The sequence below is a fragment of the Alligator mississippiensis genome, chromosome 1 (genome assembly GCF_030867095.1).
Source record: "Alligator mississippiensis isolate rAllMis1 chromosome 1, rAllMis1, whole genome shotgun sequence".
NCBI classification, from domain to species: Eukaryota; Metazoa; Chordata; order Crocodylia; family Alligatoridae; genus Alligator; species Alligator mississippiensis.
Genome location: NC_081824.1, coordinates 343,994,818 through 344,119,902, shown reverse-complemented (window position 1 = coordinate 344,119,902; position 125,085 = coordinate 343,994,818). Strand labels below are relative to the sequence as shown.

Sequence of the window (125,085 nt, the reverse complement as noted above, 5' to 3'; positions counted from 1 at the left end):
GGGCCCATTGCCACCAGAACAGATGTACAGCTCTGAATGTACGATTGCTTTGTAATGGAAGTGGCCACAGAAGACCAGCAGCTATAGGCGTCTAGCTAAGTAGCTGATGGCAGCAGGCTGATATAACCCAAAGTACCTCCAACAGCTGACAAACATGCTGCTGCTCAATACTGAGGTGTACTCAATCATCATTTCTCCTCGCTCTTGGCAAAGACAGTAAGGGTGAAAAAAATATGTATTTGCCTGAAGTCAAAACAAGCGAGGATGCTGACAAAAATTCCAGCCAATTAATGTCTTCTAGTAAGGCAATGTTGAAGAAAGCAACTGATAATTGCCTTAAAACTCAAATTTCGTTCAAGACAACTGCAAGTTAAAGACTTAACGTGCTTTACCATTCATTCCTGTAGAGCCATGCGTATATCTAATCTGTAGTTTTAATTTGTTTCTCACCTCTTTCGCCCACCTTGGCACTATTAGATGGCACATGGTAGTAAACATACCTCTCCTCCCTTGCAAAGAGTTGGGAAATGACTACATAGGCATTTTTCAGGGGCAGGGGGCGGGACTGTGTTTGGTTAGATTTTTTTTGCTTTTATAGCATGATCACTTCAATGTTCAGAGCGCTGAATGCAGAAAAAGAACTGTTCTGGATTACAAATTATTTACTATGGTGTTGCAGTCTTGACAATGCTAAAGTTACTGCTTTCAGATGTCTAGTTACAGCCTTTAGTGTTATGAATCTTCCCTACTGAATAATTACTGGTTTATTCTACGTTTAGCTCTTCTTCCCTAAAAAAGAATGATCAAAATCACACACAACCTATTGGCAAGGTAGACCTACAATTGGAGCAATGTGAAGCTCCTGAAATGACACTAAGGGCAAGAAAGGCAGGGTTGATTCAAATGGCCACCATCTCTGTAGTTCCCGGATCTCTCTCTGGTCTGCTCCATTAGGGTGGGAGATAGGCATTAATTTGCGGTGGGAGCTCAGAACCCCCAAAAGCCCCATGCCAAGGGGAGGCTTCCAGATGCTTGGCTTTACTGGAGGGAGTGAGGGGCTGGGAATCCTTTGGTCCCTAGCCAGGGGGCAATCTAAGATGGTAGCTTACTGCTAGAGCTGCAGACCCAGGAAACCACCTACAAGGTAAGCTACAAGGAAGTCATGCAGGGTTGGATACAGTTCAAAAGGGTGGATGTTTAAAGTTTAAACGTTTTTGAAACCTATTTTTACAGTGTCTTATTTTGAAAATGCTAGGTATCCTGAAAATAAAGTTTAAAAATGTCTGTGGCTCAATTAGTGGTAATTAATTGTATTTAAATGTCTTTAAAAACAACATATTTAATTCTTCTAAAATACAAATTAGCTGGCTGTACTTGCTTCACACTTTTAGGAGAGATCAAATCTGAGTTGACACCTACCTGTAACAATGGTGTAAATACCACTACCCAATTTCTCCTTTCCCCAGATCCCTCAAATAGGAAAATGTAGATTTTGTAGCTTAAACCAGGGCTATTTGGATCTAGGATTTTGATCACTCACACAGTTTGAATCTAGAACTGCAATTCAAACCTGGCCATTTAATAAGGGTCTTACTTTGGTACAGAGGCTGCTGTTTTGAGTCCTTTCTTGTTTACTTGATTCTCCTGTGGGATTATGTAAGGACAATAAACAGTTCAAAGACTTTATCTTTGTTATTGACTTATACTTTGGGAAAAAAAGCTGGTTTTCCTACAACTGAACCTGAAAATGTGAGGTTGACTTGTATGCAGATTCACCTTATGATCAGAACAATACAGGATTTATTTTTTGTCCTTCTGCCCAGTACTGTTATTACAGCTTAGACAATGTTTATAACAATTCCTAGCAAAATAGACCTGAAAGCTGACACCCTATAAAATATTTATCTGGATCCAAAGATTTTTGTGGGTATCTTTTATTGAACCAACTGCATGGTTGGGATAGGCAGGGGTGGGCAATTATTTGGGTGAAGGCCACTTACTGAGTTTTGGCAAGCTGTTGAGGGCTGCATGACAGGCAGTCGGGGCAGATAAATATTAATTTTCTAAATTTTTTAGGGGCCCCACGGGCTGGATAGAATGGCCTGGTGGGCCGCATCCAGCCTGCAGGCTGCATTTTGCCCACCCCTGGCTTAGAGAAACTTTTGAACGAAACGCATTCTTCATCAGCTTTGTTCTGCCCCATGGAACTTTTAAGATACTTTGTAGAGTTATATTGGCAGATTTAATATTGAATTTCCATCATTCTACCATTACTCAAACAAGGAGTGACATTTCCTGTTTTAACAAGAAAGTGTAGAATTGCATATAAACCAGGTGGTAGAGGATCTGGTTTGTACTGAGTAAAGAGCTAGCCTAGCAAGAAATTGACAAGTTCTACATGGTAACTTTCCCATGTAAAATTCTTACATGTTTTTCAAGGTATAACGTTTTACCTGGGTTATGATTTTTACTGCATAGCACAGCTGTGTGTTGTGTATCCATGCCACATTTATAACAAAGTAAAAGTCAATTACTCCATATTACCTGTGTTGTGTATCCATATCATAAAACAGGAGCAGATTAAATAGATCTATGCCCTCTCCTCCATACACGCACTTTACTGTGTATCATGTTACTAATTGCTTTTGATGACAAAACCAGCCTATTGTTCTCTTGGCATGCAAGCTATTTGCATCTTCTCAGTATTAACAGAAGTTTGGGGCTGGAAGGGACCTTGTGAGATCATTGGGTCCAGCCCCCCTGCTCTGGGCAGGAAAGACTGCTGGGGTCAACTAACCCCAGCAAGGTGTGTGTTCAGTCTCCTTTTGAAGATCTCCAGGGTAGGCGCCTGTACCAACCCCACTGGGAGTCTATTCCAGAGTCTGGTCACACAAACCATGAAGAAGTTTTTCCTTATATCCAGTCTAAAACCTTCTTCTAGGAGTTTATGACCATTGCTCCTGGTTTTCCCGTGGGGAGCTTTGGTGAATAGTTGTTCGCCTAGCCCTTGATGCTCTCCCCTGATGTATTTGTAAGCTACCACCAAAACCCCCTGAAGTGCTCTCTTTTCTAGGATCTCTTTTCTTGCTTTTCAGGCCTCTAATTATATGACTGGCTCTTCTCTGGACTTTCTCAAGCTTCTCTACATCCTTCTTGAAGTGCGGTCCCCAGAGCTGGATGCAGTGCTCCAGCTGTACTAATACTGAGTAGAGCAAGAAAATAATTGCCTTAGTTTTGCTTGAAGAAAAAGGCAGAACCCCCTGCTGTGCTACCACTTGCCAAGTAATGCCGTGACTCGGATTTGAACCGAGGTTGCTGTGGCCACAACACAGAGTACTGACCACGATACGATCACAGCAAGCTACAGGGGTTATTGATATCCTGTCAGAAGATGGTGCCTTGTCTTTCTGTCACCCATGAAGTGTTGTAAATTCATATAATGTACAAAAATAAAAATACTGACACAGGTAGAGACTGCACCAAGATATTATTTTCTATCTTTGCAATTTTTCTAGTTACTTCTGAACCCAGTAAGAGTGGCTGAGTCATAATTTTCTGCCGATAACTTGCTCCTTCACACACTCTTATCAAGTGAAAAGAAAAGGAGCAACAGTGTAACAGAAATATATGGCTTTATAGTATATCGTATAAAAGCAATTTCAGTTCATTATTTTGAAAGTGGAGATAGGCAATAATGGTGATTTAAGCAAGCTTTACTGCACAGTAACTAAGCGGGCATAAATTTGATACCTGCATGATGGAGGTTTCAAATTTACACCCAAGTCAGCATAAGTCACCATATATACTGTGCAGTACAGATGTGCATGTGCAGACACATGCCCATACTGCGCAGTAATTTTTGGTTACTGCGCAGTAAATCTGCATGTGGAGACGCGCCTGCTGAGGTGGCAGAATGCCCCGACCAGGCCTTGCCTATCTGCTCCCACTGATATGCTCCAAACCTGGAAATATGTCTGTGAAGCTGCTCCAGGGTCATCCCAGCAGCTGTTCCCAACCACACCGGAGATCGAGGTTTCAAGAGCTGCTGTAGAGAGACAAATCTGGAAAAGCCATGCCAATGATCAGTGGCATGCAGTATATGGGTGGGAGTGGATGGGTGAGACTTGCTCGGAAATACTGTCACTGCAGCATAGTGAGATTGGATTAGCCTAGGAAAAGGAAGACTGGGTGCATTTACATGAGATGTCACATGCACAGTAGACTAATTCTACTGTGCATTAGTGTGGTGGGCAAAAACCATGCTAATGTGCTAATGGCACAGTAGAAATAGTCTACTGTGCATTAGCGTCACCTAAAATCTGCGCACCAGTGCTACTGCATAGTAGTGCCAGTTATTGTGCATTTAGTTTAGTACCTGTAGTAACAGGTACTGTTATTATAGGTACTAAATTAAATGTGCAGTAACCACTGCACATTAATGCATGTGTAGATGTGCCCACTGAGAGGGTAGTTACAGAGAGCAAACGCAATGGAGACAGAAAAGTCATTTAAGCTGAAAGAAGGGGTTTAAATTGGCCGTACATGTGCCTGAGGGTGTGGACAAATTAGAGCAAATTAAAAAGAGGCAAAAGTTTACCCAGAGAGCACCTGATGTTCAGGAACTGTCCATATTAAGGCTGTGCGAAGTGGGCCCTATTCAATTCGGATTTGGATTTGGCCTGAATCAGGGACAGTGATTCGATTTGTTGATTTGGGTCACTGTCCCTGATTTGATTCAGCCAAACCCAAATCTGAAGATTCGATGCTGATTTGGAAAATCAATGATTCAGACATAGACACAGCTTTAAATGTTTTTTCTATGTACCTCAAGGTACCAGCGTGGCTTCTGAATGCTGCAATGCTGGGTGCTCCCCCCAGACCCAGGAGGCACCAGTCGCCAAGCCCACGGTCAATGAAAACTAAAGCAGAACAGCTTGGCCCTCTATGAAACAGGGCTAAGTTACTGGTTACTGTGCAGTAAATGTGCTCACTGCACTAGGTTAATTTGCCTGTACCCTAAGCACTACTTTCAAAAAACTAGCTACAAGAATCTGTCTTTTCTGTTAAAAAACTCGGCAAGCATTACTGTAGGGGATCTTTTGCCAGAGCGAGAGAGTATGCGCAGGTTGCTGATGGCGCTGATCAAGAAAGAATCTGCCTTGGACTTTCTATCCTATTAGGCTTTGCTTTTGGAACCATTTTCCTTGTGTGGGGGAACCTCTCAAATGTCTTTGGCAATTATGGTGGCCTGGCAGCCATGTTCTGTTCTCCAGCACCTATCTTTTGCCATAAAGTCATCCGCTTCTGGTCATGCTCTTCACATAGCAAATACCACAGAGGTGAAATGAATCTTCCTGCTAAATACCAGTAGGTCCTTCAGGTTTGTTCTATTTTTTTTCTTTATTGCTCCCTTTAAAATAATCTAGAAGAGGTTGTCATCTTCACTCAGATTGACAGGCTGAAAGAGCTAGAGGCGCCAAAAGGACTCAGGCATCAAACTGCTGATCTTGAATCAGGTACCTAAGAAAGGGATTTGCAAAAGTAGATGAGCTGAGCTGCTTTAATTACCCGTGGGAAATGCTGAAAAGAGGGGCTTAGTTAGGCCCTACCTCTCAACATTAGTTAAGCACCTCAGCCTGGCTTGATCTCTGGTTAGGGTGCTCATGCATGAATCCTCTTCTGGAGGTAAGCTAACTCAGCCCTTTTGTATGAAAAAGGGAATCCCCCCCCCCTTTCCATTCTACCTAATTAGTAGGGCTGTGCAAAACTTCAGATCATGATTCGGATTCAGAGATGATTTGGATGATTCGGAGGCCGAAGCTAGAAATCCGAATTGAATTGCTGAAAGCTTTAGGCTTTCTGAATCGATTCTGAGTAAAATTGGAGTTTGATTTCCCACCCTCCTGACCCAACAGCTAACATCTGTTGCACTGGGAGGCTCAGTCTAACTCATGGTGCTTTCTGTAAAGCACCATGAGTTAGACCTGTGAGCTGCACCTCTGTCTGTGCCTTTTATGTATACACTGGGGGGCGGGGGGTAAAATTCTTCCCTCAGAGTAGCCAACAGCAATAGAGTAGAGCCCTCTCACTCTTTGCTAATAAGTAAGAGAATGTTGAAAACACATGTTTTGTGTTGCCAAGGCCATAAATTCTGAGGCGAGCCATTCTGATTTCCTCCACAGGAAGCCGGAATTCTGTGACTGTATGGTAAAAATCATTCTTTAGTCTCTTCCTTTAGTTGACTGTGCCTGGTTGGGGGGCAAGAGGAGGGGGAGATTGGAACAAGGAATGTCATACTGCTTAATACACAGTTTGCTCTAACTGAAGAGAAAAGACTGTTAAAGTGCTTATGTGGTCTATGCTTCATTGACTCTGCTGGAGCCCAAAGCCCAGGCAAAATAAATAGAACCTGTATTCACTGCGCTTCCTGACAATGAATGAACCAGGGATAGCAGTAGAATCAAGATTTTTCTGGGGCCAAATACTGCAGTGACCAGATGCCCTGCTTGTGCCTAAAATTTTGATACGTTAAGAATCTGAGGATGCGAAACCTGTAAACTGCCCTCAGTTTCCATTGTCACATATACTAAAAATTTCAAAAGACTTCTTCTTTTCTGAGTGTCTTAAACAGCAAAGGCAGATTTTTATTATAGGTAGAGGGTAGTATAAGGAGTATACCTCGTCAAACTGTTAATCCCAACCCCTTCACAGGTGTCCCACCTCAGCCACCATCTTGGCTGCCATCTTGGAAACAGACATCCCACCTCTGCCCCCTGAGCTTTGCCACCAGAAGTTCTGTGTCTTGCCCTAGAAGTACTTGTTTAGGGAAGAGGTTACCATATTGGAACAGGAAGCCTTGTCACATAGTCCATGACACCAGAAGGCCTACCCATCCAACCCCAATCCCCAACCCCTCACTGCCAGGTTAACTACCACATTAGTCTCAGAATCCCCTGCTCCCCATCACATGGACCAGGACATCAGAGGGTGCTTGTACACATGATGAAAATGTCACTTTGTGTGGCTTAATGATGTCACACTGTATACATGCAGGAGTTTGTGGGGGTTTAAATGAGTTTGCATTGTTGTAAACCTGATTTAGTTTAGTTTGCAATGATGCATTACAGCTATTAGTCAGCTTGTCTCCTGGCTGCGGTAGAGGTGAACAGGCTCCACAGGAAAAAAAGGCCGGGCTCCTTGCCACTCCTTGCCTTTTTTTTTTTTTGGCAGACTCTGTCCACCTCTCCCATGGCCAAAGGGCAAGCTGTAAGTAGGCTGAGCAGCTCCTGAACTGCAGGGGCGCCTGGTCCTTCCCTCTGCAGTGGTGGCACCTTCAGAGGCCACCCAGGTGGGCTGCTAGTAGTCTGGGTGCTTCTCCAGCTTGGGGTCAGGGAAGAGTTGGATCAGGCCAGGTGCTGCCTCTGAGCTGGGGCAGCACCTGGCCCACTAGTGGCCCACCTGGGCAGTTCCGAGGGTATGCCACCACCATAGAAAGGAGGACTGGGGCCATTCAGACTGCTGGCAGTTGTGCCCAGGCCTTGGGCAGGTTCTGCCAAAAAAAAAAAAAAAAAAAGGATCAGGCCCCTCACTAACAGTGACAGAAACCCCTAAATTGAAATGGAGGGTTTCAATTAAAAACCCACCATTTCAATTTAGGGGACATAGAATGCAACCCTAAGGACTAAACCCCTGTCATGTGTACAAGCACCCAGAAGGTCCACCCCTTGACTGGGAAACACTGGCCCTCCAATGGCCTGCCCTCATGGTGCATGGCCAACCCCAAGGGCCCCAGAAGTTCCAAACACAATCATGAGTTTAAGTACATATTAATAGTGATAGACATATTATTAAAGCATGTCTGAGCCATGGGCCTACAAGACAAATCAGTGGGTGAAATATCCCTGGTCTTTAAAACCATTTTCACAGAGGGTCATGTACCTCAAAAATTACAGACTGATTGGGGGAAAGAATTTTTAAATAAGTATTTAAGCAAACTGTTAAAGCAGCATAATATCTACAATTTTGTTATAAATAATGAGGTGAAAGCCATGGTTGTGTTTGGAGCACTGCTTTATATCCACCACATCTGCCTGCCATTGTGCATCCACATCTGAAACAATAGTCTTGTTTCTTTTAAAATGCCTTCTTTTTCACTTGCTGGCATGTTGTAGGGTAGAAGCACCCTGAACTGAAAGCTAGGTTGTTACCTGGCTTCTGTTCAGGATCTTATTCTACTTTTTGGTCAATTTGAAAAGAGAGCTCACCCTACTAAAAATCCCTACTTCAGGAGTGTAATAAATGTCTTTTACCAAAGCCTACTGTGTAGACATGGATGGTAACTGTAGTGACCCTTACTAATCCTCACATGTATGGTGGATTCAAAGGCTTGACAACAAATTTAAACCACAGTAAAACAAGGTTTATTAATCAGGTAATACAATACAATATTTACAGCAGTCTAGAAGCTATAAAGACCAGAGTCCATGCAGGCAAGGAAATGTCATCTTCAGGCTTGTCTTGAACTCCTCTCTTTCAGACTTGAACAAAACCAATTTTGATGTCACAGACCATGTGACAGAGCAGGAGTTCCCCCTCTCAAACCCCCTCTCAAAAGGAGTTCTTCCAGAGACCAGGGGCAGGACTTTGCACGGCAAAAGTCAGGGATTAGGGGCGGGAGGTGAGGGGGCGGAGGGGCTGTCAAGGGGTAGGGCTTAACAGTTTGACAAGTGGTGTACCTCTTATACTACTATAGAGCTATATGGTAGGCCCCCTTCCTCATTTATTACACATGTTGGAACATAGGTCATAAATGAGGTGAGCATTGCAAGACAGTGTTACTTACAGTCAAGGCACATGAAGATGGATGAAGAATCCCTATGTAGTACTGTACAAGTCATTTAAGCCATGTTTTTCAGAGTGGTCATCAGTTTTCTGTTTCTTGGTTTTTAGGTGCTCAATTTGAGACCCTGGCCACCTGACTTGCAGAAGTGCTGAGGACTCACAGCTGCAACTGAACTTAATGGATGCTGTGGTCTGAATGCAGAATGTGCTACATAACACTAAGTATTCAGAAAGATGCTTCAAATTTGGTACCCAGATTGGGTGAATATTTTTTTACCTTGATCTCTAAATGCCCAGTCTGTTCTCCAGTCTGTAATATGGGAAGGAGGAGACAATAACATTGCACAGGGATGTTGTGAATATAAGTTACTGAATGTGTCTACATGAGATATTTACTGCGGAGTTGACAAATTAGTAAATGTCTTGGTGTCTACATGTGTAGGGCTATTAGGCTGGAGTAAACTAATTAACTCTGCAGCAGGTTGGTACTTGCAAATACTACTTTACAAGTACTATCCTGCTGCAGAATTTTTTTACCCTGCAGCAGTGTACATATAGGCGCTGACACGGCTTGCTGGTACACAAGGGTGCTTCAGTGCAGGGGCTGCAGGCTGGCTAGCCCTGCACTAGAGCACCCTCGTGCCCCAGCCAGCCCTTCAGCAGCATGTTGAGCCAGAGGGGGAGCAGAACCAGGCTGGTAGGCTGCCCCCCAGAGCTACCTGCCAACCAGGGATGTTTCAACCCAGCTCAGTGTACTGCAGTCCCAGGTGCATGTTCAAATGATGCACCTGGGAGCAACAAACTCCAGAGTTTATTGCTTTGCATTAATTGCATGTGTAGATATGCCCACTGTTTGTGAAGCACTATAGTACTATAAGTACCTATCATTCTATAGTGATGGACACAGTTGAAAATAATTATTCTGCCTTCAGAGAAGAGTTTGAACGGTGTGTAGTAAACAAGATGTGGCTCTACATACTGAAGAATAAAAAGAAAGCAAAATATTGAGTAGCTCAATAGCTTGCTGGTATTCTGTGCTCCTACTGAGTGCACAATGCATATGCACTAGGGGAGGAGTTAAGGCTCCGCAGGCATCATTAATTTTTGGCATTCCTAACTTTTGGCAATTGACTTTGCAGTCTTAACGTTCCTTTAAAGTAGAGGTGTGTGTGTGCATGTAGTCATTTTATAATATATAAATACACACTCAATAACTTATTTCACAGAAGTCACACTGATGCTCCCTAGTGGCTGGAACATGAACAGAATCAATCTGAGGCACAGACAGCCCACAAATGCTCATTCTTTGATCTCATTATAGATGCACATGCACTCCAAGACTAATCTGTTTTGTGCCTCTGTTCCCACTCAAATTTTAAAAAATGATATATAGATATCTGAAGTATGCTATAAATTGTACAGGACATAACAGCCCCCTTTCTATTTTTGTACCCTATATTGTATTAATCCAAGCCTTTTTACAAGCGATTTAAATACTTCTTTGTCAAATAATAAGGATTCAATCATATCGGCCAGATGCACATCACATCTGCAAAGTTACATACAATCTCTTCTCCTCTGAAAGTAGGTAACTATACAGTGCAGCTTAATAGAAAATCTTTGTTACAATATGGAAGTCATTTTATTTGGGATAGAGTATTTGTTATGCTTCCCAAACTCATAAAGATTGGGTATGTCACAGTGAGCCTATATTATGTGGGCAGATAATGTATTTATGGTAACCATTGTGCAGGTGTAATATGTGTCAAACGAAGGGTTAGTAGTGACTCCACAGTTGATGTTGTATTGAGATTTGCAATAAAAACCCTGGGCATTTATAGACGTGTTCTGGGATGCTGGGGGAGGGGGGAGTACTTTAATTAGTGAACCACAATAATTAAAAGCTCCTGAGTTTCCTGTGTATCAATGTCCTTGCACTGAAAAATGGCGGCAGGATGTTTTGAACTAAAGCTCATTGAACAAGTTTTAGTTTAAAGTGCCCCGCTGCCATTTTTCAACACAGGGACACTGATACACGTGATGCTAGAATAGGGGCAGGCAATTATTTTGGGCGGAGGGCAGCTTACTGAGTTTTGGCAAGCCATTGAGGGCTGCATGACAGGTAGCCAGGGGCAGATACATATTAATTTTCTAAACTTTTTAGTGGCCCTGCGGGCCAGATAGAATGGCCTAGCAGGCCACATCTGGCCCGTTGGCCAGATTTTGCCCACGCCTGTGCTAGAGGCTGCTAGACCACAGTAATTTCTGCACTCCAGCAGACTTGATTAATCGAGTCTGCGCCAACACACTGGATATACAGCTCGTTGGAGCAGCCTCGCTGCACATCTATAGGAACCCCCTTTGTTTTGGATATTTATAATTATTTTAGTTCCCACAATTGCCTTCCGAATCAGAGCGGAGCTGTGACTACCATCCTTCTTCTTTCAAGCAAGAAGAATAGGTTGTTCTTTGGGTTCTCAGCTCCATGATTGAACAAGTCAGGACATTTGGTAATGAGCTTTGGTATTTAGTATTGGCATTTTGTAATGAATAACAGAGTGTGCTTCCCAGACACTGTTCCCTCATGGCTATGCTTTTGGGTCAGTACAATTAAACCCTGACCTTAAAGGCTCAGAACCCACTATTCCCTTTCTCAGTCATAAACACATTGGGCACATCCAGACAAGTGCGGTCTTGTGGTATGTGGCACTGCAAACATGTTTGCAGCGCCACATATCACACAGTCCAGTGTTCTCCACGCTGCAAGGGTGCTGCGCCAGGCTTTTTTTTTTTCCACGTTTTTTTTCCATGGGTATTTTTGCCTCTTGAATATCATGAGGTCCAAAAAAACCCCTCAAAAAACAAACAAAAAAAAAAACCCACAGGAAAAAAACCAGAGCAACGCACACTTGGCCAGTATGTGCTGCTGAAAAACAGAGCTGGGTCACCCAGAGCCGAACTCCATTGCCAGCCAGGCTCCGTGCAGTAGAACTGCCATGGCTGCAGTCCGAGAGGTCCCCATGACATCAGGAAAGGCTGCTGGGGCCAGCCCAGTGCTGGCCCCAGCCTCCCCCACCCCACCCAGGGTAACTTGCTGTGTGCCAAAACCCAATTGGCATGGGTGTTCCCAGGGCACAAGTAGTGGCAGCACAAGGTGCACCGCCACTACTTGCCCCCAGGGAACCAAACATCCACACACGTCTGGATGTGCCCAGTGAGTTTTCTTAAGGCTGGCTACTGGAATGCTCAGCTTCACCAGCTGTTTCCATTCCCTGGTTCTGTCAGTCTGTCTCCCTGTTTGCAGGCAAAATGTTGAGAAAATAAATCACATTTTTACTTTGGCCTCTGAATCTTATTTTCACTGACATTTTCCAAGCTTCCCTATCCAAGATTTTTTTCAGTCAGGAGGCAGGTTGTACCACAGGGGCAAAGACTGAGGTCAGGGATGTATGGGCAGTATGAGGGGGACTGTGTGGGAACATGGGTGAGTACCCAAAGGCAGGTTCCTGGGGCTATGATAGTCTGACTCGGACAGAGCTTTGGAGAGATAGAAGGCTTTAGCAAGGATGGTGATGAGCATTGGCAATGCGTAGGGGGTAATTGGTCGTGCACCCCCTGGAAGCACCAGCCACGAAAGTGCACTTCCAGTTTTGCCACTGGCTCGGTGATTGGCTGCTGGGGCACCCCCCCCCCCAGTCATTGATCGGTGCCTGGGGTACACCCCCCCGTCAGAAATCTGGTGCCCCCCTAGACTCAGGAGGCACCCGTCGCCCATGGTGATGAGGCATGGAGGAAGTGAGTTATATGTGGAGATGTGGTCCTGGACTGGTAGGGGTGAAGGGCATGATTTTTTCCTATAACTGTTCTCTCATCTTTTCTTATACCCTTCCGGGTGCAACTACACAAGACATTTACAATGCAATTGACTAATTAACTACACAGCAAACATCTCAGCATCTACACGTGCATCCCTATTAGGGCACGTGAAACTAATAAACTCTGCAGCAGGGTAGTACTTGAAAATACAGGCAGTCCTCAGACTTACAACACAATTGGTTTCTGAAAACCACGTCTTAAGTCGAAATGTTGTAACTTGGAACCAATTTTCCCATAGGAAACAATGTTATAAATGGGGGATTGGTTCCTGAACCAAGGCCCGATACCCTATTTTCACCAAAAATAACCCACAATTTTGTACTCAATCAATTATAGATGAGTAATACAGCTACATTAATGTATTTATATTGTAAATAGCAATCATATTGATTTGGAAGAACATCTTTGAGGAGACTTTGCTGGACTTTTTGAAGGGCTCTTGGCTGGAGTCTTCTCAGGAGTCTTGACTGAAGGTCTTCTGAAGTCTTGTCTGCTTTCTTAAAGAAAGTGTCCAAGGAAGTTTGGACAGATGTTCTCCAGGGAGATGGATGACACAGCGAACTTGTTCACTGGCGTGGCTTAGCGTCAGATCAAGTGTTGTAAAGTCGAAACTGATGTCAGAAAGTTGAAACAGGGTGTCAATTTATAAATGTTGTAAGTGTGAAATGTTGTAACTCAAAACATTGTAAGTTGAGGACTGCATGTACAAGCATTACCCTGCTCTGGAGTTTTTTTGTGTACAGCTATATAGCAGCAACTGAACTGATATAGCTGATGTTAGCATAGTGTGTAATAGTAGTGAAATGCAACCATGTTAGTTTTGCCCTGTAAGTAACTCGAAAACTTCGTTTTGTATTCTTTTGCTTGACATAAGTGAATGAATTCTGTATGCCGTTTTCTGAATGAGTGTATGTGAATGGGTGAATAGTGAGATAATGGCATAGAGACAGGAAAAAGAAGATTTAACTGTTTATGTAAGCAACAAGGTGCCAAATGTAAGTTACCAGTCAGTAAACTTATTAATGGATGGCTGAAGAATCCCTTTGAGCCCCCTGGGGCACAAAGGAGATAACAAGGAGAAGGAATGCACACATCCTGCCCGATGGGCAGCAAGGACACTCCAAAGCTGAGATACCAACTTTGATGACCAAACTGACCTCGGGCTGAGATAAGCTGAAGAAGAATGAAGAACAACTGCAAAAAGAGAAGCTGGGTATGGAAAACCCCCAAAGCACTGAAACAAGGGATGCCAACCCCTATAAAAGAAGACTTTAAAAATGTCAAGTTGGGTGAGTCTCTCTCTCCACTGCTGTCCCGTCGGATCACAGGTGCGTCAGTTCACCCTGCTCCAAGCTGCGATCTCCAAGATCTTTCTCTCTCAATAAAGCCTGGACCAGCCACCCAGTGCCATTATTGAACAACTGCTGCTGGTAACTATAACGTCTGAATGGAATGGTTGTATTGTGTGTGTGTGTGTGTGTGTGTGTGTAAAGATGTGCATAATAATTTGTGTGTGTCTATATGAGTGGTGTGTCCAAACCTCTATGTCTAATTCATGTAATCAATAAACGTGGCATTTTGCCATATCCTCCTGGAATTTAAAGTAACAGCAGCACACATGTAGATGCTGACCCATTTGGCTAGGGCACAATGGTGCTTCAGTGTGAGGACTGGCTGCCGGCTAGCTCTGCACTGAAGCACCCTTGTGCCCCAGCCATGTGCAAACATGAGCCTGGCAGCAATAAGCTCTGGGGCAGGGGGCCAGGGGAGTCTGGGGTCAACATAGCATTAGCAAGCATGTGTACATGTGCCCTTCTTCTAGAACGTAAGGTCTGTTAAGCAGGGATGGGTCTCTTTATGTGTGCAACATGCCTGTCATCTTTGTGAGTACAGCAAAATAATTCAGTTCCACCCCCTGGTGTTTTTACATTAGAAAGAGGTTACTTTTTATATGACTACAATTTTTATCAAAAATTGGGCATCTTACACAGGATTAATACTCCCTTTCTCCTTTAATTCATATCTTCTTCAAGACCTGTGACAGGTGAGTTATACCACTGTATAATTCCTTACACTCACCTAGAATTAAGGCATAACTTATATGTACTTTCTGAATTTGGCCTTTTGTCTTTTCTTTCACAAACATATCACTATCTCACTAAAGTATACACCTTGATAACTTTATGCTTTTTTTGAGGTTTACCTTAACTTAAAATATGATTTCTCTCTCTCTCTCTCTCACAGTGCTTTCAGTCTGCAGTGTGTAATTTTGGTGTGACACTCTGCAGAAAACATAAGCAGCAAATTCACAATGCCAGGAAACTCCCTGGGCTTGCCAGCTCATTCTGTTGACTCAGTGACAGCTTTTTTCTCCAAGGCATTATCTGATGGTGTCTCTGGGTGGCAATGTGCTAAAGGCAGAGAAAGGCTGAAATTCCAGTTATCAGTCATTCCCCATGTTCCATCACAGAATGCAAACATGCAATATAAAATAAAATGAGATACTTACAGAGACACTGTCACGACTGATGAGGCCAAGTTATTGAATTAACAGCATTAACTCCTGCTAGACAGTTCTGCAGCTAATACTAAATAGCTTGTTTGCCAATGGCAGGAGAGCCATGAAAAAGTAAGCAACTATGCAAACAGATCTCTTTAAAGGTTGGGACCCCATAACGTTCGAACATGATGACTTAACAAATGTGTTAAAGACTACCAATCAGGTAAAGGAATGAACTTTGAAGTCTGCATGCCCCTAATGTTTCTTTGGATTCTGCTCCCCTAACATGGGTCCAATAACAAGTGAGTTCACATTGCAAAAAAATTGTGGACAAGGAAGCTGTGTGGTAACTACTACTATTACTGTGACAGTGCAGAAAGGCAGTCCACAGACTCCCATTGTGGCAAAGGCTGTGTAAACACACTGGAAGGTTGAGTCCTAGTTTTGTGGTATTTATGTCTAATTATGGGGTTTTCAACCTTTTTGGGTCAGTGTAACCCTGGCGGCTGGTTGAGGAGGAAGGAGTCCCCCAATGGCTGGTCAATGAGCAGGGGGAGGGGGAAGATCCCCCAGCGGCCGAGTATCCCCTGAGGCCTTTACAAGTACCCCCAGGGGTATTTGTACCCTTGGTTGTAAAACCCTGATCTAATTCTTGAACTGACAACACAGTTTAACAGGGTTCAGCGCACCATCAGCAGTATACTGGATTATTCATTGCAGGACTGAGGCCTAAGAAGAGAAATGACATATGAAATGTAGGAGGATGGTCAGCACCATCAAACTTGTATCAGTGTAAACTGCTGTTTAGTTTTTGGTTTGCATATTTTTTTCAGAAAAGCTTGACATTCTGAGGACCCAGTTCTCTCACCTACAATACAGTAGATGTTACTTCTGCACTATGGGAGAAGAATTTGGCACTGGAAATCTGCTGGTCCTCTGACTGTCTGATTGTACATCCTTGCTGAAGCAAGGTGCAACTTTAACAACTTAGCAATTAACACTTTGGGGCACTTGATTAGTAATTTGTCACTGGTAGTGACTTTCACTCTACTGCTATACTTAGGGATGGGGGCAGAAGTTCTTTGTCCCTTTTTGTATGTGTACCTGTCATTATTTTTGGAACTGTACAATCAGTGTTATGAACAATTCAAATACTGTACTTGTTATAATAATACTTAGCACCTACATATCAGTATTCAGAGCATGGTAGAAACATGGACTAGTCATTTGTGAATAACTTTTTATTAAATGAGGTAAAAGTACATGGAAAGTGTACATGGAAATAACTAGTATTATACTCTGCTATTATTCTTTGACTAGCAAACTGCCCATCAAGAATGATGGGGGGGAGGGGGAGGGAGGGGACAGAGCCTGTATCTGGCCCCTGACCTTGGGTTGGGGCCAGGTGTGTTATGGACAGACAGACAGACAGACTAAGCCCTTTATAATATTAGATTATGTGACCCAAAGGGATTGCCTCAGAGTCTCTGTAACAGAGAAACTCTTCATCATTTTCAAGAAAGATTATGTTTGAGTTTGAAATTAAGATACCTTCAAGCTCTGCTCTGACAATGCCTGTCAGAATATTGTAAAAACAGATCCACCAGTTAAGAGCCAAATCTTGTTCCCATGACTTTTCTGAGCATCTAAGATAGATAAGTAAATTCTACAGAAAGAAAATTATTCTGAATCACAGAGTGTAATGCTAGAATACAGCTCTATTCAGTCTGGCCTCCTGCATAATTTAGGCCCTGGAACTTCTTTGATATAATTGGTGTTTGAACTAGAGCATGGCTTTAAGAAAAGCATCAAATATGGTTTATAAATAAGTCTGCCACAGTCCTTGGTAAGGTGTTCCAATGGTCAGTTATTTTTACCATGAAAAATCTGAGCTTGTTGCCTTGACTTGTTCCTGTCACAACCCAGTTAATCAGTGCCCATGCCACTAGCAAGAGATACCATTCAAGTAGTCAACTAATGGTTAAAAGAAATTCTTGCCAGAAACTCCTGAAACAAAATCCTGGCGGAGAGCTGTATATAATTTATGCCCATGTCACAACCAAGAAATGAAACTTAAGACTGGTCAGGGTGAAAGGGGATAGCCCTGCCATAAATCCCTGCAATTGGTCAAGAAACAAGCGTAAGCCCCTCATCATAACCTCATACGTAACAGGCAGAAAACCTAACCCACTACCTTGTAACCTGAGAGCAACCTGAGAGCACAAAGAACTGCTGCTTGCCAGAAAATTAAAGATTCCACATAACGGTTCATCATTGGGTATCTCTGTCAGACACCTCTGTCTATAAATAGTTTAGCAGTTTCCGCCCTAGGCGGAGAACCCCGGAAAAATCTCTGTGGAGAGACCTGAGTCCATCACCAGAGTAGACTGACGGTCTGATCAGCTGTCAATACTCCCCGTCATCGTTAATTTTGACATAGTAAAGCCCTGCAGGCTTGATAGTCCGTTCCTGGCGCGCTTCGTTCGTCATCGCTTGATATACGTTTGACTGTAATCGATGCAACTGTAACAGAAACAAAGGCTCAGCCTGCGTCGCACGTCACTATCTGGGCGACGTAAGTAAACAATCTCCTGTAACCAACATGCGTCTGTGCCTTGTTAATTTCACCCCATCCATCGCTACCCGCCTGTCAGGTGAAAGTTTTACTGCACCAGTGGGGGGGGTCAGAAAGCAGCTGCCGGCGCTGCTCTGATCTCCGACATGGCGTCACGAACAGGATCAAGGGGAAATGTGATGGAGGTGGAATTAATTAAGAACTGCCCCTGGCACAGTGGGGGTCGCCGCGCAGATAACGCGGATGAATTATGGGGGCACATTGCTTATCACTAAGCGAGCGGAGCAGAGACAGGGTGCGTCAGCGGCTACTTCTCCCTCAGAGGAGAAGAGGGAGTCGAAAAGGTGTGGGGAGGCTCCGAGTGGGACAGAGGGAAGATGATTCACGTGCCAATCTGCGCGGTGTCACTCCTGCTGCGTGAAAATGCGAACTTAAAAACCCAGTTAGATACGGTCAGCAAAGCTGCCGCGGAGATGGCAGCGCGCCAAAACCCTCCGTCGCCACCAGAAAATGGTGCCGAGAAAAAAATGAGCTGCCCGGAGGACCCGGAAAAGAAGGGCGGAGCCACAGAAGAACAGGCGGGACTCCACCCAGCAAGCCCACCCCCTGAGGTGACGTCGCTCCCAATGGCCCCACCTCCGTACCACAGGGAGGGGGCAACGAGCAGGGATTTATATCTGACCCTCCCACCAGATACAGCAACAATTACAGCAGCCGCTCACCCTGTAGCAATAACCAAGCAAGTAACCAACCCGCAGGGTGCAACCACCACCACCACCCTTGACGCCATCGAAGCATGCGTGGAGTTTTACAGAGGAGAGGACACCATCACCCTTTGCCTCCTCCTCAACCTGCTCGCTACACAGCCAGCAGGAAATCTTTTAAGTCAACTTCCACGACTGCAAGCCCTTATGAAGTCAGTAGCTGCAAACCCAGCTGGCATATCAAGCCACCTTACTGCATACCGGTCGGGCACCAAGGGCCAAGACATTTCCAATTTGACTCATGAAAGGAATCGAGACTGCCACCCCAGAGGACGCCGGAGGAAAGAGCCATGTTTGGGTTCCTCCTAAGCCACTCCACGCTTACCAACCAACGGCTATGCATCCTAGGAGATGCGGGACAATGACAACTGACACATATACTAGGCTACCAACCTCGACCAATTCCGCCAACCGGTCCAGGCCCCGGAGGCACCCACGCCTAACAGCGCATTCCGGATAACACCGCAGCCTGCCCCAACAAGCAGTCCTAGGGGGCATCAACATCCTGGGAATCCCTGGACTCAAAGCGCTCGAACTAAAAGAACAAGTGTTACAAGCTCTTCCAATTTCCGTTTCAAAAATGGATCAGCACAGACCCACACTTCGCAACACGTCTACATGGCGCTACAAGCCAATTCCAACAAAGGGGCCCCTGCGAAAAGCCCTTGTCACCCTTCTACAGTGACTCAAGCAACAGAAATGCATAAAACCAGTGGCCGCCAGTACTCCACACTCCAAACAAACTAATTGTTGTGAACCCAGTTACTGCTCTCGTTTTATATTTTTCAGGTCCAGCAGTGAGCACGACGGCCATATACAACAGCAGCCCGTCACAAGAGCCACTGGAACATCGAGCTGCTCCAACCTGACACGCACCAGACCACCATGGGGGCGTCTATCGTGCTGATCCTGTTGGATGCTGTTGTCGCCTCGGTGCCTCCTCCAGACCCTGGACCCTCCAACTTGATCCTGTCTCTCCTGTCGGCTTGGGCCAACATCACCGGGTCCGATAAAGAGTCGGGACTCACTACATGCCTACGCCTTCCTCTTTGAGAGGACTCTTCTTGGTTAATGCATTTACTAACCCCGCTTATTACCTTGTGCTTGCCATTAATTGCGATAGCCGTAGTTGTGTGTTTAGGTTGTTGTATCTTGCAGCTCATAAAGAAACGACTAATGACGCTTTCTGCTTTTGTATACACCTGCTTGCCATTAGATGACTCCAATGACAACGAGTATGACGAGAACGAACTATAGCCAAAAGTAAGTGATCACTTGCTGTGCCATGGGCAAGGGGGCATGTCACAACCCAGTTAATCAGTGCCCATGCCACTAGCAAGAGATACCATTCAAGTAGTCAACTAAAGGTTAAAAGAAATTCTTGCCAGAAACTCCTGAAACAAAATCCTGGCGGAGAGCTGTATATAATTTATGCCCATGTCACAACCAAGAAATGAAACTTAAGACTGGTCAGGGTGAAAGGGGATAGCCCTGCCATAAATCCCTGCAATTGGTCAAGAAACAAGCGTAAGCCCCTCATCATAACCTCATACGTAACAGGCAGAAAACCTAACCCACTACCTAGTAACCTGAGAGCAACCTGAGAGCACAAAGAACTGCTGCTTGCCAGAAAATTAAAGATTCCACATAACGGTTCATCATTGGGTATCTCTGTCAGACACCTCTGTCTATAAATAGTTTAGCAGTTTCCGCCCTAGGCGGAGAACCCTGGAAAAATCTCTGTGGAGAGACCTGAGTCCATCACCAGAGTAGACTGACGGTCTGATCAGCTGTCAATACTCCCCGTCATCGTTAATTTTGACATAGTAAAGCCCTGCAGGCTCGATAGTCCGTTCCTGGCGCGCTTCATTCGTCATCGCTTGATATACGTTTGACTGTAATCGATGCAACTGTAACAGAAACAAAGGCTCAGCCTGCGTCGCACGTCACTATCTGGGCGACGTAAGTAAACAATCTCCTGTGACCAACATGCATCTGTGCCTTGTTAATTTCACCCCATCCATCGCTATCTGCCTGTCAGGTGAAAGTTTTACTGCACCGGTGGGGGGGGGCCAGAAAGCAGCTGCCGGCGCTGCTCTGATCTCCGACAGTTCCCTTCAGAGGCAAGGGTATTTTTGGGGGTCTCTTTTATTGGACCAACTATATAGCTGGGGAGGAGGTTTATCAAGCTTCTGGGCACAAAATACCCTTCTGCAGATCTGAGAAAGAAGCAGACACAGGCTAAGCTAAGTAACAATCCCTTTCTCCCAGCATAGTTTGTGTTTAACTCCATGTAAATGAAAGCAGTCATTTAAGGAATGGAGGGCAACTATGAAGTAAGAGTAAGAAGAGCTCAGAAGTAGCTTCAGAACAAGAGAACTGCAGTTGAATGGATAACTTAATTATGTAGAAGAACAAAACCATTCAAAAGGAAAAAGGACAATGTTCACATGCACTGAACAATGTTCACATGATCAGTCTGGTGGCATGCTGAATTGGTCTACAGCAGGGGTGTCAAAGGCTAGGGACAGACATTACACATAAACTGGTTTAAGTGATCAGAAACTGGTTTAAACCTGTAACAGAACAGATGTTTAGTGCACATAAACTAGTTGATTGCAAACCAGTATCAGACTTAACTGATTTGGGTCAAACCAGTTTATGCAATGTCTGCCCCAGACTCCTTCTTGGTTTAACTTAAACTAGAGTCCTCCAGGATCCCAGATGCTTTGCAGCCCTGGGCAGGGCTGTCTGCTCCAGAGAACAGGCTGGCCCCACCCCTCTGCTCCCTGGCTGCAGCTCCAGCAGAGACTGCAGGCACATCTGTCTGGCTTCCCCATGCTCCACCCCACCCCCCCATCATACCCTGCTCCCCTCTTCCATAGCATGGACCATAGCCAGCATGTGGTATGCAGGCTAATGCTGAGAGGTGTCTGTGTAAGGCAGACAGGACAGTGTCCACTTAAGGCTTTTTGGAGCTAATCAACAGGTAGCTGGTAATGTCCCTCCAGTCCTTCCTTGGAAAAAAGTTGTTTAAGAAGAGCTTGAACTAATGAGAGAGGCTTTTGTTTTCTTGATGGGGTGCTAAATGCTGTGTTACTCTCAGTGTAACTCCCTGCTGTGTAACTAAATTCTGTGTAACTATCTGCTGGCTCCCTTGCTGTTCAGGAGCAGCAAGGGTGGAGGGGGAACCCTTTCCTAATCAGAGTGTCTTGCTGGGGCCTGGCCATGACCCCCTTCAGCTCAGCACTATGGAAGGGAAGAGAGGGCTGCACTAGTCTAGCAGGGGCAGTACAGGATCCAGTGGTGGTAGAAACAGGGGCAGTGCAGGGTCTGGCAGCAATGGGGATGGGGGTGGTGCAGGGTCTAGCAGTAGCTGAAGCGCAGTGCCTGGTGGGGTCGGGGGTGCCAGGAGTATAGGGTTTGGTGCCAGTGAGCAGTGGGGACAAAAGGTTCACCTTCTGCTGCCTTCTGGTCATCTGCTGGGCTAGAGAGAGAAGCTCTCAAATCTGAGCTGTTGGCCATGTTTGACACCTCTAATCCAGAGTAATGCTTTTGGGTATTATGAAATGCTTCATGATTTTGTTGTGGCTTTTCAAAAATGAAGTACTACAATAGGGTCAGGACAGCATATTTATTTTTTCAGGTGTTTAATAGCAGCTGGCACCTTCCAGTTAGTCACCTCTGTATAGCCATACTTAATGATATTACTGTTTGTTTGTTTGTTTTTATTTTAATCCTGTGGAAGAATGGCACAAAGATTAGATTTCCCAAGACTCGTCAACTCTGTTTTCCTTATACTGCAATAGGAAAGGATCACTGAGATCCAGCTTTGTTGGCAATTAGGCTGAATTTTACATTTAAATTGGCAATTTGCAGAGCACTGAGGTCTAGCACATATTAAAAATAATGGTTCATTAATGAAACTGTAAAAGTTAGTAATATCTGTCTTTAATGGTTGCCTTGTTAACAGGTATTTTTGCTGCTGGAGAATGTTAAGTGGAATCTGTTGATTTCCTGGACATCCATCACTACCTCGCCTTTTCTCCCTGCCCCGTGTGGATATAAGGAAGGTGAAAACCGCTCTCTAAAGTGACTTTGTGATGGATATAATGCAAGCAACCTGGAGCTAGGAAGGAACTACTGGAGAAGACAGCTGTAGTGTGAAGTGAATTTTGTAGTGAATTTTTGTTAAGTACTGGCCTAATAAAACCAGGAAACTGGATGGGTAATACGTGCTGCATGGAATGTATTTGGGAGGAGTTTAGAAAAGGTATTGGCTCATAGTAATACCATGTTTCATTTACTTAATTGTCCAAAAGGCCAGCAAATTCCCTATTTTTTTTTGGCTTTTCTCCTCTTACTTTTTCAAAAGCTTATTTCTCATGTCAAAACTTCACTGTATATTTTGTACTTGAATAGTGTGAGTCTTAACTGCAGCAATAATTTTTAAGCTTCTATTTGTTTCTTTCTTCTTTTTACCTTTGCCCAAATCAACCATATGCAGCAAAAGGGAAATTAATTTTGCACATTCATTTAGTACTTTAGCACTTTCCTATTTCCAGCCAGTGAACAGTAAATGCATCTTGAAAATGTAACTTAATTTTCTCTAAGGTAGCTGACACCTAAACTTTGTAGTAGGCATAAGACAAGCAAAAGAACAAATTTGTAAGTATGTCATTCAAGAAAATGATCCTGCTCCTGTTGATTTTTTCCCATTGATTAAATTAAAAATAGAACCAGGCTTAGAATTTACAATTCTTGGAAGGATAACAATAAATTATTTTAGCTGAAAACACTTGAATACAGCAGGATAAAAAATAATCTCCACTGCATGTGAGCTAATTTAAGCACGTGTAATCCATTGTGTTTAACTGTTGCTTCCCTGAAGTGACTGTGCTTTTGTTTATGAACTATTGTGCAATGGCCATACAGCTAGATTTAAAACAGAACAAAACTTCACACCCTCCTCCTTTAGCTTTGCCATCTTCCTAGTTTTGCAGTGGTACTTATCTATCACAGCTGCCTTCACAACATTTTTTTTACTCGCATAAAAATCCTTTCCCCTGCAGAATCTTGACAGTTTCTTTCAGGAAAATAGAAAACTGACTTGACTCTCTACCACCAGGCTCCTTTTCTCCATGATGTGCTCTTCTTCCTCCTCTCCTGTTACAAAACATCAAACTTTCCTCCTCAAACATCTCTCTCTGTCCTACTAACCCTCATACTCTTATTTTTTTAACTGCTGATTTTTCTCTTCCTTTCCAAACTCATTGAATGTGCCACCCACAGACTTTGTCTTAGAGGGTACAGGCAGAAGTGCAGCTCCCATTTGTAACTCCAGAACAATTTTTGCAAAGATTTCTGAGTTACAACTGTGTAAGTTCCAAGGAAGTGTGATATGCCATAACTAATGGTGTGTGATTTGTGGGGATTTTCTTTTTGTACTGCAGCAAATCTTCACGTGGTTTCCAGTGGCTCTTTCAAAAGTGTGATCTATGTCTCTAGAGGAGTGTCCTTGTTGGCTGAAGGCCATTTTGAGATTTGCGAGGTGGTGGTCACATCCTCTCAAACTTTGAGCTCCTCTCATTCCTGTTTTCCTGATCTCCAACTATTTCCTTTTTCACTGACAGCCTCTTTTCCACCTTGCATTCTATCACTGTAATGTCTCCCTTTAGCCTTTCCCACCGCTGCTTTCTTCCCCCTCCCCTCTCTGCTTTACCTTTTCTTTCTAATTTCTACCTATTTACATTCTCACTGACATCCTGCCACACTTTTAGCTTCTCTCATTCTTTGGAGTCTCAGAACAGCAGAAACTCCCTGTGCCTAAAAAAGGGCACCCAAAAGCTTGCCAAGAACTTTTTTCCAGCTACTCAGTTGGTCTAATGAAAGATATCACATTTACTCAAATAACCTTGCATGATCTCAGCAGAAATGTCTTATCCTTATCTTTAAAATATTTCATGTTTTTCCTCAACCCTACCTAGATGACCTTTTGCCTGATCACCTGGTCAGCTCCTGTTTTACCCCCCATTACTCACCTTTTCTGAAGATAACATGGACTATTGTGATCTGATTATAGCTAGACAGGCAACAACTTGTTGCCATTGCCCCCATTGCATCATTTTTACCCATATGTGATTGCTTTTTAAAAAAAATCTGATCTTCCTTGTCCCATATCCTGAGCTGCTTGTCTTTTCTGTAGATTATAGAATTTATGAGGCAGGGAATATGATTTTCTGTATATTTGCAAATCTTAGCAAAATGGAGCTCCAATAGAAATGTTAACAATTCTGTTGGAGCTCCATTTTGCTAAGATTTGCAAACATACAGAAAATTATATTCCCTGCCTCATAAATTTTAGTGTCCCTGGACCTTCAATTAGATGTCACACAATTTACAACTATGTACACTTTATTTACAAAGGTTAAGGAAAAGGAAACTACTTGATACACAATTGATAAGCAGTCAGAAACTTATTCACACCCTCAGTTAACATTGTACACAATGATGGCCTCAGATGATAGGTGTGCACAGGTAGCCTAAACCTATACATATATATTTGTAACCATAGGCAATGCATAGGGGGGATATAGGGGGCACGGGTCCCCCCAAGATTGGCCACTTCTGACGCTGCCGCCGACATCTCTAGGCGGTTCCCGCTCGCCAAGCCCCCCCCACCACCGACACCGCCACAGTCAGCTGCGAGCAGTCCCTGTTCAGCCCGCCCTCACTGCTGAAGTCACTGTGGCCGCCTGTGGGCAGTCCCTGCTCAGCCTACCCTCACTGCCAATGTTACTGTGGCTGCCTGCAAGAGGTCTCCGCTCAACCTGTTCTTGCCACTGATATCACTGGGGCCGACTGCAGGCAGTCCCTGCTTGCTGCTGCCATGCCCCTGCCACCAACAAGGTATGTGTGGTATATGAGTAAATAAGGTACTTTCCACATACGGCATGTGCAACAAATGGAATTCCCTGAACTTTTGTCAGCTACTGAGTGGCATTAAAGGATTACATCTGTTAGCAACGTAAGTGACAAAGACAAGTCTCTCTTACAAGCAAACCATCTGCAACATATGGTTATTTTATATTATGCAGTTGTCTTATGCTGAGCTTCAGTAAATGAGTGGGAAGGTACAGACACTCTTCTGATGCTTTTTAACATCCCACTTATTTATTCCAATTTTTTTTTTAAATAATGGTTCTGATCCAAAATTGTTAGGATCCAGCCTCAAACACCATATCTAGGGGTCCCAGAAGCAAGTACTACCACAACCCTCCCCCAGGCCACAGTTTGTAGGTAATGAGGGAACAGTAATAAAGGAGCCCCTTCTGGGCAAAGGCCTCCAACTTCTGGCACCTGATTGACTGGGATTCTCAGATGGAGATTACTCCCCTTCGGTCTATATAAGGCCTGCACAGGAAGTGGGAAGTTGTCTGAACAATAGGGTTCTTGCTGCCACCAGACTGACATAATGCTTCTTGTGCGCCTGTCCCCTTGTTCGTACTGTTGCAGAGCTGACAGCATCTGAGGACTGCCTCTGCCTACCAACTTGTTCTGTATCCTGGCTCTGACTTGGCTACCTCCTGACTTCTGCATTGCCCTAACCACTGAGATGGACTGCCTACCCCCTGGTTGTGACATAAATACAGTGTGCTTTAAACCAGCCTGTCTTAATGAAGGTCTGTAAGGTTCAGGACTGGAAAGTAAGAGGGGAATATTCAATATGAAAGTTGAGAATAACTGATTAGAATCAGAGCACCTGAGAAGATATTTGCTTTCTGAAGAAACTTGAAGAAAACACTCAGAGAAGCACTGGGCTCATTTAGTCTGACTAATGACATTCACCCTGGCTATGAGGGAATGCCTGTGGGTATACCAGTTGGGCCAAGACTCATTTGCACCTGTTACATGAGCCTGAGTTTCCAATCAGCTGTGGGGCAATGCTCAGCAAGTTTTCAGAGCATAGGCAGCAGCAAGATCTGGATCAAAAGTAGTTCTCCAAGATCTGCTTCTTCATTTTAATGTGGTATTTGGATAAATTTATCTTGGTGTTGGAGCCCTTGTTTGATGCCTTTTTGCTCTTCCTATTAGGCTGTGACTGTACATTTTAATTTATGATACAATCATGTTTGCAATTCCCCCGTACTCTAGGGAACCCCTATATAAATGTATTTCTTTGCCTGGTTTCAGGGATACTTTCTCTCTTCATGCAGCTGCACAAAGGCACAGAGATCTTATGACCTTATGTGAAAAAGAAGCAGAAGGAAGAGAGAAAACTACTGAAAAAAATTACAGCAACGTGCAGATTTGCAGGGTTAATGGGACACTGTCTAAATTACTGAACCATTTTCCCTGTTCATTAGGCTTACATCATAATCATCACTTACAAATGCCCCTTATTTCAGTTTGGGACTCCTATAATCCACACAAACGTGGTGTGCTTTCCATTTTATTGTTGAAAACTACTTACATTGGAAGTGAGTAATTAAACTGAGGTTGCAGAAAGCTATTTACAGTACTAGTAAGACTGAATTTTGCCGCATTCTCACTTTCCAGGGTCACGTTCCATCAATACCAAGAATTACCACTGAACACCACTAGATGTCCCCTATATCTAAGGATATGACTAGACTGATCTGTAACTACAGCTTGTTTAAATTAGCTGATTGGGGTATTACTGGCGGCATCAAGGGCGATGTGTAGGGGGTGCATGTGGGTGCACATGCACCCCCTGAGCATAGTGGTGCACCCCCTACAAAAAGGCGCTGCCGACTGTGGGCTGTTGCCACTTGCCACCCCACCGCTGACACCACCGGCAGCATCTGTGGGTGGTCACTGACCCCTGGTTGGTGCTTGCCACCCCCCCGCCGCTGACAGTGCTGGCAGCATCTGTGGGAGCTCCCCTGCTTACTGCCACCGCGTTCCTACTGCCGCCATGCTGCCCCAGCTGCATGGGGCACATGTCGTTTATGGGTGGCACAGTTACAGTAGCCCAAAATTCAGCCCGGGCTAAACACCTAAGTAAAGACCTAGTTTTTAGGATGGGTTTTCCAACCTATGCTGAGTTTCACACTGTTGTGATTAGATCACTGGTACCCAAGCTGCCTAGTTAGTAGCTCTGTAGCTCAGATATGTCTCTGCTGTGTCAACATATCCTTATTCATTTTTTAGGCTGCAGTTCAGCAGAGTGTTTACACAAGAGCCATTGATTTCTTCGAGAAGGCTGCCTATTTGACCATTGACTAAAAAGTCCCCATGTTCCCCCAGGTCATTGGTGATGCTTAGGGGGTGCACGCAGGTGCATGTGCACCCCCTGAGATTGGTGGTGCACCCCCTATGAAAAGCGCCACTAATGCTGCCGGTGGCACCTTTAGGCGGTCACCGCTCGCCATCTCCCCACGTGGCCGACACTGCTGACAGCACCTGTGGGCAGTCCCCAATCACCACTGGCTGTTGCTGCTGTTGCTGGTGGGGTCACCGACCACTGGTCAGTACTTGTCACCCTCCCTTCCCGCTGCCAACACCGCCATGGCCGCCTATGGGAGCTCCCCGCTCAGCCTGCCCCCACCACTGACACTGCTGTGGCTGCCTGTGGGAGCTCCTGCTCGCCGCCACCATGCCCCCACCACTGCCACTTGTGACCAGTTGCTATGCCTCACCCCAGCCTCTGGGGGCATGCGGTATTCATGCCCCAGGTAGTACTTACGATCAATGCTGTGTACAAGAGAACTGTCCTGTTGCGTGTTGCTGCCCCTGTGCATGCAGAAGGTATGGGCAAGAAGGTGAAATACAGAACTGGTTAACAAAATGGATGATTCATATACTGGGGTACAACAGAAATTATCTGTGTTCTTCTTGCCCAGAAAAATCCTAGAAAGCTAGAGCAGCTGTTTTTTTGAAGGAACATCCCTATTCAGAAGATGAGACCCTTGAACAGGGGGTTGGAAAATTCCCCAACTCCATGCAAAGAAGTTGCAGAGCTGCTCATGGAATGAGAATCCTCATTTAAATAAAATATTTGCCTTTACAACTCCCCATGCATGGGCTTGGGCATGTGCAGGGCTCCCAATCCCACATGCCCTAAGGCTGATATAATTCTTCTGTGGAACTCCTTGACTGGAAAAGACACTGGCTCCATGCCCTTACCTGGAAAGAATGTCCTCCGAAAGATTGCCCCTTGGTTAACAGTCTGTTGCAGGCAGAGAAAGGTAATTTATCCAAGGGTATCCCTTGTGTCAAAAGGTGTTAATAATAGTTTTTCAGGGCACATTAGCTCTCTCCATTGGTATTGCTAGCAGCCTCCTAATCTGAAACTCAAACTTTGGAGTACCTCATTCAGGATGAGGTATTCCCCTCTAAGTTTCTTCTCTCTGACTCATACTATCAGGCTAAGAATGACATGCCCCCATATTAGGATGTTGTGAGAGAGGAACAAGAGACTTTTGAACATAACTTCCACAGTTGTCAGTAGCCAAACTACTGTATTCATCTCTACTTGCTGAACAAAAAACAACCTTTGTTAAGACAGAGTAAGGTTGAAAATATGCTTCAATGGATATCGGTACACCCCTACTTGAGATGTTGGAGTCTGATTTATAGAAGTGCTGAGCACTTGCAGCTATACTGGAGTCAGTCAGAGTGCTGTTCTTTGAACACATGATATTCAAGTGATGCAAAAGTGATGAAAAATTAGGTCCTCGGTGTGGGCAGCCAAAATTAACTGACGCTTTTGATCTAATCTTTCTGAGTGCATCTACATAAGACGGTAAATGCGCAGTAGACTAATTCTAGTGCACATTAGCATGTCACAGCAAAAGCTGTGCTATTGCACAATAGAAATAGTCTCTAAATTAGAATTAGTCACTAAAAAGGTTTGTGCTGGTGCTACTGCGCAGTAGCGCTGATTACTGCACATTTAGTTAGTACCTGTTATTACAGATGCTAAACTTAATGAGCACTAACTACACCGCATTAAAGCATGTGTAGATGTGACCACTGTGTCTCAGCTTCCATTCTATAATCAGGATAAGAATACCCCCTTATTTCATAATAGCATTGAGAACATAATTTTCAGTATCAAGCCCTCAGCTTTTATAGAAAACCCCATGAGGAAGTTAATAAATCAATCTTGAAAGGAGGATTTGAATAGAGTGCATGAGGCTATAGGTATACACTGATCAAGGAGAAGAAAAGAAAACATGTAGTAGCTGCTCATTCAGACAGCCGCTTCTCTCTTGCGCACTGAATGAGGCAGATGAGGTCCTGTGTGAAAAATATAGCATGGGATCATGGAGATAAAATGGTAACATGATGTATAGGCATAAGTAAGTACAGACATTGTGACAGCTAATTTTGGTAGAATAAGACTTCTATAAGCCCTTAAATCAATGGAAGTCTTGCTATACAGTCCACGAGTACAAACACAGTAGCTTATATCTTAGCTCTGTGAAATAGCCACATTGTAAAATAAATTAAAAGTTAATTTCAGTTGTAGACAGCTTGTATTTAGAGCCTAAATAACGAGTAGCTTATTAAAATTTGTCTTGGAGCTTTAACCATGGATCGCTCTTGCTTTCTATTTTTCTTTGGGGAAAATAGACCAAAGGAAAGGTCACTGTCAAACAATTAAGAAAGCTATTGCCTCCCTGTATTTTTGCTCTTTTTCAAATATGTGTTCTATTGATATTAAATTCAGGTTTTTTCCCGTTTTCTCTTGTGTGCATCACTTCCAGATTTATTCTTGGTCACCAGGTTAGGTCCTTTGATAATGGCAGTTCTCTTTCTCTTTTCCTGTCATCCTTTCATTCCATCATGTTCCTCTACACAGACCGTTATCTTTCATCTCTGGTATAGTTTTTATTCAAACTGTTTTACTCAGAAGATGGTAAAGAAGGGAAAAGAGTTCAAGGGAGAGTCATTGTACAGAGTTTATCTATTCCCCTTTAATGTGTGCTTCCAGGCTCAGTGAATTCTTGTTGAGATTGTTTAAGGGCACCATGTTAAAGTCATTTGTGACAAATGGAAAACAGGATCTGGGAAGAAAAGAGCCTAAGGGCAATGCAAGGAAAGAGGATCTGCTATTGCTAAGCATACAAGAGCTGTTTGATAGCAAAATGTTTCTACCCTAGAACACAAGAGACAGAAAAAGTAACAAAAGTGGGGGGGTGGGGGGGAGGGAGAAGAGAGAGAGAGAGAAAAGTGCTTAAATATTAGTCAGGGGTCTAGGTTGTAGCCTAGTGGCAGACAAACTTGAGTGTGGAGAAAAAGAAGGTACCATGAGGTCACTTTAAACTGGAGAAAGAGGATTCTGCTCTCTGTCAAATAGGTATTTTAGGAAAAAATAGGTTATGTGCCAGGGGAACAAATTGGGAGAACGTTGATTGTGTTACTAATTAAAAAACTTCAGAAGATTGACCTAGTGAAAGGCTCTCCTGGGGAGTACCTGCAAAATAAGGATGAGAAGTGTCAGACATTCCTGTTAGTCACCACAAAAGGTAGAAGGAACAGCAGCAAAGTCAGTGATTGGTATTGTTTGTTACTATCACCCCAATCTATACTTTCCTTTTTCATGTCCTTATGTGACAAGGTGTTTAGCAGAATATGCAGATAAAACCTTGTATCAAGGTAGATACCATGCATGTGGTGAATGACCCTCTCAGAGCAACTAGAGAAATCAGTGCTGTAAAATAGGATACCGTGCCTTTCCCTTTTCAGAAGAGCAGCGAGAATTGCCAGGAGGTTCCTAGTAAAGGGGATCTGTCGCGGGTAATCAACACAAATGCAGCGGACACAATTCAGAATCCCAGGAACCAGAAGATGACTCTTAAGGAAGGGCTTAAATGTGAAGTCTGTATTTGACCTGATGTCCTCAGTCTCCCCAAAATCTTTTAACTAGTCCTTATCAAAGGACACCACAGAAAATTGGAAAAAGATACTCCTTCACTTTTGGCCTAGAGCAGTTATTCTCAACCAGGGTGCTCAACCTTACTGAACACCCCTGGAACGAAGAGCAGACTTGAGGGATCGGATGCCCTCAGCCACGTGACCGCAGGAGCAAGCTACCGAGGACCCCTATTTCCATAAAGTGGGCTTTAAGCGCCAACACCTCGGCGAGTATTAAACCACGCCAGAAGAACAATATCCCGGAGACGGCTTCAGGAAAACTGCCTTCTTGGATCCAGATACATGGTGTTTCTCCTGCTCCAGCTCAGGCCAGAGCTGAAGAGAAAGCATGGAGACAGGGCTCTGCGGTGGATACCTCAGTGTCCTCCTCAGCACTTCCCCAGGCCGGTGAGGGCTACGGAGACTGAGGAGGAAAAGCGTTAGCTAAAACACCTCTCCCCGCCCCGCCCCAGTCACAGCAAGGGGCGTTGGGAGCCGCGCGCACGTGCAGCCCCAACCGCCCCCGCCCCCCAACGGCCGCTAGGAGGGCCGGCCAACCGCCGCGGCTGACGTCACACAGCGGGGCAGGGCGCCGCGGGCCCCCGCCCACTCGCCAGGCAGCCGGCCCGGCCCGGGCAGGGCGCGCGGCAGAGGCAGGCACGGAGCGGCCCCGCCTGCCCGCCCGCCGCTGGCATGGAGTAGGGGCGGCGGGGCCCGGCCATGGAGGAGGCGCCGGCCAGGGACGAGCGGGGCCGGTGGCTGGGACGCGCCGAGGCGCTGGCCCGGGCCGGGCGCTGGGCCGAGGCGCTGGAGGCCTACGGTGCGGCCGGCCGCCTGGCCCGCCTGCGGCCCGAGGAGCTGCGCGAGCTGGCCGAGGGGCTGGCGCGGGCGTTGAGCCGCGCCCCGCCCACGCCGGCGGCCGACGGGCCGGGCCCCGAGCCGGCGTGCTGCGCGCCGCCCGAGCCGCTGGGCTGCCCGCTGTGCGCCCGCCTGCTCCGCGAGCCCGTCACGCTGCCCTGCGGTCACACGCGCTGCCGCCGCTGCGCCCCGCCCGCCCAGTGCGGCCGCTGTCCCCGGCCCCGCCGCGCCGCCGACCCGCCCTCCCCAGCTGCCGCCGCCGCCGCCCCTCCCCGCGTCAACGTGGTGCTGGGCAACCTGCTGGAGCGCTGCCTGGCGCGGGAGAGCCGCGCCCGCCGCCTGCGCGACGAGGGCGACGAGCTGCGCGAGCGGCAGGAGTTGGCGGCCGCGCTGGACAAGTACAACCAGGCCCTGGAAGAGGGTGAGTGGCGCCCACGGGCTGGCGCTTCCCCTCCGTGCTGCTTGCTCCCTGTAGCAACACCCCAGGCCCAAATCCTGCAGGAGTGGTGGAGGCAGGTGGGTTGGTGCCTCCTTATCCTCCCTGGCATAGCTGGGAGCCCCTTGGCAGCCCTCTGAGCTCTGGAGATACTGGCCCCTGGGAGCTGCTAGGGGCACTGCTGCATATGATGGACTCTGATTCAGTGGAGGGCGCTAATTACACCTCCCGCGTATCAGCGTCACTGCGCTTCAAAATGACAGCTGGGGCGCTTTAAAGGTTTAAAGGTTCAAATGTCTCTCTAATTAAAGCGCTCTGCCCTGCAACACATGTAGAGGCATCCCAGGTGTCAAACACAAGTTTTAAGGGTGGTTGGTTGGTCTCAAGGCTATGTGGGTTGAGTAGGGTGTAAGTGTCTAAGCATCTAGCTTCCCTTTCCTGGCCAGGATCAGGCAGGAGGATGTGGTTTTGTTGTGTTATGTGCCGGGGGCATGGAAGCTGCTTAGTGTCTAACAAGTTTGAGGGAGTTTGGATGGTCCCAAGTCTACATGCGTCTAATGGATGGGATGCAAGTTTCTGAGCATCCAACAACTTCTGGCTAGTGTCAGGCAGCGGAATGTCTTTAGTTTGTTATGTGCCAAGGGCAGCCATGGCAAGGACTGGCAAGTGCACTCTGCTTTGCCAGGCTTTAGAGAGTGGTCACTGGGGCTGGGATCAGACCTAAAACTTAGTTTGTTTTAATAAACAAGTTGAGCATGTTTGGTAAATCTGGTCCCAGGTTGCTTGGCCATCTTGTGGCTTTACAAATGCACCTTTCCATTAAAATATTGTCCTCCTCTTGCTGCGGACAATATTGTCCTCCTCTTGCAGGCTTTTTAGGGACAGGCGTGGCACTGTTAGAATAAAAGGAAAAATAACAGCAGTTTTTATTCGGAAGTATAGCCCTCGAGTTTCTGTGTTCATGTGCTGCTGATTTCTAAGTTGACTTTGTTACTGGCTGACTTCTACATTGGCAGGTGGGAGGGAGGAAACTTGTACATCTGTTTTCACCAATATGGGTGTTTGTTTTATGTTTTTGTAAGTGAACGACATTGTTGGTTTTGGTTCTTGTCTGCACTCCTCATTCTCATTGTTAACTCCTGTACTGTAGTTCATTGGCTTGCAAATACAAGGGAACTTCTGTTATTTGGGTTTGGTTGTGGAATAGTAAATCAGACAAATAAGAAATGTTCCATGCTAATGTAAGTCTGCAAAGATCTGTGAACAGTCTCTGTTGAAGAGTGTCCTATTTAATTTAGCTTAAATACATACATTTTTTTTACTGCTGTAACCAACGTTAAATCAAACTTTGGGGCACTCGTATACTAAAATAAGTTTCATTATATATACAAGCACCAAACGGTTAATTATGACCTCGTATTTTTATATAAGATGGTGAAAACAAGTGATTTTTTTTTTTTTTTTTTTTTTTTTTTTTTGAAATTACATTTACTGTGAGCCTTTATAGCTTAGACAAGCAAGGTTCTTTGGGTAGATGTGATAGCTCTTATAAGACCAGCTAAATAGTTGGAAAAAAGTTATTTGCAAACTTTCGGGCACAAAAGAGTGTTTGTGTTGAAAACCTTGCAAAGAACTTTCCCCCAACTATTTAGCTGGTCTAATAAAAAATATCACATCTACCCAAACAACCTTGCCTGCCTGTGTCCTTAGACCAACACGGCTACAACCAACAACCCTTTGTAGGTTAGAAGTATTAGTAATTACCTCTTGGGATACGCTTGATCTAAATATAGTACCAGGCTTGAATTTATAGAAATGCAGTGCCAAGTAACAGTGTAGTTACTGTAACAAATTTCTTCAAATGAAGAATGAACTGTGGCCCTGTGCAGTGGTTCCAGTAGCTTGCATCCACAGTTCTTGCTATGGTCTGCATACCACCCTCTGATGTGTGGAGGAGCCCTGGCAGGATAAATGTCCCTGAGTACTTTCTTAGCAGATTTGTAAAAATAACGACAGAAAAAGCTGTGTCCTCATGAGAGCCACTGCTTCAGGTGAGGTGGGAAAGTGGTGGAAGCTACTAGTTGTGGAGAAGTACTTAATAGAGAAGGAAATCTAGTAGTGCCAAAGCATGTGAAAGTGGAGGAAAAGCCCCAGATGGCATGGGAATGGAGGTCTGAAGCAATATAGTTTGTCCAGTCTACATACAGGAGAACATATGGCAGAAAAAAGTGGGAGCTAGAAATGAAATGAAGAACAAAAGTAAAACATTGTTAAAGAAGTATCTTACTGCATTAAAAGTAGTTAAAAACACAAAATATTATTTTAGTGTAAATTAGGGCTGTTTGCCATTCCGTATGTGTAGAAGTCTCTGTAGTGATCAGTAATGGTATGAAGGTTTGAGAGTTACTATTGGGAAAAGGAGGAGGAGGTTAGTTATTTTCACTCCCACTGTTTTCGTACTCCCTCAGAAGGTGCATTGGATTAACAGCCTGCAGTTGATGATTCATGCAGAATTTCTAGAAAATGCTTTTCTTGTGTGTATGGGGGGGGTCTTTTGTTAAAATATATACACTAGCACTTAAGCTTTCCTTTAAGATAATTGCAAAGGGATAACGTGTTTGTGGGTGGCTGAGAACATTTTCCCAAAGACAGCTGTACTTTCAACAGGAATCAACCACTGCAAATTACCAACATATTAACTTGGGACGAAAGTAACAGGTATATACATCATAAAGGTCCTAGTATTTTTTGTGCCATGTAAAATATTAAACATGAATCAATGTTTTGATGCATGAAGCATCTGTATTCTACCAATTGAGTATAGCATGTATACCATTCCATTATTGAGTATACAGTGCTTTGTACAACTACACAGTAAAAGCCGTATTATCTGGCACCTTACAAACCAACATTCTCTATTAACCGACATGCCAGCTTGTAAGGAAAAAGTGAAGCCGGAAGTGCCTGCTGTGGCACTTCCAGTTTTGCCGAGCCCCCACGGCCTGGGGCAAAGAAGCCTGTGTGGGGTCCCCCTTCCTGTCCCCTGGTGCACTGATGTAGTGGGAGGGGCGGTGCCACACTGGGCGTGGCGGGAGAGGCAGCAGCCCGAACAGGCAAAGATGTCTGTTTGGGCCTCTCGGGTAACTGGCATATTTGTTTATCTGGCACCCCCACATTCCCCATGGGTGCCAGATATACAGCAAAAGCTGTTATGCAAAGTTTTTCTGAAAGACCTTGACTTAAACCAGAACTGTGGGTTTCTTGCAAGTTTCTTATCCTGCTCTGTCTTTGAGATTATATTCAGGGCAGTCTTGGTCTGTTAGAACAGGATTGTTTTTAGTTTCTTGTGTGCAGTTTCTGTTCACTTACTTGCAACAGTATAGTTTGCTGCCTTCTTGGTAGTGGGCAAAATGAAAAGAAAATATATTGGTGGAGAAGGAAGCCCCAAAATAATTTCTACTTGGTCCCTCAGCTGCACTTTAACAATCTGATGGCAATAGATAAGTGGTAAAAGTGCAAATGAAAATTTCCCATTGCATTAGCCAACCAAATTGACTGTATGTGAGAGAAATAACTCTTTTACAGCAAAAATTAAGGTTAAAGGACAGTAGTACTGCTCTGGTAATGCACCAATGACCAATCCTGAGTAAGATTGCCTTCCTTGCTCCAAGGCTTTGTTCTAGGAAAGTGTTTTATTTCCTCCTTAACTTGAAAAATGACTAGTTAACCAACTGAGCCTTCTTGAATTGTAAGGAAGTGTGTAGACAGCGCCAAAGGAAATGGACTCTTATTAGTCTAAAAATAATTCTGAACAATAGAGAAGAATAAATATATGGGTCCAAACTGAAGTAACAACTGAAACCTTTCAAATGTAGGCACAGAAGCCTGAGTGTAGGCATTTATAGATTTTATAATTTTTTAAGCCAAAATTGAGGTGGTTTTGTCACTGCTGGAATGCGGTTGATAGATATTGCTCTGGTGACTTGGGTACCTACATGAAGGATTTGAGTGTGGCCTTTGGTTTTTATGGGATAGAATTTGTTGGGTTTTTTTTATAATTGGGTGGTTTTGTTTAGCCCATAAACTATTCTACTCAAATAGAAGATGGTCTTGATTATAAGATGACCCCCCCCCATAATTAGATTCTATATATGGAAAATTTCATAAATTAGTTATATTTTTCCAGGTATAGAATCTAATTGTTGGAGGTTTGCCTTGAATTTGTACCCCTCCCATGGCTACAGAAAGGAAGGGGGACAGGTAGCCCCTTTGTTCTCTGTTTCCCCCCAGCTTTTTGCCCTGGTAGACCCTTCTGCCTCCTTGAGCACATAGAAGTGAGGAGCAGATCTGAAAACAATAACCTTAAAATTAAACATGGCTGTAACAGTTTTCATGTAGTATCCATCAGGGATCCAGGTTTTCTGTTTCCTATGGAAAAACATTAAAAACAGCGGATTTTCCCTTTTAACCAAGACAAATGCAGAAGTTTCATTTTAATGGAGAAACATGCAGATTTTCCACTTTTGCAAACAGCTTTCTGCAAGCTGGCACAGTTACAGCCTGCCAAGGGGCTGAGGGGAGCAGGAGGAGGGTGGTCAGACAGGGGGCACCATGTGCATGTGCACGCTTACACATGCACAGGGTTGCTGGGCAGCCTGCAGAACAGCTCCCGCAGGTAAGTCTGGCTGGGGGGCGTTATGGGGGATTGAGGCCCCCATAGGGAGGGAGGGAGTTGGACAGGGCTGGGCCTGGAGCTGGGGCTGCTGCCCAGCCAGGGCAGTATGTGGGCTTGGGGCCTGGAGCCATAATGTGGCTGCAGGATTTTGGTGGGAAGCAGGACGGAGCTGTGGGTGGCTCGTTTGGGGGCATGGGGGTGGCGCTGCCTCCCTGCCACTGCACACTTCCAGGGAGTGGCAAGGGGCACATGCCCCCCCAGATCTGTGTGCTGGTGGGGGTGGGTGCTGGTTGCCAGCTGTGGGCTCACTGTGGAAAATCGGGTGGGCTCACTACCAACCCCCCCCTCCAAACCCCTTACCTTCAAGAAGAGAAAAGGGTGGGAAGCCCTGCAGTCTTGATACCCAAGGTGGGAGGGAGAGGAAGCAAATCAGTAGCAGAGCCTATGACATAGGCTCAGTGTAGGAGCCAGTCCAAGGCCAGTCAGCAGAGCAAGAGGGTTTTGGCACTGATGTTTAAAGCAGCCACAGGCATGTTTGTATAGCAGGCTGCAGCTTGAGGAAGGATTGAGCATGCCCACAAAGAAGAAATCCTCCAAGAGAGCCAAATACGTTTTAGCTCTGGACCACGTAAGGAGTATGCTGCAGGGACCTTGCATGCAGATAGATGCAGACTGTTCTGTAGCGCCTGCAATATGGCTCTGGATGTGTTGTGGAAAACCAGGATAGATCGACACTTAGAGTCCGAGGCGCATGTGAAGCGAAAGGCTGTTGTGGAGGCTGAAGGCCAGGGTAAGAAACAACTAACCACGTCTTTGCTCTTTAAAAGGACCATGGAAAGCATCTTGGCAAGGTGAGAGGTGGCATTTTCCCTTTCGGAGGCTTTTGTGGTGGTGAACATCCCGCTGGAAAAACTTGATCACCCTAAGTTAAGGGGCTCTCTGAACCAAAACATGCCAAATGTGGAGGTTCTCTGTGTGCCAGCAAGCTTCACCAAGACTGTCTCCCTGCAGTGATTGCTTCACATGTACGGTCCACAAAGTATGCATCAGTAGAATATGAATCTTTCTCTGTTGTGGTTGATGAAGCCACCGACCCTCAAGATAGCTACATGCTGTACATTTTATTTTTACTGGGGAGCTGGACAGACCGGGACTTGCCTGTTTCAAAAAGAGCTGGTCCACCTCACATCTGTCAATTTTTCTATCATGTTTCAAGCCATAATGAAGGCAGTTGTCAACTATGGCATAGAATTTAACAAGAGTTCAGTATTTCTGTCTGACAACGCCATGTGTATGTGCAAGGCTTCCTGTTATGTGCTTCAAGGAATGCTGCCCAACACAGTTGCATATCAACTGAATACCATATGCACCTTTTGGCTTTAATAAGTGACATCTGGTGCATGCCAGTCCACCAATGTGGATAGCCTTGTGTCCTCTTTCAAGAAAGCTTTCAAGCACTGTCCAGGTTGTAAGGTCTGGTATAGGGAGTTTGTCAAAGTGAGGCTCATATGCCACTGTGCTCTTGCCACCAGAGCCTGTGCTCACAAAATGGAATTTGTGGTTCAATGCAGTCCATTACCATGCCAAGCATATGCAATACTATCAGCAGTTTGAATGAGGAGCCAGAAATCGCACCCAGCACACAAGGCATACTTACGCTTTGGTATCTTTTAAAGTGGGTGACATTCAAGATCAAGTGACACTTGTGGTTGAAAATGCCACCTGGTTCATGGAGCTTTTAGTGTAGTTTGAAGGCCAGCAGGCTGTGATCCACCACACGCACAACCTGATGGATTTGATAAGTTGGGTTGAAGACAGGGTATTACAAGAAATGTCAAGCTGTCTTTATGAAAACTGGCAGAGAAAGGGACCCGTTCCAAACAATAACAGTGAAGCTGAACCAGTACTACAGGTACAACTTGTTGCTTCCACCACAGTTTAGCTAGCTGGCTGTTTCCCTCCTTAGTGTTTGCATTTTGGACCCCAGCCAGGTGCCTGTTCTGAGTTGTGACCCTCAGCTACTGAAATCAGTGCCTGTATGTCAGAAAAAGCATGACAACAAATGTGCTACTTAACTTGGTCAAAGAGTGCCGAATGCCTTTGCCCATATTTTGGGACTCTTGTCTGTGACCGGTTTCTACATCTCTGTTCCCGGGCAAGATGTTGACTCACCATTCCATTGAACCCTGTAGACACAGAATGCGCCATCTCAATGTAAGCGTTCACCCCACAGAGATGGAGAACATCTGCAGCCACTGCTACTGGATACAGCATGCAAGCGTTTAACAGCTAGCATGAATTGCCTGGTTTCAAGGTTAGCATTGAATAAACTCCTTTTACAGTGTCGTTTAATAAAGTGTATAGTGGCAGTATTAGTTAGAATTTGTTATAGCATTAATTTCATAAGACATTTCAGTTTAGAGTTTAATTAAGTGCTTAGATTGCTTAATAATGTGTCAAATAATGGCTTCCATGGGCTTAATCATCTGAAACATTATTAAGCAATTAAGCCATGGTTTTGAGCCACATAGCATTCTGTATGGAAGGATACTACTACTGGGGTCCTTCAGCCAATCAGAGGCAATGGGGGGGTGGCTTACTACAAGCAGCCCATGAAAATAGCAGCTGGCGTGATCTGGCTGTGAAATCAGCTGGCCTCCTCCTTGACTAGGGTAGACCCCTACTATGCATGATATTAGTCCAAAGTCAAAGGCTTGTGATTTACCATATAGTTCATTGGGCTAGGCCCTGCCAAGAGTTAATAACATTCCAAGTTATGGTGACCTCACAGCTCAGCACTGCTCAGTGTGTGTGCATGTATTCCAGATATGTACTCCCCCCACCCAACCCAGGATCCCGGCTAATTAGCCCCCACTCATAACTGGAACTGAGTGTTCTTGTCAGAAGTCCTAAGATACTCCAAAAACTTGTATGTAGATGAGGCACAGGGCAACCTGGTTCAGCTTTACCTCATAGGGGTTGGGGCCACACTAATCATATGCTTATGTTTGGAGCTCCATTTTGTGAAGTTTGCCAGGTATTTAAGGCTGGTGAAGGAATAGAATTCATTGGAAATGGGAAGAAAGGTGCAGCTCAGCTGTGGAAGTGAAGAGGAAGTCAGAAGGTGTGCAATGGCACTGGGTAACCATGACTTGAAAAAGAGTTAGCAGTGAGGGAGACTGCACTTATTGGGCACTGCCAAATGTCTTACTCAGCTGGGCTGAACTAACTTATCTTCGTGGTAGGTTTCCATAAGCATTGAAAACCTGATTTATGCCTTAAAGGCAGAGAAAGGGATCAACAGAATCAGGGTGTAAGGAGTGGAGGAAAGAGACCCAAAGCTCAAAACTGTGGCAGTGGTGGCAAGTAAGTATAAGGTGGAAAAAGAGTTGAAGAGCGGAAATAGAGATCTGGAGACAGATGGAGAGTGGATGAAGGTGGAGAGGAAAGAAAGGTGACAGCGGGAGCAACGATGGAGGCAGCAATGACAAGTGACACCACCAGAAGGAAGACAGGAACAGAAGAGTGGGAGACAGTGGAATAGCAGGAAACGGCATGTTGGGTGAGAAGCAGGATGGCAGGAGCCTGCTGGCAGGAAAGCAAAGAAGAGGCACTGAGAGAAGTTAGGAGTGGAGGTTGCGAATAAAGGCAACTTTAACCAGTGATGGGAGGTAGATGGGATCAATAATAAATAGAGATGGTTTCCTGGAAAAGGTACTGTTTGAGATTTTGGAGGTCCAGGTGGAGCGTTGTACCAGTCTGATTGTTTTGTCGAACCAAAAAACTTGGGAATTATCCTTTTCTGTCGCAGTAAGTTATGTGAACTTTTGGAAGAAATATGAAAAGAAATGTGGGAGGGAGAAATTAAGAGGGATAAAGTTCATAGTGGGAAAAGCAGAGAGAGAGAGTGATTGTAGTTCAAATGTATGCTTATTTACTAGAAGCAGAAGACATAGGGAAGGATGGAAACATGTCCAAAGGGTCATGTTGGTGGAGAAAGTAAGGGACAAATATGGTATCTGGATGGGGTCTTGCCAGGCAGGAGCATTGTTACAGGCAGATGAGTGGAGCCCAGTGGAGTGCTGCACCTCCCGTCAGTGATCCAGATCGGGGCTTTTAATATAACATGAGCAACCAAAATGGTGCAACAAATACAGAAAGGTGGAGTACCTGTCCATGAACTGTCCCTCACAGTGTGCTACAGATGTGATGGGATGGGGCATAGAGCAGCAGAGTGCCAGGAGTCCCTAAAATGCACTATTTGAAAGGGAGATGGACACTTGCATTATAGGTGCCCCAAAGCCTTTGGCAAGTATAGTTAGTCCCCTTGAGGAACAGCAAAACCCAGAGGAGGAGAGCAGAGGAGATGAGGGGTTGGACTCTGAGGTAGACATGGTAGAAGAAACCCCACAAGAGGGTGGAACAGAAGGACAGGGGGCAAAATTTCTGTGATTTAGGCAGCACAGAAGGAGCGAGGAGATGGAACAGAAGGGAAGATGGAGCAGTGAACAGCTCAGACATGGAGGTGGGAAGAAAGAAATCATCCTGCAGACAACAGAAGTGGAGATGGAGCAAGAGATGGAACCATAGAATCAGGCCAGAAAAAGAAAAAAAACCAGAGGCTGAAGACCAAGAAGCAGAAGCCTGATAATGAGGGAGGTGAGTCAGAGGAAGAGCCAAAGAGCAGTTACCTGCAACTAACACCTTTGGGCTCCAGCTCGGAGTGGAGACCAGAAGGTAAGAAATGGCTAGGAGGTGAAAACTTGTAAGCCTTTGTAAATGTGAAAGCCATCCAGAAGCTTGCAAAGACTACAGGAATGTGAACAAGGGAAGGACAGGAGTCAACTACTGGAGCAGTAGCACAGACAAACATTAAAGGGACAGGTGCACTCAACTCAAAGCCAGCACAGATTAACTTTAAAGGGACAAGCACACTCATTTTAAAGCAAGAATAAATGGCAGTGACAATAGTTTTGCTTAACATCAAGAGCATCTTAACAAAGAAAGGATGGGAACAGGTTGAACCAAGTAAAGGCAGACATAATCTGCCTACAAGAATGTGGTATACCAGCAGAGAGAGATTATAAACACTTTGAAAAGGTGGAGATGGGGACCATCGTGGTGGTCAGAGACAAATAAGAACAAAGCAGCAGGAGTAGCCATATTATTTAATAACCCAGAGCTGAGAGCAAAGCAGGTAGAAGTTGTCAGTGGTAGATTGCAATGAATGATGTTGTCAGTTAGAGGAACAGAATTAAAATTTTTCAGTGACTATTCAGCACTGGAGAGGGAGGGCAGGAATGCACTGCTTAGAAAGCTAGCAGTTTATGTGGTCGAACAAAGACCACGCATAATAGCGGGAGATTTGAATTGTATAATCCAGATGGGTGACAGAATAGGAAGGAGGAAATGGAGCTTTTTGGGAAGCTCCTCTAGACTGTTAACAAATATAAAAGAAGAATTGCTAAGAGATTCATGGGCAAAGGAGAGAATTTTTCACTAGAACAGACCCTAGTAGAAAGAAACAGTCAAGAATAAACTTTGTGCTTGTACCAAAACAAATAGCGATAAGGAAGAAAGAAACCATATATGTAGCTTTTAGTGATCATTGGATGCTGAAGATGAAAATGAGTCTTGGTAAGAGCCCCATGAGAGGGAAGGGACTGTGGAAGTTAAATGTGTGGCTGTTACAAGATGGAGATGTCAAGTGGAGATGGAGATGATGGTGAAGAGGAAGAGTGGGAGAATTCTTCAGGAAGGAAGGCTGAAGACATGCAGGGAAAGGAACAAAAGAACTGAGAGAGCTTTAAAGAAAGATACAGGAGCTGCTAAAGGAGGCTGCTGAAGGAAGATGGGTACGAGAACAGCTGGAAGAAACAAGACGAATAAGAAACCTGGTGCAACAGCTGTAAGTGTTGTAGGGCTTGCTGCCACTGCCCTGAGTTTGTTTTCCTACAGGTGGCGACAGGGTGGACCTTGGCTTTGGATCACCTGGTCTACCAGGAAGTTAGTTTTGTGTTTCTTCCCTGCCACGACTTTGATGAAATTATATTCCCAGGAGGCACTGCCCACAGTGATCCTGCCTGGTCTCGATCTTTGTTTTCTTCGGTGGGGCTCCAAACCTCCCCTTTACCCCAGCCTAGCCTCTCCAGATGGTACTCAAAGTCCTTCTGCAGCCAGGTCGCAGTACTGCCTGTTAGTCTGTTGTTTGGCCCTCTGCCACCAGGGTGACCTTTGGTTTTGATTAGTTGCACCCCTTCCAGGGCTGGTCTTGGCCTGTGCTCAAAATATCAAAGAAAAGGAAAAACCAAGAAAAACCCCAACTGCTCTCAATCTCCTTTCCAGGCTCAGTCTATGTCCCCTTTCACCTGGGGTCAAAATCCGAATCACAGATCAATTAGTCCAGCTGCTGTTCTGCACAGGCCTGTCTGGCTCCCTTGTGAACAGTCACAGTGAGATCTCTCCCATGTGCAGCAAGGCTCTACCTGGAACAGCAGTTTTCCTCAGGCCTCTCCTCCGGATCCTCAGCTGACACTCGACACCAGAGATCATCAAAAGCCATGTGTGTTCTGTCTTCCCCCATCCTCAGCTCAGGAGATTATCAACAGCTGTGTGTGTGTAGGCCTCCGCCTGCCTCCTGTTTAGGGTGGCTCTGCTCCTCTCTCCCTGTGGTCTGCAGGGAACTGACCCCCACTCTGCCCCTCTCTGGGTCCGGAAATACCTCTGGGCAGCCTCCCTCTTCCAATCTTGAGCAAGATGCTGTTCCGGAAGTGTGGTGGGTGTTTATCTTCCCTTCCGGTCTCCAGCTGCAGCCCTGTCGGTCCTCCATGCTGTGAGTGTTGTTTGTTTTCACTCTCTGTCTGTTGCTATAGCTGTTTTTCTTCTCCTGACCTCCCCTGCCCAGCATGTAAGACACCTCAGGGCTTCTGTTTGCCCTCTCTCACTCCTTCCCACCTGGTTTAAAAGAAAGATGAGAGAGAAGGTGTTAGCACAATACATTTTGGCCAGAGTGAAGGCAGCAAAAGGAAAGCTTGAAGCGGGGCGGGAAGAAGGTGGTGCCCACTTGGAAAAGCAGGAGTAGGTGCTGGAGGCAATGAGAAGATTTAACGAAGAACTATGCTAAAAGAAGGAAACAGGAAGAGGAATTTCTTTGAAGAGATTGAAGAGAAAGAAGAGGAAGCAAAGAAGATGGAAGAAAGATAAGCTTAAAGGAAGTGGAAGAGTGTTTAAAAACCTTTTAAAAGGGGGAAATCATGAGGAGCAGGAAATTTCCATGGAATTTTGAGACATTTTGGGCACGAGTAGGCAGTGTTATAGCAAGAAGTGTTTGAGGTAATAGCGGAAACAGAAAAGGAAGGATTTTACAACAGGCATGGTGATTTACTTTTCAAGAAAAAGGAGAAGAAACTCCTGGAAAAACTCAAGACCAACTATATTCCTTAATATGAACTATAAGTTAATGGCCAAGACACTAGCTTTGAAGATGACCAAAAACCTCGTGAAGACCTCAAGTATATGCAGTACCAGGTAGAAGGATGTCCAAAGTGATCAGAATGATCAGATATTCTGTCCCACATCCAAAAGAGGAAAACAAATACAGTTACAGCAAACCTAGATTTAGAAAAAAGCATGTGACAGTGTAGATCACTCATTGAAGTTGCCAGGAAATATGGAGTTCTCAGAGAAATGTGTATGTTGCATAAAGTTATTGTCTAGAGAAGTGGTGAGTGAAGTCCAAATTAATTGACACCTAAGTGGGCCCTTTAAAATCCATATGGGGTGAGACAAAGATGCCCCCTGTCACTGCTACTATTTGTACATGGCGTGGAACTGCTGTTAGAACACAGAATAAGAAAAAACAAGATCATAAGTGGAGTAAAGCTATCAGGAGGAGATGAGGTAAAATGCATACTATATGTGGACAATATAAATGGAGTAGTTAGACTTTTGACGAAAAGGGTGCTAAAGTATGTATCAGTGTATGGACAAGCCACAGGGGCTAAACTAAATAAATCAGAAAGCACCATAATAGGAATGTGGAACTGGAGGGACTTGGAGAAGTTGGGCCTTCAAGCAAGAGAGAAATCAGACTGCTAGGGATCCTGACAGACCTGAGGAAATGGCAATACAGCAAATGGGAAAAGGTCACTGCAAGGGTATGGTAACTGTTTTGGTTATGGTCCGGAAGGACGTTGTCTTTGCCAGAAAAGTGGCAGCATTTAGGCTATGCTACTGCCTATTATTCTATATATGGGAATTGTATTCCTGCCATTGTGGTGGCCAACCGGAGAAGTACAGAGGGAAATGTGCGTATTCTTCTGCAATGCCAAAAGAGAAGGGTTGGTTAGAACTGAACTCCATACAAGAGAGAACTCCCGAAGAGAGATGGTGGGGGTGGAGGCTACCAGACTTGGGATTGTTCGTCTACACAAAATACAGAAGCACGATATGTAAGGCGATAATGGAGGGAGAGGGGAAAGCAGCGCATATTGCCCTGTTTCATGTGGCTGCAATTTTGAGGAAATGGAGAGTATATCAGACCTCTCTGAAGAGTCCATGGGTGTGACAATCGCTGTTTCATTACATCAGGATGGAAGGATTCATGCAGAGGTATAAAATAGGGGAGGTAGGGCTGGAGGTCCTGAAAGGTCATGAGAAATTGGTGAAAGCAGTAAGGTGGAAATACAGGATGGCACCAATGGAAAACTTCACGGAAGGACAAGTGAAGAAGGTGTGGGGAGCAATGGCGTGTAAACGACCAAAAGGTGAACATGCTGACCTAGTATGGATGGCTGTAAGAAATGCTGGTGGGTGAGAGAAGTGCAACACAGAGGAGCTCATCAAGGTGCCCAAGGTAGAGGTACAGGGAAGAAGAAACAGTGGGACCTGTTTTGGGAGTGTACATATGCAAAGGGGGTGTGGTAAGGGTCCGTTGCTTTCTGTTACCAAAGTAAACCCATTGCTAGTGCAGGAGATGATACTATATGGACTCATGCCAAAGGTACTGAAGGAAATGTTATTAGACTTTATTAGCATGTGTTTAAAACTAGTTTATGGAAAGGTAAGAAATAGGGATGTAAATAGTGTTTAAAAAAAATTGTTTAACCTTCTCTGATTATACCGGTTATATGATTAACTGAATGATAACACAACAGCTCCAACAGCTGCTGCTGGGAGCCACACTCAGACTGGAAGAAGGGTGGGAGGAGGCAAGCCCAGACAGAACATAGCCTACCTAAAACTGCAGCTGGGAGGGAGGGAGCACCTGTGAAGGGAGAAGCTAATTGCTTAATTGATGAGTCACTCGTCTGCTCCCTCTTTTCCTCTTAGGCTATGGGTATTAGTCCCCCTTGCCCCTCCCTTCCTCCTAATTGCCCTGCTGCCCTCTGATTCCTGCTGGGGCACTGCATGGCTTCCATCCCCGCCTTCTCTGCCAGACTGTGTGCACCCAAGCTGAAGGATAACTGGTGAGCTAGCTGGTTGTTAGTGCACACATTGGTTAAACAATTAATTATTTAACCTTTCACATCCCTAGAAAGAAACCTTAAGGTGTTTAAGGGGTTGGCTTTCACTGAAAGAGAGTGTTTGAAGCTGGGGCTACATGAATTGAAATACTATTGATCAGCACAAGGAAGAAGTTGGAAAGGAACAGTTGGAGAAGTGGAGGAAAAAGGACTGGATGCACCTGTTTCACTCAAATAGATCATATGATGGGAGGGATGGAGAGCAGTTACCGAGGTAAAAGTTTTTCACGGATTTCTGTATGAAGGAAAAGTTTTATGCAAGGGTTTGTTTTTTTTTTTGTGGGAAGTTGCTGCATATTGTTTAAGAATTTAATATAGGGTGGTTATAAAGTCCTTGTGTAACTTTAAAGTTTAATAACTTCAGATATATACATGATAGGAGCAAATTGTAAGCAGCAACTTGAAAATTTTTTCTATGAGTTGGAAAATCTGATTGAATGATGTATCACGAAAGATGGTGGTTATGTTGGAGTTTAGAAATGTCATAGCTTCATAATCATTAGGGGACCTTACAGATCATTGGTTCCAGCCCCAGCAAGATTGGCATCAGGGCATTTTTTGAAGATCGCCAGGATGGATGACTGTACCACCTCTGCGGGGGAGCCTGTTTCAAACCCCCGGCACTCGGCTAGTAAAGAAGTTTTTTCCTTATGTCTAGTCTGAAGTAATCTTCAGTCAGCTTGTGCCTGTTATTTCTTATCTTCCCCTGGGGAGCTTTGGTGAATAGATTCTCCCCCAGGCCTTGAGTATACCCCTGGTATACTTGTAGGCTGCAACTAAGTCCCCCCTGAGTCTTCTCTTTTCCAGGCTGAACAATCCCAAGTCCCTCAGCCTTTCCTCATACGTCTTGGTCTCCAGTCCTCCTCTAATCATGCACGTGGCCCTCCTCTGAACTCTCTCAAGCTTCTCCACATCTTTCTTGTAGCACAGTGGCCAGAACTGAAAGCAGTAAGTGGTCTCACCAAGGTTGAGTAGAGCGGGAGGTTGACTTCCTTTGCCCTGGTCGAGATGTCTCGGTAGATGCATGCCAATATTTGGTTTGCTCTGCCAGCTACAGCATCGTATTGGTGGCTAATGTTGATTTTGTTGAAAGTCACAACACCCAGATCTCATTGGGTTGTGGCGCTGGCAAGATTAGCACTGCCGAGCCTGTAAGTGTGTTGTGGATTATTTTTTCCCAGATGGAGCATTTTACATTTTTCTTCATAGCTTGGTGTTGTCAGTGAACTTCTAATACCTGAATCCAAATCGTTAATGAACATGTTGAAAAGCACAGGTACCCTTAGTGAACTGAAGGATGCCACTGGTCACCTTCTGCCATGATGACTCAGTTCCATCAGTTAATACCCTTTGGGTCCTGCCATGGAACCAGTTATTTGGCCACCAGACCATAGAGTAGTTGAGGCTGCATTTTCCCAATTTGACCATGAGGACATTATGGGAGACCAGGTCAAAGGCCTTTTTGAAGTCTAAGTATATGACATCAACCTCACTTCCCCTATCCGGGTGGCAAGTAACATGATCATAGAAGGAAATGAGGTTGGCCTGGCATGACCTGCCCATAATGAAACCTTGTTAGCTACCTTTCAGAAAACTGTCTTCAGTTAGCCTACACGTGATGGATTCTTTGATTTTTCTCCAGGATTTTACCTGGGATTGAGGTCAGACTTGATTGGCCTGGGTCTCCCTTTCTCCCTTTCTTATAGATAGGTACCACGCTGGCTTTTTTTCCAGTCTTCTGGGACCTCTCCCGAGTGCTACAAGCTTTAAAATATCTTTGCTATCGGTCGTGCCATGATGTCAGCCAGTTCTTTTAGCAGTTTCGGGTGTAGTTCATCTGGTTCAGCTGACTTATAGGTATTTAGCCTCTGTTGGTGCTCCCCCACAAGATCTGGGCCAACCATGGGAAGGTGGTCACCCCTACCATGGTGATCCTGTCTTCTGTCAAGCAAGCCTTAGACTGGTGGAATACCAATGTAAAGTATTCATTCAAGAGTTCGACTTTTATCCTGAATATCAGTTAACAGCAGTCCCATACTGTTTATTGGGGCCCTATGCTTCCCTTGTTCCTTTTTCAACATCCTACGTATCTAAAGAAGAATGGTTTGTTGTTCTTGATTCCGATTGCCAATATATGTTCGGTTAGAGCTTTTGCTGTCCTGATCTGCTCCCTGCAGGTGCAGGCTGCTGCTGAGTGCTCTTCTTTGGTGGTTATACCTGACTTCCATCCCTTGTAGGCTTTATGCTTTAATTTCAGGAGGTCTGAGTTTTTTCTGTTGAGCCAAGGGGGTCTCCCAGCTCTTCTGATATCTTTTTTGCGATGGGGCATAGACTTTCATTGAGCTTTTAGGATCGCTTCCTTGAGGAACGACCACTCTTCTTGTACTCCCTTCCTCGTAGGATCTCACCAACCAATTTCCTGAGTTTGTGGACATCACCTTTCCTAAAGTCTGGGATTTCTACCCTACTGGCTGATTTTCCCTGGCTTGCAGTGGGTGGAGAAAGTGATAATCTCATGGTTGCTGTCGCCCAAGTTTCCCTGCAACCTGCAGGTTGCTCACTAAGTTGGTTCTGGCCAAGGGGGACAAGTCTAGGAGCACCTTGCCCCTGGTCAGCTAATAAACTTCCTGGGTCAGATAGATCGAGGACGATGCAGGTGTAACAATGTAGGGTCAGGCCAACTCAGGATCTCAATATTGCGCTGTTAGACAGGAGGGTGTGACGCAGTTGCACATATACAAACACACAAATCAAGTAGGCGTGTGTGTGTGTGTGTGTGTGTGTGTGTGTGTGTGCGCGCGCGCGCGCGCACACACACACACACACACACACACACACACACACACACACAACCAACTCAGGCACATATACATCCAAACTAGCCTAGGCACATGCATACCTATCACCAGTCCAAGCACATACACTATACACCCCAAAAGTTAGACAAAAATCAGTTGTCCATACCCGCACACTCAGTACACATACAGAGATCACTAATCCGTATATCATGCACACAATGACGTGTGTGTGTGTGTGTGTGTATCCCAGGTACCCCAAGCACACTCATACATACTGTACCATCCAAGTTAGGAACTTACCTATGTGTAGTTGGGTTGTGTGTGTATACTGAGATTAAAACCAGTGGACTAGAGAGAAGCTGGCTGAGGAACTGAGGCTTGGGGTTTCTTAAGGTAGATTGGGGCTGGAAACTGAGGCAGGCAGCTGAGATGTTGCGGGGGGGGGGGAGGTAAGTGGTGGCAAGCAAGCAACAGTCAGGAAACGGACAAAAACCCAACTTGGGGTTTCAAAATAACAGGTTTATTAAACAGACAACATGCTACACAGCCCCATGAAGTTATTGGGTTACACATGCACACAAAATGGCAGCAGGAGAAAGAGACTTGGTGGAAGGGTTGGAGTCCAGGTGGGGAAGAGAAACAGTCCAAGTCCTTGGTTGAAGAGTGGGTAGGAGGTGATAGCTACCTATCCAGGCTGGAAAGGGGTCCTTGTTCAGTAGGTGTCCAGAAGGGGGTCACCAGCAGGGCCTCTGGGTGGATAGGTAGTGTGGCATGGTGCTGGTCCAGATGGAGAAGGGGTCCCAAGGAGTCAGTCTTCACTCCCCCTTTTTATAGGGCAGACTACTTCTGATCTCCTATGGGGAGGGCCTGTCCAGGCAATGTCAGTCCTGTTCCAGAGGGCTCCAGGTGTTCTTACTGAGCATGTGTAGCTTGGCACAATGGTAGGTTGCCTCATCTTTTGTTTCTTGAATGCTGAGGGTGGTTCCAAGGGCTGGGTTGTTGGTCCAGGTATTGGTGTTGATGGTTTGGTCATTCAGAGGGAGCTATTTTTAGACCTACTGCCATTGTCTCTCAAGCACCCTCATTCATCCCCATTCATTCAGAAACCAAGTTATGTAGGAGGGGTAGTATGAGTCATAGGTTACACAACTGGGCATGGGGATAAGATGGAGGCTTGACATTACAAGATGGAAACTTGACATGACTAGGCCTAAAACAGTAATCACACAATATAAAAGCAGTAAAAAAATCAATACAGACATAATAAGTATCACTTATAAAACAGTGGATAGTTGTAGCAAAACAGCAGGGCACTTATTTGCAAAGGGGGGGAGAGAAAAATAAAACTTACTACCTAAAATAAAATGTTAAAGCTTATCCTACATCTTAGCCTACTTATACTTGTCTATAGGGAATAGAGGGGGACAGAAAAAGTCAGAAATAGTTGGGGAAGGGGAGGGAATGCATTTAAAAATTAAAAAAAGAAAAACGAAAAACTGGGGGTTTTGCTACACAAGGAAGGAAGCAATCGGATCTAGCTGAGTTCTCATCCCATGAGATGTCTGGGTTGTTGAAGTCACCCATGATGACCATGCAGCCTCTGCCAGTTCTCTAGAGAATTCTTGATCAAGTTGTTCCTCTTGGTTCGGAGGCCTGTAATAGATTCCTACAGTCAAGTCCCCTTCTCCATGCTCTCCCAATATCTTGACCCAGAGGCTCTCAAGTGACCCTTCTTTCCTTCCAATCATGGCTTCAAGGGAGGTGTAATGTTCCTTTAGAGAGAGAGCAACTCCTCCGCCTTTCTTCCCAATACAGTCTCTCCTATACAGGGTGTAGCCTCCTTTGCCTGCAGTCCAGTCATAGGTGAAGTCCCACCAGGTCTCTGTGATCCCTATAATATCGTATTGCTTGTTGCTTAGTAAGAGAGCTATATTGTATTTGAGCTGAATTAAAACTGAATTAATTATGCTTTCAATCACCATTTACCGTTTGCTTCTATCATGTACATCCAAAGTTATTAAACTTTAATTTGCACAAGGACTTTATAAACACCCTTTATATGTAGTTTCTATGATACGAATAGTGTTCTGTGTTTTCTGTTTTTACCAATTTTTTTTTTTTCAACAATACATTCCCTGATTTTTTTTTTATTGAAGTTATTTGGTTTTTACTGTTTTACGCCCATTCTTACTGATTTACACCTGCTTTTTCAGTTCACTCAATTTTACCGGGTACAGTAAAATCCCTGTTAACTGGCACGAGTAGGAAATGGCTTGGGGGTGCTGGTAAGCTAAAAGTCCGGGTTACCTGAGGCACAGGTTTCTAGCCAGACACGGGAGAGGGGGAGTGGTGGGGGAAGGAGTGGTAGCAGCAGCTGCATGCATAGAGGGGGGCGGTGGCTGTGCAGGGGCTGAGGGAGGGGGGCTGGAGCCGCTGCCTGGGGCGGGAGGGTCCGGAGAAAATGCTTCCGGGGTAGGTGGGTCCCAGCTGCACCTTGGCGGCTCTGGCTGCAGTCCTGCCCTAGGTGCTCAGAGCTCTGAGCCCTACCAGGATTGGGGGCAGGTGGGAGAGTCTGGCTCTGTTCCCTGTGGCAAGTGCTGTACCTGACCACTCTGCACAGGCCCACGGGGCTAGAGCTACTGCCTGTAGTTGTGTCCGTTTGTGTTTCCCCCCCCACTCCCCAGCTGGCTGGCCACATGCTACTCCTTGCAACCCCTGGGCTGCACTATCCTCCGATTGTAGGTGCACTTACGTTTTGCTGGCAAAACTATGCAGTGTAATCATGTACTTAGCATGTTTTCATGCCTTCCGCAAGGCTAGAAGTTTATTAGCATATTAGTTCTTTTCTGCCTGCCTCAGAGGCATCTGGAAAAATTATTTAAACTTAATTTCATAGATTTCATAGACATTAGGGCTGGAAGGGACCTCGGAAGATCGAGTCCAGCCCCCTGCCCAAAGGGCAGGAAGTCAGCTGGGTTCATAGGATCCCAGCAAGATGAGCATCCAGTTTGCTCTTGAAGGTGTTCAATGTAGGCGCTTGAACCACCTCTGGTGGCAGGCTGTTCCAGACCTTGGGGGCTCGGACAGTAAAGAAATTCTTCCTTATGTCCAGCCTGAAACGGTCTTGTAGTAGTTTATGACCATTTGACCTAGTCGTCATCCCTTGGGGCGCTCTGGCAAACAAACGTTCCCCCAGATACTGGTGGTCACCCCTGATAAACTTGTAGGTGGCCATCAGATCACCCCTGAGCCTGCGCTCTTCCAGGCTAAAGAGCCCCAGGGTTCTCAGCCTGTCATCGTAGGGTCTGCTTCCCTGACCTCTGATCATGCGCGTGGCTCTTCTCTGGACTCTCTCAAGCTTCTCCACATCCTTTTTGAATTGTGGAGCCCAAAACTGGATGCAGTACTCCAGCTGCGGCCTCACTAAGGCCGAGTACAAGGGGAGAATGACGTCCCGGGATTTGCTCAAGAAGCATCTATGGATGCAAGCCAGCGTTTTGGTCGCTTTACTAGATGCAGCATTGCGCTGCAGGCTCATGTTCATCTTGTGGTCAATGATGACCCCCAAGTCTCTTTCTTCCATAGTGCTAGCCAACATAGCAGTGCCGAGCCTATAAGGATGCTGCAGGTTTTTCTTCCCAAGGTGGAGAACCTTGCATTTATCGGTGTTGAACACCATCAGATTCTCGTCCGCCCACTTGCTGAGCCTGTCCAGGTCAGCCTGGATCACCCACCTGTCTTCTGGTGTGGATGCTTTGCCCCAAAGTTTGGGGTCATCGGCGAACTTGGCCAGTCCGCTTCTGACTCCAGTGTCCACATCATTAATGAAGATGTTGAACAGTATGGGTCCAAGGACAGAGCCTTGGGGGACCCCACTGGTCACAGGACACCACGATGAGTGACTTCCATCAATTACTACCCTCTGGGTCTGACCACGGAGCCAATTTTCCAGCCAGTGGATCGTGGAGGACCCAAGGCAACAATTGGCCAGTTTCTCCAAGAGGTGATCATGGGACACCAGATAGAAGGCTTTTTTGAAGTCAAGATATATGACATCAATCTCTTCTCCCTTGTCCAGGTGATAGGTCACCTGGTCGTAGAAGGAAATGAGATTGGTCAAGCAAGACCTACCCGCAACAAACCCGTGCTGGCTGTCCCTTAAGATGTTGGCGTTGGCCAGTCCATTAAGGATGGCCTCTTTAATAAACTTTTCTAAGATCTTCCCCAGGATAGAAGTCAGGTTAATGGGCCTATAGTTAGCCGGATCCACTTTCCTCCCTTTCTTGAAGATAGGCACCACATTGGCCTTCTTCCAGTCTTCGGGCACTACACTAGAGCGCCAAGAGTTTTCAAAGATCTGTGCTAGAGGCTAGGCTATGATGCTCGCCAGCTCCTTGAGTACCCTGGGGTGAAGATTGTCAGGGCCGGCTGACTTGAAGGTATCCAGCTTCTCAAGATGTTCCTTCATGAAGTCAGCATCAATGGAGGGCAGGGGATCACCCTCACCCGGACTTCCCTGTCCCGTAGCGGGCATGGGCGTCCCATGGGACGATGAAAGATGGGGGGATGATGAAAGACCGATGCAAAGTACCTATTTAATAGGTTGGCTTTTTCCTGGGCGTCAGTTGCCCCATCTGGTTCAGCAGGGGTCCATCGTTGCCCCTGCTTTTCCTCCGGCTCCCCACATATCTGAAAAAGGACTTTTTATTGTCCTTGATACTCAAAGCTGGTTGGAGTTCAGTTGCAGCCTTGGCTTTCCTGGTCTGCTCCCTACAGGACCGGACCAGTGCAGAATAATCTTCCTTGGAGGTGACTCCCATCCTCCATCCTTTGTAGTCCTTTCTTTTTAGCCTCAGGAGGTCTGCTAGGTCCCTGGAGAGCCAGGGGGGCTGCTGTGCCCTCTTGCTGCCTTTCCTCCAAGTTGAAATACTTAATATACTTAATATAAGTATACAGTTACAATGTAGCAGAAGATAAAGTGCACAAGTTACACTGGTGACCAAATGCTATAGGTTTACAACTAGAGCTATAACATGCCGTTCATATATAGTCAGAACTGTAAAGTATCTTATTTTTTTGCCCAAAGAACGTACTTCTTAAAATATTTTTTCTTTTAGAACTTGTCCAGATCTTAAATTCAAGTGGAAAATAGTTCTTATGGTGATAGATGGATCTTTATTTGCTACTTTTTTCCCCTTAAATTGAGAGTTAAAAAGTCGGGGTGTGTTTCAAATTCAAGGGCGTCTTACGTTTGGAAGGAATGCAACATGTTGGCAGCCTGTGTCAACAGGGAAAATTGGCCATGGAAGTGCTTCCTTGTTTAATTTCTTTCCATAGTTGCAGGCAATGTATGAAGCCAGGAGATAACACCCTTCATTTTGCTTCTTTTTCTGTAACAGGACATGGATTAGGGTTAGAAAAGCCATACTCCTATCCCAGAATACAACTTCTTTCAGCTCTGTTGTGGTTAGAGAAGCTGTTTGTTCCTCTGCTTCCCCAGTTTGTTGTTCAGTGTGACAAGCTGTCATTTCTACCTTAGTAGTCTTGTCCTAAAACCATGATAGAGCTTAGCTAAATGAATCTCCTAAAATAGAGTAGGGCAGTACAGGCATCTTAAGATGTAGGGTGAGGCAGGACAAATAATAAGCTTTATATAGATGACTCTTAGAGGTGAATTTTTAAATGTGTGTCCATAACTTGGGATTGTTTTAGTTATGGACCCAAGATTCCCATTGTTGGAAGAAACTAGCTTCTGTGAATGAAATCATAAACCTTGTATTGTCGAGATACATGCTTTCCTGTTCTTAGATAATTAGTCCTAACTGCTACTTTTGAATAGGGTACACAATTCAAAGATGGCAGTAGAAAGCAGCTGACTGTCCTGTATAGATACAAGAGGCATTAAATACGGCGTACACTTCTTTACTTGGTGAGGGAAGGGGCGAATGGGATGTACTGAAATATAAAATAAGGTTTCTGTGTTTGCTAGCACAGTGGGCCCTAGTGAGCTAGTACAGGCAACCCCCGCTTAGCACTCCTAATCGGTTCCATAAAAACTGAGCGTTAAGCAGAACAGTGCTAAGCGAAACCCATTGCCCCATAGAAATGAGCGTAAGTAGAGATTAATTGGTTACTGCCTGCCCCGCTGCCACCTCTCCCCACTCCCCCTGCCTGCCTGCTGGCGCTCCAGCCCCACATACCAGCCCTGGCATATGCTCTTGCCACCTTGCTCTGGATCCCTGCTGGTCCTGGTCCTGGCCCTGGGCACTGGCATCGGTCCCACACTCACGCCTGGCTCCCCCCCCCCCCCCACGCTGCTTCTCACTGCTGCCACCTCTCCCCACCCCCCATACCTGTCCGCCAGCCTTTCCGGCCCCACTTGCCAGCCCGGGCACTGGCACTACTGCCGCTCTGCTCTGGGCACTGGCCCCTGCCGCGGGGCACTGATTGTGGGTCCCACGTTCCTGCCGCCCCACTCTGGGCACCGGTGCAGGTCCCACGCTGCTCACCTCTGTTGCTGCTGCTTCTCCCTGCACTGCTGCCGCCCCCCCCCCCGCGTGCTCCAGCCTGGGTACCAGTGCTACTGCCAATCTGCTCTGGGTGCAGGCTTCCATTGGCGCCAGCCTGGGTCCCATGCTCCTGCCCTCTTCTGCAGTCATTTGTTTCCACCCCCCGCCCGCTCCAGCACCGTGTGCCAGCCTGGGCCCGTGCTTCTGCCATCCCACCCTGGACCCTCATGCCTGCCCGCCCGCTCACTGCCACTCGCTCATCTTCCATTCACTGTCATCACCACTGCTTCTCCCTGCCCACCTGCCTGCCGAAACTCCAGTTCTATTGAGTGCTATAGCAAAACTGGCTGAGCGCTCGGCAGAATCGGGTATTAATTCTAAATGAGAGCTACAGCGAAACAGTGCTAACTGAAACTGTGTTAAGCAGGGGTTACCTGTATAGTTTCCAGGTGCTACTTTTAATACAGTTCTGTAAGGGTGCTGCTGCACTTGAAAGCAACCATTTTCAAAAGCAGAATTCACTATTATAAGCAGTATAGCAGGATTTCTTATAGTTGTTATGGACTTTCTCAACTATCTAAACATAGTTGCATGTATTCTTTTAGCTCTTGAAAGTCTAGAATCATATGCTGTAATATCCTGCAGTTTTCAAGTTTCATAGCAGTGAATATAAATTCCAGTTGCTGTAGTGGCAACAGCGTTATAACTGTTTTACGATCTCTGATCTTGGTTTCTCAGAGTTCAAGTTTCTTTATGAGGTGATCTTCAGTTTAACTTTGCTTTTTGCTAATCTGATTTATTGCTTTAAATCGGGGGTTGTCAACCGGGAGTATATAGAATCCTTGGGGTACTTGGGAAAGCCCCAGGGAATATGAGGCAGTGGCATGGAGAAGCAAGGGTGCTTGGGAAGCGCGCCGCCACACGCCTGCCACTGCCTGCTGCTGTGCACCTGCTGCTACCATGTGCTGTAGTTGCGTGCAATGCCAGCACCCCCATTCTTGTCAACTGGCTGCTGGTAGACACCCCTCCCACCCCCCAGCTCATCCAGGGGGTACAGTCCAGGAGCAGTAAATGTTCCTTAAAAAACATTGATAACCCCTGCTTTAAGTGAACTGTCAGAATGGACTACAACAGAGCTGTCCAGCATATAAGCAGCTGGCAGCTGCACTAGTAGGGACTGCACACCCTATAGGCTGCACCACTGTGGGCTTTGGGCTCCTACTGTACTGTACCATGCCCCACCATGCTATCTGGGCATCCCGCAACAACTGCTACACTGCTCTCTGTGAATGTCCTTGCTGTGCTGCTTCACCATGCTGAGTGGGAACCCTTCCTTCCTTTGCTGTACTTTGCTGTGGCCCTATTCAGTGCCTCAGCTGTGGGCTCTACCAGCACTATACTATGTTGCCCTGACTTGCTACACCCCAGCCTCTCGGGCAGGGGCAAAAACCAGAAGACAGAGGGGGGAGGGAGGGAGCCTGGAGTCCTCAGCGATTGCTGCTGCAGCCATAGGAGTAGGGGAAATACCAGCTGTGTGTGGGAATTGAGGAGACCCATGTTAACTCTTTGGGAGTCCCGTGTGGCCTTTGGGCCACCAGTTGGGCAGCCCAGGAATAAAAGATGCAGAGTAATTTGGTTCTCCAATAACTCAGATGTTAAAATATGCAACTTCAAGTAGCAAGACCATGTAACCTGGCTTGTCAGCTTTCTTAGTCTTTGACTACCTTCTGTTGGCAGAGCAGTGTTGGATCAGGGTGTTGTGTATTGTCAACATAGCTAAAGGCATCTGAATGCCTTCCCTGTTAAAAACAAAAAATACCCAGAGAACAGGCATGAGAACAAATTACTTGAAGTGTATTAAGATGGTTCATCCTTTTTTCAATTTGCAGTTCATTATTTTTTAAGATAGATTTCTATAAAATATCTGTGGCTCAGCAGCCAGGAATAAAGCTGTAATGGAACTTTGTGGACTGGAAACCATGTTTTACCTATCATACGTTTTGGATTTAAATCTATTGCTCTTTTTTGGTTTTCCTTCCAAGGCTTGAGCTATTTCTAAGTCCCCAAGCAGACTAAATCTTATAAATCTCTTGTTTTAGCTACCTTCTGGCCCTTACTCCAAATTACTGCTATCTCCTATTTTTGTAGCACTTCTAAATGGGTGCTTTGTGTAACTTCAACTCTGAACATTCTTATCCTTTCAGTTCTTTTAAACCAGGGGTGTCCAACCTTTTTGAGAGTGGGGCGGGATCATGAACTTTTTATCACCCAGTAGGCCGGCAGGAGCGGGCGCTCGTGTGGCCTGTCCAGTCTGGCTGCAGCCTGGGGGGCGCAGGGGTAAAGGGGTGCTGCCTGACCCTGCCATGTCCTCCCTGCCACCTGGGCGGCCTCGAGGATGCTCCCACACCTGCACATCTGGGCTCAGCAGCCAGGGGGACATGTGGGGACTCTACAGGGGGGTGCTGGATGTGCAGGGACACCCCCCTGCTCCCTCTCCCCTGGGGCAGCCCGAGCCCAAGCGGCAGGGGTCCCTCCCTCCCCAGGGCCCGTGACTCACCACCCCCAGTGCGATGTCTGCAGGCATGGGGGGATATGGGGAGGTGGGAGCAGCGCCGGCTTCCCACCCCGACAGTCACAGCAGCATCTCCCGCAGGCCCAGCCGCAGCATCCCTTGGAGCTGGCATCCACGCCCCCTGCGCCCGCCCGCCCACCCGCTGCACTGCGACCTGCTCCAGCCCACACGGCTGGCGGGGATTGGTGCAGAGCAGGGCTGGCATGCAAATGAGGAAGGGAGGGGCGGGGCTAGGAACGGAAACCCTGCAGTGTGGGAGAGGGGAGGAGCTGGCACGCAAATGAGGAAGGGAGGGATGGGGAAGGGGAGGAGCCGCACCGCGTTGGCAACATCAAGCTGATATGGTGCGTGTGGGAACCTTGTCCCTTCCCTAGGCCTTCAGCAGCCATTAGGAAGCTGCTGAGGGGCTAGGGGAGGGACAAGGGGTGGGAACAAAAGTAAACAGTGTTTACTTTTGGTTTCCGTCGCAGCACAGCAGGCCACAGAAAATGGCTTGGCGGGCCTCATGGCGGCTCCATGTATGTTGGACAAGTCTGTTTTAAACACTCCACAAGTTACTGATCTCTGCCTTTTAAATGTCATATGCCTTTTAATAGTAGCTTCTTCATAACTGTAACTGTTTGAAGCTTGTAGTAATTTGTTACCAATAGCTCTATGCCATGCAGGCTGAAGTGAATCATTTGCTCCCAGCTGATTATTTCTTTTGCCAAGCCTTATGTTGTTCCTCAATATATCATTAAGTATTTTCCAAATTTTTGTTTGGTAATTGTTTATTACTATCATAAATTCTTTCACCGTTATCATTCTTTTACTGCACTGTCTTATTGATGCAGACAGTAAACATTAGCTAATCAGAAAACCAGTTCTTAATTATTGACTTTTTAAAAGTAATTTTAAACACAGAGAGGCAGGATTTTTAACCCAAATTGTAACCTGAGGGATTTGGTCACAAGTTTTCATCAAGGCCAAGCAGTAGCATGCTGAAAGTAATTAAATTTTCCATGACAAATGAGACCATTTGCATGCTTTAATATACAAAACAACCACTGACTAAAAAGAACTGGGAAGAAACTTTCATTATGTGTAGGGTATGTCATAATTATAGAGATTATTTATATTTTTCTCTGAAGTGATTGGTACTTGCTGCTGTCAGACAGGACACTGAACCTCAGTTCTGACCTGTGTGGCAATTTTATGTTCGTAACTTTATTGTGTAAGCAGTGGGGTCTAACCTTTTTGGTAAGCATACCTAATTAGCCCCACACCTTCCAAAGTGCTATTCCAATCCCCTTTCCCAGCTGATCGGCTGCTGTGCTTTCTGCTTCTTGCCCTGTACTCCCTGCCCAGTCTGCTGCTCTGTTTTCAACCTGGTCTTTTGCATGCCACACAGAGGCTGCCTGTGCCACTTGTACTACCCTGATGTAACACATTAACTAGAGAGAGCTATATCTTAAATGGATTGCAAAATGGAACGTATAAATGCTTGTCTTAGTCTGTGTGATGTTCCTTAAATTATCACATGTCTTTAAACCCTTCCCATGTCATCCAGAGTCTGAGATAAAAATGTTCTGTAGAAAGAGTAGATTGAGGGTTAATGCAATTATTTCTGTAGATCTTAATTACTTTTGAAGTAGGTGCTTTAAGAATGCAGGAAGCTATCTTCCAATAATGAAATAGCAGTGCATATTTTGAAGATAAGCTCCTGCATGTCAGTTACTGGGTGTAGCAGGTAGCAGTGTTACTTGATTAGGAGGCATGTTTACACAAGACCCTTTGCTGTGCAATAGATTAATCTACTAAGCACTAAAATGTCACTGTCTACACAGGCATATGTTTACCACACAGTAAATTAGTCTACTACTAAATACAGGTAGGAAAGTAACCGTGTGGTAGATACTTCACAGTAACGTATGTGTAGGCACTGACCGGGAGCAAATTTGCTCCTAGTCAGTCCCAACACCAGGGGGTCACAGGGGACAGAGAACCCCTGTAGTCCTGGCGCTGTTCAGCTCCCGGCTCCCCAAAGGAGCTGGGAACCAAGCAGCGCTGGAACTGGGGAGTTCTCTTCTCTTGTGCAGCTGGGGGCTGGCTGGCAGCTGTCCTGCTTCTGGGACAGCTCCCAGCCAGTCCCTGGCTGCCCAGGGAAGCCCCACTGGGCACCAGCCTCATCCCCATGTGCATGGGGCCAGGAGAGCTCTGGAGTGGCAGTTGTTTCCCAGCCCTGTGCACATTAGGACTCTTTCCAATGTGCACGGGACCAGGAGACAGCTGCTGTTGCAGATGGCAGAGCTCTCCTGGCCCATACACATGGGGACTGGCCACTGTGCTCCCTGTCAGGCCCCAGACTAGCTCCCCCTGGCTGTTGCATATGGCCAGAGCAGAGTAGGAACATCCCTGTACTGAGCTGCTCCAATTGCAACAGCCTCCCCCCAACCCCCATTGCTTTGTTTGCTCTGAGCAGCCTTAACATGCCCATACTATTGCCGTGTCCCTGTTCGTGCCATTGGCCCTCACTCCCAAGCCACAGGGCCCTCCACCCTGCCAGTGCCCCTCACTCCAGACCCACAGCCGCAGCCTACTCCCCACTTGCTCCCTCCTGACAGCAGCTCCCCCCCGCATTAGGACATGGGTCCAGTTGCAGCTGTCCCCCCTGCTGCTTTGTGGCTCTGAGCGGTGCTGACCCCTGCTGTTCTGCTCCCTGTGACTGTTGGCAGCAGTAAGGGCTGGATTCAAGTTTTAGGGGGGTCTCAAATTTAGTCACCCGCACCCAACCCAACCCACAAGCTGCCCCCCTCCCCAGCCCCGCTGGCACCCCCCCCCCATTTCCAACCCACAGTCCCTTGCAAGCCCTACTTACCCCAAAGGCTCCAGGAGGGAAAAGTCAGCCTGAGCCAAGCCCTGGCTGACTCAAGAATCTCAGGCCCTGCTCCTTTTCTCTCTCCTTGCCCTGGGCAGGGCTGGTGGTTTCCTGTCCTTTTTGCAAGAAGCTCTTGCAGACTGCAACTCTGCCACCCTGCAGAAAGCTCTTTGTAAAAGTGGGAATCTGTGAGTACCTCTGTTAAAATGAAAAATCCACGTTTTTCTCTGTGAAAAGGCAAAATCTGCAGTTTTTTCTATTTTTCCTTGGGAAACGGAAAATCTGGATCCCTGCTAATTACTTCAGTTGTTAAGTTTCTCTGGGTCTTTTTTAATAAGGTTATTGTTTTGATAGTTTACAGTATCTTGCCTTTTAGCATCAAAGAAATAATACATTTCAAATGTAACAAGACTGCGTTCATTTTGTGGTAAAGCGTATTATCCTCCTCCCTGCTACCCTGGACAGCTGCAGTTACTTATTGAGTATGTATATTGCTCTTAAAGTTCCTCTTGACTTCCCTATAAATTGTGTACCTTGTAAAATTCTTGTGTGAAATAAACTCATATTATAGTTAATGAGATCTCTGCTTATCCATGGTGGCATGTGTGTTACATGTTGTAGTCGGAGTTCCAGAACATCAATTTGTTTAATATTTGAACATTTAGTTGTGCTGATCTCATGTTGCTAGTATGGGGTTCATTCAGGATATGACTAGAAACCATTGCTACTGAGGACTTTATAAGAGTATACCTTGAGGATTTTTTAAAAGAATACCATGTTTGAAAAGGGAGTAAAATCTCCAAAAATTAAGATTCAGAGTAAACAGTGTGTCTTAGTGTGCAAGTACTAAGGCCAACCTTAATGACAGGACACTCTTTTCATGCTAGCATGTGATAGAGACAGCAACAAGGTGACCCTTTGTTACATGTCTTGTAGATTCTCTGGTGTATCCTTTTAGCCAGATAATTTCTATACCAGATATTGAAATGTGGCTGTTTGTTATAGTTGGTATGTTTCATATCTAAGGCTGCCTGTGGGATGTGGACGTTTCTTTTAACAATTTGCTTTCCCTAGGCTTTTAATTTTTCAATGTGCACTGCCATGTGGAATCAGGAGAATATAAATTGACTTGTGCATATAATTTTCTGCTCTCAAAAGGTGCCTTGCAAAACCTTCTCTGGTATTGCTACATAATTCAACTGACTGATATTTGAATAAGCAGCTGCTGTCAAGCCTGGAAAAGACTGAGGGCTTGAGCAGCCACTGGGCAACCCCATGGATGAACTGTTGTCTGGAGTGTCAGCAGACTTGAGTGAGTGAAACATACTTAGTCCTGTTCTCCACAAAAGCTTTGTTGTAGACAAGTCCAAAATGTACTTGATTTTCCATAATATGGAATCGGACATGGGTAACCAAATAGCAAATGGCATATGAATGGCTTATGTGATCCCCTGAAACGGAACAAAGGCTACCTTTTGTAAAAGCCAGCTTATCTCCCTTTTGGGTAAGGTGTGAATTTTCAGTAAACATTCCTCTGAACCCCAAGAGGCTCTTGGAGCAAAATCATGGAAAACTAGGCTCTTTGTTTCCTGATATTGCTAAGATTTAAAAGGTGTGTTGGCCTGAAAAGTGATGTTCTCTGTTCGGTACACTTGATAAAAGAAGGGCTCCCACAGAAAGTTTTGTCAGGAGTCAAGAAAAGAAAAAAGGAGGCTTATACAAAAGTAAAGGTGCACTGATATATCAGTTGCATATCAGATTGGGACTGATAACCGGAAAATTAACATTAAAATTGGCCAAAAAGCTGGTTGCTGGTAATGTCACCAATTTAAATGCCATGTACATGCACATACCTCCCAGTGCCATCACCGCCAGCCCCTCCTGGAAGAGGCTGGTGCAGCCCCTGGCCCTGAGCCTACAGTGGGCAGCCCACCCTCACTCAGTGCACAAATCCAGGGGGTTTCATTCACCGCCCTGGCTGAGGAGAACCTGCCCCACTCCCTCTCTCACCATGGGGGGGCTCGATCTGCCCCCTCCCCCAGTGTCCCTTGCCCTCCACAGACTTACTGGCAGGGCGCTGCTCTCCAAGCTGCCATGCTGCATTCCTATTGGCTATCTGATTGGTATTGACTGATATGGCTGTTTAATAATTGGCTATCACTATCAGCCAAAGAAATCTTTATTGATGCACTCCTATACAAAACATGGCTGTATGTGGCAAATGGAGAGAATTGGCTAGCAGTGGCGATGTGTAGGTGCACGTGCACCCCCTGAGAGTGCCGGTGCACCCCCTGACTGGCTGCACTTGCCTCTTAGGCGATGGGCAGGGAGGGCAGGCAGGATCGCCGGCACTGCCCCTGCAAGTGCTGGCTGGGTAAGTGGAGTGCCGTGGTGCTCCCAGAAGTGGCTGCAGCCATTTCTGGAAGTGGCTGCAGTGATCGGCTGTCTCGCGATTGGCCGTGGATGGACACCTCCCCCTGGCAGCAAGATCGGCCGAGGAGGGACCTTCCCCCTGTCCCCCAGTCGCTGACTGGTTGCTGCCTAAAGTGGCACCAGTCGCCCACGTTGGCTAGTGATCAGTTAGCCACTCTTGGATCGTAAGCGGGCTGTTCCCTTCATCACCAGATCCATGTAGCCATGAAAATTCTGGGCTGTTACAGTGTTTTTCTCCTTTGCTCTGCCTGCAGTTGCCAATTATCATCCTTGATATCAGCGTTTCTCAACCAGGGTAGCATAGCCTTGGCTGCCTTGGGATTCTTTCAGGGATGCCACAGGCTGACTCACAATGTTAGCGCTGTTAGGTGTGCAAGTGTGATTTACAAGATAAGCCCAGAGACTTTAAATAGGAATCCATAGATTTATAAATACATGCTGATCTGTTGTGGTCTTCTTGAGCCTTTTGTAAGAAAAATTCCTCTCTTTCCAATAATAACCCCCCCCCCAAAAAAAGTGAGAACTAAGAGCTGGTGTTTTTGCTGGGGTGCCACATATCTAAACGGGAACCACTGTTTTGTATATTTAACCATGTATCACACATATCAAACTTAATCTAATCTAACATTTTTATTTTCCATATTATGTAGAATCTTAGTTGATCATATTTTTTTCTAATTGGTATACAGTAAAAGCTGTGTTATCCGGCACTTTACCATCCGGAATGCTCCATTAACCAGCATGCCAATTAACGCGGCAAAAGCGAAACTGGAAGTGGCATTTCCAGTTTTGCTGAGTCCCACTTCGTTGACTTTGCCACGGTCCGGGGCAAAGCAGCCTGTGCAGGGCCCCTCTCCCTGTTCCCTGTGATGCCAGGGAGTGAAAGCCCTGGTGTGCTGGATGTGGCAGGAGGGGTGGCGGCCCAAACAGACATAGATGCCTCTCAGATAACCAGCATATTTGATTAACTGGCATTCCCTGCTCCCCATGAATGCCAGATAACACAGCTTTTACTGTATTTGTATTGAACGGACGCACATCATGTGTAGTAATCAGATTGGAATTACTAACCCAAGCTGTTTTCTTATCAAGGTCATGTCAAGATGTCCCAGCTAAACTAAACTATTTTCCTGATTATTCCCCCCTCCTCTCCCCCATCCAGTAAAACGATCTGGCTTGTAGCTTTGCCTTTTGACACAGATATAGGTTGCCCTAGACTTATATAACCTCTATTTATAGTTTGATTAAAGTTAATAACTCTTTGTTGTGTCTCACTGTTATCTTTTGGCAAGGCATTTAATGCCTGCTTTGATACAAGACTTGTCTATGGCCTTTGTCCATGTTAATCTGTGACAACAGTGAACGTGAAGCAGGTGATTCACCAATGGCCCAGTGATGCAATTGCTGTAGTCTCAACCACAAGGAATTATTTTTATTGCAGTATTGAATGTCAGAAGAGCACTTTTGGTCACAATGTACTATTTTAATCCCTATGAACATGCAACTCCAATAGCTGAATTTATAAAAACACATACCCATACTTATGTTACTCTGTTTTTATGATAAGCTGCAAATTGTTGCGCAGTTTCTCTCTACCATAGTCATACTTACCAAGGTGCTTAATAGACAGATTCATTCTTTTCCTCATTTAACATCTCAAAACTCCCACATACATTCCAGCTGCTCTAGAACAAAGGCTCATTGATTTCTAGCTTTCATTATAGTCCCCCCTCAAAATATTCTCAAAACTGGTACAATTTTCCGCTTCCCTCTAGTTTGAGCTATTTCAAGAGAGAGAGCGCGCGTGCACATTTGTAAGAGCCATTTATGGAGCTCTGCAGAAAAAACAATGTGAGCTTATACACTTGCAACTTAAGGAAAACAGAAATCTCTGATCAATCTGATTTGGATTCCCAGAGTATCTCTGAGGATCAGTGAACAGTTGCTCTGCTAGAAGCCTCCGTGCATTACGTGCAGCTGCACTGTTACTGCCACTAAGCATTGCTAATTACAACTGAGATAATTAACCAAAAGGGACTGTATAAAAGATGCTAAAGGTTGCCCAGAAGAAACTGATATTGATGTATAAAGAAACAACTTCCTTGCCTATTTGAAATTGCTTCTGACATAATGAAATAACACCTGATCAACAGTACTTCCCATGTTCAGTTTGCAGTTCTACCCTCATAAAATCTAAAATGAGCTTTGAAGACTTATATTTCTTTACATACCAATGAAGTAAATGCTAGTATACAATGAGAAGGCTTTAAAAAGTTTTCATTAAAGAACCTACTGGTCAAGACTTGTTTACTTGTATGTACTACAAACTTGTGAATTAGAATATTGATAGATGTGAAAAAGTAACATTTTTGCTACATATAAACTGTTTGCTCTTCTCAAGTGAGATGTGTAGAGTGACAGTTTCCACAAGTTTAAGCCCTTCTTTTATACTACCAGGCACAGGAGTTTGTAAAATGCTTTATATGATATGGTCTGACTTCAGTTAAGGTCACTAGGCACTATATATTAAATACGTCTGAGAAGAGACATTTATGCATTGTTTACAAGGTTTGATGGATCTATCAACAATATATTTCACTTTGTGTAGAAGATAGAATGATTTTTAACAGCCTCTACCAGTATACATTTGGGAATTAAGTATGGTTAAAACTAGTGGAGATCAAACATTCAACTTGTCCTAAAAGCTGCTACAATCTGATAAAGTCCTTAAAAAAGGCGGGGGCTTGGACTAGATGACCTTCTGAGGTCCCTTCTAGCCATATTTCTCTGATTCTAGGATTCTTCAAAAGGACGTGGATTTTTTTAGTAATTTCCAGTCTCACTTTCCCTGACATTTGTATTCTACTTAATCCTTTTAGGTAGCACTCAGGGGTTTTAATTCAGAACTACAGGTCCATTGTGGTAATTTAGAGAGAGAATTTGTTGAATTTTACCATTAGAAATCTCTCTTGCTTTTATATTCTAGCTTTATTTTTCTAAAGTTATTGTTCTTAAAGTTCTACCTTCCCTGCAGCTAATTGCAAAAAGATCAGCTCATTTCTGAGGCGGAGTACACACACTCAAACCATCTGGGAGAATTCTGCCAGGTTTGTTCTCATGGTAGAGGAACTTACCCAGAGCCACATGTACAGACATTCAAATACTGAGGCGCTGAAGAGTGGAGAGCTTGCAGTGCTGATTGGGGGGATGGAGGGGGACAGCAGAAAAGCTGTGCGCACACCTCTTTATGCTCTACAGCAGTGGTAGGAAAAATGGTGGATCCGTCTGGCAGCTGGACTCCATTTCCCAGCAGCCCCTGCCTGCATACCTTGAAATTATAAAAAAATTTATTAGGGGTGCACTGATAAAGATTTTCTTGGCTAATACTGATAGCCAGTGATTCACCAACCATGTCAGCCGATGCTGATCCGATAACCAATATTTAGTAATAGCGCAAGGCATTTTAAACTATTACATAAACGTTTTGTTGCTGTTGTTTTTGCATTTGTAACACATGTGCCTCCTGTGGCCCTCTAGGAAGAAGGTGGTGACCGCCTTATTCCCACACGTTGCCTCCTCACCCATGACTCCTACCTGCAGTCCTGCTCCCCAGGCAATCTGTGCTGCTGTCTCAGATGGGTGGGGCGGACCCTCGTGCAGACAGTGGTGCCGGGCGTGTTTGGAGCCTCAGTGCTGGCAGGCTCTACATAGCTAAGCTCCTGTGGCTGCTGGGGAGAATCTGCTTTTGCAAAGGTGCCTGGTGCCCAGGGAACGGAATGTCCCTTGCATGGCACTTTACCATACCCGTGTGCAGCCCAACGTCTCAGTGGCAACCCCATTGCCCAGGTCCCCGCTGTGTGCACGACATTGCCATGGCAGTGGCGGAAACAGCAGTAGCAGGATCTGGTAATGGTTGTTAAATGCGTTGCACTGTGACCACTTCCCAGCGTCCCCTCTTCTTATCACTGTTCATCAGGACCTGTAGTTTGTCGCGGTTTCGGGCCAGTGGTGGGGCATGGGGACTAGACTATGCTTACCAGGGTACTCTGGACATGGGCCATAATTATCCGTTACAATGACCCAAAAAAGCTGGTAGCTGATAACATCATTTCTCATTTATCAGTGCTGATCCAATAGCCAACCGATACGTTGGTGCAGCCCTAAATTTTATAAATTTTCCACGTATAAAATCTAATTACTGTGGGGGGGTTGTCTTGTAATCAGGATTGTCTTGTATTTGAGTAAATACAACACTTCTGTCTACTCTTCTGGGTAAACATGTTTCACTGAGGTCAGGTTCCAGCAATCTGGCATAGTCCCGAACTTCGGGAGGACTTCAAATAAGTGTCGTTTCATTTTTCCAGATCCCCTCGTAAATAAGCATTGTAAACTGGAGCTGTTTACAGGTAGAAGAGATGAGCTCCTCCTCTAAAGTACTTGAAACATCTTTGGTGTTTTTAATACAGAAAATATGTAATGCTTTTAGCAGGTGTGATAAATTGTTTATTTTTCTAATTTGTGCACACATCAAATTGTTTATTTTTCAAATAGTTAAAATTAACAGTTAACAATCTGTAAGAAATACAAAAAGCTCCTGCCTCACGACTGCGGAGACAGTCCCTAGGTAACCTTAATTCCCATCATTATTTTCTCTGTATGCATGCAAGAACTATACAAGAGCAGGTCTGAGACACAAGTTTTAAGCAAATCTGATATGACATTTTCTAAAGGCAGGTATGGACTTCCTTTTTAGCCCAAACCCTGTCTGAAGAAGGAATCACGCATTTGTAGCACATGCTACTCAGATGTGTCATTTGATTAAACCCTCACTTACAATCATAATATGTTTTGTTCTGTGAAGAATCTCACAAGTCTGAGTATGTCATTTGATGACAAGTACCTTTTGTTCTTATTTTTGCAGTTCCTAAAGCACAGTATGTTAAATTAAACATTCTTTTGATAATTCATATGGAGTGGGAACATTTTATACCCCACAATCAAGCCAAGCTTCTGCTAGAGCCAATTTTAAAAAATATTTTCTGGTTGGCACAAAACCAAGTAAGATTATTCTTGCAAATGGAAATGAGAAAGTGTTTTAGAGCTATCGAAATATGGGTACACTAAACATCTGTCTTATCCATCATAAAGAAAAAGTAATAAAGAAATCAAAACAGGAATCCTGTTAATAAATGAGGATGTGATATTTACTGGGAGTTTCATCTATAACTGAGCAGAAAGGGTTGTTGGGATGGAGGGCCTTCCAAAAACAGTGTGGGAGAGGAGGAGAATTTTGGTACTTGCTATTATGTATCTCATTCAACTGTAAATTTGTTGGAGTGGGAACTACATTTGTACACAGCCTAGTACAATTAATTTCTGGTCCCTAACTAAGGCTCGTAGGAGCCAGGACAATACAAACAACATAAGACTGGGCATTTTTACACATGTAAGCGTTGCAGTGCTGGCCACTTTGAAAAGCAGCCAGTGCTGCATTGCTTGCAGTTGGATAAGTGGCAAAATGCTGCTGAGAAAATGGCAGTGACACGCTTTTGAACTAAAATGCATAGAAGGTGCGTTAGTTCAAAAGCACACTGCGACCATTTTCTGCGCACTGATGCGCATTTCACCACTTATACAACTGCATGCGGTGCAGCATGGTATGCATCCACGCGCATGTGAAACAGATTCAATTAATCGAGTCTGCTCTGAAGTGGTGGTTCTCCAGCTTATCACGGGATGAAAAGGTACATGTATAAATGCCTACTGTGTCGATCAGCCCAACAAAAAGCTTAAACATAATTTACTTAGCATGCATAATTAAAAACTACTTGTTTGAAAGGAGGAGCTTCTAAATACAAATTTAGCTGTTGGGTGTGGAGTTTGGAGGAGAGGGAAGGATCGGTTGATATATTTATATGGCAGGCTCCAGAACTTCAGCAAGCAAAAATGAAAGTTCTTTGATTCCTCAGATCTTTACTGCAGAATGCTGCCCCCCTTCCCCTCAGCATATTTTATACTAGAAACACATTAGTTAAAAGTTCTTTTCAGCTTTTTGCCAGGAGGAAAAAAATGGAGCAGACACAAGAAATGGAGGGGAAAATGCAATTGTGATATAAAATTGGGTATGGCAAAAAATGCTGCTATGATAAATAACACTGGAAGAACTGAGCTCAATTCCTGCAATAGTCTGCTTAAAGTTTACCTTCTGGAGCCAATTTCCTACCTTGGAACTCATATAGCAAGTTGTGAAACCTATTCCTACTCTTCTACATGTCATTTTAAGCTTGAGACAGGTATAGGAGTACAAAAAAAACCCTTTAACTTTTTCTTTTTTATATGTAGGCTGAAAGTAGTTTTGTGATGCTCAGTACAGCAATAAAAACAGTTTCTTGTGGTCTAGACAACAGCAACTAAATTTTAGCATCTCTGGCATGTAGTCAAAAGTTGTAGTCCTGTAACTGGCCCACTTCTACTTGCTGCTTTTAGCAAGTCTTAATAAGCATCTATTTGTAAAAATCCATCATCTTTTGTAATTATTATTCATTTTTTAACCTTTTCTACATTCAACTTTAGTGGCAAGCAATGGAATTAGGTCTGTCAGTTTGACCAGCTGTAGCTGGGCTTTTAGCATTATGTGGAGAGTTAATAAAATACATGAGAAAATATTAAATCCATGAAAAGCTTTGAATTTCATATTGGGTTTTGCTCAGAACTCGGTATGTAACAGTAAATTAATTTAGGTCACTGCTAATGGCTTTTTCTTTAAATTAACTCACTTAATAGTCTCTTGACTTGTGCAGAATTTAAATATCCAGTGCCTAAGAGATTTGACCTTGTGAGTTACTGATATTATTTCAGTTGCATTCATGTGTTGGGAATATGGTTTGAATGATTAGGTGGCTTCATCAAAAAGTGGCAGACAAAAAAAACCCTAAGGGATTATGGAAACCCAGAGTTTCTGTGTAATCCAGGGCTTGGGTAATATGTAATATCTAAAAAACAAAACAAAACAAAAAACAAAAAAAAACAACCCCCCAAAACCCAAAACACTGTAGCAATTATTGCAATTATTGGCAGTCATTGAAAATTCTAATTGCACATGACACATACAAATGGCAGACCTCTATCTGCAAAATGTACAAATTAGATCCAATTAGAGACTTACCTGGTTTGTTTCGTTATCCCTGCTAGGACACTGAGAGATTTTGAAACTTAAATCAGTAACAAATTAAGCAAGCACAATGCACTTGCTCTTGAACAAGTTAATGCTGTTCCTTCAAGTGTAAGCAGGATGCCAGCAGACCTCTGGGGGATTGCTTCTGGTTATCTTCCGAAGCTGTGCAGGGCTGCTGGTCTTGCTGATGTGAAACTGGCAATCTTGAGAGCTTTGGATATAATGAGGGCTCTGAAGGTCTGGGGTGTCCTCACATGTTGCTCTAGAGCTGTCTTTCTGAATCCAGAAGTCCTGATAACTCCACTGTTTGGTAAAACATGGGAATGTTGGTTTCACTAAGCAGCAGCAGAGCCCAGGCTGATTATGGTATTGAAAATATTTATAATAGTGTATTTCAAGGGTTTGTAAATGAGTAGTCATAGAAATATACAAGGCTTTGGAGGCCAACTGGCTAAAATCCTGTTCATCGCAGACTATGTACTGGTCATGGGGAAGTACATAGGATGGCAAGGATACATTGGCAAATGGGCATAAAGCTTGGGATGTCTTACCTGCGTGCTTTCATAGTGAATTATGACATTAGGCAGTGAATCGGACATCAGGTTACTTGCTGCTTTCATCTTGACATTTAAATCCTACAGTGTTGCTTATTTGATTTTCTTTTCCCCACACTTACCTATAATGTCCTGTAAGTGGGATATGCACTTCAGATGAAACCACTTGAACAAAATAAAACTTGTAATCAAAATATAGAACAGATAAGTGTAGCAGGTGGATGTTATTTGCTATGTATTCATAATCTCAAGAAACATTCGGAACATTTAAAATAAAAATAAGTTGGCCACATCAACACTATGCTTTATTTATTTATTTATTTATTGTTTATTCAAATAGGTAAGGACATGCATCAGATTTTGTTGTTTCAAAGATTTTTGACCTATTTGGGTTTAAATTATGTTAGATTATTTCTATCTAATACACGCTAGGTATCCATACACTGGAATTCTTAATATCATTTTTATTTTCCAGCTCCCTGCAAATGTTCGTTAATAGCCCAGCGATCAGAACTGTATACATCAATGCAAAACTACCAGCAAGCTCTTCATGATGCAGATGTAGTCTGCCGAAACAAACCTCTCTGGCCAAAGGTACAACCCTTGCATGCTGCATAGAACAAAAGTAATGCTTCTTATCAAACTTCAGGGTTTTTTCATGTGGTAAGGCCAGAGCTTTGCAAACTAGTTTATGGAAGGAGATTTTGATAACCCCCAGGGGTAGAAACTTCTAATAAAAGCTTCAATTATGCCTAAAACAAGCATGGATGAATCCTATATCTGTACTAATGCATAAAAATGTCTGTGGTGTATATTGTTATTGGCCTTTTTTTGTGCTAATGTCTATGATTGTTTAAAAAAAAAAAAAAAAAAGTAATTCTAGGGGCAGAACCAGGCCTGTTCGGCTACTGATATCAGGGGGATATCCTGCTTGTGGAAATTTCCTCTGACTCCTACAGGATTTCAGCCAGCCTTCCCTGCTGCAAAGCTGCTGCTTCTGAGAATTCCAAACTTAATTATAAATCTGTATATTAGCAGTGTGGTTTAATGATGTGGTTATCTAGTTCCTAGATATATCATATGGCTACATTTTACTTCTGTGGAAATAAGATTCTTTAGAAAGGAATATAGATGAGTGGTGCTTAACCTAAGGCCAGATTAGCATCCAAAGTGACTGGATCTGGCCTGCGGCAAAAGGGAACAGTGGCAAGGAACTTGGCACTACATGTCCCTTTCCCTGTCCTGCACTGTGCCACTGACCTCCATCTGCAGCCAGAAGTAAATTCTCTTCTCTCCCTCCCTTCCCTCTGACATAGCCACTTCCCTCTAGGGATGTAAAAAGTGTTTAACCGATAATTGCAGTGATATGATACCTGGTTAACTTATCTAGCTTATCGGTTTTGTTTAGTGAGGGGCAGGGCACAGTCTGGTAGGGAAGCGGGGGAAGGGAAGCCCACACAGTGCCCTAGCAAAAACTGGTAGGTGACAGGGTACGCAAGAGTGAGTGGTGAGGGAGACTAGTATCCATAGCGATTTAACTAGTAACCTGTAGTACCCACAGCAGTTGACTAGCAGTAACCAATAGTATCCATATGAGGTTAAAGATGAAAACAGTGGGTGGCCTAATGACTTATCAATTAAGCAGTTAGCTGCTGGTTCACAGGTACCTGCTCACTCCCTCCCAGTGCAGGGTTTCACATGGCCTGTGTTGTCTGGCTGGGCTTGTCACCACCTCCTCCACCCTGTCAAAGGGCCCCTGGAGCGGCTCCTAGCAGCAGCTTTATCTGAGGTGCTGTGTTATTGGTTAACCATTTAAATGATGTACTTAGAGAAGGTTAAACAAGTAATTTTTAAAATATCCCTACTTCCCTTCCCATTATCCCCTGCTAGAGGGGAGCGGTAGTCTGCAGTGCAGTCAGGTTGCAAGGCACCTAGTCTGCTGCTCTAAAAGGTTGTGCTCCACTGATATATATGATGGCAACCTGAAGCAGCCTGAAGTACAGTGGAAGTAGTACAATACCTCTTTGGAAGCAATAAGAGAATATGTGCTGGGGCAGTAGCTCCCTGTGTTGCCTCAAAGCTTCTTTCTGAGTGCGCAGCCAGCTCTACCTAAAGTTAAATCCCCCAGTTGATGGCAGTTTCTCTTACTTTGTAAGTACTTACACATTTGATCAAGTGAGGTCACTGGACATTGCCCAGAGTGGGAAAACCTAAGGATTTGTGCAGTAATTTCAGGGAAAGCTTTTTGACATTTCAAGTTTGGCAGCCCATGGAAAGGTCGCATATAGAGGGCAGGAGAATTAATTTACAGTAGAATGGATCATTGCAGTCCACTCCCTGTCCTGTTCGTAGCCTGAGAGATAAGTTCCTATTTGAGTCTTGCTTTCAGGACATTCTCATTTTGCTGTCCTCAAAAAACTCTTGAATTTTGAAGATGGATAGTTGTTTCTTTAGTAGACTAAATTTTAGTCACTACCACTTAATCTTGCATATCCTTCCAAGACCTCTCTTCAAATCATGAGAACAACAGCCCTGCCTCCATTGAAGTAAGAAATTAATTTATTTTTCTTGGATACTTTTTTCTGGTCACAGTTTTGTACAGAGAGAGAGTTTTAAATAAGTACAGTGACTTGAGTCCTAGAGCATCTTGGATTTTGGGCAAGCAGATGCTAGTGCTAGGGAAATGGATCATACTGTTTCCTGTAGTCTCATCTTGGAAGAATATTAACAGAAAATGAAGATTCACACCACTTGTTTTCCATAGTGTTACAAACTAAAGATCCAGTTCTTTTTGGAGCCGGTTGCTATATCATGTGTATTTCATTGATGCAGAGTTCATATGATGGTTATAAAGTGATCCTAGGTATGCTATTTGCATCTCACTGTCTTTAATGATAGACATTTTTGTGATCCAGTGGCAGAGTTGTATATTTTCTGCTCTTGTGTGTGGTCAGCATAGAATTCTTTCTTCTAAAGGTATCCATCTTTCAGGAAACATGTATCAGGAAAAGTACCCAAGGAACCTTGTCTGCCTCAGAAAAAGTACAGCATTCACCAGTGATACTGTAATGATTTACTTAAGTGCCTGAGCAGTGCTACTATGGAAAAGAGACCTTTTCTGGTTGGGAGAATCAGCTTATCAGGAAAGGATTTTTATGATACAAAAAACCCACATCTTAAAGAGAGAGAAATTCTCATGTCTTGATTTATGGAAAAGGTTCCTATTTCCATGTTCAGTGACCACCAAGAGAGAGGAACCCTGACTTGCATGATAGAAGTTGGATTTGCCAGACCAACTCCTATATCCAGAAATCTCATTTGTTGAACAGTGCATAGAAAATGCTAAATAATACTTGCAGCGTTTGTGTGTGAGACTGTGCCACAACCTGTTCTCCAAATTTTGGCAAAATCTTTGTTAGGTCTTCCAGTCTTATTCACATTGGTCTCCAGAACAGTGCCAGGTCGAGAGCAGCAGTGATACTGGTCATACCTACCTGGAGAGGATATGGCTGTCAGGCCTGATTTTGTCTAATATTAGATCTTCTGATTAACCATCTCACAAAACTAGTCCTCCAGCCAGGGCTAGAAGGGTTTAAAATGAATACCTGAATAAAGTGTATTTTCTGGACCCCAGAAAAAAAGCTAACAAAACTATGTCTCCGTGGTTGCAATGCCTATAATCTTGATTTACCACATCAAACTAGTAAAATAAATAGTGTTGAGTTTTCTGGAACAGTTTTTTGCTATGGGCATATAAGTGTCTGTAAAAAAGGTGCAGTCATGTTAGTATATTTTTCTTGTCATGTTTGGAGTCTCTCTTGAAAATTCCAAAATATTGATGCCTTAATAAGGACATTTTAGAGCCTTATTCTGCTGCTTGCTTTACTACCCAGATTGAACTCCTTCCTGAATAGTTCTACAACTTAGCCTTAGAGTACCCTTTCCAGTATCTACACACTCCAGTCTCGATGACTATTTGCACATGGGAAATTTTCTAGTGATACCCAGATAGCATTGAGTTTTACTAGATGGCTTTTTAGAACACCCGATTCCATGTATTGGGTTATCTAGTCTTAACCAATGTCCTTTTTTCTTTCTTTTGGCAGAGGTCTTCTCCACGCCTTTGTATAGTGGTACTCAGCCTCTTTGGGCTCAAGGCACCCACTGGGAAATAACAGCTCTTAGTTTTTACTCATTTTTGGACTACAGAAAATAAAGCAGTCTTTTTTATTGCAGAAAACTCAGGAAAACTATGATAGGTCAAAATGTTTTTAACGCTGGATTTCTATTTTAAATCTCTGATTTCGTTTTGTGATGTATGTTTGCACACTTAATAGTGCTAACATTGTATGGCAGCCAGCATCACCCTTGAAAGGATCTCAAGGAGCCTTATTTACTCAGTCTTCCATTAAGTACTATTATATACAATGTATTATATACAATATGATGTATTTTAGATGTCCACATTTGAAGAATGATTCTGCTTGTCTCCTTGAAGGTGTCCAGCTGTGGAAATTTCATGGTAACATCTGTACACCTTAGTATGAAGATGAATACAATCATTCCACACTCATTTTAAAGCCTCCTATCTTTAAGTAATAAGGTTACAAATCTAATGTTGATGATGAACACTGGTGAAAATTGCTATATGAGGATTTGGGTTATCTGGTTCAAATTCAGCATGATTTGCCATAGGAGATTGTGTTAACTATGTTCTAAGGGAAAACAATTTGCAGTTTATGAAAGGAGATTTGAATTATTCTGGCTGTGGGAAATTCTTAGCTGATGGGAACTTTTAAGAAGATGGAATAGCCCCTAGCTGCCAATGACTGATAAGTCTGGTTTTGCCCCCAAACTGCAAGCTGGTTGAAGTAGTTGTTATAACAGGTCCATGGACATTAGTACCTGAAGAAAGGAAATTTCAGGTAAGCGTAGATTAATTTTCCTAAAATTATGATATGCTGGTCTCTCATTCAGCCAACCAAAATAAGTGACAAACCATCTCTGTCCTGGCAAGACTCCCAGCTGAAGTGAGAATGTCCTATATCTGGAATCTTCTGCTCCTTCAATCTACCCCACCCCACTACTTTTTCCATGCAGTTTCACTGCTGCTAAAATCGTGTTGGTATGTGAAATAATTCAGTCTCTTGTTACTTGGGCCCCATGGGAGATCTAGGATACCCCATTCTCTAAATTTATCCTGTGACCAAAACGTGGAGTAGCCTTGATGGGCAAAGAGGCTGATGCCCCCAGCCCTCTTATATTAGCTGAATAACTTTTTTTTGAGGGAATGAAAGCAAGAGGAAAATCAAGAAAACGTGGAAGATGCTCTGTTTCCATTTGTTTAAAGAACTTTTTTGGGGTTGGTGAAACGAAAAAGAGAGACACTAGTAGAATAAGGGAAGAGAAATTGTGAAAGTTAAACAGGTAGCTTTGAAACAGGTAGTGTTTGTTTGTTTTTTTGACAACAGGCAGTGCAGATTGAGTAGATAAGGGAAACTTTACACACAATCTTCATCTACAATTCTGGCTTCTCTTTACCTGCCAAATGAGATGAGTTTTCAGGAAATCATAACACAGTTTGTTGGTTTCTTGTTGCAGTTTGCTTCTTTGAAAAATATGAAACTTAAGACACATTCTTTGCATGAACAGGGTCATTATGTGAAAGCAAAAGCTCTTTATGGATTGGGGAGGACTGAGGAAGCATTGAAGGAGTTCCTTTATTGTGTTGCCTTAAATCCTGAATGGAACTCAATGAAGAAAGAAGCTCAAAAGGTACAGTTGCTTTGTAGTCTGCATATGAAAAAATGTACCTTTTTGTCCCCCTTGTACTCCACTGTTAAGGAAGGTTCTTTTCACAAAGAAAACTTCCACATTCCAACCAGCCATTCATTTAGTAAACTATCAGCTAAAACTTCCCAGCACCACATTGTGCAGTGCTGAGTCACAGAAGAAACTACAACTTGCACTATATCTCCAAATTCAAGAAATATGTTGGTCCTCTGTGGGTACAACCTCTAATTTCTTGTGATATGCCCAGCACCAAACGCCCAGTCGCAGAAGAAATTTTTAGGAAGGCAGCAATATGTACTGAGGCTTGTGCTGCAAGCAAAGGAATCCTTTCTTCCCGTACTCTCTGCATATGTGAAGCATCAGCTTTACTTATTTGGGAACCTGTGGCCAGTTTAGTTTGGCTTCTAGAGGAAAGATCTTCAGAATGAGGGTTTTAGGAATAGGGAAGAGGATGTTGGAGGGAGGGTAAGTGATGGGACAGGGTAGTATGTAAACAGGCAGCTGATAGGAGGGTCACAAAGGGACTGAAATTTTTGGTGAAGGGGAAGGGAGGTGGACTTGATTTTAAAGAGGAAGTAACCTGCTTGAGGTTTGGAAAAACGGAGCTGCTGCTGAATGTGGGAATAGTAGAATAATTGCAAGGGATAAAGGGTCACGGAGTGAAGATGAAGAATAAGGAAACAAACTCTGCCCAGGAAAGCACTGGAGACCTACAGACCCTTTGGCACGCTGGGGAGCTGAGGGAAAGAAATTCCTGTGAAATAAAGGAGCATAGGAAACTGGTATGTAAGGAGTTTGCTTATAGAAGAATGGTAGGTGGGTGCTAGGTTATTAGCCTGTAGAAGATAAAGGAATTCAGTGCCCTAAGCAACACAGTTATTGAAATAGGCTTATCTTTCAATTCTTATTCTTTTAATTGATTAGATAATGTGTGAGATGTTCTTCCCAGCCTTTGAAAATGTGCATGATAGCCTCGCAGCACCTTTTTGCAATCGGCCATCCAATACAAGGTTGAAACCTGTATTTTTAAGCAGCATAAACGCACAATCTACTGTTGAGGATGGCTCTAGTGCTGGGTGTTCAAAGGTAAAGAATAAAATATTTGACATAAATCCCAAACTAATGCGTGAAAATGTGTAATGTTTGTCTGATTTACCTGACATGAATGGTCGTTGCATGTACTTAAATATTAGCATGACATAGAAACATAGTAATTGCAAATTTACCTTTCTTTTCTAACTCTCTGAGATGACATGAAGATGAACTGGGAGGGCGGGGGGGGGGCGGAGGGTGAGATATGAATTCCATTTAGATTTGCTCCTTCTCTGAGGGAAACAAATAAAATGGGGAATATAGGAAAAGGATAATATCTCTTGCAATGAAAATCTGGTGTTTTTGTGTTGTAGTCCATGCACTGTGAGAGTGCATGAGATAAGAGGGTGGGGTGGGTTCTGTTGGAAAAGAAAAAGAACTAGGATGAAATGAATAATCCTATAACTTTTCAACCATTTGAGCATGTAGGTTTGGCCTAGATTGGTTGCTACCACAGCATTGCCATCTTTCCTTTAGTATGGAAATGATCATTGGAAAAATTAACGCAGAGAAGTAGTCAGAGAAAAGCTTCTGCCTGACTCTAGCTTGTATTTTGGTTTAGGATACTGTATTCAGGTTAAAAACACCGTCCCAGGAGTCTGACTTCCTTCGAAGCACTGATTTGTCTGCCTCACATCCTGTCCTGGATCTGTATTGTGAAGACGATAAGAAGTCCTTGGGAGCAATTCTCTCCAGCTTACCTGGGGATAATTTAAAAAGAAAACTGTCCAGTGATTTGAAGGATTTGCAAAGTTTGGATGTTCCTAACAAGATTACTAAAAAAGGTCCGTCTTGTAGCTTAATGGGGGTTCTTCAGCACTTCTATCATGTAAAAAGAACTAGTATTTTATTTGTAGATTAAATACTCTCTGGTGATACAGTACATATTCATGGGCTTTAAATGCCTGAGTCGGTAAGGAAATCTACAGAAGAACTTTAGATAACTTGTTATTCTTGTTTTTCCCTCCAGCAAATGGAGCTGAAGGCTATTAAAGCCTTTCGTTGTTCAAACATTATTAATGTTTGAATGTTCTTCAAGACCAATATTGATTCATTCAGTGAACTTATATTTTCATCTCCAATAGAACACTTTTAATGTTCATACCACCAATGGCTTATGAGTTGTACTGCAGGTGACAGTTATTTTGCCTCTGAGGTACAAATAACCTTTAGTATCTGTCTAAATGAAATAAACAAGGAAACTAATCTGCATCCAAAAGCAGTCGTATAAAACTATTTTCCCAAGAAAACAAAGATCCTATTTAAAGAGAACAGTCCCACCCTTTCTGGCATTTTGATAGGTATGCAAGCACTTGGTATGATTTTCAAAAACAAAGACTTCTAAAGAATGTGGTGTTGTGAAAAAATGCTGAAGGCAGTATTGTACCGTCTTGTATTGTAATAACTGTTTTGTAATACTGTCTTGTATTGTAATAACTGGTTAATGGGAGTCCCTGAAATCCCATAATACTTTTTTTTTTTTCTCTTCCACACCTGGTAAATATGACTTCTGCCTCAGAATTATGTAAAACACGGTAAATGCCAGTGTCTTCCAGAAATGTTCAACCAATTTCCCTACCTTGCCACTCCGCTCTGCAGAGTTCTCTCTCCTGTTAGAGAGAGAACTCTTTGACAGTAGCTTGTGAACTGCAAGCCCAGGCAGTAAACAGAATGGGGAAATCTGATCCTCCTCTACTTTCAACCTAAGGGCCAGAGATCACATTTCACACTTAACCATTAATTTCTTTCACATGAGACCCTGACCCCATGTAATTTTTTGCTGAGCAGCAAATTTAGGCTCCTGCTATTGTTTAGAGACCTAGCACTCAAAATATAGGGTCAAGATAAGGGGTTTTCTGTAATTACAGTTAATTTATAGACCACAAAACAGTGATACTACCCACTCTGTTTGGTTTATATCAAGTAAAAGTTGCAGAAGACTCATGACAAATTATCCTGTAACAAAAGTTCCTTTTGTTTTAACAAATATTTAGCTTTTCATATCTCACCTATTTGGTTTTTCCAGAAGAGGGTAAGGAGCTGGAGTTTAGAAAAGCTAAAAACTGGGAGTCAAGACATTGTCCAGTCTGTTTTTGAGGCATTTATGCTTTTCTCAAGAATTGTCTCCCATATCCACAGACTATTTAGGGTGACTTAAGTATGATCTGTGGGTCCAGCTGACCTGTTGCCAGGATTCCTTAAACTCTCAGCCTGACCATCTTAGCTAGAATTGCATGTTGTAGGTCATGCCTGAAGTGTTTAATATTCTTAAAACTTGGAAATTTATATAACAATTTACTAACACAGCAGGCCATGCAAGAGGTTTATAAACTCTTTTTCATGCTTGAAAGTTATGTACTCTCATTGAGAAATCTATAAACATTGCTGAAACAAAAGTTCCCAAACATTCATATGTATGTAAGCAGTTCAACCTCTGGATTTATGCCTAATGGCCTGGCTGTGGGCACGTGGAAGAGATGAAAAACAAATCTGTAGTTTTCTAAAACTAACCTTATGAAACAGAAAAAAATGTCATTTAAAAGTCGAGATGGAAAAGCAGGCTTTTGGGGGAAATAGGGGAATTAGTAGAGAGCAGATATAAAGAGTTACTAATGAAAAATCAGTATGGAATCACTATTCTGGTTTCAGAATACTATTTACTTGAATGTTTATTGTATATAATTTTAAAAAACTTTTTAGATGACCCTGTTTTACCTGAAAGCTCCATTGCCACTGCATCAAGTGGTGTACCAGCAGTCCTTGTGGAAGCATCTGACTTTGAATGTTCCCTCTGTATGAGGTATGACTGCATATATCTGATTCTGTTGATAGGATAGGCAAAGATTGCTTGGTTTGAAACGAGCCCAACACATTTTTGTTTCGTGTACTTTGGCTGAGTTTAAGCATCTCAGCTTTGCAGATTAGAGTGGTTGAATTTGTTTTTCTAATGTGTTGATGTAATGGATTTATTTTAGAAATCAAAGCTTATTTTATAGTAATTGAGTAGTGAATAGAAATGTCACTTTCCCTTCTGTGTCAATCTTATGTCAAGTTTAGTAACTTATTTTTGTCTTCTTTTAATATCTAGATTGCTTGTTTATTGGAATAATTTACACATTTTTGTGTCTTGCCATCGACCTTGTTCAGGTTATTCTATGAGCCTGTTACCACTCCTTGTGGACATACATTCTGTCTCAAATGCCTCGAGCGTTGCCTTGATCATAACCCTTATTGTCCACTTTGCAAAGAAAAGTTATCAGAAGTAAGTGTACTCTCTTGCATTAAAATGTTTAAAGCAGTGGTTTATGGAAGCCCCTACTATTAACCAAAACTTTTTTTTCTTTACATACAACAGAGCATTGTAAAGGGGAGTATAGTATTGTCATGCTGTGCCTCATTGTTGACGTACACATTGAATATTTTCACTATTATGTACTTAAACTGATTCAGAAGATGAGGATGGGATGTGCTTTTACTATAACCTTCTCACTTTTGAAATAAGGTGTTTTCACTTCTTTGGCTGAGCAGTCCTAATCAAAGATGGTGACTCTGCAGTGCCATAATTGCAAGTATCTGTTTTGGCACAAAGATAGCAAATAGGGAATTCTCTGCAACTTTCACCATTTTTTTGTGGAGAATATATGCTCTGCTGGAGGGAAATATAATAGTTAGACTTCTCAGGTGGCAATCACTTCATATCTCCTTGGATACTTTGCACCAAATAGACAACAACATTTGCTTTTTCTTGCATGTTTTACAGTCCATAATAAATATATTGTTTCAGGATTAATGGACAGTAAAAGGAATGGTATATTTCAAAATGAGTCTTAAATGTTTAAAGGAACAGGAAAAAAAAGGCTTAGTATGAGATCTGAGCTATTCTGTTAGGTTGACATTTGGAATGGGAAATAGATATAACTGATATTTTTTTTAATTGCCATGCTTAGTTTAATTCTCCTTTGTAGTTTTTGGCAAGCAGAACTTATAAAAAGACTGTCCTTACAGAAGAACTTATAGTTCGTTACTTGCCTGAGGAATTGTCTGAAAGGAAGAAAATTTATGAAGAAGAAATGAAGGAATTATCAAAGTAGGTAGTTTTATTCTTACAATTTTTCTATTATAAAATGTTATTTTTTACAATGCTTCCTAATCTTTACACTGCAAAAGGCTTCCATTTTTGTGAAAGGTGACGTGGGTTCACTAAATCTCTTGCTGACTTATATGAAGCAGGGGAGAGGCTAGGATTGGATGGAAGATATATACGCAACAGTAATTGAAGCTATTTTTCAAAACAAGGACATTACAGATTTGGAAGTGGAAGAAAAATAAGTAAGTGGTAAGCTTATGTGCTTTGGAGGTTCACTGTAAATAGCAATACTGGATGTTCTATCAGTGATGGTCTTTACTTGCTATACAACCAAATAAAAAAGGTTACAGCAAAAGTTGAAGAGTAATTTGAAATGTATGTTAAGGTTCTGTAGTTTCCTAAAACTAACTTTTTAGTTTCCTTTAGTTCCTGTCTTAACTGTAATCCTAAAAACCCTCCCTGGAGTCCACCCATGGTTCAGTGGTAAAATACTTGTCTGCCACACAGAAGACCTGGGTTCAATTCCTGGACGCTTATACAACCACAGCTATGGAGGCACCAAACGTCTGGACTCAGTCTGGCCTTTGGATTCTGTCTCAATGGTCTAAATGGGGGATGGAAGATCTGGGTAACCTCTACTCCTCCCTAGGCATGTGCGTCAAAGGACTGGGTGACCTCTCATGCATACACCACGATCTGAAGGGATCGATGGTTGCCAAACCAAACCAAAAACTCGAAGCAGACCTTACATTTCAAAGGGTATGTGTATAGGTATATATATATCATACAACAGGGATGTCCAGTTCAAATTAATTGTTGGCCATATTTCCTGTCTTGAACGTGCCTGCAAGCCACACCTGTTCCAACTGCAAGTACTGCTTTGGCTGTCAAAGATCCAGCTGTTGTAGGGACTTAGGCAGCTGTGGCAAGAAGCCCTGCCACTGTGGCCAGAGCCATCATTGCAGAAGGTGGTGTTGGCATGACAAGCAACCAACAGGTTTATTTGTATTCAGGGCCCCTAGTGTATTTCATGTTGTTTGCCTCTGTCCTGGAGTATCTTGATTCCCATGCTATTGGCAATGGTAAATGCTGAATCAGGCAGAAGCTGCAGTAGGTGTCATGCCAGCACTTCCTCATACAGCAGTGTGAGGCTGAGCAGGTGCAAACCTTAGGAGTGGGCCCCTGGGGAAGAAAGTGAGTTGGATGACCGATCTCTGTAGGCTTGATATCGTATGTTAGACACACTTGGTATATAGTATTATATTCTAGGGAAACTCTCAGCTAAAAGATGTATATCTGTTACTTCTGCACAAATTATACACATTTGCCTGTGCACACACTTGAGAGCATGTTTTGCATGTGTTTTTTTTCTTAAAACAGAATAAAGACATTGTGCCCAGAGTACATGAATAACAGGGAAAGTCCTAGAAGTTTTAGCATTTTGTAAAAGTGGCAGAATATTGGTGCTGGCTACTGCCAGATTCTGTTTTACAGTGAATCTGAGACAGCCTCTCAGATGAAGTCTTGACTTGTGCTTACTAAAGGCATTACCTAAAAGGAGACTGACAGGGTTTTCTTACATTGTATTTTGCAGTTTGAATAAAGATGTTCCAATCTTCGTGTGTACTATGGCCTTTCCTACCATCCCTTGTCCACTTCATGTCTTTGAGCCACGTTATCGGCTAATGATAAGAAGATGCATGGAAACTGGTACCAAACAGTTTGGCATGTGCTTGGCTGATGAACTAAAAGGGTAAGGAAGCGAACAGAGGACATCCCTCTTGGAATGCTTTCCCGAGCCAGTGGAGAACTACATTTGATTTATTTCAGTTCTCATATCACAAAATACAAATGTTTCAGATGTTTTTGATAATTTACAAACATGCATAACTTTCTGGTTCAAACATTAAGGCGGCTGATGCTCTAGTTAATTAGACATTCAGCCTTTTATTCTAGGTTTCTGGAAATACTGTTTCAATGAAGATGTGCTTTGAAATACTTTATATGTACACTTTACTAAAATATAATGGGGGGAAAAAAAAGAAAAAACCCCAAAGACCCAAGAGATCAAATGCTTACTTTATAACACTATTGTTATACATGTAAGGTTTGAGTTCATTAGTATGACGACAACCTTTTCATCCAGTAATGTTCCCCATTTTGACTGACAAATTTGGGGTGAGGTTATTCTTGTTTGGCCTGTAAAATTTCTTCCCAAATTCTAAGCCTTGTGGTTAGGGTCAGACAGACTTATGGTTAACCAAATGTCCAGAGAGAATCTAGAACTGAAGTGAACTACTTGCCCAGTATATACAGACACTCCCCATTTCTAGGAGTGGAAGAATCCTAAAGAAGCCACAGAAGCTGCATTCACCTTTAATTGTGTAGTGAAGCTGTGAAAATGTATAGTAGAATCTCATGGTGGAGTACTTAACTGCTTTGGAGGGATGATGTAAATTAAGTGAACTCCCTACTGTACCCTTAAACATGTAAACTATTTTCCCCACACTTTTTACCTTTCCTAACTTTAGCAAGGTTTTTTGTATGGTCTCCCACAACATTTTTGCAGGCAAGCTAAGGAAGTACAGGCTGGATGAATGGACTGTAAGGTGGATAGAAAACTGGCTGGAGCATTGAGGTTAGAGGGGTAGTAATCAATGCCTCAATGTCTTAGCTGGCAGCCAGTATCAAATGGAATGCCCCAGGGGTCGGTCCTGGGGCCGGTGCTTTTCAGTGTCTTCATCAATGACCTGGAAGATGGCATAGAGTGCACCCTCAGCAAGTTTTCAGATGACACCATGCTGGGGGGAGTAGTAAATACACTGGAGGGTAGGGCTAGGATTCACTGGGACCTAAACACTTTGGAGGATTGGGCCAAAAGAAATCTCCTGAGGTCCAGCAAGGACAAGTGCAAAGTCGTGCACTTAGGGCTGAATGGGCTGAATATGAGCCAACCATGTGGCATTGTTGCCAAGAAGGCTAACGACATCCCGGGCTGCGTTGGTAGGAGTGTTGCTAGCACATCAAGGGAAATGATTTTTCTCCCCTCTATTCAGCACTGGTGAGGCCACATCTAGAGTACTGTTTTCACTTTTGGGCCCCCCATTACAAAAAGGTTACGGTCAAATTGGAGAGAGTCCAGTGTAGGGCAACAAAAATGGTTTGGGAGCTGGGGCACATGACTTAGGAAAGGCTGAGCTGGGCTTATTTAGTATGGAGAAGAGAAGATGGAGAGGGGATTTAATAGCAGCTCTCAAATACCTGAAGGACTAGTCTTCTACCCCCCAACATCCCCAGCCCATTTAGAAGAGGACTTTTTGGCAGGCTTTTCCCTGCCCCTCCCCCCTCCGCCCCCTTCTGGAGACAGAGAAGGGAACTTTTCCTGCCTCCTGCCCCCTCTTCAGGAGACTGCGGTTTTTTTTCTTTCTTTTCCCTTCCCTCTCCACCTCCCCCTGCCATTCTAAGAGACAGCTTTTTGCCGGCTCTTTGCTGGCTTTTTGGACATAGCCAGTTCCCTGCACTTTTTCATGGGGAATCAGCTATTTCACAGGGGACTGCCAAATTACACAATTTCTGTGACATCGTGCATTTTGTAGGTCCCTATTAATGAGCTTTTGGAGTTGGGTCAGGTAATTCAATATAGAAGTTGAGGTTCACTGATGTCTTTGCTCTTCGGCCTTGAACTACAGTTCTTGTTACATGACCCATCTGCAAATTAGTTGACTTCTTACCTAGACTTAAAAATTATTTTTCCTAGCAGTTTGGCCACTTGTTAGAAGTTTTTAAGACTTCAAGACTTAGTAAATTTAAGATTAATCTTTTTTTCAAATATGTAAGATTATTATTTATTTGGTTGGCTTTGCATTAGCCATATTGCCTTATTATCATATACCATGTGTATTTCAGTATTAAGTTTGCAATTAATTTACTTAAACTTGATTACTTGGTTTTGGTGGAATACCCCCCCCCCATCCCCCAAACCTTCCTTTGTTCCCAGAACACCTCTCAGAGTTAACCGTGGTAGCTAATGGCTGGAGCAGATTCCACCTATAGTTGTCCGAAGCTTAATTAGAAATATTGTTGCGCAAGGATATTTTTATTAACATTTCCTACTGTTTTACCAGTTGAAATTGATGGGAAGAGTCATTGGGAGCTTTAAGCAGAGGTCTAAATGGAGAAGTCCACTGAAGTGATGAAAGATTTTCAGTTCACTCATGCAGCTTCACTTGTTTTCTGTATACCCATGGCTTGCAAACTTTTGTCCCCACTTGGTTTGTTCCCTATCTGGTTTTGATTTATCCTACCCCCTTTGCCATTACATTAACCTTCTTTGTCGGACCTGTAATTTGGGGAGTTACTTCTCTTTTTCTCTTGTATCCCAAGTCTAAGCTACCTCAATCTTCAGGTTGAAAAAGATCACTACAGCTAAAATTCTCATCCAGACCTTAATATTCTCCACTGTGTTCCTGTAGCCAGCTGACCTTCCTATATTGTCATTCTCTGGGCTGTACAAATTACAGCTGTTGACACCATCTTCTCTACCCATTGCTCTGAATATAGTGTTCTTTACCTTCTCCTTTATCAGGTTAAACCTGCTTGTGTTTGCTTTCAGCTGCCACACAAATCTGACTTTAACTGCTGTTATTTTGCTGCTAGTTTCAGTTGGTTGTTTCTCCTTGCTCGGCTGTCTGCCCATCCTACTTTATGCGCATAGAACATGCTATGCGATGCCCACTCCAGGACTTGTGCTGGATCCAATGTGGAATGGATGTGCGCTGGAACAGGCCCCTCATGTGGAACAGTACCAGAGTGGCTAGAGCAGGAGCTGCACACAGCATGGTGGTGGAACCAGCTGGTTCAGGACTGCACCACATTTGATGCCTACTCTAGGGCCATGCTGCACATGGTACCTAATCTGGTGCTCTGGGATGTGTGCTGGATCTGGTATGAGGTGTTGGTCTGTGGGCCTGATACAGCCCATTGACTGGCCCCATGCTACTCATCTGGCCTATGGAGCTAAATGAATTGACACCCCTACTGTACAGAGATCCAGGCTAGCTCCAGGAACTAGAAACTATTTAACTGCAGGTGCCTGGTGCTCTTCTGAATAACATTACAGGATTACTGCAGTTTGGCTTATAGATCTGCTCTTGTGTGATAGGCTTTTCAGGGCAAAAATGTTCCGTTGTACACTGTTTAGCACGTTTGGGGTTTTTTTCTCTTTGAGTCCATAACTTTTGTCCTAACTTCAATATCACAGAATAGGTATAATAACTCATGGACCTAGAAGGTAACGTGACCAAGAGACTAGATCAATTTGTCTTTGTTTTGTGATTCACCAAAGACCCCTTCCCTTGTTAAGGAGCCCAAAAAGCAGATCTTTAAAAATTGAAACGGCTAGTGAGAAGAATTGTTTGGCAACTGATTTCTGAAAGTCAGATTAACAAAGAGAGACGATGTATTGTATAGAATCATAGAAAATTAGGGTTGGAAGGAACCTCAGGAGGTCATCTAGTCTAACCCCTTGCTCAAAACAGGACCATCTGCAAATGTATCATCCCAGCCAAGGCTTTGTCTAACTGGGTCTTAAAATCCTCCGAAGATGGAGATTCCACCATCTCTCTGGGTAACCTGATCCAGTGCTTTACTTACCCTCATACTTACTTACCTAATATCTAACCTAAACTTACATTGTTGCCACTTGAGAGCATTGCTCCTCATTCCGTCATCTGCTACCACTGAACAGTCTAGCTCAGGGATGGGGAATGTCTGGCCCGCGGGCTGGATCCGGTTGGCTGGGGACACCATTTCCCAGCTGCGTCTGTCCACATGACTTGTGCCAGTCTCCATGGAGACCTCAGCAGCACACATGACAGAGCAGTGCAGGGGGCTGCTTTGGAGCTGCTGGGAATGTGAGACAGGGCCAGCTTGCTCTGAAGCCGTGATCTGTAGCCTGCAAACTTTGGGCAGGGGCACGTGTGCAGGGGATCTTGGCTCTGCGCCAACTCCAGACAGGCTGTCACTGCTGCAAGGGTGCATTCTATCCCGTCTTCCAGATCACTGATGAAGTTACTGAACAAAGCCTGGCCCTGGGGCATTCCATTTGACACTGGCTGTCAACTAGGCATTGAGCTATTGATTTACTAGACTTTGAGCCCAACAGTCCATCCAGTTTTCTATCCACCTTACACTCCATTCATCCAACCCATGCTTCCTTGCTAAAGTCAAGATACATCACATCTACTGCTGTTCCTGCATCCACAGATGCAGTCATCTCTTCATAGAAGGCAAGCAGGTTGGTCATTGCCCTTGCTGAATTCATGCTGATTTTTTTTTCCTTATCTCCTCCTCTTCCATGTGCTTAGAAATGAATTCTTTGAGGACCTGCTCAAAGAATACGATCTTTCCAGGAACTCTGAGGTGAGGCTGACTGGTCTGTAGTTCTCTGGATCCTCCTTCTTCCCTTTTTTTTAAAGATGAGCACTATATTTGCCCTTTTCCAGTCATCTATGACCTTTTCCAGTTACCATGAGTTTGTAAAGATAATGGCCAGTGGCTGTGCAATCACAACTAAATCCTTCAGCACCCTGGGTGCTTCATGTCCATGCCCATGTACCTGTACATGTCCACCTTTTCTAAATAGTCCCTAACCTATTCTTTTGCCACCATTGGCTGCTCGCCTTCTCCCCAAAATGTGCTACCAGGTGGAATAGTCTGGGAGCTGACCTTGCCTGTGAAGACTGAGGTGAAAAAGACATTGAGTACTTCAGCCTCATCATCTGTCATGAGTTTTCATTCCCCATTCAGTAAGGGACTTGCGCTTTCCCTGATCTTCCTCTTGTTGCTGACATACTTGTAGAAACCATTCTTGTTACCTTTCATGTCCCTTGCTATTGCTAGCTGTAGTTTCAGTGGCCCTCAGGCTTTCCCGATTTCATCCCTGCATGTCTAAGCAGTACTCCTTTATACTCCTTCCTAGTTGCTTGTCCCAAGTTTCCACTTTTTATGTGTTAGTACACTGAAGAGACGTTCCCTACTAAGCTCACTTGTATCAATTGAGACTGTGTGTCTTGTCAAAAGGCCGTGTTGCTGCTTTGATGCTTGGAGCTACAGTCTTCCTTAGTGGGCATTTTTGTGCTTGAGTGTCTATCTGAACTTCTGCGCTGAATTTTTTTGAAATTGTTAATCTAAGTCGTAAGCATAATCCAGAAAACTTTTAAAGTAAATCAAATTCAAGCACTGTTGGCTGCTATAGAAAGCTAAATCACATAACTGGGATAAACCTCTGGCTAAGTATCTATAACTAGAGTTCGTTAAGTGTATAAATCAGCTTTTATCAGATGTAGTCTCTTCAGTAGTTAGAGTATTTTTCTTTATCTTAATTTTAGTTGAGAAACTGGTTGGAAGTTTAACAAAGCAGTATGTTTGCCTCTTTCAGTCTATGGGTGCAGACAGATAGACCATTCATAACAAGGCAGAAAGGATAGGGACTTGAGTCTGGAGTGCTTGCTGCACAGTAGTTCTTTGTGTGTCTGCTTTTAGTCTCCCACCCCCACCCTGGAACTAAAAAATTTAAACTGGAGCAACCTCACCCTCTTTCATTTAGTTGTCTTGGTTTACTTTAGCTTGCTGTGGGGGTTAGAGCAGGTACACACAAAGTAACCATCAGTAGCATCAGCATCCACTATTGTGGAGTAAGTTCTCCCTGTCCTCTTTAACGTATTTTGTTTGTTCCTTATGCCGAGGTACAAAAGTACTTGCTATTTCCAGCTTTTTAAAAACTTTTTTTAATTGGTTTCCCAGTTGTCTTCCAACCTGTAGTGATTTGTTTGTCCTTATTCTCAGATTGAATAGAATTAAGTGAGAGAAGCTAAAATTAACTAGGTCTAAAATCTAGAAGGACAGTTGTTGAAACACTAACTGAAGATAGTACTACTTCCTTTTATATCTAAATTTAAAAATGTTTTACAGAGTTTAGCAAAAACGATTTTAAATTCTGGGGTGACTTTATATTTTTAATTCTATATAAAAAGTTTGCCATACAAATAATCATATAAAAAATAGTAAATAAGCACCGTTTACTAGGGCTGTGTGAAGCTTCAGTTGCTGATTCGAGTTGGAGGAGATTTGGCGGACGAATCTCTGAATCAAGAGACCCATTAATTTCTCTGAATCAAACTGTAAGCCTTGTCTGCAGAGCTCCCTACGGGAAGTGTGTATAGCATATCCTCATGGTTAACAAAAGTGCCAACTTTAGTTTGTAAAAAAAAAAAAAAAAGGAAGTTATGTTTGTAAATCAAATATCTTAATGTTTACCTGGTAGTGTATGTCAACCTTCCTTCAGAAAAATCACAAGATTTGCACTAATGTAAAACAAGATTAAAATTGATTTAAATTGAGTTTAAATTGAGTCATCATGGGTGACCTAAACTACCCGGACATCTTCTGGGAAGAGCAGTCAGCCAGGTCTGACCGCTCACGTAGGTTCCTAGCCGAGTTACAGGACCTCCATCTAACCCAGGAGGTGCCTTGTTGGACCTGGTGAGAGGACTGCAGGTGCTCGACCACCTGGGCGATAGTGATCATTGCCTACTGGAATTTACCATCCAGCGCAGGGTGTCAAAGGCCTGCAGCAAGGCAGCAGCCCTGGACTTCAGGAGGGTGGATTTCAATGAGGTAAGGAGACCTGTCAGGGAGGCACTGAGGTCCCAGAGGGGAGGGGAGTTGGGAGTCCAAGAAGAGTGGTCGTTCCTTAAGAAGACAGTCCTCCAAGCCCAAAGGGTGACAATCCCCACATGGATCAAAGTGAGCAAGAGTGCTCAAAAGCATGGCTCGCCAAAAGCATCCAGGAACGTCTCAAAGCCGAAAAGGAGGCGTACACCCAATGGAAGGGAGGGGCCATCACCAAGGAGGATTATACCTCCATTGCTCGAGATTGTAGGGGGGCTGTTAGGAATGCTAAAGCAGAGATGGAACTGGGACTAGTGACCCGGATCAAAGGTAACAAGAAATCTGTTTTTAAATGCATAGTGGGTAAAAAGAAGGTACCAAGTAACGTGGGGCCTCTGCAGGGAATGCTTGGTAATCTGGTGGTAGCACCAGATGACAAAGCTAATCTCTTTAACAGTTTCTTTGCTTCCATTTTTCTGAGCAGGGACAGGGACATCTCCTTACCCCCCCCCCCCCGGACAGACCCAGGGAGAAGCAGCCAGGCCCAGGGGCAGTGAGGACCTAGTCAGGGAACTTTTGGTGGGACTACATGTATTTAAATCAGCAGGTTCTGATGATCTCCACCCCAGAGTGCTGAGGGAATTAGCAGAGGTCATTGCGGGACCCCTGGCACAGCTTTACGAGCACTCGTGGTGCTCTGGCGAGGTGCCGGAGGACTGGAAAAGGGCCAATGTGGTCCCCATTTTCAAAGAAGGTAGGAAAGAGGACCCAGGAAACTATAGGCCTGTTAGTCTTACCTTGGTCCTGGGGAAGCTCTTTGAGAAAATTATCCAGGAACACATCTGCAAGGGACCAGCAGGGGAGATTATGCTTAGGGGCAATCAACATGGGTTAATTAGAGGCAGGTCCTGTCAGACCAACCTGGTTGCTTTCTACAAGCAGGTCACAAAAGCCTTGGACGCAGGTGTCGCGGTGGACGTAGTCTTTCTGTACTTTAGGAAGGCTCTCACCCCATCCTCATTAAAAAATTAGGCGACTGTGGTGTCGATGACTACACAGTCAGATGGGTCGCAAATTGGCTGGAGGGCCGCACCCAGGGAGTGGTGGTGGATAGGTCATTTTCAACCTGGAGGTACATGGGCAGTGGGGTTCCCCAGGGCTCAGTCCTCGGGCCCGCACTGTTCAAAATCTTCATCAGTGACTTGGATGAGGGGGTGAAAAGCACCTTGTTCAAGTTCGCAGATGACATTAAGATGTGGGGATAAGTGAGCACGCTAGAAGAGAGGGACAGGCTACAACTAGATCTGGACAGGTTACACAGGTGGGCAGATGAGAATAGGATGGGTTTCAATATGGACGTGTACAAGGTATTGCACCTGGGGAGGAAGAACCAGCAGCATACCTATAGGGTAGGGAATTCCCTTCTTGTTAGCACAGAGGCAGAAAAGGATCTTGGAGTCACTACTGATTCCAAGATGAACATGGGTTGGCAGTGTGGGGACATGGTCAGGAAGGCCAACCACACTTGTTGTGCATCCATCGATGCATCACGAGCAGTTCCAAGGAGGTGATCCTCCCCCTCTACGTAACATTGGTCAGGCCGCAGTTGGAGTACTGCGTCCAGTTCTGGGCGCCGCACTTCAGGAGGGATGTGGACAGCATTGAGAGGGTCCAGAGGAGGGCCACTTGCATGATCAGGGGGCAGGGTAGGACCTATGAGGAGAGGCTATGGGACCTGAACCTGTTCAGCCTCCACAAGAGAAGGCTGAGAGGGGATCTGGTGGCCGCCTATAAGCTTGCCAAGGGGGATCAGCAGGCAACAGAGGAGTCCCTGTTCCTGCAAGCACTACCGGGGGTAACAAGGAACAATGGCCATAAGTTGACTGAGAGTAGGTTCAGGCTAGACATCAGGAGGCACTACTTCACAGGGCGGCTAGGAGCTGGAACCAACTTCTAAGGGAAGTGGTGCTCGCCCCTACCCTAGGGGTCTTCAAAAGAATGCTAGACAACCACCTAGCTGGAGTCAGTTGACCCCAGCATCCGTTCCTGCCCGTGGCAGAGGGTCGGACTTGATGATCTGCTTAGGTCCCTTCCGACCCTACCATCTATGAAACTGAGTTTCCTTGCTTGCTGACTTAAATCATTATTTAAATTGGACCTGTAAATCAATGTACCTTGGGACTGAGTTAATATAGGAGAATACTTTTTTAATTCGTAGGAAACAAATGAAAGAAGAATCTCGTCTGATGGCTGCTTTTTTTTTTTCTTTTTTAAAGCCCAGAGACCTCTGACATGCTTTAAATTGCCCCTCTTAATTGATTTTTAGTCAGAGCAAAGATCCCAGAAATATTTCATGGGATTTGAGATTTTGTTGTAGAGAAGAACTGCTGGTGAGACCAGGAAATTCATGCAGTTAACGCATGATTTTCATACTCAAGGTATCTAAAGCACGTGTGATGGAAGGAGCTAGAGCAGAGGTGTCAAACACAGCATCTGGTGCCACCCATGGGTCTCAGGGATCCACAGGCAGCATGTTTGCCATGTTTGCCTCACTTGCTGCATGGGGTACCTTTTGTAACTCATGTCCTGGAGTGGTGGAGTGGCCATTGTGAGCAGCCCATCCTCAGAGAAGCTGTGCACTGCTCCAGACCCATGCTGAATGCAGCTGTCACTCCAGCTATCTGGGCCCACACTACATGCAGCTGTCGCTCCAGAGCTCTGCACCTGTGCTGTGCAACCCAGCAGCTGTTGCTCCAGGACCATAATGTGGGGCTAGTCTATGGGTCTGGTGCCACTCACCCAGCCTGTAGGGATGAGTTTGACAAGGTCTGGCAGAAAGTTCTCCCTTTCCCATCCTGCACTAACTTGAATGGCTGTATGCTTCTCTTAGATGTTGAGGACACACAGTATCCTAGTCTTCTGCTCTCTAGTGGGGAGGGAGGGGGAGCACTGCTCCCTGATAACTGTCAGGGAGCCCTGTGGGGACCCTGCCATGGATCCAGTGTACCCCAGTCCCTGAACACGCTCAAGTCACCATGGGTCTATACAGGGTTGGGGGGTATGGCAGCAGGTGACATTTCCCCCTAGCTGGAACTAGCCTCTCATCCCTGTCCAGACTGGAAACTAGTCTGTGCACGGGTGGGGGTCATTTCCTGCATCTAGACCCATCTCTTTGTGCTGTCTCTGCCTCCCACTCTGTGCACCCCTCTTGGGTGACCTGGGGGGTGGGGAGGGGGCGGGCATTTTTAGGTGGCTGAAACCCTCCAATCAACTGATGGGTGGGGGTTGTACTCCACCTGGACTGGAGCCCTCCTGAGGTTCCGGGAAGGCACTCGTCCCCTAAGCACCTACGTTCTGGAGTGGGGGCCATTTTTCTGTTGTGCAAAACCTCACAGGGCTCCTAGAAGGTGTTCCCGCCATGGGAGAGTGGTTCCTGTTCAGTGCACTCCATGCACAGAAATTCATAGTGCTAGTTAGAGATGAACGCCTATCAATGGCCTTGGTTTGCCACATGATACTTATATCAGTGCAGTGCTTAGATATCTTCCTTCTCTGGCTTCTGATAACAAGGCTGAGGATGTTGGAAGCCCACTGTTATGAGGCAGCTTCACGTGTAACACTGCTTTAAAGTGTATAACTTGAAGCCAAAACCTGACAATAAGGTCTTCCTATGTGTATTTTCAGATGTAACAGGCAATCCTAGGTTAAGTACTTAAAGAAAACAGAAAAGCTAAATGAGAGTAAAATGGCAGGAAAGCATTGCCCAACTTTTAACCCAGAGTGAAGAACAGATATGCAGGCAAGTTTTTTTCCATCTAATTTGTAGCAGAAACTTGTCAAATCTTGCTTTTTAAGAGAATCTCTCCCTGGTAGCAGATGTGATCAGGACAGTGTATACAGTTGTGGAAGGAAGTCTGTAGTTTTCAATATGGAGTAAGGATTAAGAAAGACATTAATAAAATAAGTGAATTGGGTCACCAATGTCTAATTTTTTTCTTTTCACCATTTTTTACCTAAGCTATTATTAAGCTAGTTGAGGTGGTAGGATATGTAGCATGTTTCATGCTAAGAGAAATGTCTAGATAAAAGCTGAATTGTGGGGGCAAGAGGAAATTGCCACTTATCATAATGGAGTAATGGAAATTACAAGATCAGCAAGACTGAAAATGGAGAACGCGAATTAGTTTTCTATGTAAGAGTTGATATAGTAGTCTATTAACATAAATGTAAGATACCGAGACACCACACAAGGAGACATCTTCATTTAGTATATACACAACTGTGTAAGGTTTGAAATATTTCGTGCATATATCATTTAGCAATATTTTGTCTTGCAACATAGCACGTGCCGTGTGCTGACAGGTCATGACTGTTAGCACATTATCAATGAATATTTTTGAACGAGGTCCTTTAAGTTTTTAAAACTGCTGTTCATCCTAAGAAGGAGAATCATCATTGTTGCACATGCAGTGTACAGATAAAGTATACTGTCTTTTCTGCAAGTCTTGCATTCTTTATCTGAGCACCATACTGTTTTGCCTGAAGGATTTTTGTGATATACACTCTGAAAGACTTGTTTTCCTTGTCTTCTGCCTCTGTCGTGCCATTTGTTTTCTTAAGTCTAAGCCTTGGAGCCTGGGGTTTTGAATTTATGATATTTCAGTTTTGCACCTGCACGTGTTGGTTATTGTTCTAATGGCATTTGGTCCCATAATATGGTGGGGAGAGAGGAGAGCAAGATAGCATAATAATTAACTTTTAAGAAGTATATGATACAAAATAATAGATCAGTTAATTTAATTTTGCTACCTGGAAAGGTAATAGAACTAATGTATTTCCATATTTTCTGTCTGCTTATAAACAATCATAGAATAATAGAAATTTAGGATTAGGAGGGACCTCAGGAGCTCAACTAGTCCAACCCCCTGCTCAAAGCAGGACCATCCCCACCTAGGTCATTCAAGCCAGGACTTTGTCGCCTTAAAAACCTCCAAGGATAGAGATTCCACCACCTCTCTAGGTAGCCCATTCCAGTGCTTCAGCACCCTCCTAGTGAGAGAGTTTTTCCTAATATCCAGCATAAACTTCCCTTGCTGCAACTTGAGACCATTGCTCCTTGTTCTGTCATCTGTCACCACTGACAACAGCCTAACTGCATCCTCTTTGGAGCCCCCCTTCAGGTAGTTAAAACTTGCTATCAAGTCCCCTCACAGACTTTTCATCTGCAGACTAAATGAACCCAGTTCCCTCGGCCTCTCCTCAGAAGTCATGTGCCCCAGCCCTGGGCCATTTTCTTTGTTCTCCGCTGGACTCTCTCCAACTTGCCTACATCCTTTTTGTAGTGGGGGGCCCAAAACTGGACACTGTACTCCAGATGAGACCTCACCAGTGAAGAATAGAGCAGAATAATTAATTCCCTTGATCTTCTGGCAACGCTCCTACTAATGCAGCCCAGTATGCCGTTAGCCTTCTTGGCAGCCAGGACACACTGATGACTTATTCAGCTTATTGTCCACTGTAACCCCCAGGTCCTTTTCTGCAGAGCTGCTGTTTAGCCAGTCAGTGTCCAGCCTGTAGTAGTGATCTTGTTAAGAAACATTTATGTCAAAGAACTTGGAGTAGTTTCATAGGGTAACTGCCTAGTAGATTAAGGAAAAAAGCAGAAAGCAGGTCACGTGATGCATCTGCATTTTAAAGCTTTTGATGGTGTCATGCATGATCTTCTCAAACAAATTAGATAAATAAGGTCTAGATAATATTACCATAAGGTGGGTGCAGAGTTGGTTGGTAGTAGCTGAATGTAAGTTTTCAATGAAGTGCTAGTAAACTGGAAGGACAGTTAAGCAAGGTTGTGTCCTGAGCTGCTTTGTAGTCTGTGATTTCATTAATGACTAATGATACACTACTGAGTAAATTTATAAAATTTGAAGATGATAGCAAGTTGGGAGGGGACAAGATTAGAATTTGAAATTATTTTGATAAATTATTGGGATTGTCCAGTATCAGCCAGATGAAGCTCAGTAAAAACATGCTCAAAGTACTACACTCGAGAAGCAGAAATCAAGTATACAGATACCAAATGGAGAATAACCTAGATAGATATTAGTACTTTAGAAAAGAATCATCAAGAGGGGTAGGGAGAAAGACTTGGGTCATAGTGGACTATAAACAGAGTTAAAATGATACTGTTGAAAAAAGAGCGCATTGTTGTGGATTGTATTAACGAGAGTGTTAGATGCAAGACACCAGAAAGTAACTATTCGTCTCTGCTCAGTCCAGATGAGGCCTCAGTTGGGGTTTTATGTCCATACTACAAACAGTCTAGATGAGTTGGTCCGCAGAAAAGTGGCAAGATTAAGAAATTTGGAAAAATGTGACCAATGAAGGAAGACTGTAGAAATCGGGTTTTCTTTTTCTTGGAAGACTGAGGAGGTATAAGTCTTTTAATATGTGCAACGTTGTTTATAAAAAGGACTGTGTTCAGTTGTTCTTCATGTCAGCTTGTACAGAACAAAAAGTAATCTGCACAATTTATAGTTGATAAGATGTGAGCTGCATGTTAAGAAAAAACTTTCTACCTGTAGGGATAACTAAACGCTGGACAGGCTACCTAGGGAAGCCTGGTGTCTTATCCTGCCTCAGACCAAAGTGGAGGGACTAGATCAGGGGTTAGCAACCTTTTTCTGGTGTAGGCCACCCCTTTCAACCTGCCCTGCCCCACCCCTGCTGTGGGCTGCAAATCTCCATCTTCCAGAGTGAACCTCTGCTCCCGATCCCCATCTCCTCTGCAGGAGGGGTAGGAAGAAACATGGTAGAGCAGCAGGCTCTGCACCAGACTTTTGGGGACTGGATTGGAACCCTGTTCCAGGATGGGGCTAAATCCAACCTGTGGGCCATAGGTTTCATGTGCTGACCACAGAACTAGATGATCTTATGAGGTCTTTTTCAGACCCACGTTTATATAATTTCTACATATGTTTCTTAACCTCCTGAAGGATTTGTGGCATTCTTTTCTCTTCCTGAGCAAGTTAAAAAAAAAAAAAAAAAAGATAGCTAAGGTAGTTGCACAAACCTGTTTAACTTGCCACAAGCAATTAAAATTTGGCACAAAGCCTGTTCCATTAATTAAAGCCCTGCCATTCTCTCCCTCCTCTTGCCCCCTCCCCCAAATACTGCTAACTTGAAAAAGTTGTTCCCCTAGATCAAGAAGAATGTATGAGCAAAAGCAAAATTGTGTTTGAAACGCAATGGAGTTACAGTGGTGTAAAATTAAACTACTAATGGTGAATCAGACTCAGTTTTTGTCTTAATTTGTTTAAAACCCCTTTTGGTGTGACTTCTACTCTTGTGCCCTTTTGTCATTTCAGGTTTGCAGATTATGGCTGCATGTTAGAGATCAGGGATGTAAAATTTTTTCCTGATGGGCGTTCAGTTGTTGATACTGTTGGTGTTCGTCGGTTTAGGGTCTTGAGCCATGGCCAGCGAGATGGGTATAACACCGCAAACATTGAGTATCTTGAAGATAAAAAGGTGATCGGTTGTACAAAATTATTCGCACTTACATTTCACTGAGTTTACTTACATGTTCTTTCCTTGTTGTGTTTCAAAGTAGTAAGTTTTTTTATTCTGCTCAAATGTGGCAATAAACACTTGTTTCTTTATTTTGCCCATTTGTCCCTTACACCTCTCTGCCAGTCTTATTTCTGTCATAAATCTAAGCCTTGGATACATGGAAGGTAATAACTTATCCTGACAATGTGTGGATCAGGTCAAAGTAGTAACTTAAAAATAACACTGGACCCTTGTATGAATACATGCATCTATTTTTATAAGCATGAAACCAGTCTTTCTTTGGGTATACTATGTATTTTTTACCCTTACAGAAGTTAATAGCCTTTACTAGTCTATGGGAAAACTGGTTAAAAGTAGTAATAACTTTTCATATGTATGGTTGTGCGTGCTTAGTGGCCAAGGAGACTTCTTTAAGCACAGAAAATGTAAAAGATGCTAATTAAATTCTCTAAATATAGGATGAACTCATTCACTGAGGTATATATAATGATATTTACAGCCAAAACATGAATATTTGGGTCATCTTGAATGAGTGCTAGTAAAATCTTGATTACTTCTTCCTAGGGAGTTCACTGGAGCTCAGGCCAGTTGATGGCTCAAAAAGTCTATGCAGGTGACACAGTTCTCAAGCAGATTTTCAGTTATTGTAATCCTATTAATTTGTAGGAGACCTTTTAATTGTGTGATGCAGCTGCCAGCAAACACAAAAAAGAAAGATGGGGATAAAAGTATTTTCAGGGTTAGTGTGCAATGTATCCAGAGTTACTACTCAGTGGAGTTGAATCCCCACTGAGAGAAAGGGCAACAGTCAGATATCGGAGCATTATTTTTTGTATGTTGGCAGAAACCATACTGTATATCTAGTATACAGACTAAATAGGGTAAAACGCTAACCCTGTAGATTGAATAAGTATTTCCTCTTGGATTTGGGTTACCCTTTTCCTCTTCCATATCTGTACATTTAGAGCCAATATTTATGTGTTTGTAATACTTTTTCACACACCCCCATGCCAAATGCCAGTGTTGCTGCTGTTCCCGATACTTAGACTACAGACAGATGTCACCAAATGAAACTGATCAGCTGTGCCAAGCTTTTCTGGCACAGTTTATCTGCTGCATTGCATGAACAGATATTGCCTGCTGTCCTGCAAGATCAGGCCCATAGTACTCTGGTGGGACCTGTCCTGTGGGATAAACTCAGTGGGGCAGCTCTGTAAATAGGGGATTCCTAGGTTCCCCTGCTTGCAGAGTCCACAGGTGCACCTCAAAGTGGGAACCTCAGGGTTTCCTTTTTTGGAGACTTGCCCCAAGTCAGGTTTTCTGAGATCACCTCTGCAAGCAGGACCTGGTGTTTTCCCCATTTGCAGAATCTGACTCGGGGCATGCCTCTACAAGTGGGAAAGCCCAAGCAAGTGTTATTCAGTTGTGGTGTTTGTAGAGCCTGCTGTGCTGTTGCATAATATCATGATGCTCCAATGTTCTGCTCTGCATTAGGATCTGAGCCCATATAGGGATAGAATAAGTTGGTTGATGTGACATCCCTGTATGAGCAGATTCTTCCTTCTGTGTCAACATAGAGGAACAGGCATTAGTGATTCAGTACTTTCTCTGAGGGTTGTAGTTGTGCAGCAACATAAATTTATAGGAGGGACAAAAACATGAGTTCAGGATGCGTTAGATTTAAGCACTAGTATGCTACCTGCAGGCATTCGTGCAGTAGTAACTCTTGTTAAGTAGCATTGAGCTTAACTCTGCTACCTGGCAGGTATTTATGGGCATTTATGCACATACCTTCCTGTCCTGTGATGCGCTGGAGATCCACTGCTTCGGAGCAGACTTGATTAATTGAGTCTGCTCCACATGCGAGCTGACGCGCATTGTGCTGTGCTGCGTACAGTTGTATAAGGGGTGAAATGCATGTCAGCGTGCAGAAAATGGCAGCGGTGCGCAAAAGCACCTCTGAGGTGTTTTAGTTTGGAAGCACACCGCCACCATTTTCTTCATGCTGACACGTATTTTGCTGCTTATACAACTGCATGCGTCACAGCGCCAGGCACTTTTCAAAACACCCGGTGCTGCAGCACTTTCATGTGTAAAAGCCCAGTATTGTCAGCTAAACCTAACTGTTTGCTTTCTCCTTTGTGTTGGTTAGGTGGAAGGACCAGAATATGAAGAACTTGTCTGTCTCCATAATTCAGTTTATGATCAAGCTGTTGCCTGGTTTACTTCTCTTAAGGATGACATGAAGGCGCAAATTCTCAGTCATTTTGGGTCAATGCCAGGGAAAGAACCAGAGCCACAGGTATATTTCCTACTTTTACACTACCACACTAGATCTAAGGGTCTCCAATAGACCACCCTCTGAAGGAAGTTCTGTTTTACTTTCAGACTTGTTAACCTTCTTCAGATTACCTGAATGTGTCTCACTAACATAAAGCTCAGAAAAACATTGCTATCTCTACTCCAAATAGCTTGGTCTCTGAAGAGATTGCTCTGACTTGGTTAGACAAGGGGGAAGCACGCTTACAATCTGTATAGAGATCAAGAAACAGCCCCCACAGAGCAAGGTATTGCCATACATTCTTGCATACCACATGTACCATGTTTTTTTGGAAAGGCAGGATGAAGGAAAAGATGCTGCCAGAATTATGGCTCTACATAGCAGGAACCAGAGCCTAATCTTTAACTCACTTACCTTCCCTTTCCTGCTCAGATAAAAGCCTACAGTTTTAACCATTCCACCATGAAATTGTCAGCAGTTCTTTGCTGCTCAGCTAAAAGCCAAAACTAGCTACAGCTGTAATTTGAAAAGAGCCAAAAAAGCCTGCCCGGTTGGGAAGTGAGAGGAGAGAGAACAGGCCTAAAAGACAGCAAAATTGCCAATGAAAGGATAGCTTGATTAGTGGAATATCAAAACCACTAAAAAGGAATGATGGTGTTAATGCTGGTACAGTGAAGAGCGATTGGCAGATTATAATGATCCATTAAGACAGTTGACTCCCTCAGTGCTGCCTGAATAGAAATAGTCAGTGTTGCGGTCAGGCACTTGGTTTTAAACTTTGGATCGAAGTGGGGTACTACTGCACATCCCCTGGATTTGCCCCTTCTGTACTCCAGCCCTTCCTCCAACCAGCTGCTGGAGGGAAGAATAGAAAAAGCAGCAGCCATTTTATAGCATCTCCATGCTTATATTCTGAGCAGAAAATCAGCTTCCCCACTTAAGAGACACACCCCCAATTCTGGAAGATTATTTTTTGGGTGAAAAGCGGATTGTAGTATGTGAATAAATATAGTAACTGTAGCTTGAATGCCTTGCGATGAACCTACTACTAGAAAAGGGTAGGTAGCTGTACTATATATACTATTACTATCTTCTAATAAGGAAACACAATCTTGTTTTTGTTTTCAGAGTAATCCCAGTGGTCCAGCCTGGCATTGGTGGCTCTTGGCAGTGCTGCCACTAGAAAACAAGGCTCAGCTAGCTATACTTGCCATGACTACACTTAAAGAACGTCTTATTGCCATCAGACGTGTATTAATATTTGTAACTCACAAAAGACCCAGATGACATGGCCTTATGTATGAACAGGCACCAACAATATGTTGGAAGACATTTTTAAAAAAGCATTGTGCAGAAATGAACAAACCTGCATCTGACATCCATTAATAACAGGTTCACTAGTCAGGGTATTTCCCAAACTTTGCACTCTATCCAGTTAAGAAGCACATTGTGCCTGTTCTGATTAAATCTGAGCCTCTATGAAGTTGTAATACAATTGCAGTGTAGCTGGTAGCGTGGCTGACTGCTTTGAAGTGGTGTAACAGCTAATGTTTTTAGACTGTGAGAGATGAAGTTCAAAGTACCAGAGCACCACATGCTATGGCCTGCTTGCCAGTGTTCCACGTGCAGTTTGGATTTGTGCGTACCAGGAAAAAGAACTCTGGACAATGGATATAAGCTAAGGACAGACTGAGTAGAATTTTCTTTAGAGGTATTCAACAGAAGGGAAACAAAATTTTCCTGTGGAAGAATGCACGAAGAACATGGCTGACAGTGGACTGACTGTGCACTCATATAATACTTGTTCAAGAAATATTGGTATATGAAACAGTAACTTTGATAGTCAAGGCTATAGAGAATATTTGTCTGAAAGAAGAATAGGTACTGAATAGTATTGTATTTGATAGCCTTAAGTAATCCCTTGTGTTGTGATTCGCATGTTGCAATAGAATGAGTATATCAAAATGTCTGAAGAAGTGTGCTTTGATTTTTGTAAAAAAAAAAAAAAAAAGAAAAAGAAAAAAATCAAAGTAATCCTGGTTGGTCTTATCACTAAATGCAAACTTCCTAAGATGTGATGCTAGTAAAGGCTGCTGTGACATAGCAATTTCACTCCAAATATTGGGAAAGCATACTGTAGTGCTTAGCTGATGTGTGTTCTGCAACTTAAACCTGGCTAGGATAAACACTGGGGAAGATTCCATTTTCTTCTACATCTGCAAAAGATGTGCCAACCTAGTGTGTGTTACATTGGAACAAAACTTGTAAGAAGTCTTTAAACCAAAAGTTAGTATTATGGTTTATCTACCAATTGCTGTATGTGGTTAGAATCTTGGTCCGTGGCAACAACATGAAAGGAGGCACAAACCGAACTCTAAAAAGCAAGTCTCAATGCAAACTTAATTCAGGTGTTATCTTTGTTTGTCTTTATTTTGTTTGTTTTATTACATTTTTGTTACTATCTTACCTTGGTAGTTATTAGACACATTGCTGGTTTGTCAAACTTTATTTTAAATAACGAACAGTGTTACTGAGTCAATTGGTGTATCTTCCTACAAGTAGAATTGTTTTTACCAGTAGAGAAAAGTTGGCCTCAGTCTCAGTGTGCTGTGAACATAGACTCATTTTAAGACATGTTCACGTGCAAAAGTCTGGCAAGATGAAAACTGTTGTTTACCTACATGTTTAAAGTGCCTAACTTTTTTCTTTTAGTTTGCTCGTTTTATGTCAATGAAGATGTATAAAAACATTTTGCACAGGAGTCATACAAGAAAACTGTATAAAACAAATGCAGTAACTAAATGACACTTACTGCTTTCTCGGGTATTATAATTACAACCTGTGTGGTCTGGGAAACAAAACTAGTTATTTTTTTTCCTTTTAGCAAACAGTACCACAAATGGTTTCTGTAACATACCCTGAATGTACTGTAATTGCCTCTACCTTGAACACACGCCTTTTCTAGCTAAATGATTTGTAACAATATTATTGAATTGTGAAGTGCAACCAATGATGTAGTAGCCTCTACAATAGCCTTTCTGCAAGTTCTGCTACCATTACTGGAGTACTAATAGTAAAAACTGTATGAGTTTTCTCCAGAGTCCTGAGAGCGTGGGAAAACATCAGGGCTATAAAGAAATAGCTGTAGAAAGCTTTTTTGAATGGAGGGGGAAATGCCACAAATCAGTAACTCTGACTTTATGTAGCTGTTTCCAATTAACCCATTTTTTATTTTAGTCTACCAATACTTTTGATAGCTAACATTCAAAGTTTGGCAAGCTAATTTTCAGTCAAAAAATGGACCATTTTAACCCTTTTCTGTTATTTCCCACTCTTGCCATTGCTAACTATGCTTCATCTTACTTTGTTTCATTAGCATTCCTCTCACCTTTCCCCCTCTAGGTTTTGTATACTTAAGCATTTAATGTTTTTGGCTGCAAAGGGACATTGGTAGTATTATACAATCCTAGTCCTGCATAATTAAATATGCATTTAACTTTACACACAAGAGTAAATCTTTTTTTAAAAAACAAAGGTGCTATTTAGTGTCTCCTTGGCCTTAATTACTTAAGGCAATGTGAATTTCTTTGTTATTTGCAAGAGCTGTTTTAAATATCTACTATTGAGGTACTTCCTAGAGCAACTGTACAATACAAAAGGGTGTTTATCCTTTATTGCTGTTCTATGATGTGTAAAGATACAAAATTAACAACAACAGAAAATACTTTTTATGTTGGGAATGACATGGCTATCTCCAAATGCCTCTAATTAGTGACATGAGATCACCAGAATCAAAGCTGAGCAATAGAGGAATTTTTAGTCAAAGTTTTAAAACTTTTTATACATCTTAGTGCCAACATTTTGAATAAATACTACAGCTTGTGAAATTAACGTCTGGGTTAAAATACCATACTGATCAACCCAAACTTGGTGTTTTTTCCAATACCTTAAATGCTGCATCACAGTCGATCTAAAAAGAAAGCACCATTCTTGGTATGTGCAGAGTCTCCAAGGTTAATGTACCTGTTCCATTGCTGCAAAGTCTCCTCCTGTAGAGTCAGGAGGAAAATAGTACCTATGTGAAAGAACTGGTTATCTTGTCTTTTGACCAGTGGCAAACATCCGTATTGCAGCTGTCTTACATTTTATGTAGTCCTTTCAAGGTGGCACAGCATAGAAGCTCTGAGCTAAATGGCAGGAAAAGAAAGGGAGTTCTCTGTTCCCTTAATCCATTAGATTTCTCTCATTTGTTTCCCAGCACTGTAGGCCAGAGGAAGGGAAGTCTCTTGTTTGCAGAATGTTGGGCCACTTAATGCATCATAAAGAAGCAAAAATGCACAAACCCATTTTCCCCTTTTGCAGGTCAACCTGTAAGACTCTTCAAGCTAAAAAAAAACTTGAACTTTTTGTCTTTCAAGAACCACATAACTTGTTTGCCATTGAGGGCTTTTTATCTACTGTATTTTAACATGTTGATTTTGTATTCATCAAGGTTACTTTATACTTTTAATGTGTGATAATCTGTTCAGTTTTTTACTGCTCCTTTTTGCATACTTCAGTCCACGTTTAAACTGGTAAATATAAAGCTGTTCTCTCTTCAGAAAGGTGCATAATTCTATTCTCAATACCTTTTACACTAGTGCAACTGGTATTTTGGTAGCGCCTTAATTTTGCAGTTGTAAACTGATTGTATTAAATTTCATCTGGCGCTTGTGACCAGATTTAAACAAGTATGTTTGACATGGAAAACTTGAAACCATTTTTTTACTGTTTAAAGCTCATTATGAAACGGGGTGTGTACATATGTATAAATATAAATTATTAATCTCTGCATTTTTGTATCAAATAAATACAGGACAAATGTTCTAACCACATTTGGCACTTCTCATTGCATAAGTAGAGCCAAACTTAAAAATGTTAATGTTCATTTCATGTATATTTGCAATATTCATGAGAAATGTATATAATTTATGTGAATTTGGAATAAACAGATCAAATTTACAATGTTTATTTTTCAGTAAAAAGCGAGCCTATGTGAAATGGGAAGTTAATGTTGAAGTTTCAGCATGGGTGGATGCTTTTGGTTTGGGTTTTAACTCTATGTACAGTTGGGATCAGTTTCTAATAGTATTTTGTTATGTTTACAGTTGAGAAGTCACAGGAGAGAAATCACAGGAGTTGTCCACCCAAAAATATTTTTAAAATATATTTTGCTATATTTATATTTTGGTTCAGCAAACTCTACATTGCAAAGCAAGAACTCTCTAAAAGAGTTCTGGCGATTTTGCAGATGAGGAGTTAGAGGGAGATCTTTTATACATTCTTATGCTGCTTCAGAGCCCGTATTATGTCTAAAGGGAGGTTAAATCAGAAATTTTCCAAAAAATGTTTCTCTCGTTCCATTCTTTTTGTCTCGGGTTATGTGAAACCTCCCTAATATTTTGAGTATCCCAACTTTTTCCCCAGTTGCATCTTGCTAGCAAAGAAGGATGCAACATAGTGCTCTCCTTAGTTACCTTGCACAAGGTATTGTACATGAAGACACTCTACAGCATGTTATACCATAGTATCTCTGGATCTTGTTGTCCCAGCCGCCAGCAAAGGGTTCAGGATTGATTGAGAGTGTGGTCTGGGGGTAGAAAAGTTTATTAACTTAACAAAAACATGACTATGCATAGTATACTAAGACAGATAATGACAGACAATAATAATTCATATCAGCAACATATTGGCAGTTCCCTCTGATGCCTGACGTACGACAAGTTTCTCTTTCCACAAAGCTCAGCGAAGTCAGGCGTCCCCCATCAGCGCTGGTCCGAGAGGTACCAGGAAGGACCCTGGTATTCAGTCCTTGGGCTCCTCGAGATCCATGGGCCCACTGATCCAGGTCAACAGCTATGATGCTTAAGATGGTTAGCCATATAGTTGAGGTGACACCTCGTGACACGCAAATAGTGTAGATCACATCATACCATTTACATGGCTCGGGCACGTTGACAGCCAAACTGATGATTCGCCCACCCTCTTGGCCAACTGAGCGCCTTGCTGAGTTTTTGCCTCAAGGCTTTGCAGCTTATTTTTTACTTTATTCCAGTTTTCCAGCCATGGTATGTCTACATCTGATACCCATGAAGTGGGTATCGTAAAGCTGAGAGGTATAGTCTCAGAGGAAATTTCTGGTCATTTTAGGGCAATAGTAGGGTTACTTAATTGCAGCAGAGCAACAGCTCCACTCTGAGCTCCTAAGCAACATGAATTGCACAAAGTCCAGGTGGTACCATTTTCATACAACAAATGACCTGGTCCTTCCCAGCAAACACATTGCCCTATTGTTACATATGACACATTAGGTAACTTGTATATGCAGTTCATGTTAGGTGGGCTGAGAGGCCAGCCTCTCCATAGGGTCCCTAATCCAATCAAGGTGTTACTGATTTGAACTAAGGGGGATTGTGCCACATACCGAGGGCCATTGGGGCTAACTATTTCCCATATGGGGCGATGCAGATTCCAGTCCCAAAGGCATCTTCCTCCTAGCCCCATGCTTAGCAAATAAGCAGTGGTCCAGTTTCCATCTTTTACCCCCAGCACCAGGAATGAACACTTTCCTTTATCACAGCCTTCCCAAGTGGTAATCCAGGTACTTTGATAGAGATATCTTTCTTTAAATGTTGCAGGCATTCCATGATGCTGTAAGCCAGGGGACCATTCTCTATTTTTAATGTTGTTTATTACCTGGGAAAAATGCATATTTAATGATAACTGAACTTGCGCACAAGCAGTACTCCAAGTTTGATTTTTGTCTGCTTTAAAAGCAGTGTCCATCATGGCCTGGGCAAGATGGGCCATCTCTAATCCTATATCAGTTAGCAATTCATCAGTGCGCTCTAAAGTTTTTCCTTTGAGCATGCCTCCCCTAGTGAGGAGCCCTACTGCCTGTCAGAGATTGGCTACTCCTTGGGTGCTTTTCTGGGATTTATCTAAGTTCCATACATTCATAACTGAGTTAAGTCCATCCCAAAGATAACCTGGAGCATCTCTTTGTCTGCGGAACTTAACTGTATTCATGGAACAGAAAATGATTGGCCGTTCCCACTTAAGTAACCCTTCAGCTATGCGGGCTCCTGCCAAACAGTTTGGAAAAGTAGCTCGGACATACCATTGTTCTGGTCTGAACAATACCCGGGCAGTGAACAACAAAGCGTTTAGGAGGGTTGGGATTTTAACCTATGACCTCTACCAAGGTGTGGAGTTATACATGGGCGGTGTCGGGGCCTCCCATGGGGGAACGGCCAGAGATAGTTATGAACACCCCATTCTCTCACAGATCACATTTATCCTTTCCTCCTTGGGAGCCTGTAACCACACTTCACCTCCCAGAGAGCAAAAGAGTTCCCACTGTCGCTCATGGGGACGATGCTGTACCGGGTTGATGAAACGGTGCTGCCCTGGCAGAATCATAGCACTGATTTGCTTTAGGAACCCCACTGATATAAAAGGATGCGGCTAAGTGATAGAGACTTGCTGATATAGCCTCCTCCTAGTTGTATTAAAGTGGGTACCATTCCACCACACTTCTGTGTAGGTATGATTCACAAGTCATGTAATAACTTTGTTCCAACCTGTAATGCACTCTCCCACCTGGTGGGCTTCACACTATCGCTGGAGAGTGTTGTCAGCCATAGGAATGAGAGGGGGCAGATTCTCCCATAAACGCAGTGGCTTGAGAGGCTGAACAGATGCAGAATGCACAATCGGGGGCACAGGCTTAGGGGCGTTAAGCTCAACGGGGTTTCCCTCAGGAAGTATGTAACAACAAATTCCCAAACAAGCAGAGCTAAACAATTACTTTCCTTTCCACAGTTAGCCATTCCAGCCTTCAGGTAGGGAATGTACCCAAGGTATTATCTGGTGCCATGGGTGCACTGACATTTACCACCTTGACAGTCCTCTGTCTTGTTTCTTCTACTCAGAGACCAGGACTTCACTTGATCCGGGGTGGCGGGTTTCTTCCAGTATGGATACTGTGGCTGGACCACGTGAAGGTCATCTGAGCGCGTTTCCGGGGGATGTTCTTCAGGGTCAGGCCGCTCCTTGAGGTCTTCAGGAGCAAGTTCATTAATATCTGGGTAATAAGGATAGTAGACACGCCCTACCCAGGAAACACAATAAGGCATTAATAAAAAGAGTACAGTTATAAGTCCACCGCTTCAGGGTGCCAGTCAATTCAGACCAGTGACAGAGCAGGACTCATCTTCAGTGGCAGGCTCAATTAGGAATGGTTATGGCTGCATTTGTGGACAGATCCAATCTGTAGGAACAAGACAACAAGGAGCTTGGCTCCCATTAGATGAATCTGATTTAAATACACACCATGTATTATGCATACCTTTTGCTAATAGTGTCCCCTCCCATTTATCTCCTTGAGGATGCTTCGCTACCACCCAATCTCCTGCCTGGAGCTTTCCTGGGTCACCACCCCTAGGTCTCTAGTGCCAGCTTGCAGGGACCCCCCCAATCCAAAGGCCTGTTGCATAAGGCTACCTCCCGGACAGGATTGGTTATTGGCCCAATTGATAGCTCGATCCAGGTGCAAGTCCCAGTCCTTAAGAGCTGGGCCAACGGCCAACCGCAAATTGTATTTGAAGATGCCATTGGCTCGCTCTACCAATCCGTTAGACTGCGGGTGATATGGGATGCGATATGTCCGTAACATGCTATGTTTCGCGGTCCAGTCATACACAAGATGATTGCGGAAGTGAGGGCCATTATCGCTTTGTAGTTCTATAGGTGGTGGATATACAGCTAGCAGAGTTTCCAGTGCATTTTGACCTCGCGGTAGGTGATGCATGCATCAACTATTCCTAGTGCTTCTTTTTTAGTTACATGAATGCCCCAAGATGCGGCCAAGTGGGTGGTTCCATCATGCCTGGGGTGCCTGTGTTGTCAATGTAGCCATTCTGTGGCTTGTTCCCCGGGTGTACAGTGGGAGGAGGAATTGGGTAATGATGGACTAGCTGCTCTATTTTCTTCTTCAACATACAAGGTTTCAGCGCCCTTTTCTCTTGTTAGCTGATCAACTCGCCTATTCCACTTTGCCTCTGGGCCTTCTCCTGCCTTATTCCCACGTGCTGCACTCACATGTTGGATGTGTAGAGGAAGCTTATCTTAGGCTAACTTCCATAAGGTCACCCATTCCTCGTGGCTCCAAATGTCTTGTCCTCGTCTTTTAAAGTTTTCTTTGTTCCATAGGGGTAGCCATTTAGTACGTCCTTCTACCACTATCCAGGAATCGCTATAAATATAAATGGGCTTTACAGGATGTGGACCTTCTACTAATTCCCACACAGCCACACCGAGCACTGCTTTGAGCTTGGCATACTGCGCGCTTTTTTTGAAGTCTTGTAATACTACTTGCTTGCCATCTTGAACCCTCAAGGCGGCTGCTCTCCAGGCACGACCTCGAGCAGACCCATCTGTAAACCAGACTTCAACATCGGCTGAGGTCTCCATTTCAGGCGAGAAAGGAGGTGCTTCTTTGATGGGTGAAGGTTCACTGCAGCTTGTTTGATCAGGATAAACATTAATTGTACTTTCTGTGACTCTTTCAACTAATGCAGGGTGTCCCTTTGGGGTTACTCGTTGGACCTGGCTTAAAATGTAATTAATCCACCTTTGGACCATGGTGTCTTGGGCTCTCCCCCCAGGTGGTAGCTGGCCGTCTGACAGAGCCGTTCCAAGAATAGGTATCGGAGTAGTGATAACTGTGAGTAATTCTCCTTTCAGTGCTTCTGTGGCTTCCAGGGCAGCTGTTGCTGCACACATCTGTTTTAAGAGAGTATACCTTGCTTCTGCCCCTCTCCAGCCTCGGCTCCAGAGTCCAGGGGGTTTTCCTTCTGTTTCTGAGGATTCCTTCTGCCACAGGCTCCAGTGTGGTTCTCCTTCCGAGACACCTATATGGAGCCAAAGCTCTCCTTCAGGATGTCCTGCTGCTAGGGAGGTATGAACAGTTACTGCTTCTTTAAGGGCTCGTAAGGCACATTTATGCTCAGGACCCCATTCCCATTTTGTTCTCTTCTTACATAGGTTATACAAGGGACGAGCTAATACACTAAACTCAGGAACATGCATACGCCAAAAATGGAGTGCTCCCAATTGGGCTTGCAGTTCTTTCACATTAGTGGGAGTCGGGGTCTCTACTATACTTGGCAGCCCTTCAGTTGGTATTGTGGGCCCCCCGTTCTGCCATTCTATTCCTAGAAATTCACACTGGGGCCCTACTTCTTGGATTTTCCATTCAGACAGCATGAATCCGCAGGTATGCACTTTCTCTTTTAATGATTCAAAGGCCTTGGTGGCAGCCTCTCTGTTTTGACTGCCCACCATGACGTCAGGTATATACTGCCACATGCGTACATCAGGGTGCTTTTCTTGGACCTCAAGAACTGTTGTAGCTAAAGCCCTGTGAGCCAGGGTGGCACTATGTATCCACCCCTGGGGCAACACAGTGTAGGTATACTGCTGCCCTATCCATGTGAAAGCAAATACTGGCCAGTGACTCTCATGGATGGGAATAGCAAAAAACATGTCCTTGATATCAATGGATCCCATCCACGCAGGCCCATAACACCGGATGCTTTCTGTTAAGGCTGGTAGTGATGGGATGGCAGCCGTTAAGGGGTCAGTATTAGCATTCAAAGCTCAAAAGTCAATAGTCGCCACCCTCCATTTGCCTTGCTCACTGGCCACACTGGATTGTTATACAGAGAGTGGGTTCAGATAATAGTCTCATCTTCTAACTGCTGGCTTATAATACACTGGATAGGTTGGGTGGCCTCGGGGGGAGTTCGATACTGGGATCTATGTACTCCTTTCATGGGAGGCAGGGTTAGTGGGATCATGCTACATCAAGTTACAGCTATTATAGCTGTTTCTTCTGGTTCTTGGTGAGGCACTGTGCACCCAAACTGCCAATTTTCTTGCTCAAAGGCAAGCCGCTGTCCTCTTAGTACATTAAGTCCCAATAAGCTTGGTCCCCCTTTAAGTATTACTGCTGCCACCATCACCTTAGAGCCATTAGGTAACATGAAGGTTGCTTAGATCAGATGTCCTTGTTGTCTGGTGCCTCCAACTCCAATTACTTGATAAGGGGTTCCTTTCTCCCCCTTCCAATCTATGGAATCTAAAATGCAAATCTGGGCACCTGTGTCTAATAGCATATCAATTGACTTTTCACTTTTACCTAATTGAATCTGTACAGGTATCCAAATTAAGGGGCCAATATTAACTTTAGATATTGGTCCCCGGCCCGCTATTACCCCCATTGTGGCCCCTTTCATTGGGGTTTGGGCTGGCCAGGGTCCCTAGGCCACATAATCGGGGGGGGCGGGGGGTAAAGGCTGGCAGCCCCATATGTGCATGGGAAAATGTCAACAGTTCTGCCTTCAAGGCAGAGAATTCCTCCGGTGACCCTGCTGGTGGTGTAGACGGCTCCGCTTTTGGGCTTGCTTTATCGCTGCAGTGGTTAGCCCACAGCCCTCACACAACATTGGTGGGCGGTCCATCAATTTTCACCTTATTGAAACCGGCAGCTAACAAGTCTTTCCACATATTTGCTCGCGGAGTCTTGGGCCGGCCTTCCCCAGCTTTTTCCAATAATTCGGGGGGGTCAGGGGGGTTTGTCTTTTGCTGAGGCCACCGCCATGGCCTTGGCGGTTTTTGTCGGCTTAGCCAGCCCTGGCTTCTGCAGAATGCGTAAAAGCTGCACTAATCACCGGATCACATTTCTTACCGGGTGATTCACTGCCTCTGGCTCCAAGGCCAACAGGGCTGAGGTGCACTCTGTTGGTGCTCGTTGGCAAAACCTCCTCCACAATGGTGCTGTCATGACTTCTGTATCTGGCATGCAAGTCCAAATTGCTGCACGAATGATTTCAGTTAGTGCTAACTGATACAAGCAGTGGACAGCCTCCTCCAAATTGGCCCATGCCTGAGGGGCAGGGTTAAGCTCTTCTTCCATATTACCATAACTAGCTGCAGTTGCTTGGAGAGCAGCAGAAAACAAAGTAACATTTTCATCACCTCCTACAAACTGATTTCACTGGAGCTCAGAGCGCAAAATGATTTGTGTGACTTTGGCCCTACTCACTGAAATTGTGGATGCCCCTTCACTATACATTCGAACTAGCCAGTCTATCACTGGCTCCCCTGGCTTGGACTGATGCTGTTCTTGTATATCTTGAATTTCCACATTTGTAAAGGAATGTAGCTCTGTTCGGGGATTCCCTCCTTGCGGCCCTGAATGGGTTACTACCATGGGGAAGACCTGGCTAGGTTTCTCCCTCTGGGCAGGGACATACGGGGGTGGTTCAGCACCAGGCTCGTCATCAATCTCTTCCTCTCCATCAGCCTCCTCCCCTTGATCTTCCCAGAGCTCAACTTCCAGTTTCTCCCCATAAAGACACTGCCGTACCTTGTGGAAGGATGGTTCCATAGCCCGTGCTAACTGCACCCTCTTCTGGAGGAAAGCGGCCACACTTGCGATCATAATTTTTCCTTCCCTCTGTTCTAAAGTCTCCAAGCGGCTCTGAGTGGCTTGCACTGCCTCGCATGCCACACTGTTGGAATCTTTCACATCTTCTAACTCCTTACTCAGCCAGGTGACCTTTTCCCGGAGCTGGGAATTCTCTTTGACCCCTAACTGCAGGCAGGTGGCCAGCAGCCACGACAGGCATCCCTTCTTGGGCTTACCCTGGGCAGCAGTAGCAAACCTAGCCCAATGATTGGGTACAGTTCCCAGGTCACTCCAGGCAGGTCTTAACCTATCTTTAGCCCACCCGAAATTCTTTATCCCTGTTACTTCCTTAAGCAAAGCCACCAATGGGGCCCGTGCAACTCCCTCCATTCTGACATTTCTCTCCGGACCACAGCCTCTCAATCCTGTTCGTGATGCCAATTTATGTCCCAGCTGCCAGCGGAGGGTTTGGGATTGATTGAGAATGTGGTTGGGGGGTAGAAAGGTAAGAAAAATGTATTGGCTTAACAAAAACACGACTACACATAGTATACTAAGACAGATAATGACAGACAATAATAATTTGTGTCAGCAACTTATCGGCAGTCCCCTCTGATGCCTGATGTATGACAAGTTTCTCTTTCCACAAAGCTCAGCGAAGTCAGGCGTCCCCCATCAGCGCTGGTCTGAGAGGTACCAGGAAGGACCCTGGTATTCAGTCCTTGGGCTCCTCGAGATCCATGGGCCCACTGATCCAGGTCAACAGCTAATTAGTCCCTTTCACGGAGCTGTATCTTCCTTCTGAATGATTTCCAGATGTGCCAGCCCATTTATAATTTCTGAGCTGTGCTGATAAGTTACAGCCACTCAGATTCTTTTTACTTCAACTGTCCTTAGACTGACCAATAGCAGTACAAGCCTTGCGTTCCTTTGATAAGGTTAATTTTAACTATGCCACAGGGCCTTACTACTTCAAGGCTTTGCTAAATTTACTAGGCCTTACTTGATACAAGGCCTTACTACATCTTAAACTTTAATTAGGCTCTGAGCAACAACATGTATCTTAATATTTGAACAAATGACAGAAAAACACTTAGTCTAATCTTCATAGATCCTTCAGCAAGCACCTTTATCACACAGACATAATTTTCAGCTGTCACACTTGTATCAGAAATGCGTGTGTACACCAGAGGTCAATGGTTGAGAATTGAGAAAAAGTTCTATTAAGTGCTTAAAGGGGGCCAAGCTCATAACTAAGAGCCAGAATAATCCATTAGAAACTAATTGCTTGTTGTTCAGATTTTTACTGGGGCAATACTTAATCTGGAATACTTGCTAAATCTGTCATTCTCGGCAGAATATGCCTGCCTAAACATTGCCACTTATTGTTTTTTGCACTGTATTGCTAATAACCATGGAATTATGTTAATAGAAATATGTGGACAGCTGAATTGTCTCCCCTACTCTAGTCAGTGACCCAAGAAATCTAGAATCCAAAACTAAAAAGTGCTGGTGGAATGAATAACATCCACGAGAGTTCACAGATGTGGAAATCCCCCAACCACCATTTTAATAAAGCCAGGCCCTTTAAAAGGAAGCACAGAGTTGTGATGTTGGGAGGGAACGGGATGTTACTTTTCATATGATATATCTGATGGCAGGGTATTGAATGCAGTATTGGGTTGTACAAATAATAAGTTCCTGAGAGAAGAGAGTGCATTTTGAATGAGATAGTGGGGTCACTGGAATACTTTTGAAATAACAGACAGGAAGAAGGCAACCATCAATCTATAGATGAGAACATCAGAAGGAGAGAATATCTACCAAAGCAGTCAACTTTCAGTGAAGGTAAGAGCATGAGGTAAATGAGAGAGATAGTGATTACATTATTTGTATTCCAATAGTATTATGGAGCCTTCTTGTGAATAAATCCTTTACAGTCTCACCTATATCTATATAAATGAGTCCAGGAAAGGTTGGGAGTGGAACTGGAACAAAAGGAGTGTTTTGCTTGAGGGTGCACAAGTCCATGTTAGAAAACAGAGCAGCAGACAGAATTTAGTTTGCCTCCTCCCACTTGGCCCTCATCAGTTAAATCACGTTGCTGGTGAGTCAAGATCTTGGTGAAGACTGGATATGGAAAATGTGGACAGTATTCTGTATCATGAAGTTGAGATGTTTAGCTATTTGCCTAAGTGCCATTGAGCCCAAAGGTCAGAAGTGTATAGCAGTGTACTGTAACCTGGGAAAAGTCTATTGGGGGTATGGTACCAGTTCATAGGGAAGCAAATTAGATTTATGAATGGTAGGGTTCAATAAAAAGTACGGTAAAGAGTGCAGATGGATTAGAGATGAGTAACAAATACAAAAGTTGTGCGTAATGGAGCAGGGATAAGGATGAGGGCTCCATATAATTTATGAAACCAGAGGTAACAAGTATAGGGTTCAAAGGGCATTTATACATATACTTTTTGGTCCCGTAACATGCTGGAAATCCGCTGCTTTAGAGTAGACTTGATTAATCAAGTCTGCTTGGCACACAAGCTGACGCACACTGCATTGCGTTGCATGCAGTTGTATAGGTGACAAAATGCACGTCAGCATGCAGAAAATGGCAGCAGTGAGCTTTTGAACTAATGCACCTTCTATGTGTGTTAGTTCAAAAATGCGCCACTGCCATTTTCTCAGCACTGGCATGCATTTTGCTGCTTATACAACTGCAAGCGTCGCAGTGCCAAGCACTTTTCAAAGCACCTGGTGCTGTGGCACTTGCATGTGTAAAAATGCCCAGTGCTAATAAGGTAACCTAATTGGTTTGTGAGGGTTTTGCAAAACGTTTCCTTCTCTAAAGCTGAAATGGCTTATTAATTTTTCCACAGGGAAGGGACCAAAAAAATGCCTTTTAAGCTTAGTATAGTTGAGATATTGCAGCCACCCTCTGCCTCTTCTAATGACTGATGAGAAAATCAGCAGATGCACCTCATGGAGCAGCTGTAAGTTGCATTTTGTGTTTAGACTGGCTCTCAAGCAATGAAAAAATATCTACATGTGTATTTAAAAATAAAAGCATGGGTAGATTCTTCAGTATTCCCAAGTGTCTCTAACTATATTTCACATGAGGGGTGTTGTTAGCAAATAGAGGTGGGCCAATACTATAAAGACATTTTCTAAAATTATTGACTTGCATATTTTTATATTGGACAGACTTCAATCATGCTTGTGTTCTCCTTTATAGCCTTTCTATGAAAGCTTGAGTAGCTGAGTTGTAGTGGTAGAGACACTCATTAAGCAAATTTAAAGTTTGTCCACATACTTACATTCATAGAAAAAATGACAATGTTGCGTGCTGCTTGGACACACTAGATAACAGGTTTCCTCAAACTTAGAATCATAGAAAATTAGAGTTGGAAGGGACCTTAAGAGGTCATCTAGCCCAACCCCCTGCTCAAAGCATCACCAGGCCCAAATATAACCTCCCAACCAAGGCTTTATCTAGCTGGGTCTTAAAAACCTTCAAGGATGGAGATTCTACAGTGTCTCTTGAGTAGCCTGTTCCAGTGCTTTACTACTCTCCTCGTGAGAGTTTTTCCTAATAGGTAACCTAAACTTCCCTTGCTGCAACTTGAGAACGTTGCTCCTTGTTCTGTTGTCTGCCACCACGGATCAGTCTAGCTCCATCCTTTTTGGAACCACCTTCAGGTACTTGAAGGCTGCTATTGACCACCTCCTACCCCACCTCCCCAGTCTTCTCTTCAGATTAAATAAGCCCTGTTCCCTCAGCCTCTCCTCAGAAGTCCTGTGCCCAAGGTCCTGAACCATTTTCACTGTCCTCCAATGGACTCTCTCCAATTTGTCCACATCCTTTCTGTGGGGGGGGGTGGAGGGGTGCAAACCTTGGCACAGCACTCCAGATGTGACCTCACCAGTGCAGACTAGAGGGGAACTTCTCTAATTTTCTAGCACACTGGCAATTAAATGAGCTAGAGAAGGATTTATGACTGCACCTTTCACTGGACACAGTTCATTTGAGAACAGGGAAAAGCTAATGGTACTTAGCCAATAAATTGCACTGTAGCATATTTGTTTTTGGTCCTTGTAATTACTTTATACTGTCAGCCTTGGTGTAGTCCAGAAAGGGCTTTTGATGATGACTCGCTCGAAGAGAGAATTGAAAATACTTTTAGGGGCTAAAAAAAATAATTTAGCCTGCTGCTTGAATTACCTTCATCAGATTAGGAAAAGACATGATGACATCTTACTAAGAAATTATTATCCAACAAATCTCAAAATTTTTTTTGTAATATGCTGTGTAATCACTGGCAGTTTTTCCCTATCAACTAAAATGAGAGCGCAAACTAGAATAATTTGAGGAAATTGCTACCTACTCTCAAGAAGACTAAATTTGAGTAGATTTACTCTGAATAATTGTCAGTTCTCAATAGTAACAACTTCGCAAAATGTGTTTTGCTTCACTGTGCTAACAGCTAGGGGGTGTGTGTGTATCTTTATTATTAGACCTAATTGTTCTCATCTTTGGATGAGACACTTTGGATCATATAATCTAAATAAGAATTATTGTTGGTTTCTCAGAACGCTTTGGAGCTTTTCAAATATATGTGATTTGAGGCTGATCAACTAAATTTAGACTGGACATGTCACTTAATTAGAACAAAGAATAGATCACTTTTAAATAGCTGCATTTTCTTTCTAATGGAATTAGTGTGCCTGAGTCCTGGAGGAGAGACCTATGCTAGGCATGGTGATGGCTTTTGAGTCCTGGGAGTTTTGTATTCACTCCAGTGAAGGGGAAACACTCTCGAACAGGGGTAGGCAATGTTTTTTGTCTGGAGTGCCGAAAAAAACACAATGTCTACCTTGGAAGGTGCCAGAGAGCTGACATGCTGGAGCCCGGAGCAACTGTTTGCAGCCTCCTGGCTGCAGCTGGCCCACAGAGCCCTGTCTGCTTGCAGCAGGGCTTGCAGACTCCCAGCCACCTGATGGGAGCACCCTGGGCTCCGTGGCTGGCAGCAGCTGTTTAGTTTGGGCTGGCGGTGGTGTGACGAGCAAAATGGCCTTGCGTGCCACACTCAGCATGCGTGCCAGGGGTTGCTGACCCGTGCTCTAGAATGAAGTGAGGGGAACCAGGTCCCAGGCCAGAGAACCTTACACAAATTCTTCTTTCTCAAGAGTTTTCTATAGAACTAGTGTCTGCTCCTAGGGGTAAAGGTACTATTTATTATTAACTGCTGGTGTGTGTGTGTGGAGAGGGAGGTCTGGTGCAGATGCACAGCTTTGCAGCTGAATTCTAAAGTTTTTCAATAGTTACCGTTAACCTACCTTCTGTAGATCAAAGTTCCTAGGTATTGGCATAAGTAGCAAACTGGCTTTGTCTCACTCAGTTGCAGACATGTCTCTGCAGTCTGAACTGAGGCTGAATTTTGCAAAGAAGAGCCAGATAAGTGCAATAGGAAAAATGGCATGGTAGTGCTGCCTTTGTTCTGTTACCATTTGTTTGTTTGCTTTTAAAAACGTTTTAAGTATAATGATAAAGCCCAGACTTAAAAATACGCAGTCTGACTCAAACTGAGAGAGCATGGGCATGGGAGGTCAGGTAAATGAGGGAGAGACACTACTGCATGCCAGCTGCTCAATGGTAACTGCCCAGGGGAATGCTTTGAAAGCTAACTCATGGCAGCTCAGTGAGAGCGGGGAATGCTACTGTGGGTTAGTTCAGTTACTGTAGGAGAAGAGCATATGTCCAGCCAGTTACGGTGGAGTGGCTGATGTGCAGTGAAACTTAGCCCTTTCTAGCCTTAGGCAACTTCATCATGTGCCCCTGGTGCTCCTTTTAGGCTGGGGTTCCATTTGTTACGGTGGCAAGTACTAAATGCTTCAAAGGAAAACACAAACAACCCTCAAATGGGAAATTTAAGGAAACTGGGAAGATTCTTCCTAATTTCTTTAGTTGGAGGTTGGTGGGTATTTGAATGTTTGTTTCTTACCATTGCAAACTTGTAGTATAGGGTGTATGTGCATGAGAGAGAACTTTTACTGTTGTAACTCTGGATGTTCTTGGCATCCATATAAATACCCTTATGTTCTGGCTGCTGCTGCTGGACTGGATTGTTAGGGGTCTGGGATCTGAATTTCTGGCATCTTGTATATTTCTGTCATGATCTGTTCTGGGAAAGCATTGACTTTCTTGTTTTAAAGCAATTTTTAAAAATTATTAACCCTGCCAGGAATTACCCTTAAATGTCAGGGTTACATTTATTTTTTTAATGTCAGCCTACATGGATTATTTAGATATTTTGCAAGTAATAAAAGTGCTGCCATAGAAAATGGAAAGCATGTACCCACGGCATGGATAAAATGGATGTCCTTCTGATTATTTAAAAAATATATATTTTAGTGCAAGTCTATTTCCTAGATAGCTTAAATGTTTAAAAACTGTCTTTTTTAGACTCACCTGTTTCTTTCAGCTACTCTGTCTGGCATTGCAGTTTTGTAAAAGTGCTTAGTGCTGGAAAATCCTAGCTCCTGGCACCGAAGAGTTAAATATTTCTTAGCTCTCGCTTGAGTCATTTGTCCCTGCATTGGGAGTCTGTCTGCTTGCAATCACGTATAAGGTTGGAGTGGTTCCTGGAACACAAGCTCCCTGCTCACGTCTGACGTGCAATCGCTTAGTCAGCACCGAAGAAACAGCTAGTGCAAATAAAAACACCTAGGAGGCCCCCTGCTTGCAGAAGAGGAACAGGAACACACAGACATGTGCACAGGGGGTTCATTCAAGACATCTCATACCCTTTTCAGTTTCATAGTTCATCGTAGTTTTTAGGGGCAGAAATTGCTGCAATTTTTAAAATGGAAGTTGGAAAATCTTAATTTTTTTCATTTGTTTTGTCACATAATGTATTGGGACAATGGAGGCAAAAGGGCTGCAGTATTTACATGCTGTATTGATAAACGTACAGAAAGTGGTCAGAGACAAGGAATCTCCTCTACAAATTAATATCCAGGCTCCTACATTTGAACTTACAAGGTAGACAGCTTTAAACTAAGGTCAGATATAACCAGATGAATAACAGTAGAATTGGTGGTGGAAAGAAACCTGACCGACCTACAGCCTAGAGATGAGATAATGCAGACTAGACATTATTCAGACCAGATCCCTGATTTACAAGGCTTTTGTGCAACCTGGAAAGGTGGCAGCTTTCAGCCTGAGGAGTTAAGAAATGCATTTACATGGACTAAAAACTGACTGACTGACAACAGTAGTCATTGTACTCTTAGTCATTGTAGTGATATATAAATATTGCCTACTATTTTATCCAAAGGGAACTGGATTTGGAGTTGGCTGAGATGCTCTTGCCCCACTCCAGTTCAGCATGCCTTGTTTCAACTTGGATTTGTACCCATATCTACCTGCAGCTCCCTTCAGCTCCCTGTCCTAAGGCCTCAAAATCTTTGTTACTGCCAGCTGCAGGCTCTTGCCAATACTTTTATTGACTTTAAAATCCTTGCCACTGCAGCAGGCATTACTACTGTCGTGGAAACACACACAGAGTACTTTTGGGTCAGGTCAGCAGAAGCTTTTGTTCAAAAGAAACTACAGCTGTAGAGGGAGTTCCAAAGTGACATGGATTTCCCAAGCACTTGGAAGGGGTCCCCCCCAAGAGCAAAATCAGGAGGCTTATATACTTTTTAACAGTCGCTTACAACTCACGTGATCATATAGTGAAATTAGCATGAAAAGCGGCTATAATATTACTTCATTATTTCTTTGCTGTTATCAGGATGGGAATTATGGGGGAGATAGGGTTAGTTCACAAACCTCCTTCTTGCACCTGGAAATCTACTTTGTACATACTTTTTTTTTCTACCTTCAAGGCCGCGGTGAGCGAAGCATTTGCAGAAGAGTTACAAAGAACAAACACTTGCCCTTATCTGTTCTACTGTACAGAGCCAGCAATTCTACACAAAGCGGTTATGTCATCTTATAACTAAAATAATCAAAGTTTAAGGCATATATTTTTTCTGATTCCACAGCCCCCCCCCCTTTGAGACTATTTAGTCTCACTTTAGCCTTAAATTTCCATTCTCATGAGCCCCTCTATTTCATCATGCAGCCTTTCATGTTTTCTTTCAATCTGCTCACACTTTTGTAACACCATTATTCTAGACTCTGCTGTGGGTTTTCTTGCCTTGCTAAAGCTTCCCCTGCTGGCTTTCACGCAGCAGAGGATCAGTTGCATTAAGACATAGAACATTATCAGAACTATCAAGACAAACAATATTCCATACAGGATTTTCTTGCCAAGAGCCCCGAAATCTGGGAGCCAGGAGGTTAGCCAAGACCACATTTCTTCTAGACCCCAGTCAGTATTTTCTGAGGCCACTTGATGTAGGACCCTTAACTGATTTCGGATTTTGCGAATGTCAGTTTCGATTCGCATGTCCTGATTGACATAGACACAACAGGTGGAGTTTACTAAGGCACATACTCCTCCCTGGGATACCAATAGGTAATCTAGGGCTATGCAGTGTTGTATAGTTACTTGTGAGATCTGGGAGATCTCTTTTTGCAGAGCCTGAATTGCATCCGCAGTGGCATTTCCCATAGCTTCCATTGTGGCTGAAATGTTAATTATGGCTAGTTCCAATTCTCTTACTCAAAGCCACGGTATGAAGGTTCTCACAAATCGATGGAACCCTGTGTTTCTGGTAGCTAAGGGGTTAACCGCCCTTTTCATGTGATGGTTGAAATTTTTTACTTGTTCCAGATATATTGCACTATGCATTTCGAAACCAGGGATAACACGTCCAAGAGTGCATGCCCCCACCCAATTCCAGGGCAAGATTTTATGAGCCCTGTTTCTGCAGAGCCAGTAAAGGCCTGGGGCAGAAAGGGTACTCAAATCTCGACAGTTGTTGTGCCCTATCCGGCACTTTCGATTGATATGCATCGTATAGGACGGTCCACGTTCAGCTGTTATCCTGCTGGACCGAGATATATTACAAGAAGTAAAATTGGAGTCAATGTAAAATTCTGATCTGTTTGCAATGAGAGCAACATGAGGTTCCTTAGAAAAGTTGTAGACCATGAATCCTGTACAATTGAGAGAGGGTACGTTACCCAACAGGATTCCACTGGTGCTACTAGGGCTATAATCTAGAGTAGTTAGGCAATGAGGGTAGTGTCCTACAGGTGTGCCTTTATTATAAGCTCCGGTGTTGTTGGATCTGTTACAGAAAGGCGCCTCTACTCTTGGGGAGATTATCCAGTTAGCAGGGGCGGCCCTCCATTCTTTAGGAGCGGACCGATGGGCAGCTAACGAGTAGTGTCTAACGAAGCCGCCGTTTATTGTTCCCCATTGCTGGAGGGATATTGGTACTCCGATCATTGGGATTCCTTGGTGTAGGTGTGCTGGGCTGTGAGAGCATATCCAGCAGTCACTTTTATTTCCAGCTTGAGCCACCGCATGGGAGATCTGCAAATACAAATTTTTCTCCCACCCCCCTTGGGTGATACTGAGATACCCAAGTGTGATATATAAGGATATCAGTGCCATTTTTAGATACAGGAGGGACAAAGAATCTTAACAACAAACATAACCAGCACCAGTAAGAAAAAGAACACTACCAGCCAAACCCAGGATGGCAGCCAAAGTCTTTCTTCGTCCTCTGGGCTCAAGTTACCTAAAGGACTGATAATGTCGGCTCTTGGTCTTGATCGAGGTGGTGATCTGCCGAATGGGAGCATTCACTTTCTTCGAGGCCGAAGATGATATCTTCATTCTTCAACTGATGAATCCGGCTGGGCTGAGGTGTTGGGTTCAGGGGAGAGGTTACTAGCACTTGCACCCTGATGCTCCTCACTTGCCTGAGTGAGGTCCTGAGGGTCTTTGTCCTTGGCCTCAGGGAAAGATCCCAACCTTGGTTGGAATACAGCTGCTTCGGGGTCCAATGGAGGTGATACCTTCTTGCAGTGCGAGGCGTGAGTCCACGTTTGGTGACCTTGGCAACGAACAGCAGAATTAGTGGTTAGAAGTACCTGGAAAGGTCCTTTCCATCTGGGTTGAGGTGCGTTTTTCCGTTGATAGACCTTTACGTAGATCCAATCCCCTTGTTCGAGGTTGTGACAGGGAACATCCGGTGGTTGAGGTAAGGCTTCTTGGACCTGTGAATGAACAGACCTGGCATACTTCATTAATGCCTTGCAATAATTTAGTACAGTTTCATCAGTTAATTGTAGGTCTGTTTGGTGAGGGGCAACAGGTAGTGTAGCTGGCATCCTCATGGGTCGTGCCATGAGTATTTCATAAGGGGTTAGGCCATGTTTTCTGTTAACAGTGTTTCTAATGTGCATAAGAGCAATGGGCAGTGCATCAGGCCATTTGAGGCCTGTTTCAACACAAATCTTCGAAATGCGCGTTTTTAAATCAGAGTTTTTACGTTCTACAGCACCACTTGACTGTGGATGATAACTACAGTGTAGGTGTTGCTGTATGTTGAGTGCTTGGCAGATTTTTTTACTATCTGTCCTGTGAAATGGGTGCCACAGTCACTATCTATTGTGAGGGGCAATCCAAATCTAGGGATGAATTCTTTGAGCAATTTCTTTGCTACAGTGATGGAATCAGCACGTACGCATGGGTAGGCTTCCACCCATCCAGAGAACACATCAATAATAACAAGAATGTATTCATAAGAACAGCACTTAGGTAGCTGCACAAAATCAATTTGCAGATTTACAAACGGTCCCCATGGAGGGGGATGGGCTGCGGGTGTCGTTTTTACCCGTTGCCCAATGTTGTGAGCTAAGCAGATGGGACAGGAGCTACAGTACTGTTGTGCCATGGAAGGAAAATTTGGGGCAAACCAATTTCTTTGTACTGTAGCAATCATTCCTCCTTTGCTCGTATGGGCCACAGAGTGGGTTAAACGAGCAAGATGTGGCAAAAGCTCTCTAGGCGCCACCAGGCGGCCGTCCGGGGAGCGCCAGAGAGAGTCGGGGTGCAGTGAACATCCTGCACGCAGCCAGTCATTTATTTCCTTTTTTGGGGCCTGATTTTGAAGAAGGGCCAGACTTGAAAGGCTAGCCAAAGGAGACTGGTCTGCTGAAAAACAAACAAAAACAGAGTTAGGAGCCTGTGGGCCAGAAAGGGCCGCATTTCTGGCAGAACGGTCTGCCAGATCATTTCCTTGTGTGACATCATCAAAGGGTTTCTCATGAGCTTTACAT

At 44.0% G+C, this 125,085-nt stretch overlaps 1 protein-coding gene across 4 annotated transcripts; it reads left to right on the top strand.

The window, feature by feature from the left end:
* The first annotated feature begins 32,057 nt into the window (after positions 1–32,057).
* Positions 32,058–106,330, top strand: LONRF2 (LON peptidase N-terminal domain and ring finger 2). 4 transcript variants are annotated; one of them, XM_014600412.3, is made up of 12 exons: positions 32,063–32,720; positions 72,307–72,425; positions 77,484–77,606; positions 78,549–78,710; positions 79,279–79,501; positions 81,417–81,516; positions 81,864–81,978; positions 82,682–82,803; positions 84,398–84,556; positions 98,841–99,003; positions 101,198–101,347; positions 102,455–106,330. In XM_014600412.3, exons 1-12 carry the CDS (start codon positions 32,162–32,164, stop codon positions 102,611–102,613), a joined length of 2,154 nt encoding a protein of 717 aa, XP_014455898.3. In that variant the 5' UTR covers positions 32,063–32,161; the 3' UTR covers positions 102,614–106,330. The 4 variants fall into 4 exon arrangements, 3 of the variants coding, with proteins under 3 accessions (XP_014455898.3, XP_059576976.1, XP_059576977.1); XM_059720994.1 differs by lacking the exon at positions 32,063–32,720 and adding an exon at positions 32,727–32,815; XR_009459164.1 differs by lacking the exons at positions 101,198–101,347; positions 102,455–106,330 and adding an exon at positions 97,748–97,905 and having other exon boundaries at positions 32,058–32,720; positions 98,841–98,927.
* The last annotated feature ends 18,755 nt before the right edge of the window (positions 106,331–125,085 follow it).

Bases quoted from the DNA above. Each gene is read 5' to 3' on its own strand.
- LONRF2 (XM_014600412.3), top strand. From the start codon at position 32,162: ATGGAGGAGGCGCCGGCCAGGGACGAGCGGGGCCGGTGGCTGGGACGC. The intron at 82,804-84,397 runs GTAGGTAGTTTT...TGTATTTTGCAG, and splicing joins GAAATGAAGGAATTATCAAA to TTTGAATAAAGATGTTCCAA. The intron at 84,557-98,840 runs GTAAGGAAGCGA...TTGTCATTTCAG, and splicing joins TTGGCTGATGAACTAAAAGG to GTTTGCAGATTATGGCTGCA.